Below are 121,964 nucleotides of genomic sequence, written 5' to 3' on the forward strand. Positions count from 1 at the left end.
GTGGTGGTGGTGGTGGTGGTGGTGGTGGGGTGAAGGAAAAAATTATAATAAAAAATAGTGGAAATGTCAAGTTTTATACATCTTTTAATGCCTGAATTGAGACAGCAGGCGTTTTTCTTCATTGTAAAACCAAGCGGTGTGTGATACAGTCTGATGTGCTTCGTTTAAATATGGACACAGCGGAGTGTGCGTGAGCTCCTCTGTGGCGACGCGTAGAAATACACCAAGAGCTGGAATAATAAGATAAATACTAACGGCCCACGCTGCAGGTGTTTGTCTTTCATAACGTGAACGTACGTGACGAGCATCCTTTACGAAGCTCCGGTCACGCTGGCGTTAAAAGAAGCTTTTAACGGGATCCAGTTCAAGTGTGAGAATTTTATTTTTATTTTTTTTTATTTTTAAGGCGCTGAAATGCTCTGATCTCAGACTGCTGTTGTGTTTTAATCAGATTAGCCCGTAAGCGCTGGGCAGAGAGATAAACACACACACACACACACACACACACACACACACACACACACACACACACACACAACTGGGGGTTGCTGTGTATTGATGGATGTGGCAGATAAACTGGCCATTAATCTCATTCGTACAGTCTTCTATTAGCAGAGCCCCAGAGGGGCGGCTGACGAAGGTGATCTGAATGTGTGTGTGTGTGTGTGTGTGTGTGTGTGTGTGTAGTGTGTGTGTAGTGTGTGTGTGTAGTGTGTGTGTGTGTGTGTGCGCATGTTCTCGAGTCTTAACTACCGTCGTTGTTAAAGCTGCGTGAGACAGTTTTATAGACCCTTCGAGCACTAAATCAGCAGAGGTTGTTGTCGTGGATACCGTCCTTTCATGGAAGGGGGACGGGAGGGGGGACGGGACGGGGGGACGGGACGGGTCGTCTGTTCTGGTCCAGTAACGAGGTCCGTGTCTGATACGATGGACAAGGCGTCGTTTTTGATCGATCACACGCTTTTTAACACCGTTTGAGTTCAAGCAGCTCGTGTAACACGCAGAGTTTGAAACCTTCAGATATTTTTTTAATTTGTTCACAAACAAAATAATTTGTCCAAGTACTGCTCAAACTGCTGACAGCTGGTCCCCGCCATCCTAAAAGCTGTAAATTCCTGATAGTTTGAACGCCTCTTTACAGCGCATTTCACATTACAGACGAGGTTGAGGTTGACGCTGCTTGTTGTTGTTTTACAGATTTACTGCTTCGCTGCAGTCCTGCGTCCTCACCGCCGACAGCAGAAAGCACCAACGTGCCGACTCGAGACTTTTAGAAGGCCGACACCGCCCTCTGCTGGACACACTTCACGGTTGCGCGCCGGTTTAAAAACTCCTGTTGTTTTTCCCCAATCGCACGCTTGTGGACGAAAACGTGTCTTGAGTGCTTCGAGTAGAGAAGGACACCGAATGGCTCCAAGCGAGTCCAATTAATAAAGCGTAAATATCGATATATCAACGGGTTTTTTTTTTGAACACGCACGCCTCACAGGAGTGTAACACTCGAGGTCACCGCTTCCATACTTGTAAATAAATGGTTTCAGAAAATCTGGAGGGAAATCGGGAAGAGTCTTACCGGAGTTAGCCAGCTTCTTGTTGGAGAGCAGAGCGTCCGGGTGAGGCAGGCTGTAAATGGTGACCACGCCGTTGGAGGTGGCCACGGCTAGAAGACCCAGTCTGGGCAGGAAGGGAGCCTTTTGGGGGGGGGGGGGTCATCCAAAATGTTGGAGTTTCAAAATCAGGTACCGGCAGCAAAAAGGCAAAAACACACTTCATAATAGTCTTTATAAAATAAAAAATTAAATTAAATAAAAAGGCTCACCTTTCTGACGCAGTTGGGAAGCTCCCAGCCTCCCGCGGGACACCACTTCAGATGCCAGATGAAGCCGTGGTCCTGGGCCAAACCGTAGGCCAGAGCCGGCTGGGAGTCCGGTCTGAGGGAAAAAAAATGAACATAGAAGTACTCGTGGGTAGAAGAAAAATACTCGTTCAATCCAAGTTCAAGTCTGTCAAGTCAAATTATTTACGACTGATCTGCTAAAAACAAAACAAACAAAAAAAAAAACCATGAGTTCTGGGAAGTTAGCGAGTGTTTCTGACTTTTTTATTTTTATTTTTATTTTATACTCTGTAAAAATAATACCTGGTACGATACGTACCTGCTGTTGTACTCCAGTTTGCCGACGTCCCACAGCTGAACGAGTCCGGGCCCGGCGCAGGTCCGGTTGGCGTAGTGCTCCTCGTCCATCGCTCGGTGGCCGGCCAGGGCGACGTACTGAGTGGCGGGAGCTCCGTCGGGCGTCGGGCACCACTCCAGGGACCAGACCGGCCCGCCGGCGTACAGCAGCATGTCCCAGCGCTCCGGGTGAGCCGGCACCCGCCTCGAACCTGACCGGACGGGGGAAAAAAACATAGAATTAGCGACTTTAATTCTTCTTTTTTTTTTTTTTTTACTGGAAACCAACAAAAAAAAACAATCATCAGGATTGACGCAGAACAGCAGACTGAATATGAAAGTGAACGTAGCTTCCGAAGTGTCTTTAAGCTGCAATACCACCGAGTGCCACTAGGAGAGGTTAGCTCGTCCAAATATCGGTCTCTTCCGGCTGCCAAACCCACTCGTAAACCAGCGAGATGTCGTAAACTGATATCTGAACTGGAGGCTTCTGATGGAAAGACAAAATATTGTCTCTTCTTGTCTGGAAGTGACTCCGGAAAGTTTCTCATCAAGCGGCTCCGAAAGGTTTCTTTTGTTTCTCTCTTATTTGCAAGCGACTCCTGGAAAGTTCCTTTTTGTTTTACTTTCCGCATCTAATCGACGACTCCCCTGTGTCCTTATCTTGTGACCTGCAACCAACTCAGTATCACCATACGAAAGCAGATACAAAGTGAGTGGGGGTGAGTGTCAACTGTTTGTCACACTGTATAAAAGCTGCCGTACGGAGGAGATCTGGGAGCAATGCTGGACATCCTTCTTTGAGTGTCCATGTATTTGCTCCTTCTTGCAAGAATAAATGTCCGATATGTTTGATTTTGAACCTCTTGAGCAATTTTTCTCAGCTTCATAACGACCGTTCAAAATAAAACCAAAAAAACAACGGGTGACGTGACCGCTGGTAAAAAAAACAACAAAAAAAAGTAAAAAAAACAAAACAAAGGAGTCAAACGAGTGACAAAAAAGTGTTCTGACATTATTTTTTTTGTTTTACTTGACGTTTCCAAATGAGACACGGCAGTAATCAAACGATGAATTAACACCCGGATTAACGCGCTTCTCTATGAAAGTCATAAAAGATACTGAATGTTGAACCGTGTGTATATTTGGACGTTTTTCGGCGTCACCTGCTGAGTGTTTGCAGCGGCGTCGCCTCCTTCTTCAGACCGTCTCTGGACACTTTGAAAGCCGGCGACCGGAGCTCCTGAGGGAGGTACTTCTCCACGTCGCTGAAAAACACAGAAATCACACACAAATATAATTTCTTTTTTTTTTTTTAATAATGGACTTTAACACGAAGGCCACATCCCAACACTAAATAACTACGTGCTTCTTGAGATCTTTTTCTGTGCTTAGATGTTTTTTTGAGGGTTAAAACTATATGAACTAAATCAGTAATTAAGCACAGTGTTTCAAAAATAAAAACATCAAGTGTTAAACTTTAGTGAGTTAATCCGGTTTGAAACTGGATTTAATTAAAGGGATTAAAAGAAAGTACCTTTGTGGCACCGGGTCCCAGTCGCTGGTGGAGGGAACCCACTCCGGGAACACCCAGCTGCTGTGGTGCTCCTCCCGGCTGAGAAAACACACACACACACACACACACACACACACACACACACACACACACACACACACACACACACACACACACACACACAGTTCAAAATAACCAGCAGTTAACTGACCGAGTTCTTGTTTGTCAGTGTTTTTTTTTTTTTACTGCTGTTTTGCACCTCTGTGCGTTTATAACTATTGTTTTTATTTTATTTTTGTATGTATTTGGTCAGAACAAAAAGGAGACATAATTTCAAACAGATTTCTGTCTGGTAGTTTTGGAAAATCTCAACGTGTCAGGTGTCATAGAAGCGCCGTGACAAAAACAACACAATGTTGAACCTTTTTTTCCCTTTTAAAAACAAACCAGAAGTCTGAGTTGTTTTATTTTAAGTTTAATCTCTGAAAAACAAAAACAACAACAACAACCTTGGAGCAGAGCGGTGGGCGGAGCTAACTTACAATTTCTTGGTCACCTCGGCGGCGTCCCAGACGGGTCTCATGACGGAGAGGCCGAGTCCGTTGAGCGGTCGGCCGTACGAGCCCGTCTGCGGGTGGAAAAGACGACACGGATGAGGTTATTTATCTTCAATTTTTTGGGGTCTAATTCATGAGGATTCCTGACGTTTAGATAACGTAGGATCTCAGTTTTGACGCTTCGTACTCATAGAGATCTCTTTCGAATCGCTCCTCTGGCGGAGACGGTTTACTGGAGTCTCCGTGACACAACACTTATGGAGACGAGTTACTAATGAGACGAGTTGCCAAATTTAAAAAAAAACCCACAAGATTCAAAAATTCGGCCAAATTTACTGCCACGACACCATGTGTGTGTTTTTGTTTTTGTTTACCCGCGTACATAGCGAGACAGCAGCGAAGACAAACACCTCCCCTCACCTGGTACGGTGTCTACGTGATGTAACTAGAGCCCACAACGGGTTTCTGCTACGATATGTACATAAACATACACCGAGGTATATTTTTTTTTAGCCTGAAAACCACACGAGACTCAAAAATAAGCGTCGGCTCTATTATTATTATTATTATTTTTACTTTGATAAAAGCTCAAATAATAATGACTCTAAAGTTTTGAAAAGTTTTGAAACGCCCACAAACTGGCCGGCACGGATAACAAACGAGAGGAAAAATTAAAATAAAAATTAAAAAACCGACATACGTTGTTTCTGCTGCCGTGAAAAATCGGCGGACTTCTTCCGCACGTTCCCGGGTCGGAGTCCAGGTCGGATTCCACGCCTTCCTCACCGTCGTCCAGCTCCTCCTCGATCTCCTCTTCTTCGCCGTCCGGCACGAAGTCTTCGTCCTCGGCGGCGTCGCTGTCGCGTCGCTTCCTCTTCTGACCTTTACGCACTGCGGGAACATGAAGAGGAACTGAGGCCGTCTGGTTTGGACCAGGAAGTCCCTAAAACGAGTAACGTTGCAAACGTAATACATTTCAAATTGGGGAAAAACATTTTTTATGATTGTTTTGCGATCAAACATTTTTGATTTTGTGGTGGATTTTTCTTCAAATTCGCGATGTAAGTTGTTTGGGTTTTAAGTGAGGTTTTTTTTTTTTTTTTGCGTAAAATTGCGCGAATTAGAAAAAGAACAAAAAATGTGATTTTTAAAATTTTTTATTTTAAGCACCGGCCGATAAAGGAATAAATATGTAATCACTTCCTAATAATAATCATGCTGCACGTCACAGACGTGTTTGAGTTCTAAACTATTTTTTTTAAAGTTACCAAAAACAATTATCCTAAAAGTTTTACAGAACAGACATTCTGCGACTACTATGAAATACGACTACATCAGCCCTTCAAAATAAGAGCTTTAGATGCCGTTTAATTTGTTTTAATTTAACATACGACCGTATGCACAAAAACAAAGTGACGTCTCTGACTGCTTGACGTGTGTATACATTTTCGGTAGCATGCAGTGATACGTAATCACTTCCATTGATATGAAGTATTTCGTGACAAAGTTTTATTGTGAAGGCCACGTTTTCCGCGATCGCGAGATGACGATTTCCCGGAGGAGCCGATTACGCGAGGAGACGAGGTGGTCCGATGTCGTGCTCGGCTGTGATTGGCTGTGATCGGGTGCATCGAGAGGATAAGAGGGATTTTACGTACCTTTGTTTCCTTTGGGAGCTTTCTGTTCGTATCCGGCATCTTCGCCCGACTGGGATCCGGGTTCGTCACCGGGATGAGCGAGCGCCTCTTTGGCCAAATTTTGGAGGTACTTCAAGGCCCTGGGAGAATTGGTTCACGTTAAATAGATGCGTGAAGCTGCCGTCCGTTCGTCTCGTACGTCTACATCACAAACTACCGGTAGCCCGCGAACCCGTTTCTGGCGACACCGATGGAGGTTTGAACAAGTTTGAAGGTTTAAGCTCCGCCCACAGTGCGACACGCAGAGATCAGAGGACAGAAACACAGCGACGGAGACTCTCCCACTGACATGGAAACAAAACGGCTGCTCAGAAATTAGGTAAATAACAGAAATACAACATTTTTTTTTTTTAGCTGGACTGCAACAGCAGGAGGCGGAGCTATAAAGAGCGTCTGTCGCCGAGTGAGCGAGAGATCGAATGTTGTCCAGTTCCGCCGCGGCTTTTCAAAATAAAAGCCGTCCGGTTTCACACGGGGTCTTGTGAGTTACTGGATTTTATGAATTAAATCTTATATAAGAACAATTTATTTGACAAGCTTGTGTAATAAACTGAAAACATAAAGAAATGCATATAAAAAATGTTTTAAGCTGTTGTGATACAAAATGTGTTAATAAGGGTTAATAAGTGTTAATAAGGGTTAATAAGTGTTAATAAGTGTTAATATGTGTTAATAAGTGTTAATAAGTGTTAATATGTGTTAATAAGGGTTAATAAGTGTTAATATGTGTTAATAAGTGTTAATAAGCATGTCTGACAAGGAACTTTTTTTTTCTTTCAGTATCTATGATGTAACTTACGCCTTGGCGGCCCCTCTCCGCCGGCGGCCCCCTGGTTCGGGCTCCTCCTCGGGTTCAGCCGGAGGTTTGACCGGTTCCGGTTCCGGCACCGGCTGCTTCTTGACGTTCTTTCTCTTCGGCTTTGGAGTCCCATTTTCCTGCTTCGCGGCCTCTCCGGCTGCGAGGTCTTCACCGACAGCGGGAGTCTTTTTAGCGGGAGTTTTTTTTGCTGGTGTTTTTTTTGCTGGAGTTTTTTTTGCTGGAGTTTTTTTTGCTGGTGTTTTTTTAGCGGGTGTTTTTTTAGCGGGAGTCTTTTTAGCGGGAGTCTTTTTAGCGGGAGTCTTTTTCGCCGGTGTTTTCTTGGCACTCGTCGGTTTATTCGCCGTCTCCTCCGCGGTTTGTTCGACAGACTCCGCGGGTGCTTCGTCTTCGGCTCGTCGCTTCGCGGCTTTGGGTCTTCCTCTCTTTTCCGGAGTCTTCAGAGAAGCGGCCTCTTTTCCTTCCGGGCTCTTTCTCGGCCTTTTCTGTTGGAAAGTTTGTACGATAATCGTGTCCTCGGTTTCGTAATCTAAATATTTGGTATTTTTCCTTCGCTGTCGTCCTTTTGAGCTGGGTGTTAAATCCAAACTTTGCTCCGACGGCTTGTCTTGCCCTGGAAATGAAAGAAAACGAGCACAAATTAGAATGAATAATTATGACAGTACCGCAGACACGATGTTCGGAGTGTGCACAACAAAAGTATAGTCAAGTATACAAAATGTAATGAATGAGATTGCCTGTCGATATTCATTTCAAAGGAATCGATAGATGTTTAGGGCTGATCCAGTTATGTTGACCGACCTTGTCTGGAGTCAATGGGATCCATAGGAGACTGGGTTTCTGGTGCTGTGGGCGCCTTGGTCGATGCTTCCTCGTGTGGAGCGACTTCCTTCTCTTGAAAAAAAGAAAATAGAAAAAAAAAGATGACAAAGAAATTTTAACAAAAAAGAAAACTAAAGTATTTTATCGCTCACCACAATAATTGTAAAACTTTTTTTTTTTTTTTTAAATGCAGTACCAAGAACCGCCGTAAGATGGCTCACTACAGTAACTGCACAGTAATGGTCCTATTTCATCATAATACTTCGGTTTCTTCCTGCTTGAGCTCGGAGTAAGTCAGCTGCTATCCCATAATAGTGACAGAAAATAACAGCAAAAACAGGTATATTCCCCCGAATAGCTCGGCTGAGTAGTTTAAATAATCACTGCGGAAAAGCGGAGTACACGGACCGGCACCGCGTCGATACCCCACCGAGTCCGAGTTTAACGAGCCGAACCCCGTTCAATGATGTCACCGTTTTAAGCCGTTTTCTCTACCGGCGAGCGCACACGTGCAATACGGGCACAAAAACTCGGTATCCTTAATATGTTAAAGTCGCTCGTGAATTCGGCACGCAATTCAAACGCAAAACATACGAAGCACCGAGTTATTTAAGTAAATAAACTTGTGTAAATCGTTCCCCCTCCTCCCCCCCTCCACCACCTCCAGCTAGTCGTCTTTTAGCCACGTTATTCCGCTAACACTCAATGCTAACGCTAACGAGCTAAAGTGGAAGTGGAATGAAAAGAAATGCACCCTTAAAAAAAAATAAAAATAAATAAAACTCGTGACCGACTACGAGCACCGTTAAAAGCTCACCCTGCCCGCCGCCGCGGTTTCCTTCCTCGGTGGCGAAGGCTGAAAGACCGCGTTACCGGACGCGGGGAGAGCTCCGGATTCTGGCCGCTCCGCGGTTCGAGTCCCAAACTCCGCTGCCGGTGAAGGACGCCGGGGAAGATCACGGGAGCCGCGGCGACGCACCGGGAACTCGGATCCGGACGTTTTTCTTTCACGGGTGACGAAGTGCAAACATCTCCGCGTCGTTTTCCACCGGTTTCGGGTTGCTGAGACAACACAGTCCGCTTACATCAGATCAGACCGCCATGTTACTGTACGAGCGTGGTGGGCCGCACCGCCCCCTATCAGCCCAGAGGGGAACTACACCAACGACAAGCAAGACCCAGACCTCGGCTGGATATAAGAGCATTTGACCTGGTTTTACTTCTTGGTATTTCTTTTTGAAGTGGATTATTACATTTTTAATCGAATTTGATTTATTTTATTCATATTGTAATTTATTTTATGTATTTAATTTAACTATCTATTTATACATCTTACCTGGTTTTACTTCTTGGTACATCTTTTTTAGTAGATTATATTTTTAATATGATTTTATTCATTTTATTGACATGGTCATTTATCTTAATATTTTATTAAATTTTTAGGTGAATTTTATTGATTTTTTTTGGACTATTTATTAATGCATTTTAGTGGGTTTTATTAAGTGTTATATGTCATTTGCATAAAAAATTTTTTTATACAAATAAAGTCTGATGGATTGATTAAAGCAGTGAAACGTCACTTTAAAACATATTTTTGTTCAGTCTTACATTGAATATTAAAAACCTGCTGTACCTGGTGGGGGGAGGATGTTCTGCAGGTGGAACCACTGTGAGAATTGTTTGAGGGGGAACGATGAAGTCCAGGACTGAGGCACCGGGTTTGACATGGACCACTTGCTGCTGCGCTACAAAATACAAAACATTATCCAGATAGAGACTTCAATTAGGGAACATTAATATCACTGAGAGACAAAAAAAAAAAAACCAAAATAATCATGAATTAAACCTTTAATTATCTGCTGTTATAACACGAGCAGCACATAACCTCTAAAAAAACAACAACCAGGTAGTAACATGTTCAATATACAGAGTTTTAATGCCGTGTTGGTTGAGACAGGAACTACTTTCACTTTAATAGAAATTATGTCTCGCAAAAATAAAAATAAAAAAGCGAAGAGCTTTCTTTGTGTTTATAAATGATACAAACTGACCAAACCTTTAATTCTAATCTGGTCTGAATGATGTTATATTTGTTTTCTGTACGGACGATGGAGGTCACACAAGACGTTATTTTCACTTTTCATTAAATCTCTATTACTGCACTTTTAATAACACTACGTCAGCATTATGGTATGTAGCCCGACCACAGGATAAAAAAAAAAAAAAAAACCTTCGAAAAAAAACCCGCTTCGCCTTTCGGAGGTTTTAAACGATCAAAACTAAACATCCAGGACTTGGAAACAAAATAAAACAAATTCTCTCGCTGCTCCTCTCTGCAGTCAAAACTTTGACTTCCTGTCCTGTTGGTCGTCTTTGATGAAACTCAAGTTACATAATGCAACGGTTTTCTTCAGTTACCTGCAGTGGTTAAAAAAAAAGGAAAAAAAAGAAGCTGCTTCTGTTAGCATCACAGCAGCAGTTTGACCACATCTGGAGCGCCAGCAGTGAAAGTACAAGAGTTAACTGTTCATTATTTTACCCAGAAATCAATGCGTTTTTAGCGCCCTCCGTTTAACACGCTCAATAAAACGCAGTGATTCTCCTGGAGTGAAAAAGCAAACAACTTTTGTGTTGGTGTTCAGATGCCTTAACTTTGAAAATCCTTTAAGTCCCGCCCCCTTACTTTGAAAATCCTTTAAGTCCCGCCCCCTTACTCTACATAGCCGTGATGGGGACAGTTTAGAGTGCAACATCCTGGTTGTAGCGCACTGCGATGTTTCTGCACTCAACAGTGTGAACGGAACTTATGCACTCAAAATATTGACATTTATGACAGAAGTATTACATTCTTAAAATAATAATAATATTTTTTGAAATACTTCCATGTGCTAAAAAGTTTTCTGTTCTGTTCCGATGGAGGCCAATGAAGAGTGAAGCAATTTTTTTTTTTTTTTTCAATTTTTTTTTTCACATATTCACTGATTAAAGGGTAATAAATCTTGTTAAAATATTTCAATAATCTGGTTTAACAGAAGTGCACGAGAGACGGGAAACAAATAACTGAATACATTCAAAATAGCAAAAAAGTTGTAAAAAAAAAAAAAAGAAAATATACAAAATGACTGACAAAGACCAGATCTCACTGTAGTAGATACAAAAATGCAGAGTACATAAACATCAGGCTACATGCGGTCAGTTAAATGTGCTGAAGAAGGAAAAAAGACGATAAAAAACAACCGTCCTCCACGTTAAACGCTTGTTAGCTTCCCGTCATCTGCGAACCGTCACCCCAGTGGGAGGTGAAATATGACCTGGAAGCCACCTCACTTATCTGGTAAATATTATAATGCGTTCTTGCACGTGTATATTTTTTTGGGATCATATTCAGTTTTAGCATTTTGGCCATCGTCATCTTGTTTTTTATTTTCTTCAACCAGAAGTGACCATATTTGGACGAGTTGGGGGAGGAGCCAGCGGTGGATCCGACTCGATCTGATTGGGGAACCCAAGGAGGCTAAACTCCGGCCACTTTGAAGAGACTACAAGATTAAATGTCTCAAAACTGATCGTAAAGACGACTCCAGGGGTAAATTTGAAACTTTTTTTTTTTTTTTTTTTTACTGTTTTGTTGTTTCCGTTTCTTTGGAAATGATCAAAAACTCTTTAAACTCACAACTTCACACGTTGCATCTCGCACAATGCAACACACAAATGAAACAACACGTTTTTACATTCTGTTAATTATTTCTGTAATAACAGCTGGAGACGCTCTGCAGAGAAGTACGGTGGAGGACGGAGATAAACTGAGCAAGACTTAATCTTTCCCCCCTTTTATTTTGAAAATCCAGTATTAGCGAACGTGTGTGTCACTTGGATTTGCTTCATTATTGTCCGTCTGTTATATTTGCCTGTATGATCTTTTTGAAAGACCCGAAAAGATCCTCTCGCGTCAACGCGGGTCGCCGGATGCCCGACACGGTTATAGAAGTAAATTCTGTGAAAATCTGAAAAGACAATATGGCACAGGAAGTGACGGACGAGGGGAAATCTGAGCCAACGAGGAGCCGGACTTGACCAGAAATTTCCACCGTCATTCAGCCAAGAAAAGGCCAGTCAGAAAGAGAAAGCGACGACGAGGAGTATGAAGGTATATAGATCATACTTATTATAAGAGGCACAAAATGACGTTGGGAAAGACGCGACTGGGACGGGTAAAACAAAACAAAACAAAAAAATACTCTAATGTGGCCTCCTCCCTTTTTCCCTTTTAAGGTAAACACGGACGAAGACTTTATCAAACCCTTTTTTTATGTTTTTTTAAAAGAATAAGACATTTAAAAGTAGGTGGAAACAATCTGTTACGGACAAACGCACGAAAAAACGGTTTGACTACACTTCTCGCGGGAAAGGGGAGGGGGGGAGGTAGAGGGGAGGGGGGGTCTATACGACGACTTCAAGACGGAGAAACAGCCTCTAAAGCAGAAACTGAACGAAGTCTCGTCTCCACGGTGACAACGCGAGGTCCTCTCCACGGTAGCTAGAAGTTTGTTTTTTTCAAAGCATTTAGAAGTTTCTGGCGTCGTCACAATTCATCCAATTTTTTACCTCCATTAAAAGGTGTAAATTATCCATCTTGTTTTCTTTGTTTTGTTTTTCAAGCGTTTCTCTGTCGCTTCCCCGCCTCGGCGTGGGGCTCCACCACGCCCGGCCGTTTCAGATTCCACTGGTCGGTCTGTTTCTGCTTCTCCTGCTGCTCCACCTCCGATTCGCTGGACGAGCTGCCGGTGTTACTGCTGCTGCTGCTGCTGCTGCTCCCGCCTCTTCCTCCTCCTCCTCCTCTTCCACCTCCTCCTCCTCCTCCTCCGCCGCCACCACCGCCGAACCCCTCCGCCTTCCCCCTCTCCCTCTTCTCCCTCCTTTTAACCTCCGCCATCCCGCCGCCGTCCTCCTCTTCCTCCTCCTCTTCGGGTTTGACGCCGACGCCGTCGCCGTCGTCGTCTTCGTCTTCGGCCATTTCCATGTCGATCGGCGCGTGCTCCGGTCCCGGCGCCGCCTCCCCGCGGTCCATGTCCACCCAGATCGGCCCCGCCGGAGGCTCCAGAGGGGTGTAGTGGAGCATCGGCGGCTGGAGCTGGGCGTCCGCCTGCGGGGGGAGGTTCTGCCGGTCGGGGTGGAGGAGCTGGGTCTGGTGCTGGAGGTGATGGAGAGGCTGCAGTGGGTGCTGGAGGGGCTGCAGCTGCAGCTGGAACTGCTGCTGATGGTGGTGGTGGTGGTGGTGGTGCTGATGCGGCAGGTGGTGGTGGTGGTGGTGGTGGTGGTGGTACGGATCAGCGACCTGCTTGTCCGCGCTTTGGACCAACTCCTTCGTCTGGTTTTTGAGGAACTTCTCGAACTTCTTGGAGGCCTTTTTATTCGTCACAAACCAGTCCTGTAGGAGGGAGGAGGAAAAACAAACAAACACAAACACAAAGTCATCTGCATTCGGTAACGCATCGAAGGAAGAGAGCGAAGCTGCAAGCTGAGACACTTTTTATTTTTTATTTTTTTTTACCTGCGAATGGACAGAGTTGATGTGATATTTCACTCCACTCTCGGAGTTGAACTCTTTGCTGCAGATGAGGCAGCGGTATTTTCCGGCTTCAAAGTCGCCCTGAAACGGCATCAAAGGATAAAAAAAAAAAATAAAAAAAAAGAGCCGAAGAATGATTATCTGATCATGAAATATACTGTACTTCAACAAGAACAAGTCAAAAATGTATATTTTCGCTCTGTAAAATGCTTGAGAGCTTTTAATTTGAAATTAGGGCCTTTAATTTGAAATTCAAGACAGGAAGTTGGGGCGATTAGCGCTTAATGGCTCACGTTTATGCACACAATATTATGTTGTAAAACATGGACCAAACTGAATAATATGAAAAAATTAAAAATCTAAAAATCGAATATGGTACTTTAATAATAATGTTTACGAAAATATGACTGTATTTTATGTTGAAATGCTGAAAATCACAGGAAATTGATTTGGAAAATTCACAATACATAATACTGACAGGAGAAATATAAGCAGCAAATCAGTGGAGTTTTTAAGATTTAAATACATTTCACTTTTTACTTTATTATGCCTTTATTATCTTTTAATCTGCTATTAATCCCTACAAGCATCATTTTTTGCACATTATATTGCCCAAATATTTTTACTTCTGAGACAAAGTAAAGAGGTGACGTACTCTTGTGCAAAGTCCCAGGTGAGCTTTCAGTCCCGACACGCTGGTGTAGGTGCAGGTGCAACCCTGAAGAAGGTACACATTGAATTATAAATCCTAACTGTAGAAGATATAATCAGGCTCAATGACTTAAAAATGAAATATAACTGAAAGGAAATGTTTCAGGGTTTATGAAGCAACCAAAGAAACAAGTTCAGAAATAGAGCAGCCAAATAAACGCTAAATGAGCAGTCACTATACCCACACGGGAGATAAATTCATTCGTACTTTTGATATCTGAAAACGTGTCGTTTTTCTAACCTGGTTGGGACACTGGACCTTCCTCTGCAGCTTCACCTCGTTCTTCCACTTCCTCAGCACCTCCTGGCTGAAGGCGGGCAGACCCGGTCGGGCGTATTTCAACTGGGAACGACAGCAAGACGAGAAGAGGAAGTCAGTCCAAGTCCGGACGACACGATGATAATATACCATCGTAAATCCTACAAATTTATACGCAAGATTTAAACCAAGTGAATCCGGTCTCGCCTTTTTGTCGTCCGGCACCAGGTCGGACTGGAACTTCCTCTTGGGCCAGTCTTTGGGCAGGTCGTTGTTGGCGATCTCGGCCAGGTGGAAGTTGGCCACCTGCGCCGAGGCCCGCTGCACCCTGCCGCTGGCGGTCCGCTCGGGGTTGGCCTCCCTCTGGGCCTTCAGCGCCTTGTCTTCCTCGGTCTTCTGGGGCATCTGGGAGACGGGATCAAGAGGAGACGTGATCGTCAAATCAAAATTTGAGATTTTTTTGGGGGGGAAATAATGGATGCCGAATCCGCCGGGGCTTCAGAGGAGAGGGACCACCCGGCTTGTTTGCCAGCGCTCAGTTAAAAATTCAGCATCCGTGACAGGGTACGGGGATGCATTGGTACACGTGGTATGTGTAGCTTTGGACTTCTGGGAAGGAACCATGAATGCTGATTGATATGTACAGGCTTTAGAGCACGGCTCCGTAGAAGAAGAAAAAAAACTGGAGCATGATGAAATGAAAAATACGACAAAAGGAGACCCCGAACTGTTGAGCAGCTGAAATCCTGTAACAGGCAAGAATGGGACCACATTTCACTTTCAAAACTCCACCAAACTGGTCTCCTTGGTTCCCAAACGTTTACAGAGTGTTGTAAAAACAAGAAGGGATGCAAAAACAGTGGTAAACATGTCCCAACTTTTTGGAGACGCGTTTGCTGCCATCAAATTCAACATAAGTATTTATTTAATCATAAAACAACAAAATTATTCAGTTTTAACATTTTACATGTTGGTCTATTTGCAATTAAATGTGGGTTTACTTGATTTGCAAATTCGCTGTATTCTGGTTTTATTTACATTTTATACATCGCGACAACTTTTTGGGGGGAAAAATGTGCAGATTTTCGTAAATAAATCGGACTAAAAACGACGAATTATTATAGAATCACTGGAGTTGGCGGCTTGGATAGGTCACATGACTCACGGGAGCGTGCTCCGACTTCAGGTGGTACTCCAGGCCAGCCTTGGACTTGTACGTTTTCCCACAGTGAGTGCAGTTGAGCAGCATCTTCTCCAGCTCGGACTCCTCCTTCCCGCACTTCTTCATGTGGTACACGTAGCCCATGATGCTGGTGAACGCAGCGTTACATCCCTGGAAAGAAAAATAAATTCCTTACGTCAGAGTTTTAATTTTTTTTTTTTTTACCAAATTTACTTTGTTGAAATTTTTTTATTTTGTCGTCTAACATCTTCAGGCATCGATGGCGGTTTACCTCCTGAGAGCATTTTAATTTTCCCAGCCTCTTCAGGATTTTGCGCAGTTTGTCTTTGATGGCGCGATCGTCCAGGTTCTTGGCGTCGTCAGCTGAGGGCTGTGACGAGGAGAAAAGATGCTACTGAGTGAAAGATATCAATAAATGACACATCAACAACACTAAATGTGCGCTTTACTTAATTTGGAAAATGACGTGTGGGGAAAGTAGTTTCACTGAAGAAAGATCATTAAAGATGTGAAATGAAACGGATGTAACTGATTTATGATTTGGTATTCTAGCGTTACCAGGTGGCTGTGGTCAGCCATGATGTGATACTTCATCCCCGTAGAGGACTTGAGCTGCTTCCCGCAGTGTTGACAGGTGAACGGTTGCTGCAAGACAACAAGATACAACACCGACATGTTTTACAGTGCAGATCAATTCTACGACGGCACGGCGACGCAATGAGTTTCGCGAAGCTTCCTCAGTTCCTCGGAGATTATTTTTCTAAACTCACCAGCCTGCAGTTCTCCATGTGCTTCTTCAGGCCCTCCACGGTCTTCCTGCTCACGCTTTTACACTTCGGACACGTGACTCGACCTTTGGCGACGATCTGGAGCTGCCAACGCTCCTCTTGACTTCCTGGTTCGACAAGCAGAAGCAGCAGTTTTATTTTTACACAGTGGAAAGATTCACCAAAAGGAGAAAACAGTACAGAAACATTTTGGAGTTATTAACCGTATATCTTCTGCACCGTCAGCTTTTTAATTCAATATTTTGGATCCCTAATTTGAAGTTGGATCGAGTGAAATCGAACTTTCTTTTATTAAAACAACAACAACAAACAAACAACAAAACAAATGTTATTTATTTCCGGGGAAAAAACAGTCAAGGTTCCCGCCGAATCGAAGCAACATTTCGAACTGACTTTTTTCTGTTTGTTAAATGTGTGGATTTTTTTTTCTTCTTTTTTTTTTTTAAGTATTAAAACTACAAGCTTTTGCTGCTCGTCTCACCTGGAGGGTAACTCGGAGGTTCCTTCTTGGTCGGGAGGATCGGAGGTTTCTGATCGTCACTCGGCTGAGCGGTCGACGCCTCGCCGACGCCGGCGGCGTCTGAACCTGAAGGAGTCACATCAAACGGCCGCATGTATAATTACACTGCGTGTATTATTTCATTGCTACTTATCTATCTATCCATCTGTCTTTTTAGTTCTTTTTTTTTGGATAAAAATCGCCACGGTAACGTCTCCATAAAAAAAGAGCTTTTCTAAAATCTGTTCAGATGAACGTCCGTTATGAAGGCTCGAGTTCGGATTTTGGCCGTTGCCATCTTTGCTAGTTCGGAGCAGGAAGTGACCATATTTGGACGAGCTGGGTCGGAGGAGCCAGCTGGTGGATCTGACTCAACCTGACTGGAAACTCGACGATACTACGCCCCCGCCCATCGATAGCTGTAACCTGACTGCACCACAGGCCTGTCAATCAAACAGACACGCCCCCAAAAACAGGTCTTTTTGAATCTTCTTTTCTAATGAATGAGGGATTATTTTCAGATGGACCTCCAGAAAACTAATAAGAAGGAGCGACTTTATCGAACAACACAGAGAAAGCACTCGTGGAAGCATTTTATTGACTTTGTATTTGATGAGAGAAGTTGAATGGGAGTCTATGGAGCCGGAGGCTTTTTGGAGCCGACCTCTAGTGGCACTCGGCGGTATTGCAGCTTAAAGGCACTTAAATAAAAATCGGCCACTTTTATATCCGGTCTATGCGCTCCGCACATTAAATATGGGACTGGACGGTAACTCACAGGAGTCTCTGCCCTCTGGTGGCTGTGGGAAGTCATTGACAGGAGGACTTCGCTCCATGTCCGCTCTCTGGACTTTCTTCAGGTTCAGTTCTTCAAAATGACACAAAATCAGTCTCAGAAACCAGAAAGACAAAAACATATCAAGCACAGACGTTAAGGACACGCGCGCAGTCGTTTTTCTCAAACATATACAAGTGTATTAGAAAGCATAAATGTAGGATTTCGTTTTTTAACTCGTAATGAACCCTGTGTGACGTGTGTGAATGTTCACCGGGTCTCCAGACGTTCCCTCGGTCCCTGCTCGTGTTGCTCCAGGTCTGGTCTTGTCCCCGCCCGGCGCCCCACCCCTGCTCCGGCCCCGAGGAGGCCCGATCCCTCCCCGGATCTCGGCCTCCGTTCCAGGCCTGGTCCTGGCCCCGGTCCCTGCCGGCCCCCCAGCCTTGCTCGGGGCCTCGCTCCCGGCCCGTCATCCAGGCCTGGTCCGGTCCGCCGTGAGCTCTGTCCCTGCCCGGTATCCAAGTCTGGTCTTGACCCGAGTGTCCCGCTCTCTCCCTGGTCCAGACCTGGTCCTGGGGTCGGTCTCTTGCTGGGGCCCAGGCGTCGGTGCCCCGGTCCCTGCTGGAGGTCCAGCTCTGGTCCTGAGGCTGGGACTGCTCCTGGCCGGCCTCCGGACCCGGAGGCCACGCGTCCTTCCCGACCAGTCTGGGAGGGAGCCTTGCAGTGGGCGGAGCCATGGACCCCGGGTCCGACCCATTGGCCAGGCTGCCTGATGACATCACTGAGCAGCTGGTGGTAGGGTAATCGACTGTTCCCATGGAAACACTCTGGAGGTCCTCATACCTGAGAGAAAGAAAATGAAAGGCGGCGTTTTAGGAGCTTATTTACACTTTTAACTTGAATTATTATTTAAAAGCTTTTTATATGCTTATTTAACAAATATAATAAAAAAATTGAATGAAAGTGACCTAATAAAAAAATAAACGGAGATGTTTGCAGCATGTTAAAAAGGGGCAACAACACACACCAGTACATTTCTTCTTCTTTAAATTGTTTTAGCAAATCCTGATGTATTATTATGAATTTGTTACGTGTTTGTTTTTGCAGCGATTTCAACATATAACGTCCAAGAAACACGAGATCGAAAAACTAAACTGAGAATCCGTCAGGCAGATGTATTCCGTCCAGAAAATGGACAGGCGGACGAGTCTCTTACCTTTTCCTACCGTAAGTTCGTTTCATCTTTACGGCGTCTTGAGCCGGAGTCTCGTCATTCTGAAACAGTTCAAGTACACAACTGTCAGATTTTGTTTTATTATTAGGACGTGGAAATGGACGAACCACACTCAGACACTTCGTACATGCACAACTTTTTTAGATGTAATAATTATAGCATATATATATATATATATACATATATATATATTCATTCTCACCTCCGGATAATCAGCTGCGTTCAATTCACAGACTCTTTCCGGCATTCGCTGAACAACTGTTGGAGAAATGGTTTTTCCAAATAAGTAAAAAAAAGAAGTGAAATTACACGGTTAAATGACGACCGTGTAATTTTTTTTTTTTTCCTTCTACCTGCGCAGGGAACTCCGCTTTTAGGCTGCGACTGGACCGGCTTCCTTTTTCTTGGCACGTATAAAGGTGACATATCCCCTCCGACGTGGTCCATAACCAGGAGCGTCGCTCACCCGGTACAAATCACTGTTAAAAAAACAACAACAACAAAAGGACACGGACAGTGGGGAAAAAAAAGTCATCGTTTATTCATGCCGAGTCCCATTTCCTTTTCTTTAATAAATCCACTTCCATATAATTCAATTATTTCCGCCGCTGTGTTTGTGACATTTTAAATGGTCTCAAAAAGCAAAAAAAAAAGAAGAATATTTTGTGTGCCGAGAGACAGAACATTTCTGTTTTTGTTGTACCTAAAAAAAGGTATTTCTTTGGAGTATTTATTAAACTTGTCATCACAGAGGAGGTCCACCGTAAATATAATAAATAAAATGTGTTATAGTCAGTCAATAACTTTAAGAAAAGCTATTTTTTAGCTTTTTCTAAGAAATCTCTGTATCTTATTGAAAAATCTTAATCTTATATTGAAATTTTAAATTTCTTATTTCTAATTGATTTGTCATGTGCTGGATTTGAATCTATATCCATTCTGACTTTAACATTTTAAACGGTAATATTACTGACAGTTGTCGTATTATCATAGTTATATACATATGTGCTGCATACATGCAGTTAAAGCTAATTTACGAACTTATGCTACCATGACTTTTTGTTTCATTAGCCAATAATACAGTGACATTTATTATAAAAATACATTTCCTCATTCTTAACAATAATATCACAGATGGATTATAAAGCTTCGTCAAATGTTCTATTTCGGCTTCCTTGCAGAACCATTTTGATTTGTTTTAATAAAAACAAACGGAGTCCCTGTAAAGCTGATTTGAATTATGATATAGCAGAAGAGCTTTATGCGAGATAATAATCATAAAATGGCAATTCAATTTAAAACTAAATGTCAAATTAAGTTTTATTCAGTTGAACAAACTGATTAGCGAACAAATATTGAACAATATGAACTTCATGTGTTCGGTTCTCGCTGTTTGGTTGGTTTGATGTGCGCTCATAATTTATTATAATTTAATTATTGCTTCATTTTTTCTTTTAAACAATAAAGCTCACATCTGTTTTCATCATAAACTGAAGCGATTACCTTAAACCATGTATGTAAAGAGGTTTTTAAAAGAACCACTAATTGCTTGAATCCGTGATCACCCGCCGTGTTTACAGTGTGTATTTCCATCATGCGTGACATTCGCACGCTGTTTGAATGTACACTAGTTTCACGGTTTAAACAGAGCGTTCAAATAACACGAGGAAACTGTTCAAATAAGACCGTTGTGTGCTGGGTTTTTTCTTCTCGGTCCAGTAAAACCTAAAAAAAAAAAAAAAACACACACACAAAAACAGCCATTCCTGGACTGAAAGCAGAAAAAGGACTTCCAGCTACCACCATCATTGTCTGTGTGGATAAGAAAAAAAAAAAAAATAACATTTGGTTCCTGACGACGACCGGCAGCCGAGAAAAAAAAAAAAAAAAAGCAGAGCCGGAGTAAAAGACAGAAAACAAACCGGGTTGTTTTGTTTTTTTTCTAAATATAAAACTGCCTTATTGTTTCTTAACGGAGGAAGAAATGCGAGAGCTCCTACCGTCCTACAGCAGCTCGCTCCCTCCGCAAGGACGGTGAGCCTCCATGTCTGCGAGCCCGGCCCTCCTCCTCCTCCTCCCCCTCCTCCTCCTCCTCCGTCCTCCTTTCCCCCCGCCCCCCCCACCACCACCACCACCACCGGCAGCGAAACCGCCAGGGAAAGCTGACATTCAGGAAGGCCCCCGCCCCCTCCCTCCACCCCGCCCTCCACCCCCGCCCCCGATTCCGGCGAGTCCCTACCGTCCTACAGCACGGGGGGGGGCACGACACGCTAAAGCGGCATCTAAATACGACTCGGTGCACACGTACGTACGGAGGCCGGCATAATTCAGCACACTGTGGCTCGCGTGTTCTTCAGGAACGCCCTCCTTTCTCGGGAGAGAACCAGCAGACCCGCATCTGCTGCTGCCTTCACGGCCCGCCGGAAATACCTATCCGTCTTTGGTTCCTGTTGGTCTGCGGTTGGTAAATTCACTGTATAAATTGAAAAGTATTAAAACTAATATTTACTCTTCTTTTCAGCTCTGGTTTTGCTGATAATATACTGTATATACTGTGCATTTTATATTTAATATTTTTTTACTGCTATTTTATTGCTTTTCTATTATTCTATTATTATCTTATTGCTTCTGTATGCTGCTGTAGTGAAAAAAAAAGTCCCCTCGGGGATTAATAAAGTAACTACTAACCTAACCTAACCTAACCTAACCTAATAAATGTCTGTGTACTGTTTGGTGCTGCGGATAGTGTGCAGACAACATCTTTTTTTTTTCTTTTTTTTGTAAACAGCAGCAATCCGATGTTGTAAAAGAGGAAACTTTAGATTAAACTGAGTATTAAATACCAGTGTTGTCTTTTGTTTTTGCACCGTTTTTTCTCTGCGGTAACAAAAGCGAAAGTGAAAATGTTTCACCAAGTGAGGGAGGAGCTGCTATTTCCTGTTCTGTCGTAAGACATTACAGCTCGATATCATACGTAAAACAATCGGCTGTGGAATCGCTGCCATGCATCGGGGTCCAGGTTACTCGCGTCTGAGGTATTTTGTTTTTGACGTGGTCTTCTGGGCCGGTAGAAGCGATCATACAGTCTGAAATGCACCTGCTTGTCCTGTTTAGCTTTATCTGATTTTGTTGAGACATGTTGACTCTTCTCTGTTTCCTTGTCCTTCCTCAGAGACATGTCCCCGGACGAGCCAGCCGGTGAGAAAAACTACTTTTCTGTTTTTATAAAAGGAATATCGAATGTTTAAATATTAAAGAGACGAAGCTCTCTTAGTAATTACAATCACTTAAAGCCTTTCCTCACCCGTTTTTGACTTGACGACTTGGTTGTGAAACAAAAAGTCGCTTACAGCGTTTTCATTATGTCAAAAAAAAAAAAAAAGATTCCCTTTTTTGATTCCCGGTACGAGCCGAGTTTTTCGGGCCACAGCGGGCAGCTGAATGGGGCAACAACAAACAACCACGGAGATTTAGCAGCACCGACAATTTGACCCGGTTTAATGTTGAGGTGAGGATTTAAAAAAACAAAACAACTACGAGGAGTAAGAGATCAGCACAACACACTCAGATTCACTTTCTGTCCTGACCGGGATTATCTCGACAGACGGGCGAGACACCTGAATTTGGTATTTGGTATAAAGGTGAAAAGCACTCCTGGTTAAGTGTTGGGCGACCACCCGTCACTAACCGACGCCGATTTTTCTTGTTTTGCCGTCAGCCGTCTTTAAAGATTTTAAAGACGCTGGAATGACGCAAAAATTCCAAACACGATGATTTTGAGTGACGCTGTGACTCAATCTTTCCCCTTTACTTTTTCAGAGTGGAGAAAGTTCTTTGTCGTCTTGTCAGGAAAAACGAACGGGGCCCACCTGTGGCTCGTGGAGAGGCTGAAACGCTTCGGCCACACCGAGGTGGACTCTCCTGAAAGCTGCGACTACGTCCTGGTTTTCTGTCCCGTCGCCTCACGAGTTGGAACGGACGTCGGCGGGGCCCTGGACAAGATTCCTTGTAAGAAAAAGGCCTTCGGTCAACGTTTGGCCAATTTAGCTCTGATCGGTTTACAAATCCCGACATAGACATAGTCATAGACTGCTTATAAAAGTGGACGTAGCTTCCGGGTCTGAAAAATTAGGCTGAAGTGCCTTAAGATGCAATACCACCGAGGGCCACTAGGGGATCGGCTCCCATGAGGTTCTGGCTCCATAGATTCTCATTCAACTTCTCTCATTAAATACAATATCAGTCCATTTTTTTTCCATGACTCGTTTTGGTGTCATTCAGTGAATCCCTCCTTCTTAGTAGTTTTCTGGAGGATTCATCTGAAAATAATCCGTCTTTAATTAGAAAATGGGCTTCAAAAAGACGTGTTTTTCGGGAGGGAGGGGGTGGCGTGTCTGTATGATTGACAGGCCTGTGGTGCAGTCAGGTTTCTGCCGAAAGTGGGCGGGGCATAATGTCCTCAGATTCCCACTGAGATCGAGTAAGATTCAACTCGTGGTCCTCTTCAGCTCGTCCAAAAATGGTCACTCCTAAATTTGATACAAACGCTGAATAACGTATGATAAACTGAATAACTTTATCGTGTTGTCTCTGTGCTTCCAGCTGGTAAACAAGCCGTTCTGGTGGTGATGCACTACACCTTCAACACTGAGTATGTTCTAGCTGACAGCCGCAGACAAGTGAATAACCCAGACGTCTGCCTCACTTTGGACTGCCTGTTTTTTGAAAACAAACTCCTCAAGTGTGACCGCAATGACACCATGTGGTCCATGTTGCAGATGTTTCTTGGACCTCCCATCTCCCGGGTAAAGAGTCCTTTACCGACTTTATATGCAATCATGTTGACCGATATTTTGGTATTATCATTACGGGATTGTCACTGTGGTCCACTTCACTTTACAAATTATGACTCGTCATCTTTGTTTCTTTCAGGATTCTATCTTGGCAAGGGTCAGCAACTGTAAGTATAATTGTTTCATGTTAGCTTTTGCAAAAATCAAGCGGCTTTTTTCCCCCCAAAGTTACGATCTTTTAGTGCAAAAAATTGGAAACACTACGTCCCGCCCACCGATAGCTGTAACCTGACTGCACCACAGGCCTGTCAATCAAACAGACACGCTCCCAAAAAACAGGTCTTTTTGAATCTTCTTTTCTAATGAATGAGGGATTATTTTCAGATGGACCTCCAGAAAACTAATAAGAAGGAGCGACTTTAGCTAACAACACTGAGATAACTGATGGACACATTTTATTCACTTGAGAGACTAGTTGAATGGGAGTCTATGGAGGCTTTTTGGAGCCGACCTCTAGTGGCACTCGGTGGTATTGCAGCTTAAGGCACTTGCATATCGGCCTCATTTTTCCAGACTCCGGAAGCTACGAACACTTTTATATCCAGTCTACGGTCTCAACACATTTGTTTCTCAGTTTAAATAATTGACTTTTGCTGCTTACGTTGCTTTCCACAGCTCACATCACAAAGCTGTATTTACCATGTCGCTGTATATGAATATAAAGATGTTCTAAAGATATTCTCGTATCGCTTTTGGCATTTTTTTTGGAGATGTAAACGATACCAGATGACTCACTGCTGTGTGTTTGTTTGTCTTTCATTTCAGGTTGTAGGAACAATCTGAGGTTTATTGTGAGTTTTACTATCGTGGTTTTTGGCTTAACGATGGTGGTACTCGTTTGGAAATTCCTGAAAAAATAACTGAATCACTAACACGCATGAAAAAAAAAAAATCTCTGACGCTACAAAGAAAACAGACTACAAATCACGCTTTGCGAAAGCTTAATGAATAACAGAAGGGGTTTATTATTGTGCCCTCCGTATTCAAGTTTCGAAGGTTAAAACGGGTGGTTTTTTTGGGGGGCTGAATTCCTGTGATCGTTGATATTATATCTGGAGTACAATAAAGGGGTGATTATTGTGGGTAATGTGGGCTTCATGCAAGGAGCTGAAAGTTAAATCGCAAACAAAAGGGTGTCGTCTTATTTTTTTCTCATCTTAAAACAAAGCAGACATACTTATATTTTCTGGGTTCCTAAAGAGATTTTGATTTAAGTTCAGCTGAAGGTAAAATTAGATTTTAGCAGTTCAGACGAGTGAATGTACTCAAAGGTAATAGAATATATACACGCTTTATATTTCAATAATTCAACAGTATATTTTATCCTGTACAGTCAAATTTCTGGAAGAAGGCGTCAGTATTTAGTGAAACCATTAACCCTGTCACTACCAATGGGTCTGTCAGTATTGTTTTAAGATAGACTTGAAAATGTCGAGTTGTTGAATGAGAAATTGAAGCTGTGGTTATCAGACAACTGAAGTAATTCTGCTTTTGTGAATGTTTAAACGTGCGTCTGGATTCGCAGATCAGTGTGTGATTCAATCTCACGAAGTTTTAAATAAAAACGAAACAGCTCCACCCAATTATTAAGCTTTTTATTGCTAAGATGACATTATTTGTAAAGAGTAAATCGCAAAAGCTATAAAATTGTGTCGCTTGATTGTAAATGTAATCTCTGATAAACCTAAATGTATTTTTTGTGATTGTAAAGTATCTTTTGAACCATGTCACCTGGTGATTTCACACTTCAAATAAATGGATTTGATTAAACTGATTGAAATGGTGGAGTTTTATTAAAAAAAAAAAAGAAAAAAGGAAGTAAATATCTAAAGAATAAAGCTTCAGTTTTGGCGCCACCTTGTGTTTGATAAGTTTTTTTGTTTTTTTTTTAAAGTTGGTCACATTTTTGATGATTCAGCACTGATAGGGACGAATGGAGTAAAAAAAAAAAAAAAAGAGCAAAAGAAAGAAGGAAAGATTCCTAAAGAAAATTTCTCCTTGAAATTCAGTTTTAGATTTGAACATTTGAGTCAGTTGAATTTTACTCCTCATCGGGATTCATGTTTGAACTCCTGGAAAAAGAGTTCAGGTTATTTTAACTCCTGGAAAAAGAGTTCCTTTCACTCTGCTAAAGAGTGCATTCGATGGTCTCGTATGTTCACTCGAATAGAGTCGAGTGTTGAGAGTTTAAAAAGACCGAAATTACCCAAAAACTCGGTTGACTGACACTTGGTCGATTATTTTGGTGTCCTCTCTCTCTCTCTCTCTCTCCACTTGATGACAACTCTGCACTGAAGCAGTGGAGGTCTCGGGGAAGGGGGATTAGTTGACGTGGGGGGAGGGGGAGGACGGGGGGGGGGGGGCGGTGGGGTCACGCCTCTGGCCTAAAAAGGCGAAGCAGAATAGCAGCAGCAGCAGCAGCGAGCCGCTCTAAGAATAACTCCCCGAGGCGCAACAAACATGGCGTGAATGTGCCGGCACCTAATTCAGATTCAGACTTTTGCACCGAGCAGATTTGAAACTAACAAAATAAACGGAAAGATTTTCTGAACGCTTCAGATAGCAATGGTAACTTCTTTTTGGGGGGGAGGGGGGGCGGGGTGGGGGTGGGGTGGGGGGGTCTTTTAAAGTGTGAACATCTCTTGCCCACCTCGCATGATCACGTGATTCTCAGCAGCGACGTCGGCCGGTGGGATAAAATTACCTCGAAGCTCCCGGGTCTCTCGTACCCTCCCTTCCCCGTCGTCCGTCCGTCCGTCAGTCGTCAGTCCTCCCCCCACCCCACCCCCACCCCCCCACGATCTAATTCTGTCGGAGCCAGTAGAGGTTGGGGGGGGGGGGGGGGCTCTATCACCAATCCCAGCCCCAAAGCCGGGCAAAAAAAAGGGCAAACACACACTGACCACCTCGACTCGGTCTCCCCGGGGCCTCATCCACCGGAGACAGAAGTCAGTCGGATCTCTCCGGAGCCACTTTTGCCAAATCTATTCGGGACCCCATCAGGACTTTCTGACTTCTGGAACAAATAGAAAAAGAAAAAAAGGGGGGGGGGAGGAGAAGAAAAAAAAAAATGCAGATTTACGTTGTGGGAAAGGAAGAAGAGGTGTAGAGTTACCGGTGGAGGCCGACGGGTTCGGGTTCTTTCCTCTCAGCAACCGGCTGCTCGGGTGACGCTTTTTTCCTTTTTTGGGGATTTTTTTTTGTTATTTTTGGAAATTGGAGTTAAACGCTGGGATTAAACCGTGCGGAGGAGTTTGAGAATTTACCACGAATGTTTGATTTCGCGGCCACATAAAACTGCACGCAAAAGGATTAATTTTGCCGGAACAGGAACTTACTGTGAAACTATGACCGAGGGGGTTGAAGGTAAAGTATCGTCGCAACTCAACACCGCGGCAAAACCAAGCTGCTTCTTGTTTTGTTGGTGTTTTGCTGTCTGCTGGGTTCACGATTGGAAGCACCTAAAAATATACCGCTATCACGTATCTGCTATTTGCAATGCAGCTTTAAGGCCCCGTGTGACACCTACAGAACCGTATAGGATCGGTCGGCATCAACGCTAAAGGAACCGCGTCAGCTGATGTCGTCGTGACGTCAGTTTCAAGTCCGCGAATAATGAAATAAAAACAACTGCAGATCTTGTCTACAGGTGTTTTTTTTTTTATGTATTCTGGCTGATCTGCACCGCATGGACTTGATTGACAGCTCCATGGGTCAACTTGCACCTTCATGCAGCGGTGAAGTGGGCGGGGCCGCCGGCTTTTCTCCGATTCTCCGTTCCAATTAGAGGTCTTTCCGTAAATAATATCTTTATTGTTGCGTAACAGCGAAAAATGTTCTCCTTGCGACGTGACAAAAACCTGCAGGTTCACATGATAACCGGCAGCTTTTGTTGTTTCTGGTCAATTTAGGTGTGGCAGTCAGTAAATACTACGATACCCATGAGCCCTTGGGGCATGGTGCGTTCAGTGAGCAACAGAAGAAATGGGAAACCTCCAACCTTCCACACATGTCGAGCAGGAAATGAGAGAAGTTGAATGGGAGTCTATGGAGCCAGAGGTTGTATTTGGAGCCGACCTCTAGTGGCACTCGGTGGTATTGCAGCTTAAGGCACTTCTGCAATTTTTCCAACCTGGAAGCTACGTCCACTTTTATAAACGGTCTACGCTCTTAATCTCATGATTACTTGTTAATTATCTTCTTAATACAAGAAAAACAAATGGGGTTAAAACTTACTTAAGCCAAAAGATATTTTTTTCTTCTTGGATGTCTTCCACCTCACACAATCATGAGGGCGGAGTCGCCTTGTTGGCATCCTGTTAAAGATCAAATTTTTCCTATTAATTAAAAATTAACTTGAAATTAAAATGCACTTAAAACATGTAAAAATGGATACCAATGAGGTAAGGAAGTTAACATCATAAAATTAGATGTTTAAAGGAAGACACCTGATGCAAGAGATATCTGAACAGGGAAGTGTTTTGGATGATGATCTTGTTGCTTAATTTTTCTCCGGAAATATAATATAAACACGTAGTTTCTTCTGTAGTTTTTTTTTTGGCAGCAATTGTCTTTAAGAGTTATTGTGGGAGTTATGAGACCTGGGTGAATAAAAGTCAAGTGATTATAGAAGTGTTTACAAAGCGTTTTCGAATGGAAATGAACCAGACTTGTGGAGGTCAACTGATGGCTGTGAGAGCAGAGAGAAGACTGAAGGACTGTAAAACGGGAAAAAAAAAAAGGGGACATTTTCCTCATCCCGATTATTAAATCTTAAACTTGTATAAATCTTCAGTCTGCAGTGTCAACACCAAACGTTACAGCAGACGCTCCACTCGTACGAGTTAGAGACGAGGAAACCAACCGTCCAGATCACGAAAAAGGTTCAAGCCCCGAGTGCTCATTAAAGGAAATGTTGTGACTTCACTTTCCCCATCGTATTCTGACCCAATAGGCGACCTGACCGGTCGTCATGGATACCCGGCGAGGAGCAACGGCAAGTGACGGGTTCAGCCATAAAAGGAGGAATCGTGTGCGGATGGACGATCGCTCCATTTAGAGTTGGGTTTAGGGAAGTGGTGGTCAACAGAGGTCTCCAAGTGGCGAGTGAGAGTTAATCATGCTTAAATTTCCAGTGATGATGTCCATGAAGGTCGTCCCCCCCCTCCCCCCTCTCCCTCCTCCCCCCTCCCAGATAATCTCGAGCGTCACCCTGACATCTGAATTGAAGGTTTTCCTCAGAAGAAGAGCTCACAGCGATGGAAACTAGACGCCATGAATATGTAGAGAAAAATGTCATGACAATTTAATTCAGATATGTTTTGGTTTACTCGGGTGTTTTTTTTTTTCTTGTTGGTCAAAGGGGTCAACAGGGAACACATGTTGTGCCAATGTTTTCGTGGTTTGCTGCTGTGCTTCAAAACACGACAAAACCAGGAAGATAAAAACAAATATGACCTGACAGAAGTACCAGATGAAGATATTATTACGGATATGTTTCACACTGAATGAATCAAAAGAAAAGCTGCAGTAAGACCTAAACATAAACTAATTATCAGCGGGAGTTTTTCCCACTGTTTGAAGGTTTTCTTCCTGTTTAAGGAGAGTTTTCACTTCCCTCTGTTGAAGATTTCTTCCTGTCAAAAGGGAGTTTTCCTTCCTATTGTCAGAGGCTTTCCTTCTTGTTAAAAAGGGTTTTTCCCTCCCTCACTGTTGGAGGGTTATTCCTGTTAAAAAGGGAGGTTTTTTTTCCCTCTCAGCTGTTGCTCATGTGGCAATTGTTGAATTGTTGGGTTCCCCTGTATAATGTTGTAAGGAGGTCAAACGTGGTCAAATAATAATGTGTTGTAATTTGCTTCCATATTAATAAAACTGAATTATACTGATCAGAACCAGCGACAGGTGACTTTGGAAAAACCTTATGACTTAAAACCGTTCCTTAAGTTGTGTTACGAAGTAAAATGATTTGGTGCTATGATGACGACAGAATGTACGGTTGTTTTAGTTTTGTTATAGGTCGGCTTCCTTTGTGTCTAACGTTTAGGAAACAAAAAAAATGTAAATGACGGTTTCTTTTAGTAATATTTGAAATCAATATGGCTACTCTTCTGTTAAATCTTGTCAGCCTGCTCGGCCCGGCCACAATATCTGCGCACGACACAATAACAAAATGAATCGATAAATTACTCGAACATTTATGTCGTAAAGACCGTGCTTTTCTTTGTGTTGTTTTCCCAAGACAGAAATGATTTTGCTTCTGCTTCAAGTTCAGCAGAGGAGCAACAGCTGCGCTTTGAGAAGGCTACTCGGGATGCGCTGGCATTTTTACACTGAATTTAATCACAGCGCCGTCGCAACCGGTCCCACTGGAAAAGGCCTCACGTGCAAGTCACTCGCATTTTGAACAGACCTGTTGGAATCACAGTAAAGAGGTTCGACGGAGGGAGGTGTGTGTGTGTGTGTGTGTGTGTGTGTGTGTGTGTGTGTGTGTGTGTGTGTGTGTGTTCAGACGAGTGCTGCTAAGCCGTCCGAGTCAGCAGTAACAGAGAAACCTGCAGAAGCTGCCGACAGCGAGCCGAAGAGAGCCGACAGGTGGTCGGAAGCTCTCCTGACAACACAGTCAGTGACGTCGACGGCTGAACCGTTTACACGAGGCAAAACAAAGACGTTACGTTGCGTCTTTACGGAAGCGGGTCAGAACAAAAATGACGCGCTGCTGTGTTTTACTGCATTGCGTGCGTTTCCGATTAAGAAAGCTTTAATAACAAGACCACGCAGGACTGAGGTCGGTGGGAAGCAAGCAAAAAATGGAAACGTATTTGTTTTGACCCTTCTGGCTATAAATGGTGCTGGACAAAGATTCAGGCAAGACGCGTTACCTTAAAAAGTTATGTCCCGTGCGGTGCCCTGACGCTGAAGTGCACGTCGTAGCTAAAAGGGGAAAAAAAACAAAAAACATACCAGACGTTGCAATGATTTGGCAAAGAAGCAGGTCTAAAAAGAAACAAACAAGGAGTCAAAGATACCAGAAAATACTCAACCGACGATATGTTGACGTCAGCATTTTTTTCTAAAGCATCTTTGCATACTAACAGATGAGTGACTTATTGAAATCACCCCCTTGAAGGGAATTTGATGCCCCAAAAATTGGATCCTTACAGAACGCTGGAGAGGAGCTGGTAAAAAAACATTTTATGAATGTGTTTTTTCTGATTGTTTGTGATCCCATCACAACAGGGAATACAACTTTTTTTTTTTTTTTTTACAGATTTGTGTCCTCAACTACACAAAAGCTTCGTTTCGATAGCGGAATCATTCAGGGAAACACAATTTGGAGCTATTTGCCAGCGTGGTTTAACTTGGTGGTTTTAGTTTATTGTGCTGTTGAATTTTGTTGCATTAGAGACACGTTTCTACTGTTTAGCCCGTCCTTGTTGATATAAATGTGGCTGACGAAATATTACGCCACGAAAGTTACCGTTAAAGTTGAATCAACCACTTTCTAAAACGAGACATTATAATCTTCCTGGAATCGTAGTATTTATTGAAGGGCCTTTTTTGTTTTTGACTGAAGTAGTTTTAGCTCTGTTTTTCTACCCATTGTTATCCATTACTGGGTTTAAAATGTAAAAAGAGATGTCCAGATTTGATCTGATCCTAGTTTGTCACATCTCGTCCCTCAGCGCGGTCATCGACCACCACCACCTTGGTCATCGACGGTAAAAGCGGAGACGCTGGGTCGCCGTCCGCTCGCTCGTCCAAGAAAACTTTTTCCGATGACCTCCACTCGACCTTCAGCTCCCCGCTGGCTTGGATCTTGGTTCTGGCTCTCATCATCACGTGGTCTTGTGTCTTCGTCATCATGTTCGATCTGATGGACTACAAGACCGTTTCAGGTAAAGTACTTTTAAAATTATTTTTTTTTACGAAGCCGTCAGCCGTCATTTCTATTGAGAATATTGAGGATTTCTTAGCAACTTTTGGGCAACTTTGGGGCAATAACGGCTCATTGGACTGATTCAAGCCTGATCTGGGAATTATTTTGAGTCCTGGGTGCCAAATGAGTATAATAGTTATAATATGTCAATTTATCAAAGTATTATGCTAAATTTTTCTCAATGCAGGCTGTCTTTTTTATTTTATTTTTTTTAAAGCTCTCCACTGCTTTTTGGTTAAGTCTTGTTTTTCTACATTTTCAAATTCTTATTTTGTTACATAAACTAAAATGTGTTAAATAAAATAAAGAGTTATGAGAAAAAAAAATCACTTTATGAGAAATGCATCATCACAAAGGTGGAAAACAGGGCTATACTTTTTGAGAGATGTATTTTTACCCTCCCACCCCCTCCATAAAAGTGCACATTGTTTGTTTTAATTATACTTTTTTTTTCTTTTAACCTCACAGTACTCCTTTCCACTATTTCCAGTTGTGTATGTAAATCCAGAATTTTGTTTCAGCTATTATTAATTATGACTAAAAGATAACCCTTTTTGAAATAGTTGAAGAATTTTTTTATCTAACAGAAACAGAAATTGATGACTGACAAAATGTTTCTGTAATCTAAAGCCATGTGTCGAAAATGATGACTTTGCAGGTGCTTCCAGTTACTTGTGCTAAGTGGCGCAACATCCATGTTAAAGACGGCCTCAAGATAAAAGTAAACATGTCTTCATCGCAGGCAGAAATCTCACGTTCACTTGCATAGAATTAGTTTGGGATAAAAAGGACTACATCTAGTCAAAATGTTAATGAAGCACTTGTGCAAACCAAAAATGAGTTTAGTACAATTTGCTTTGGATAAATGAGTTTGCTATTTGACCATGCAGATCAGCAATCTGACTTCATTACCCCCTGCAAACAGTTCATTACTGCTGCACTGAGACGGGGTTGGCTGAACAGATACTGTGGGCTGAAACGTTTCCTCTTCTTCCCTCTGTTTCCTTTTGAGTCTGTTTGTTTTATCACAGATGTTGGGATTTTTTTTTTCATCTTTCTTTCTCTTCATTTTACTGTCATATTATATTTTCATGTCTTTTTACAGCACATTGTGTTATAGATGATAGCAGACTCTCATGGTCTGGTGTAAAACCTACTAATTTGACTTCTTCGTTTGTAATCGTAACATCACTGAGTTGCAAGCATTGGTTCAATTCCTCCTCGTTATGTTAAAAAGCAATGCTTGAAAACTTATTTTTTTAAAATTAATTTCTGTTGTGTACGGCTCTACTCGATTTTCTAACCCCGTCATAAACATCTTACTTCATTACGCTTTCATTTGCTACAATCTCATATCATTCTCATCTTAAACTGATAGAAAACCACCCAAGAAACTGAAACGCCGCGCATTCAGCCCGGTATCACTGCAAAGCGTGAAATAAACACGCACGTCCACCACATCAAAAACGTGAGATAGCTACGCTTGGTGCTGTCAAGGCGTGAAAGTTACACGCATTACTGTAGGGAAAGAAAAATTAAACCTCCTGCCTGATTTACAGGAAAATTAAACTTTTTACAAATAAGCAAATGGGTGGGTTTAGTGATCTTGGTCACATGATTCCCGCATCACATGACAATTACGTAGTCGTAAATTTCACGCTTACAACGCGTGACTATTTCACATTTTTGCCGCGGTGGCTGGGCATGTCTATTTCACGCTTTTGCCTTGATAACGGGTTGCAACATTTCCACCTGAACAGCGATATCGCTAATTTCATATCTTCCATATGTTTACAGTTTCATCCTGAAACCGAGGACGAATCAATGTGTTCATTGATTTGAAAACAAACTTCTCTTCGGCTCATTCTGTCACAGTAATAATTAAAATACATGTCGCAGGTCTAAAACTCTCACCGTCATCATGCCGTGACAGCACAGAAATACCTCATTTTACACCTCCTTTCCTTTCCTTTCCTTTCCTTTCCTTTCCTTTCCTTTCCTTTCCTTTCCTTTCTACCACTGTGTTTCTCATCCAACCAGGTCGCCCACCTCCTGCCATCAGGAAGGTTTTAAAGGAATCAGGGCGTAGAGGCAAGGCACCTTATCTGCTACTAACCCCTCAGACCAGAAGCTTTTCCCTAAAGACGCTTATAAAAAACAAACTACTAATTACGTAACATTGACTGCTAATATCGGCCATCAATGTTGCAAAGTCCTGTGGAGCTGCTTTCTGTTTGGTACCATCGTCATGCTTGATATCGATACGATTAAAGGTGTTTGGATGTAGAGTCGTGTTATGAAGAGTAGATGTGTGTTATATTATGTTTACCTTCTTTTTTTTTTTCCTATTTATTGTCTGCATATTTCTGTGTCAAAAAAACGGGTTCAAATATTGCAAAAAACAAAACAACCAACAAGAGTATTTTTTGAATATTTGAACTTCAGATGAGCTTGATTTGATTCACGGCAAACGTCAGTGTTTTCAGATATTCGATCTACAAGCTGAGATGAATCGAGCTCTTCTGTCTCGGTACTTAAAATGCAGCTTGCTGTATTTGTTTTGCTGCATTTCTGCGCTTCTTATATTTCCCAAAGAATATTTTTGCTCGTATTTGGTGTGGATCTGGTTGCATTTCAGGATTTAAGCAAAACTCATTTGTGTGCAGGTAAAATTCAAAATTAATTTTATGTTTTCTGTCTTGCAAACAAGTGCACATTAAAGGACAGGTCGTCTCTTAGAAAGCTCCCTGCACCGTCTCTGATTGAATATTGGTTTTAATGTTAGCGTAACGTTAACATTTACGTATAAATTTTGAGATTCTATTTGAAAGCAAAAATCCGATTGAACTTTAAAAGGAAAAAATTTGATTAAACGCACAAATGATAACTTGATGAAAAAAAAGTAAAATCCTTTTTGCACAGCAATATGCTCTATTGAAGGCCATGTTTGGTGGTTAAACTGGAAGGTGGGTTACTCTTGGTCCTGTAATCAATACTTGAAATACAGATTTTGAGATGTAGTCCCATCCCAGTTTAACCCCTTGCTACAGAGTCCACGTTTTCTGACATTTCCTCGGTCGAGATGAATGAGAGCTTCGAGGAAATGTAAAAAGTACTGAAATTGGATTTGTTTGGCTGTGGTCAAGAAAAAACAAACAAAAACAAACAGGAAAACGACTTCGGTCACACTGACCAAAGAGAGACCGTAAACCACATGGTGTGTTTGTGCTCGCGCTCCGCCAGGAGGCCTCGCCAAGATCGGCGCCGACCCCATGAAGGCGGTGAACGATGCCGTGGAGGAATCGACGAACGTGATCGGTCTGATATTCAAATTCACTGCCAGTCTGATCGCTCCCGAGGAAGACGAAGGTACGCTCGGTCCGAGAACGCTGAGCATTTCGTAAAACTCGAAGCTCTTCGCTCACTTCTTCTGTCCTCTTCTCTAGGAAATCTATACGCAGTGAGGAAAAAAGGTTCGTACTCTCGACTTCCCGTTTCCGGCTGCAGAATGAGAAACGAAAAAAAAAAGCCTCGCCGTCTGCTTCGTGAACTTCTTGTTCACGCCGCGCTGCATTACGTGTGCTGTTTTTTTTTTTTTACGTTGTTTCTTTCTTTGTTTTTATACTGTATTTGAGAAGAAGTCATTTCGGCTGTCTGTGCATGAAAAATCTAAATTTACAGTGAACGGCACACGTACTGCAATTTCTTTTGAGATGACTTTATGAGGCCGAAGTCTGATAGTGAACATTAATCAGTAGTTAAAAATGCATAAGATGGATAATCAGTCCCTCCAGGAAATCCTGCGATCCCAATAATTAACGCAAAATTCGCAAACTCCGCAATATTTGCGGGAGCATTTGTCCGATTTTTATTCGCCTAAAAATCAAATATTTTTGATCGCAACAATCACAAAATCCTGGAGCGACTGGATAACGATGCCATTGTGATTTTTTTGTATTTTTAACCCTCGTGTTGTCCTCGGGTCAAAATGACCCGCGGCTGTGTTCAACCAAGTTCTATTTCATTTTCATATTTTTTGGGATCATTGGTGACGAGGAGGCTGTGAGGGTTTCTTTAAAGAATGATCACCAATGATCCCCCAAAAAAATATAAAAATATAGAAATAAAATAGAACTTGGTTGAACACAGCTGCGGGTCATTTTGACCCGAGGACAACAGGAGGGTTAAAATGGACTTTATTAGACTGAAATGAATCCAGGTGACAACATGTCAGTTGATAGACTTGATTATCGTGGTGGCAAATTCAAGCTGACTTCATCTATGAACCGTCTCAAAGAGTTACGATGGTTGGAAGAGCAGCAGGAGGAGGAGGAGGAGGAGGAAGTGGAGGTGAAGCGTAAGAAAGCCAAAGGTATTCGATTACTTCATTTCTGGGATTGGGAACATTAATCCAACAGATAACGACAGACTGACATCAGACTAACGGGAGGCAGTAAAACCGGTGTGGTATTTCTCATTATTATTATTAGCAGCAGGTTGTGTGTTGTTCAAACTAACTTCCTGTTCTAACCGCGGCCACCGAGCTTTTACACTTCTACTACAACGGTGTGTGAATGTGTGTGTGTCCAAATCGAAGCACGCTTCCTCCAGTTGAAACTCTATTTGTTGTTGTTGTTGTTGTTGTTGTTGTTATCTTGATCATTTGTTCGTCTTTCCATGCTCCAGGGGAATTTCTACCATCACGAAGTCAAGGTCGGTGCCTCTCGTTTACTTTCTTCTACCGGATAATTCTTTCTTATTTTATCTGTGATTATTGTTTATTATTTTTCATTATTATTTGTACTCCAGGACCTCAATGTGTTTTAATAAGAAATGTAGTCTCCATCAGTTATGTTCAGTCATTAACAGTAACCGTTCTGCTGTTTCAGTTTTGATTAAAGATTATTCCAAGAGAGAGGGCGGCCATGTTTTAATTTCAATTTCCTCTTTTAAAGAATAGAAATGCTGCAAAAATTAAATTAATTAATTAATTAATTAATTAATTAAAGCAAGCACGGTGTGTTTGTTGCAGTTATAGGGATGCAAGCAACGCTGAAAGCACCGGTGGCTGAAGTTGTGGAGGAGGAGGAGGAGGAGGAGGGAGAAGAGGGAGATGAAGTGGAGGCCGCTGAGGAGGAGAAGGAGGAAGAGGAGGAGGAGGAGGAGGAGGCGTACGCAGAAGAGGAAGAACAACCAGAGGAGGAGGAGGAAGAAGAGGAGTATGAGGAGGAGTACGCAGAGTATTATGACGAGGAAGAGTATGAGGAGGAGGAGGAAGAGTATGAGGAGGGAGAGGAGGAGGAGGAGGAAGAGGAGGAGGCAGTAGGAGTTGAGGAAGAGGGGGATGAAGAGGAGGAGGAAGAAGAAGAGGAGGAGGAGGCAGCAGGAGTTGAGGATGAAGAGGAGGAGGAGGAGGAAGAGGGAGTTGAAGCAGCTGCTGAGGCAACGCAAGACGAAGACGAGGAAGATGAGGAAGAAACAATATCAGCTGCACCAGATATTGATGATGATGATGATGACGAACTGAAGGAGGAGGCAGCAGAGGTAGAGGTGGACAAAGAAGATGATGACGATGATGAAGAGGAGGAGGAAGAGAAGGCAGATGCTCCTGATGAAGATGATGATGAAGAGCCTGCTGAGGAACCTGTGGCTGCTGATGCTGAGGATGAGGATGAGGATGATGAGGATGAAGAAGTTTCTCCTGAACCTATCTCCACCTCTGAGGATGAAGAGTCGGCCGTGTCTCCCGACTCTGAATCTGACGCGCCCGTCGCCCTCGACGACAGCGATGAAGACGGGCCTCTGCGTGATGAAGACCATGACAAAGATGAAGGCGACGAAGATGAAAGCAGTGACGATGCGTTCACTGACTCCTCGGATGTCGCAGAATCAGCACTTCTCTCCAGCGAGGAGGAGGAGGAGGACGACGACGATGAAGATGATGAAGATGACAGATTGGCTGAGGGTGTTGCGACATCGGACAGCGATGATGTCATGGCGGAAGACCTCGACGATGACTTGGATCTTGATCTTCCTCCTATCGCAGCTGCTATTGAGGATGAGGAAGATGATGATGATAAACCAGCAGAGGAGGAAGACCTTTCTCTTCTACCTGCTGTCGAAGACGACGAAGACCTGGAGGAAGAAATAAAAGCTGCCGAGGATGACGATGATGATGATGATGACGATCTGGACCAATCAGACGAGGCCATCTCTGTTGGGTCCTCTGAACACTTTGCGGACGATGAAGATGATGAGGAAGATGATGAGGACCAAGATCTTAAAGACGACGACTTTGACGGCGACCTTGACGAGGGCGTCCCCGTTGACCTCAAGGAAGCCGAGGACGAGGTACCCGATGATGTCATCGAAGATGACGATGACAAAGAGGAAGAGGACGACGTTCCTCCCTATGCGAGCACAGACAGCGGAGTCCTGGGCGATGAAGATGATGACGATGTTGCTCTGAAAATAGATGACGAGAACATCTTAAGCGATGACATCTCCTACGACACGACTGATGATGATGACGATGACGATGATGATGATGATGATGAAGATGTTGACACGAGCTCATTTGAGTTTGCCTTCGATGAGGAAGAGGAAAAAGAAACATTTGCCGACGCCGGTAAAGATGAAGATGAACTCAAGGACGAAGTCACATCGGAGTCCTTAGCGAGCGAGGAAGACGAGGATGAAGATGAGGAAGATGATGAGGATGAAGATGGTGACGACGCTGATGACATCTTGCTGGCAGGTACCGAAGCGGGGCATCTTTTTTTTTTTTTTTTTTTTTTCCCCATTTCATTTTCAAAGTCGAATCAAAGCAGCCGCAGAGAGGACCTCGATTCTGATTGGCCGGCAGGCGTCCGACCCAAAGATGATGTCATCAGTTGAGAGTGTCAATTTTAAATCAACTTCACATCAGCAAATAATGAGAATAAATGTGTGTCTGTGTTCGAAGCTCTCGCTGCAGAGGCGCTCGCTGTCCAGCGGGAGGCGACAAAGACCAAGGCAGACGACGACGAAGAGGAGGGAGACGAGCTCAGCTCAGAGGCCGGTGACGAAGAGGAGGCCGAGGAGGCAGAACAAACCGGTGGGTAAACGCACAGTCGTCGTTTCCACGCTGTTAAAACTGCCGAGTCATTCTTCAACGTGAGCCGAGTTACACACTTTTGTAGGTTTTTCTTTTGAGCTCAAATCAACACTGCGGATGAATTGTTATTGTTTTTATGACGAGTACAGAGACACCGATGATGTCATGACAGACTACGCTCCGATGTCAAAGCAGCTTAAGAGTGTTTACGAAAGCCAAACGATGTTTAATGAAGTCGCTAATGGGAATTAGCGCGTGATATTTCAGCCGTGGCACGGAGCTCAGTGAAGCTCACAGAGAACGAGCAGAACAAACCCGAAGGGAAGCCGGACGTAAACCAGAGTTTAAAAGGTCAAAGGTCAAAGGTCACCGTGACCTCACACCGATGCCCAGTGTAGCGAGAGCGATATCTTTGAGGGGAATTTTTGTTTTTTCTTCAAACGCGAAGTCAGACCGGAGGGATGAACGGTTTGGATTTTAGGGGGTCAAAGCGGCGCAGCTCGACGAGCTCCGTTGACCCGTCGCCGTCCGGACACCGAATCAAGACGGTTCGCCTCTTTCGCCTCCAGACGCCGTCCGGCCCGCCGACGCGGAGGACGACGACGACGACGACGACGACGGGGGAGGAGGAGGAGGAGGAGGCGGAGCGCGATCGGCCGAGCCTCGGCTCTCCGTGGACGAACCCGAAGACGAGCAAGAGGAGTTCGACGAAGAGGGGGACGACGGCGACGAGCGGAAGGCGACGGCGGACGTGATGAAACCTGTGGACGAGCCGGAGGAGGGAGCGCCGGCGACCGAACCCGCAGGTGCAGCGCCGGGACGACGGCATCGAACGCTCGCTGACGTGCTCATTGTTTTTGTAAGCGTCGCTTCAACGTTACGCTTTTTATGATTTCAGTGTGTCCCTGCATGCACTCGGCGAAGACCAAAGACGCCAAGCCCGCGGACGCTAAAGGTTTGTGCCCCGCTTGTAATGTCACGTAACGGACGTTATTGTTGCGTTTCTATTTTTTACTTTTAGGTTTACGACCAGCAACCGATGAGCGGTACGTATGTTCGGTGTACTGACGCGCGCGTGGAGCAGCGGTATCTAAGCAGCCCCTCGATACGTGCGTATTGACCATATTTGGACGAACCTGAGGCCACTACGCCCCGCCCACCTCCAACAGACACGCCCCCCTCCCACCCGACAAACATACCGCTTTTTTTAAGGCCTAAAATCCAAATTCACAACGGGATTGTTTTCAGATGGATCGCCGGAAAAACTCGTTTTTATTGACTTCGTATTTCATTAAGAGAGAAGTTGAATGGGAGTCTACGGAGCCGGAGGCTTTTTGTAGCCGACCTCTAGTGGCGCTCGGTGGTATTGCGGTTTAAGGCACATCGGCCTCATTTTTTTCAGACCCGGAAGTTACGTCCATTTTTCTATACAGACTACGATTGCATTTACCGGTGTCCAATCATATCGTATCCAGAGAGTTCGATTAAATTGCGTTTAAAACTCGCTGCTAAAGCTGGAATATAAACGTCAATATAATATAATAGATGAAGATTCGTATGTCGTGGAATTACGTCACCGCCACAAGTGTGTGTCGGAGTTTCAGCCTCCATTTTGTAGCTGCTGTACGTCTTTGATCTGACGTTTGTGTGTGGTTTTTTTTTAGTTGCTCCCAGGAGGGTGTCCGCTGTGAGACGGAAAAAAGGTAACGATTAAAAAAAAAATTTAAATAAATAAATTGGGATCCCCCATTAATGCCACCAGAAAGAACTCAGAATAAAAAAATATATTTCTTAGTTAAAGAAGTAGATGTGTTGGACTGAAGGCTGGATTGGGGGGGTGAATTTGTACGTATATAAGTAGTAGTAACTTTATTCACACGTTGTGATGCACGGCCAAGTCAATTTACTTTCATTTGTTTCGTATTCCTTTGTGTTCATTGTTACTATTTTCTATTCCAAGAGAGGGAACCTGTAAAAACAGACGACAAGTCCAAAAGGAAAGGTAACGTTGATTACCGTCTTCATATCACCTCCGTCTCGCAAACGATACGTGTTTCATGATCGTTTGTCTTCATTGTGACGTCATAAACAACAGCTAACGTTGATGCGTTTTTATTCAGCTCTTCCCAGAATTGCGATTCTGGAGCCGAAATTCCGGAAGATCAGGAGAATTCCCGCCACTCTCAGAGGTACCGAGATTTATTTCAGGCAGTTAACGGTCCTGAGTTTGAAAAAGTGTGTCGTGAGCGGTGCACCTTTTTCACAACTTCATCATGAATTTAAATTGATGGTATCTGTGTTTAAATTCCCCAAAAAAGCCAAGAGAGAGGAAAAGACCAAGATTAAAACAGGTAAGTCTGCCGCTAATAACTCGCCATTATTGCGTCATAATGGAAATTATAAATCTGCAGCTAGAGTCCGATTGTTTTTTCTTTATTTTACAGAGACCAAAAAACAAGAACAGGTCGTAGAATCTGAGCAAGAAGGTAGAAAAACCTTTAGAAACTTTGAAGCGCTTTTATAATCAAAGTTGATCAGAAAAAAACGTTAAAATACGCCGAATTTAGTTTGTACGCCAACATGCTTACACGAAACGTACGCAAATAAACACTAACGTTTTTTGGTTTCATTGCAGTTGGGCCCTGCAGACCGGCACCAGTCTACTGCCCGTCCCCACCTGGCTGGTACGGTGAGTAACAAAATATTCAGGGTTCCTACGGGTCAGGGAATTTCAGAGAATTTTAAAAACTCTTTTTCCAGACAGGGAATTTGCTCATTTTTTTAGGCCGAGTCATTGAATATCGGGGAATTTTGTTTGCATGTTTAAATTTTAGTTGCCATTTATCATTTCTTACTTTCCATGTAAGTAGTTATGAGGTTAGTTAGCCAGTTATTACCAGTGGGCATGTTTGGTAGTGTTAGTGGTCCAAGTTCTGAGCGATCATATTTTGGCGGGCGGTGGATCTGACTCGATCTGGTTGGGAAACCCGAGAATGCTACGTCCCGCCCACCGATAGCTGTAACCTGACTGCACCACAGGCCTGTCAATCAAACAGACACACACCCCCAAAAACACAGTTTTTTTAAGGGCTATTTTCTAATTAATGACGGGATTATTTTCAAACGGACCACTGGAAAACGAATAAGAAGGAGCGACTTTAGCTAACACCACCGAGATAACGAGAATTTGATGAGGCTCGTTGAATGGGAGTCTATGGAGCCTCTGGTGGCACTCGGTGGTATTGCAGCTGAAGGCACTTCCGCATCGACCTCGTTTTTCAGACCCTGAAGCTACGAACACTTTTATATACAGTCAAAGATTTCAAAATGTATTTCATTTCTTTCAACAACGGCACAAACAGAAGGGCATGTGGCAACTGAAATGTGTCTATTTTTTGTCCGGTCAGCACAAAGGCAGCATGTTTTTCTGTTCATTATATGTCATGAAATTTCAACCTTTTAAGTCAGCGAATAGTCAGGGAATTTGACATTTGACTTGGAGTTGGAACTGAAATACTCATTGTCTGCTTCAGATATGCTAATCTCTATTAAATGCCAATTTTATATCTTTCAGTTCATCACGTAGTCACGGACAATCCGTACCCTCCTCCCACCATGCCGGGTATTTACCCTGTTTTCTTATCAGCTATATGTTTTTCCAACAGTGCGATCAGACTTTATTTTTTCTTTTGCTGAAAGATTAAAAAAAACAACAACAAAAAAACCCCATGGCTTTCTTCTCCTCAGCTCCGTCTGCTCCCGTTCTGACCGCCCACCCCGTCCATCCCGGAGCGCCACCGCCGCAGCCTCTTTACCAACAACCTCCCCCCCTGCCGATGCAGCCGCTCTACGCGCACTATCAACCGTATCCGCCGCCGGTGCCGGCTCCTCCGGTGCAGCCGGAGGCCCCCGAACAAGAGGCTCCCGTTCAGCCCGAGGGCCCCACTCCAGCTGTTGAAGCTCAGCCAGCTGTTGAAGCTCAGCCAGCTGCAGCTCCAGTTCAGGGTGAGCGGTTCAAAACTTATCCGTGCCAAAAATCAATATTGAACTAAAACCAGATGAAAACTTTCTGAAGCCACAATACCGCGGTCTGTTTTTTATTTGGAATATTTTCATGTCAAATAACAGGATAAAGAATAAACTGTCAAAGAAATTACTTTTATGCACCTGAGAGATCAAAGTCACGTAAAAACACTTTGAATTTGACCAATTAACAAAAAAACTGTTGTTTTCTAAACAGCCTTTTGATGAAATTTCTCTCCGGTATACTAAACATTTGGATGAAATAAAAAACAAAAACAATAAATAAGTAAGTAAAGTAAGTAAGTAAATTAAAATTGTCATCTTGAAAATGTTCCTTTGAATTTTTTTTAAATTTTTTTTAGCGTCCTGAGCTGTGAGATATCTTTGGAAAGCTAATATTGTTTTGATTCCTTTAATATGAACCTTTTCAGCCTATAATCGCCACAGCAGGTTCAGTCAACAGTTTTTGTCAAACCACCACCGAACAAACAAACGATTACGGAAGCTAACTCACCAGTGAAGCCTCAAGAGTCCAGCCAGGATCCAGAAAAGTCCGACGACAGCAGTCTGGTTAAGTTAGAAAAAAAAGTTCGGGCAGAAATTTAAAAAATAAAACTTCTACTTTACTGTGTTGAGACTTCTGTAACTCAACGCTAGTATCGCTTACAGTCATTTTAACCTGAGGCTTGAACTACAAAGTGGTTCGAGAACAGCTTTTGTTTTACTTTGGTGATCCTTGATGAGGCGTTTTTCACGTTTTTTTACTAAAATGTTAATGGTTTAAAAATGATATTACCAACGTAATCCTGGGAAACTTTATGAAAATACATTTATTTAAGCGACTGAATATGACTAAATAATTAAGAGTGTAAATATTTACAAAGAATTAAATACTGCTCTGCAAGACAAATATTACAAAATATTTTGAACTCTTTGTCCTTTAAGAACCAGAGACCGTTGAGGAAGAAGTGAAGGCTGCCTCCAGCAAGAAAGGTACAAACCATTTAATAACTCATATGCATGATTTTTTTTCCTTCTCTTAATTAGAGCCATAAACAATAACCAATATCTTCTCTACCTTTAGCTGCAAAGAAGAAACCGAAGGCTGCTGAGTCAGAGAAAGGTACTGTATGCTTCTCCGGATCCACTAAACGCCTCATTTGCCAGCTAATTGTAATATTTCCCTTTTAACGACCAACAGCAGCAGCACATAACAGTGATGTACGACGACACAATGTGCTATATGAACGCATTCATTAAAGAAAATTAACTGTGAAAGGCCATTTTATTGCAATTATCCCTTCAGAGCCGGCGGCGGCCAAAGAGAAAACAAAGAAAGGTAATTCATATTTACAGTCAGTTCGTTTGGTGTTTTCACAACCGTACGCTTGAGCGTTGCTATGGCAATTTGAGCTTTCCTTTTATTGTGAAAGCACAGACAGATTCACACTCTTTAATATTAAAACAACATAATTCAACGCATTTCTTTGTTTGTATTGTAGAAGCTGCCGTTTCAAAAGACAAAACCAAAGCAGGCGCAGCAAAAAAAGGTGAACAGCCTCTTCTGCATTTTTATTCGCTGATGAATTTAAAACACATCTAAATGCATTCTGCTCTTATTGTGTTTGTTGCTTCAGAGCCGGCTGCAAAAAAAGAGAAAACCAAAACTCCAGCAGCGACCAAGAAAGGTAAAGAAAATGTACACGTTGAAAAAAAGACAAATAATGTTGAATAATGTTCAAATGGAACTCGTGAGTTCGTGGTTACAAACGCGAGGAGTCGTGGGCGTTCGGGTTTTGAAGTCGCGAAAACACCGTTGCTAGGCAACGGGAACGTGGACGTAGCCGCAGAGGCTAACAATTTAGCGAGCGTGCAGGAAATGGAAAAGGCACGGAGGAAAAACACGAGGCCGTTGGGAAGATGAACATGTTCCTCAGACGCAGGCTTTTATCTAAGTTACGAAGACAAACCCTACGTGACTAAAATTCAAATACATTAGCTCAACATCCAATCAAACACGAGCTCCCTCGACCTCTGACCTTTCTGTCAACGTCAGCCGACACGTCACAACTCGAAAAATCGAGGCTTCACGAAAATGTCGAGATCCGATGTCGTGAGCACCACAAGAGGGCGCCGTTCACGCGGACTCTTCTCGCGTACGCGGTGAACACGAGCGCATTTGAACGCAGCACAAGTTTGGTTGAACATTGCGTGCGAGTGGTTTCATTTTTGGTTGCCGTGTTTGTTTTGTGTAGAGCCGCCTGTAAAAGAGAAAAACAAAACGGCCGCAGCTCCCAAGAAAGGTACGGCATCGTTATCGTGGGCGTTCGAATTTGTAAACTCTACAAAAAAAAAAAATGAAATCCAATCAAACGACGCAGTCCTCTCTGGAGCGTGGGAGAAGCTAATCTTTCACGAAAGACAAACAAATCACTCAGGCCACTAATCACGGACTCTTTGCTCGTTGTGTCAGAGCCTGCAGCCGCACGACCGAAGAGGAAATCGGCCTCCGAGAAGACGGGTAGCAACACGCACGCCGACGCTCGCTCATTTGCATAAAGTCAATCACCCGTTGGTGTCAGTGACACGAGAGATGATTGGAAACTAATTGTGTTTTTTTGGATTCCTTTCAGAAGCGCCACCTGTCAGGAACAAAGTGAAGGCGAAGACGGGTAAAAAAAAAAAAACGCCGACCGTGCACGAGTTCGCTGAGAAATCAAATCTCGGGACTTGGTCGAAATCTTTCTCTTCATGCAGATTGCTCAACCAAAGTTGGATTAAAACGCCGGTTTAAGTCTTAATTTTTCCATTGGAACACATTCAGATCCGGGACCACGCGTGCAGCCGGTCAGACTGAGAACGAGGCTGGAAGATGCCAAGAGGGCAAACGCAACCTCTCCGGCCAGACAGCAGAAACCTGGACCAGGTCAGCTTCACGTTACTCTTTGCCGGACTCACATTAACCTGACATCTGCATTTAGAAACCCTGCAGCGCCTAACTTTTACATTTTATTTTCAGCCGAGACGAGATCAAAATTATCGGCGGAGAAGAAAAGTACGTTTATATTTTAATATTTGCACGTGTGCTCGAGCGTTTTGGTTTTGGATACTGGCGGTTTAAAGATACCGCACGAGAAACGAGTTTAATTCTGAGAATGAGGGTCAAATGGACATCAGTCAAAGAGAACGAGAAGGCACGGCGGTGGAGTTCTCAGAAAGACGCAAACGTCCATGTAAAACCCGCTTCGTCTCCACCGTCGTCGCCTCCAGAAGGAAATCGCACGTCTCGGGAAAGAGACGCGACTAAACGGGCCGTTTTACGCATATTTGGGGTTCTAAAATCAGCGACACGCCGGGCCGCGTTGGCGCCGAGAGGGGCGGATAATATCGCAAGAATATTTAATGTACGCGGAGTTATTTGGCAGGATGTAATAAAGGCTGTCTCGTCTCTTCACAGGCAAAACAGAGAAGGCCGGGAAGAAATCTGTCAAAGGTGTGGAGATATATATATATAAAAAAAAGAGTTAGAAAGTAATATGTGCTGTGAACATTTCACACTCATCAGCTCTTCTTCTCACGTTGACATTTTTTAGATAAAGAGAAAAAAACACCGCAAGCACGTAAGTATGAAAGTTAATATCCATCTGCCGGGATGATTTTTAACACCCGTTTAAAATCTAATGTGGACGGTTTTATTCATCCATCTTTTTTTTTAACATTTTTTTTTTTGATCTCACTCGGACTCAGTCAAGAGGTTTCATCGCTTCCGTTGACCGGTTGAGATTTCGGCGACGTTCAGACCGACAGCCCAAATAAGATTTTTTTTTTGGTCACATTCAAGGCGAAGCGGCAACCAGCAGTGACGTCGGCCGTCGGTTCGTGAACGGCCGTTACGGAGCCTCGAGTTCGGAGTTTGTCCGTCGCCGTCTTATTAGTTCGGATCGGTTTGGAGCAGGAAGTGACCATATTTGGACGAGCTGGGGGGCGGGGGGTGGGTGGGGGGGTTATTTATGATTATTTTCAGATGGACCTCCAAAAAACTAATAAGAAGGAGCGACTTTAGCTAACAAAACCAATTTTCTGAGACTAGTTGAATATGGGGGTCTATGGAGGCTTTTCGGCGCCAACCTCTAGTGGCACTCGGTGGTATTGCAGCTTAAATACGCATCGGCCTCAATTTTCAGAAGCTACGAACACTTTTATATACGTTCTGTGATCCAGATAAGATTTTTTTTTTTTTTACTATTTACTACTCGCCATTTGACTGAACTGATTAAACACGTTGAAGACTACGTAAATAAATTCGAAGGTGCTACTAACCGTTTGCATTTTCATGCTGTATCGCTTGTTGTTGATAGAGAACGGACCGACAGCGTCCCGTAATAAAGCCTGAGAGGTATTCAGTTAATTTTCCCACCGTTCCCCCCGCCGGGTCCATTCAATACGAAGAGACGCTCACTGTAATGACATCGTGAGTGATTTGACTTTAAAGCTGATCGGGACGAGATTAAGCTGCCTTGAATTTATTGAGGGGGGAGGGAGGGGGGGGGGAAGGAGGGGATTACAGCCTTTTCGGTGACACAACAATGATACTTAGCCGGATTGATTAAATCCATAAACCAAAACACATTAAATTAAAGGGTATAAGTGTTCTGTTCTTATTGAGTCACCCGGTGGGTTATCACCTCCCCCCCCCGCCACCCCCCATCACTCCGAGTGACTCCACACTTTCTTCATCTCCTGTTTCTGAGGTCCAAAAGTAAAGTTTAGAGGTTTCTTGCAGCGATTTAAAAAAATTTTTTTTTTTAAGTTGCTTAAAACATAAAAATGCAGAACAGGACAGCGTATTTAATGATGGGAGTTTTATTTCTCGAGACTTTACCAACCAGAATTTGTATGGTGTGTTTTAGTCATCGTAAAATTCCCAGTGAAGTCGACCACAGTTTTGTAGACAACGGTGAGAGAAATTGAACAGTTTCTAGAGAAACAGTTTAATGAAGGGCATTAAAACATTCCCTTTACAAGTCTGACAAATGTTGTTTGAATTCCTCTCACATTAATGAAAATATAAATCATTACAATATGTTCTTGTATTTTCTTACCAAAGAGGATAAAACGTCTGTTTTGACGTATTTAAAGCGGCAGTACGAGACTTTATAGATAGAAACGAACGCACTTCACGTTCAAACTTCCCTCAATCTCCAGACAAAACTTCTTCTGCAGCGTCATGCTAACCTGAATGACGGTAAATCTGGACTGCAGCTTTCTTTCAAATGTTAATCCAACCTGCCGAGTTCAAAGTTCGTCGCAGAGTTTATCAGGTTGATTAAAAAAAAAAAAAGAAGAGAATGTACAAAATTACTAATTAAAAAAACATTTCCTCATTTACGTATGAATTTGCATTCTATTTAACCAAAGTCACTTTTTCTTGCTAACTCAAATTAAAACTAAATCTACAAAGTTCATCAATCAACTAAATAAAGAAAGTATGACAAATCATTCAATTTTAAATGAATGCAGCACCGATTTGAACACTGCTGCTTCCTTGTCAATCTTCACTTGATGCTGGCAGCTCTTCCCACTCTGTGATTTCACTCCTCAGCTGTGCACCCACTTAGTGGCCCCACCGGAAACGGAGGCTGAAACCTTTTAGTTCCATAATGCTGACCCCCTTTTTCTTTTTTTTTTTGTTCCTGCTCGAGATGCATCTTGTGTTCAAGCCTTCAGTTTCAAATTCTTCTGTATTTGAGTTTTAACTCGACGGTTCAAATTCTGACAGTAAAACGAGTCATTTCGCAGGGCTTTTACTCATTTTCTTGATCTACAGTTTATCCACCATTTTTAGAGCCTCGAGGCTTCGGTGGAGCCTTCGGCGTAAAAGTTGCGTCGACAGCATTGTTGTAATTACACGAACTGGCAGATAGGGGGAGACAAAAGCTCCGCACCGCAGGTTTAAGAAAACGTTGTCCAATTTCTGTTGCACAATTCGCCAACTAATACGTTTTCTACGAGACGCACTTTAGTCTATAAAATAAATTTAGTGGCGTGCTATGAGCTGAAGAAAATGACAGTGATCATGTACATATGTGCTGTTCATCAGCTGTATTTAAACTCTCGGCTCCTTTACAACATTCATGTTCATTTACGTGCTTCTTAGTGGAAAATTGAAGTTTTTACCAAGTTTGCTATCATTGCGTAAAAATGACATTTGAATATAAGTTTTTTTTCCTAAATGTCAGGTGGAAAGTACAGAAGTCCAAAAAACATCTTGAATATCATGGTGATATTTGGTATTTTGCTTTCTGATAAAACAGACTTTGAATTTAGTCTTTAACGGGAGAATGAAACAGCAGAATAATAAATAATCACTGTGTTTGCTGAATGAAACCCACTCTGTCCTCTTCTTCCTCCTCACATGCATGTAGACACTCATCCTCTGTTTTCTTACTCTCCCACGTCTCAATTTGTATTTGGTTATTTTATTTTTTTTAAAGCAAAAGAGCCCCAGACTGAAGAAAACATCACAGAAAAGAAGAAATCAGGTAAGACATGCTGAAATTTAACATGCCATTCACATTTTATTGTCAGTGATGGATACATGAATTGACCAGAGGACTGCTACTCTTGTGTATTTTTTTTTTTTTTTTTAAACAATGTCATCATCGGTCATCGTCTTTGCTCTCTTCGCAGGCCAGAGATACTTCCAGTGCATCTACGTCCCGGGCAAAGGCGCCCAGTACCCTTTACGACCTTTCACCCCGGCCATGTCCCCCACCATGCTGTCCCCTGCCCTCCGGTCGATGTTGGAGCAGCAGAGAGCAGCCCGGTCGTCGGGGCAGTAGGACCCCGACACGCTGCGTCTCTGACGCCGCTGCATCTCCCAGACCAGCAGGGGGCGACGTCTGAATCTGTGGCAGATGTTTCAAATTCTAGAGGACGGCCACAGACAGACAGAGAAAAAACAAACTACTTTGTCTTTAATTTATTGATGTATTTATTAAGTGGTTGAGCTCCTCGGGGTCGCTGTTAATATTTCCCATTTTCCCCTCAGCTTACGCTTTTCTGTGGTTTTGTCTCCACTTCCTGTTGCTATCGTAGATTTAATTACGCTTATAATGTACATAATGCACTTTTTTTTTTTTTTTTTAATCTAGGATGGCATGAAGGGTCTCAACATTTTTTGCTTTCCTCTCCATGACACACTTTTTTTTTAAAAACTTTTAGTTTAAGGCAGGTGCCCTTATGATAACCAAAATGCTCAACAACAGACATTTTGTAAGTTTCAGGCATTTTTTTGAATTGGAAAAAAAAAACATGTTTATTCCAAAATGCCACAAAGAAAACACTTCTTCCAGATTATAATGTTATTAAATATCCGTTAAAATGGGCATCTAACCACATAAATAACTATTTTATTAATTGTTTTTTTGCTGCTCAGCTGCGTCTGCGATAGATTAGCATGCAAACGTTGGCCGCTGAAATCCCAGGAGCTCCCACGTTGATCCCAGCGGCATCCCTGTCACTGAACATCTGTCCTCCCTCGTCAACACGTCGGTGCGTTAGACGGCGCCATGGTCAACTTCTCACGTGTCATTTATGGTAAATTAAACGTACTTCTATTTTCAAAGTCTAAACAAAAAAAACGTGACGTTAAATTGAAATACTTACTACACTGTAAATGCAGTATATTATCTTAGATATTGATTGATCAGAAGTAACATTGTGTACCAATACATAGGGATAAAAAAAACAAAAACAGGTTTGTTTACGTCCAAAAGGCACTGAGAAGGCTCATAAAAAAACCTCTGAAAAGTAGAAATTAGAATAAAAGAGCAAGTTTTCACTGACGGATTTTTAAATCGGAGAAATTCAGTGTCAGCTTTGTCCTGTTTGCCTGAAATTCACATTTAAAAGAACCAGTTTATCTTTTGATGTTGCATCAATGTGGGAAATAACTTGATTTGAAAAATTCCTTAAAAGCCAAAGTTTATCTTTGTCTTAAAAACTAAGTTCAATCAAGTGTCATTTATTTACAGTCACATTACGTCCGTTTGTTTTGGACTCGTTCAGAGACAGGGAATCGGTGCAGGACAACTTTGATGTGGCCAACTCATGAGACGCTGTGATGTCCGCTGCAGTGAATGAATGTCCTTTGTGTGAAGCTTATTTTATCGAGCTCTTTTTTTCATTTACCTCAATCGTTCATAGCTAGCTCTGGTTTCGTACGTGAGCAACACAGCTGCCTCTTTTGGCGCTGAGAGGAAAAAAAAAAACTAAAACGGTTGCTGAGCGTTTACCAGCGAAAATGCTATCGTCGTCTTACTGAATGGAAACCCGATGTTAAAAAAAAAAAAAGAACCAAAAGGGGGTTTGAAGACCGCGTCGGCTTAATTCTGGGATACGACCCACACCGGCCCAGAGTCTGCTGCCGTCTTCGCCTTCGATCAACAGTTCATTCACTCTTAATAGTTCCTGATCTACTAGCTGATGTTTTTGCGTGCGTGTTTTTACGACCTATGTTAGCTTCGTCAGTTTTCACCTTCGAGCGCGACGCACTCGTACCGTCGCAGTTTTGACCTGCTAAGAACCTGTTAAACTGCCTTCTGGAACAGTTACTGACTGATGTTTGAGGTGCTAGTGAAGTGGGGCCAAACCGCCTTCGGGCCTGCGCTAACGAATCCTCGCCGTACCGCAGGTCTATCCACGACTGTTTCAGGATTACCCACAAAAAATCTTAACGTGTGTTCGGACAGGAAGGGAAGCAATTTTTTTTTTTTTTTTGAGGCAAATCTACTCTCGAGTTAAAAAAAAAAAAAATAAATAAAAAAATAAAAATCACTTTGGGCAGTGCAACCTAAAGGAAAGACGCATCTTCGGGTACTTGACTTCGCTCCAAGGAAAATAGCAACAGCTAAAACCTGTGGAGTTTGAGGCCACGAATTGCGCAACAAAGCGAAATTGCTTCCTATTTACCCCGAATGCCCCTTTTGAATCCACCGTGTGAATCCTGATTAGTCATGAAGTTTAATACACTGAACATGTGCAGGCTCCGATTTGTGAGTGTTGATCATGAAACGTGAGGCTGGTTGTAAACTCCGGGGTTTAGTTTGGCGGTTTTCTGAGGCGTAGCGCGATCTTTCGGCGGCCCTGCGGGGTTAAAGCGTGAACAGTCCTCATGTTTTGTTGCCAAAACGAGATCCGACAACCATTTTACGGAAGCTGCCATGCTGAGCGGAGGTTTTTGTCGGAGTGGCCTATAAAAAAACAAAAAAACCACACACACCTTAAAAACGTGCCGTTTACTTCAAGGTGTGAAAGATATATACATATATATTTTTTATGAATCATATTCCAGCGGGGAGATGCAGCAGAAGTCCGGTCGTGGTTCTGTTCTGTCCGCAGGCCTTGAATACAAAAGAAATGAACAGATAGCAACGACACCATAAATGCTGTTTTACTGCAACTATGATCTCACATGAAGAAAATCAAAACGATCTAGTCCCTCTGAAGTGTTTGATACGATTCATGTAAGCCCGGCGATGGAAAACGGACTTCAGCCTCGACTTCCGCATCATCCCTGATGACATGTTTTAATGTGTTTGGATGATAAAAGCAAGTGATCTCATGCACGCTGTTCTTTAAAAGCCACAGTGCGACATGTGCTTCCCGTACTCGTTATCACTGTGCTTCACACCGATGGCTCGCCGTCGTACTTTTTCTTTCATTCTTTGATTCTTCTTTGGTCAGTAGTTACCTGAAACCAGTCGCACGGAGACCGCGTCGTATTTATTCATCAGCATTATTATTGAGCAGAATAATTCTGTTCTGGGTTTCAAGGAGACGTTTTTTTTTCTAGACTTTATCCAGGATTTGAAGGCAGTTCATTCTCAAAAGAGAAAAAAAAAAAATCAATTCTCCGTCAATTCTCTTTGTTGTGAAACCTCTTCAAATTCCTTTTTTTAAATTTACAGCATAAATTTCTTATTGCCGCCACAAGTTCACCTGCTTCCTTACTAACCACTCGACCAACCAAACTGCTGACCGGTGCAGGTTCCCTGCTGAGTTTTTTTGACCACCGGCGGCGCTGAAGAGATATTTACTCGTGTTCTTTCAGCATGTGCACAAAAATGTACAAGCGAGCCGTGAGCACGAGGTCAAGCTGAACAACAATGCAAAATGTAAAGCGGACGCAAGCGTGACGGGAATTTATTTTGCTTTAATTAAAAGTATTACACCTCAGTCTGCTCCCGCCCTTTGGCGCAAACCAAAGTCCAACCAGACGTGGCCAATAGTTCACTCTGCTATGATGTACAAATCCACAACTGCGACCGCTGCATATATCCGAATACGAGTCTGAAACTACGGTGTCAAAAAGTTATTGTGCCGAGCTGAAACTTCCCATCTCAGCTCTTGTTTGAGAATTTACACGTGTATCCCGGACGTTTTCTGGTACCCTTGAATTGTGATATTTCTAGAGTGGCTTGTGTTTTGTCGCTCTTTAACTTTACAGCCATCTGCTGGATCTTAAGACGTTTTTTTTCTATCTTGCAATGTCAGCTCTCGTAAATACCGGAGCGTGACAATAATTTGCTGGTTTTCTAACCCTCTAAGGAGAATCTAAATGTCAGATTTGGGTTGTTTGGTTCTGTATCCGAAGTTTCCTTTTTGCTGCACAAGCTGCAGTTTCACGGTTTAATGTGTACATAATTTGTAAAAGGGTTTTTGTGTTCACTTTGTATTTTCTGAGTTCGACTCACTCACCAGTTGCCGTAAATGAGTTATCCTGACGTTGTTTTAGCAATCAAACCTGCAGTAACGGTCTGAAAATGTTGAAAGCTTTAAAGTCAGCGGATGAAATGGTGGGTTTGTTTTAATTGCACCAACAAGATTGAATTCAATTAAAGTTGTTTTTGAAGAAATGTGCATCCACGACAAACACAGTTTGAGGGTTTTTTTGGTTCTTTTGGAAGGACCACTTTTTTTTTGCTAATGATTTCTTATGTTTTATGCATGATAAGGTCATTTGAACAAAGACAGCAACACATTTTTGGAATTGTAATGTTCACAGTTGTGTTTCAGTTGCACACAAACATGACTCTCACTCAGATGCTGTACAAAGACTGTAGATATTAGTTTGTTGTATTTGTTGCACTCTGGAAACTTCATTAGGACACAGAAAGATAAAATAAATAGATAAATCCATACACTGGTTTGCTCTGAAAAATGTAATTTACTTCATTTAGAGAGACTATTTTTGTGTTTTAGTTCATCAGACTGTAATGAGGGGAGTGATTTTGAATTTGAATGTTTCCTGAAGGGAGAGTCTACCTGTTGTGTGAATTGTAGAGCAGAGGTGTATAATGTAATCACACGGTTTGACTCGGCCTCGTTTCAGTAGCCAATTAAATATCATCAGTGATGTTTCAGGCTGCAAAAAATGCTCCAAAAATCGGAGAATGTCTGTTGTGTAATATGCAGAAAAATTCACCACAATGCAGTTTTTGTGCCACAAGTTCAATAAATATTTGCTGATATTTTTAGGGGCATTTTCGGTGTCTCTCTTTGAGGTATCTGCAACAATTCATATGGACGATAATTCTCCCGTCCTCTCTACTGCGTCTACTCGGGAGGAAATTGACTCACCTTTACTTGTATGTCTTTAGCACTCGTGGTTTCTTTACGTACCATGATCCCGTGGAACTGAAATGACAATAAAGAAAGCCCTTAGGTTTTAGCTTGTACATATTAGCAAAAGCAACAATAGCTCCAGCTACAATATTAACAAATAGAGTTAATATAACAGTAAGCATCAAAAATATGGCTCATACACGTGGCAAAACAATACTTGTGAGCAATGTCACTTACTAGCAAAAGCTCCTCCGTGGCGTCACACCAACAGATGGAGAGGGATTCATCGGAAAGGCCGAAGCCACGCGTGCTAGCATAAGTGCTGGTGGCAGCACGGCTGACCAGTGTGCTCCCAGAAGTCACGTGACTTGAGCTCCACCAATGAGGACAGAGGAGGAATCTTTCTCTTAAAGGGCCCTTCTTTTACGACACAAGTAAGTGTGCGAATGGAGGTACGCATTTTGAGCCCCAGCCTTATTTCTAGGAAACGCATCCTGATTATTGATTCCCTGCAGATCCAGTTAAAATTGCCACTTCTCAAACTCCAATGAAACGCTGCATTATTATTATTATCGAAGCAAAGTTGCGAGAAAAGACACAAAAACAAGTGAAATGTGACCAGTGAGAAAAAAAAATCTCTGCGTGTCCATATTTATTTTTAATTATTTTACATAATGCATTTCAGCAAATTGTCTTTGAGGACATTTATACATTTAACACCTGCTAACTGAACAGCTTTTTGCTCCTATAATATACTGGCTTTCCATAATAACTTCACAATTCAGTTGTAGTTTGGTCTCCCTACAGCTCCTACTGTAACTATACAATCAAAGAACAGTGATATGAAAATCAAATAAATAAACTCCAAGCTATGCATTCATTTTCAGTAAATTATCAACCATTAAAAAAAAAAATGTCATTCAGTGTCCAACGGCTTCAAAGCACAAATACTCAATGGTAAGAAAGGATACGTTAGATTTCTGATGGAAGAAGTGGCTTTGGCTGAGATAAATCAAACATTAGTCAAAGTCCGTGAAGAAATGAACTTTGCTGGTCCAAGTCATTACAACGTCTGCAGTGAGTTCAATTCCAAGATGAAGCCTTATTGTGAAAAATAGCGCCTAAAAACTGATCAATAACTCAGATAAAGATGATCGAGTCGTTTACCTTTTCCATGACAGACATTATTTGCAGAGATTTCTTTCTTTTTTTTTGTTTTTTTTGTTTATCTCTTGACTTTGGAACAAAACTCTTCATGTGAACATTAAACTGATCTGTACAGTGCAGTTTCCGACAGTTTTACATAGCTATTAACTACGAAAACAAAATTAGGTAAATTAGCGCAGATTAGGTTGCCTGTCGAACTCAGAGGCACAGAAAAGCAGTGGATATTTATTGTACATCATTTAGTGTCAAATATTTGAACCAGATAAAAGCAAAAATTAAAAAAAAATGCATGTGTCCCATTTCTACAATAAACATTAACGTCCTCTTTTCTACAATCTGGGTTATGAACTCCGTCCTCGGATAAATGTCGCTCCAAGTGTGGAAGCTTCCGTATTTTCATGGTCAAATATGTTGGTCACCACACGGGGAGCCATCATGGAGGTCCACTGCAGACTTCCCAAAGTGAAGTTTGAAAACATTTTTAGTCAAGAGTGTCGAATCATACAGTTTTAAAACAGCACGCAAATTGAAATTGTTGCATCTGTATCCGCCAGAAAAAAAGTTCTTGGAAAATTTGTGAAACAAAACTGTTCAATGGAAACAGACCGGTGAATTAATTCTATGCAAATGAAGTACCTGATTTATGTGTCATTGAAGTTTCCATGGAGGTTTTGTCCGTATATTCAGATTGCATGTTTGAAAATAAAAACTTGATTTGCATCACGTCTTTGTTTTATCTTCTTTTTTTCTTCTTGTTTAATGGTTTTCACATGTAATCCCATGATTTCACATGTAATCCCATGATTTCATGTAATCCCATGATTTCATGTAATCCCATGATTTCACATGTGATCCAATGATCTCACATGTAATCCAATGATCTCACATGCAATCCCATGATCTCACATGTAATCCCATGATTTCACATGTGATCCAATGATCTCACATGTGATCCCATGATCTCACATGTAATCCCATGATTTCACATGTGATCCAATGATCTCACATGCAATCCCATGATCTCACATGTAATCCCATGATTTCACATGTGATCCAATGATCTCACATGTAATCCCATGATCTCACATGTAATCCCATGATTTCACATGTGATCCAATGATCTCACATGTAATCCCATGATCTCACATGGGAATCTTACATGGCTTTCACACATTTCCTCATGAAAATGTTCCAAAACCGCGTTTCCCATGAGCAAGCACAGCATTTCACGTTTCACGTGTGCAAAAATCACGCGTATGTGGTCACGTGTGATTTTACACACGTGCATTTTCTTTGTTCGAGAATGGTAAAAAAAAAAAAAAAATAATCTATGCGTTTGCATTAAATTAAATGTTCAGCTGTGTAAATCAAATGTTGGCTCACTGCGTTGTGTTCAGATCTGTTGAGATCGCTGAGGACCTCCGTGACGGCTTCCTGGGCGTTTTTTTTTTTTAGTTTTTTCAACCCGAAAGACATCTGCACTGTCAGCGTCTGTTACGTATCCAGCAATACTTGGATGCAGGAATCAGTCGGAAAGACACAACAACAACACAGAAATAACATTCGAAATGCTGAAGTCCTTAAATAAAAACAGATCTCAATAGTCCTGTTTGCACTTCGTACGACAAAGAACAATCTGACACCCGTGTTAATAAACGAGGTGGACAGCGATCTTAATAAAATACTGACAAGAAAAGAAGAAAAAAAAAAAACGTACAAAAATTCTTGCATGTGTGGTAAAGCGCAACGCATCACCCGATAAAGTATATCTGTAATAGAAATAAAACTCTCGACCTGTTTTGTAACTGGTTAATTTCCTTTTTTTAAAAATACTTTTACAACAGAACGAAGCGACTTCTTACGCTTAAAAATAATCGGCGACACCTGCAGGACGCTCCGAGTGAGAGTCAGTTGAGCTAAATTCAAGCAGTATACAGATGTAAACTTTGCATCCTAACAACTGGAAGCATCTACAGTGGCTGTGTGTGTGAGTGTGTTTCTTCTTCTCGTGGATGTCTTACAGAATTAATCAACTGCTTTATAACGTGTGAAAAATATATGGAATACTGCGCGGAAAAAAAACAACCAAAAACACTACCGGAAGGTGTCTTCTGGTGTGACCTTTGACCCACAGTTTGTCACAGTCTCTCTGACGTGCACGTCACCGCCCCCCCCCTCCCCTCCACCCTCCACCTCCACCCTCCACCTCCACCGGCGTGCGACCGATTCATTAAAACCGATGCTCTCTCGGCGGAGTCGTAGAAAAGAGGCCGATAAACGGCAGAATTCGGTCATTTATTTGAATACGATTTGACAGAATAACCCGCAGCGCGTTTCTCACACCTGAAAGTCCGGACCGAGGTTCGTGTTTCCGTTAAACATTCGATCCGGTCAGTTTTGGTTTCGAGATGAATTTTTTTTTTTTTTTTGGCGGAAGCGCGACGGGACCTCGCGCGACCCCTCCGATTTAAATGTTGAAAAATAAATCGTAACTTTCGTTTCGTCATTTTACGTTAACGTTTGATTCCTTCGTCCAAATTACTGTCAAGATACTTCGTCTCGTCCCTCGATGCGCCACCGCGACGCCTTTCGGTTCTTTTTTTCTGTTTCCAGTGTTTAAAAGCCGGCTTCAACTTCCTGTAAAAAAAATCTGAAACATCCTCAAAGTGTTTTTTTTTTTTTTTCTTTCTACACCTGAACGGTTGTTCAGTTCGATCCGGGCCGAGAACGGAAGCACCTTTCAACACCAAACGGACAAATCGGACCAAACAAAGTCGGTGTGAAACGGCCTTTAATGGGTTTAGAGAACCAGATTAGGAACATTTGTCTTCTTTTTTTTTTCTTTTTTTTAAACTAGCATCTATTTCTGATGCCGACTTCGTATGTTTGTTAACGATAATTTTTCCATTTCAGAACAGTCGCGCTCGGACGGTTCATCCTCGTCACCGGGAAGAAAACCGATATCAGACAATTCGGAGAAACTCCAGATTAAATTCAGGGAGAATATCCTTAAAACTTTGTTTTAAATAACTTCTTTTTTTTTCTTTCTTTTCTCTTATAAACGATGACGCGGCTGTAAACGTCGTCTGGCGTCCGGCATGAAAGTCACGAGTTTGCTATTTTTGACCTCATTGCGAACACACGACAGGAATAATTGTCAAATGTAATTATTAAGAAAAGCAGACTGGATGATTTGAAATATTCATCTTCATATCCCCGTTGAGGAGGAAGCGTCGGGGGATCGGAGGACTCGTGGCTTCAAATCTAAAGTGATTTATAATCGATACGGATTCATTGTTTGTTAATTAACTGTGTGGAAGTGTTTGTTTGTTCTACGCGAACAAAATATGAAACATGCGACAACAAGTTGTCGAAATGATAAAAAAATGCATATGGCCTGCGTCTTATGCGATTAAAACTAAACATTAACGTTGCTTTTTGGATGATTACATTTCTCCACTGAAACAGACGAATAAAGTCTTCAACGCTTTGGAGTAACATTGCAAAAAAAAAAGATTCCAAATAGATCTTAAATGAGTTAAATTCACTGTTAAAAATCCTCTAAAACCTCCAGCAAAGTTGTATTTTTTTGTTTTTTTTGTTTTTGCAGATAATTTTTGTTCCAGTTGACGTGATTCACAAAACAACCATCATCATTTATATGTTGAAGATGTTTTAACTCCACATGCTTTTCACCAGTGAAAGCGTCCAGCCGGTCGGGTTCCTGCAGCGCTGCCTCTTCGAACTCTTTGAACTCTTTGAACTCTTCGAAGTCTTCGAACCTCTTCGGAACTCTTCGAACTCTTCAAACCTCTTCGAACTCTTCAAACCTCTTTGAACTCTTCGAACCTCTTCGAACTCTTCAAACCTCTTTGAACTCTTCGAACCTCTTTGAACTCTTCAAACCTCTTTGAACTCTTCGAACCTCTTTGAACTCTTCGGAACTCTTCGAACTCTTCGAACTCTTTGAACTCTTCGAACCTCTTTGAACTCTTCGAACTCTTCGAACCTCTTTGAACTCTTCGAACTCTTTGAACCTCTTTGAACTCTTCGGAACTCTTCGAACTCTTCGAACTCTTTGAACTCTTCGAACTCTTCGGAACTCTTCGAACCTCTTTGAACTCTTTGAACTCTTTGAACTCTTCGAACCTCTTTGAACTCTTTGAACTCTTCGAACCTCTTCGAACTCTTCGAACCTCTTCAAACCTCCATTTCGGGCGGACGACGCGTCCGGAATTGTGCGGCTCGCCGGGATGATGCCGGTGTAATTTTCCATCACTTTCATCCCCCATTAGCTTTTTGCCACGGTGGCGAGCGTCCGGAGGTCGCCGGGCCACACCGAGCCCAACGAATCTCTTCGGAAGAAAGAACGAGAGCTGCCTTCGACGAATGGAGTCAAAGTAACGTGCTCTGTGGGGTTTTCTTTCCTCCTAAAAATGACTTTTAATGCTGCAATCATCAGCGTTTCACCCTCACGTGAGGAGATGATGGCGTTCGACGTCTTTATCGCGGAAGTCCGGATTGAACTTTATTTACTCAAAGAGCGGTTTTTTTTTTTGCTTGAGTAAATAAAGAAAACAAAACAAAACAAAAAAAAGGAGGTTTTCGAAGATTTGGATTTTCGTGGGAACTTTTGCGAAACGTATTTCCTGAGCTGTGATTGTCCAGTTAAAGCCCGTCGGGTCTGCGGTGCCCACCGGACTGAAGGAAGAGAAATACGTACGTCTTTTTTTTTTGGTGGTTTAACTTGGTGACAAACTGCGACGGATCCGTGAAGGTTAGCACGGATGCCGCAAGTTGTAAAGACTCCAGAAAGATTTGTATTTGAAGGGGAAACTGTTGTACGTTCAAATCTGAGCTCAGCGATGTATTATCGAAGTGTTTGTTGGCGTTTGACGACCGATCGGCTCGACGGCATTTTATTCTTATGAAAAAAGAAATTCATGTATTCATGTTTTTTTTTTTTTTATAATTGTTGATCGTACACGTCGTGCAAAAGGCCAAGTTCTTGTACGATAAATATGGAACACTTGAATTATTCCCGATTACGTACAAAGTCAATGCAAAGTTTCGAACTCTCGCCGGGCCGCGTACAAAGGACGCAAATTTGTTGAAAAGAGTTGAAAATATGCAATTTTTAAAGTAAATTTTTGAGTAAATTCTGAACGCAACGTAAGACATACGCACAAAACGCCACGTGTTGTTGTTGTTGTTGTGGTAATGTGACGACGCAGGTGGGAAAAGATCATGTGACAAAATACGAAGGGATGATTGGAGGGAACCGACGCGGGACTTTCACCTGGGAGAGCGATATTTTAGTCCGGGATGAAACGCCAGTCAACGCGGATTTCTTTTAAGTAATCCAAAAATGCGACCTTTTTGCGCCCGTCTCCGACCGAACGGCGATCATGTGACCCTCCAACTGCGATCTTTTTCCTTAACCACGACCACGTCGCTTTTGGGGCATTAACACCTTTTGCCTTCGCGTACAAGACGGCGCGAGTGGCTTTCGATAAAAATGTCTGCGTTTGACGGCCTGGAAACATTACGTGGAGGAGAAGAAGCAACACGGAGGTTTAAACCGGAGAAGTTCTGCAGGTTGTTTTTTTTCTGGTTGTTATCTGCCTCTATCTCTGTAACCACGACTACAACTTCAGTTGAACCGGACAGCGCTGAGCCGAGGGGGGCGGCGGCGGCGGCGGGGGGAGGAGGGGGAGTCGAACTCGACTCTGCGCCTCGCAGCGCCCCTAAGTGGGGTTGACATGTCGTGTACGCTGGTGTGATAGTTTAACATTCCAGCTGTCTGCTCTGGTTGCGGCCGGCCACCTCACGCTTTTCCTGCCCGCCGGCCTCTCCGCGATCCGCTCGGCTGTCTGCTTGCCAGCCTTCGACCCCCACCGCCCCCCCCCCCTCCTATTTATGGGAAGTCAGCATAAAGTCAAAAAATCAAAATCAAAAGCATCGTTTTAAATATATGTACACTGCAGCAGCAGCCTGTCAAACTGCTGAATTTAAATTGAAATCTGACGATAGTAAAATACGGTACTTTAAATATGGATAATCTGAAATAAAAATGTGAACGGAACTTTTAAGTCTTTCGACACATCTGTACAGAAAAATAATAGTTGCAGAAACAGTTCAAGACCGTGCTTTGAGCACATTTACTGCCGGCCTGGACCTGGCGTGAAATAGTTTATAACTGCGCGTCATTGATGGCTAAATATATTTAAATGATTGCCGTTAACCGAAGAGCTGATTTTGAAATGTCTGCAGGCGTGGTGCGTTCAGGTGCTGTCGCGAAGCTCTGACGTTTTTAAAGGGGCCTTGTGGAGTTTTATTGTCAAAAAAATAAATTAAAAAAATCTTACAATGTTTTGAACACTTCAAATTTGTGTCCGTATTTCCTGCCAGACATTTTTCTTCTTCTTCTTCTTCTTCTTCTTCTTCTTCTTCTTCTTCTTCTTCTTCGTTGCTCCATGTAGCTACATCACTGCTCGTCTTTGCGCTCCACGTTCGCGAACTTCAATCGGCGGAGTCGTGCCGAACTAACGGGCAGGAATGTGAACCGCAAAACGTGCACGGTTTGCGTCGTAAACGCGGAACCGCTGTCGTCATGGCAACAGTAAACTCAGGTAAAAAAAAAGAAAACAACTCTTTAGTGCCTCTAGTGGTCGTAAACTCCACAGGGTGCCTTTAAGAGTCGGCTGCTGAGATTTCGTATGCGCTCAAAAGACGAAGGAAATTGTTAACCCGTTGACGGATTGGCAGTACTGAAGTCATTTTCTTATCACACGATGGTACGCGGACGCTTAAATACGTCTCATTCAAATCTGCAAATAATTAGCTGAGAGTAGGACGCGATAGGACGTCCAAGAGGAAGCTCGCAAGTTTCAAACTGCAAATACTGAATTTTCAGCTGCATTTAAAAAAAAAATTTGCATAAATTAGTGTAACGAAAATAAAACTGCAGCCTCAAACGAGGAAAACATGAATTCTATCTTAGGGTGTGTAGCGGAAAATAACCAGCCAATAACAGTGCATTAATGTACAAGTGATTTTCTAGTAAACATGCAAATCATACCGGAATAAGTCCTTTAAAACCTCATAATACGCTTCATGAAATGAAAGATTTGCCGTGGTGATGTTTCGACTTTTAAGAAGATTATTATTGCCCAAAATACAAAACAAATGTGTCACAAAAGTCAGGGGAGAGGATGATAAACTTGCCCTTTCTCTGCTTTTTTTTCTGCTTTTTTTTTATAAAATTACATCGTCTGGCTGACCACTCGATTCGGAAAATATATCTTTTGGTCGTCTTCCGCCAGACGAACGCACAACAGCGCCAGTTGTTCAAAAAAGAGCCTGCGGCTTTTGTATTCGTCCTAATGGCGGACCAAAGTACTGTACTCTGCAACATATGGGTCAGAAAGGGAGAGAGAAGTGGCCGAAAGGGGAAAAAGCAGATGATTCATAGAGCCGGCTCGTACCGTAAAGGGGGGTTTGCTTTTTCCAAGAGATAACTGGAGGGAGACCGAAAAGTTCAGACTTTGATTTCACAGGAAAGACGCCCCCAAAAAACCCAAAAGAAACCAGTAAACTCCCAGTAAACTCCCAGTAAACTCCCAGTTGCCTGTTTGGGTCCAGGAGGGTTGAACGAGCTCATTATCTGCTGTCTCTCAACCACATCCCCAAAATTACTGTACAAAAAAACTCCCAAACCTGCAGCTCGGGAGTTGTGAGCCCAAGCCCTCTCTTCGAAAGATTTCCAGTTTTTCACACCCCTCGTCATCTATATGCTAAACAGCTGTAGGGGGAAACACTGTTTTCACACACACACACACACACACACATATATATATATATATATATATATATACATATATATACATACACATATATATGTACATATACGTATATGTACACATACATATATATACATGGCACCTTCAACATTTTTGTTGTTGTCTTTCTTGCTCGTGATCCGTCCCTCAATCACCGGATTGTTTAAAGACGTTAATTTACAGTTTCCGGAATTGGCACTTGACAAATAACTAAATAAATAAATATCTAGAACACCTTCGGGTAGCTCTTAGGACGCCCCCCCCCCCCCCTCTTCGGTCTAAAAGGAAAACGTCCTCTCCCCCCTCCCCCTCTTCGGTCTCGGGGCGTCTGCTTTTTCCTTTGAGTTTCGAGAGAAATCCAACAGCGGCGCGTTTTTCCCGGAAGGACGGCGTGTTTTTTTTAGTGTTTTGTTTTCCAGGTGTTGCTTCCAGCGTGTGCGCAGGTAAAGTCAAAGTGTGTTTTGCGGCGTGGAGATACCGGGTTGTTGTTGTTGTTGTTTTTTAGTCCAGCGAGAGCAGCGGCTGCATGTTGTCCTCCTCGCTCTTGACTTTGTCCGGTCGCTTCAGGACTCCCGGTTCCACCACCGACTGAGACCTGGAAGAGGCACAAAAAAAACGCAAGCTCGGCGTCAGCGTCTTCGAGGAAAGGCCTTTTTTTTTTTTTTTTTTTCCCCAACCGGTTCTGTAACGGGCTGCCGGAGCGATTCGCCGTCGTTAAAGTCGTCCCAGAAGCAGGTCATTTTGTTAATTATTTACATTTCATATTTATTGCTTTTACTGAAACATGCTGTACTTCAATGAGAATTTTGTTTTTATACTTCATTAAAAAAACAAAATAGAAAACCTGGCAGGAATGAGCCTCCATTCATTCAATGGAAAACTGCGTTGATGCTCGCAGGTTTTAACTGATCTTGTTTTTAAGATCACACAAAACTACTTTTTTTTTTAATCATTGTCATGAAATGCAAAAACGTTTTACTTAACTCACCGTGTATTTTAAAATGTCCATAAATCAATCAGCTCCGTCTTTAATCTGTCAGTATTTTTGCTCTATTTTATAATCTCAGACTTATTTTACTTTTGAACCTTTTTTACTTTTTCACCTCTTTCTATCGTTCTGCTTCTTTTTTTTTTCCCCCAGTTGGACCAACGAGGATCGCACACGGGTCATTACTTGCTGTTGTTTTCTGCAAAATGAAGAAACGATTGAAGTGTTTGATAAATCAGTTCACGAGAAGAACACGGTGGGATTCAATTTACACGTCAGCTCCGTTACCGTCGAGCCTGTTTACCGTAATTATGCAAAGTTTTCACAGCTTGACGCTCTGTTGAATGCCCATTAGGACGTTTAAATAAGGGGGATTACTGCGAGTGTTTTGATCCGTGCGGCCAACTGGAACCTCATTTTTCACATTTCTATCTATAGACGCTGCGATTGGCTTGCAAAATAAAATCTAGATTCACCAGAACGTTTGTGATTTAAAATCTCTGCTCAGCTGTGAATATTTTGGTCGGATGAGTTGTAAAAAAAACAAAAAAACAACACCTTTCCTAAAGAAAGCTATCAGAGATCGACAATTATTTTTTTTTTTTTTATAAAGCTTCAAAAACAGAACGAACAGCGAAGGAAACAGCGGCGGAGGCGGTAACGAGCGACGGGCTGACCTCTTCATGGTTTTCGGGGACAGGTTCTTCTCCAGGTCTCTCTCCAGGTCTTGTACCGACAGGGTGTAGGACTCCGGACAGTAGTCGGTCTCCTCGTCGTAGGCGTGGTCCAGCAGCGCCCGAGCCCACGTGCCCATGTCGTACGGCGGCATCATCCCGCCGAGCTCCGACGGCAGGATCTCCGGGTGGATGAGCTGGTGGAGGCTGTTCAGGTTGTTACCGTGCATGAAGATCTGCGGGTGGAAAACGATACGTAGAGTGAGGCAGATTTTATACGCGTACATTTTTGTCCAACTGTTTCAGTTGCAAACATGAATAATGAAGATAATACGGCCCGCCGATGAAAGCTCTTATTTGCAGTGTTGAATTGAACGAGCTGGATGTTGCTGGCGGCATTCACGGAAAAATCCCAAGTACAACAACGTTAGCGACGTTTTTGTTTTTTTCCCAGCAGCCACCAGTCAGACAGAGCGGGTGGGCGGAGCTAAGGCGACGGGCTCGTTTTTCCGAATGCCAACCGAGCGGCAACCGACAGGCGCCTCGAGTTCGGGCGTCTCGGGCGTCGTCCTTCTCGCTATGTCAAATATTCTGCGTACACGTGAAGCGCAAATACTTTGTCCGATAAAGTTCGGTTGGCCTCCACGAATATTCACGGCACGGAGATCTTTCCTTCCTCGTTTTGTGACGAGCCACAAATCTCTGGGCTTACCCTCTTCCTGGTCTTGTCTTTGAGGAAGGGTCGAATGACGGTGTAGAGAGCGTGGATGTACCAGGGCTGGTTCACGAAGTGGATCCCTCCAAATCTGGCGGGAAAACTGTCCTGATGGAAACAGAAACCAAACAAAACACATGAACATGGGGTGCAAGATTTCTTTTATCTTTTATTTTTTAATTTGTGAAGGTGAACGGTACATTTATATCGGTGGTTGTTTGCTTCATGGTGATCGCAACTGCAGGTTGTATTTTACGTTAGGAATTAAAAACCAGAGTATCGTCAGCATAGCATGTAAAACCAACTTTAAAAATGCTGCCTAAATAAAGCCTGGACAAAACGGCTAAATGGAGGACTGAACTGGACATGGTCAGTCTTGAAGGATTTCACACATCAGCAGAGGAATTTCAAAATAAAAGCTCACAGTATAACTCTATATAATTCATGAATATAACAAAATTACTGATGCCAGTACTAAGTTGTTTCTTATTGTTTATACTACAAATAATGTTCTTGCCATTTTTACTATTTTGACTTTATGTACCTCTAAAATTATGTTCTTCTCTTTTAATGTGAATGATTTCCTTTTGAAACCAAATTCTGGGACAGAATATCAGACAAAAGGAAGGTATCAAGTGTAAACCAACTGATAAATATTTGTTATGAGACATTTCAGACTTTATATGTCTGGCAGAAAGATGGAGTTTAACAGTTTAAAATACTTTTTTTTAACGCTGTTTTGCCTGATTTTTTTAACATGAAAAACATACGGTGACTAAAAGAAAACATCCAAACCACTGCATAATACAATACGATGTATTTAACAGACCACAGGAGACATTGCAAAAGGTAGCTCAAGGTTGTAAATACCAGCTGTAAATTCATTATTTATTAATAACCGAAAATGCCTTCGAGAAGTGGAACTAATAAAAAATAAATCGGTGATAAATAAAGTCTGTGTTTTCTCAGAAATAACAGAGTCTCGGCCAAAAGGATTTTTTTTTTTTTTTTTTTTTAATCTCAGCAGCCTGTTAGTTCCAGCAAATGAAAAATTACCTCTGTTAGTTTTCCTGTCCCTTTTCATTAGATTAGTTTTGTAAATAGGCTCTAATCTCATAGTCAATAGGAAATGGTCGGGTCTATTTTGGAGTCACCGAGGCACAACGCCGGAGGGAAATGAGCCCTTGTTCATACAGGTTAGCTTGTGGACTCTGAGCCCGACACAGAGTTTCCTAGAACGCTGGACACAATTATTATAATTACACTCCGCTGCGTATGAGTCATAATTTGGCCGTGGTCCGGCAGTATGGTGAGATTATATTCTGACATAACAGAGCTGTCTGATGAAAATGGCCCGGGGTAGACTTTTTCATCAAAAAAAAAAATAGTTTGGCAGCATGTGTGGAGAGACAGCGACGGTCTCTGAGGTCAGTCCAGGTTCGTAAATCAGGATTTGGCCGATACCGATCACCAAAGCCGCCGCCAGTGTTTTTTTTGCGCCGATGAGTGTTCAAAGCTCGGGCCCGGAGCAAGATACGGCATCCGGACATCATTTACATAAACATCGGTGTGTTAATTCAGCTTCCCAATTCATTTTGGTGATCCTCTGACCTTTCGGCCAGCACGACAATCGGACCAAAATCGACCTCTGACCAGCTGTACGTGACGAGGTTTGGTGTAATGTGATGGCCGTGTTAAATATTCGTTGTTGGCAAAAAGGAAATCCCCCCCTGGATCTTTCTACAGCGCCACAATCGGGCTGAAATATCCACACATACATAAGAAAAAAAAATGACATTGTCCACACAAGATTGTTGCTCCATAACTAATTTTTTTTAAACATTTAGATTAAAAAAAAAAAAATAATAAAAAAAATAATAATAATCCTTGCTATTGTTATTTTGACTAAATTTCATTAAGAGATACAATCCAATGTATTTGTTTCAGACTTTGGGAAACTTCTTCCGCTAGTTTAATCAAAATCACCAAATTTTAAAAGTGAAAACCAACTTTTACTTGTATTTTAGGTCCAACATTATGGAGACTTTTAGTAAACAATAGAAGAAAAAAAATAAAAAAGGAAATTGTTCAATCGATTGTTTCAGAAACAAATTGAAATTTAAAAAAAAACAAATCAAATTTTCCCTCATTTGATTTCAACCTCATCTTCTCTAAAGGTTCTGGACCGCGCTGATGGGTGTCGGGTCCCCCGATCCGTCCTCTGCTGCTACAATCAGCCCGCATATAGATGATATCTTATTGATTGTTTTTTTTTCCACATTTGTGTCCCAAAAAAACCCCAAATCATTATGTTATAGAAAGCAGCTAATTTAGAAAGATTTACATTTTCTGTCTCTTCACACCGGGATTGAAATTGAAACTGCGCATGAACACACGGGATCTTGTTGTGGCAGGGCCTTCGAAGATGTCAGTACTCGTAATACCCCTCTCCCCCCCCTCCCAAAAAGAAACCCAACTGTATTTTGGTCAAGCGGGTGATCCGACAGCCATCGGATCCCTCCGGGTTGCTCTGACTCTGAACCTTTGGCCTGCCCGGTGCTCTGACAGACATTTCCACTTTGATGAAGGGACCTGCTGCATTATACATGAAACACTGAAAATGGAATCTGAGTTGTGAGGCCTCTGATGCACCGGGGGGACCAGATGAGGAGGAGGAAGACGAGGAGGAAGAGGAGGAGGAAGAGGAGGAGGAGGAGAAACAGGATCTAAAGGATTGATATGCGTTTCGCCCAAGTGATGTCCGAAGTAGAAGAAAACCGAGCGTGAGGAGTTCAAACGCAGGTGAAGGACGCCGTGGTGAGAATAATAGAAGGTAAAGGAGATCCAAGAGGGAACGGAAGATGTAAGAGGAGCTGGGAAAGTATAAAAGGCTCCTACTTTTACATTATTTTTCTTTGTTCTATTTTCATTTCATATATATATATATATATATATATATGTCCCTCTCAAATATATATATTCAAGCAAGCTGTATATAAAGTCGATTCTGTATGAGGGCGGATGGAAAAGAGACTGCTCCTGTTGCGCGTGAACAGTGCGCAGCATCGTGACGCGCACGGAGAACCTTCGTGAGTACGTTTTCCAAGTTTTGACTTTCAAGACGATAAAAAGCGTGATGATTTCTCGCCGAGAGAGTCGGTGGCGCTAAAGCTCCGCCCACAAAAAGGAAGACGAATTTGTGTTATTAAACAAATCATACATTTTCAGAATTTGCGTTATTAAACTGTAATTAGACTTGTACTATTATAATGGCGTAAAATAGACAGAAAAATACAATTAAACAATTAAAGTCTGGTCTTTTTTTTTTTTTTATAAACTACAGATGAAAAAGGTTTTCCCTGATTCACACGAAGAAAGATAATCAACACTTTTAATAGATGCACCATATTTTCCCCCTCCAGCAAAGAGTAACTCGAAAGGCTTAAATCTTTGTGCAGTAAACACGGAAAACAAACAGTATTTTCTCATTAATATTTTCAGTGTTAGTCTTTAGTTGAGATGCTGAAGCTTATTTTTACATCCTCTTCCAATCAACTGAGCGGACAAATCTCCCTGCAGGACAGTAAAACGATGTCTACTGTATCACGATATGCAGATTATGACTTGTCTTTCCTGGAAAAACTGTAAAGCCTGCTTATGTCCCCCCCCTTTTTTTTTTTTTTTAAATAATGTTTTGGGAAATAAACCAAAACCTTTTGCCAGAAAGAAGGAAATCAATTACATGCAGTGTTTCATGTAAAAAACTGAAAGAAATGAACATTTAAAAACATAGAAAAAGAGATAAAATGCTAAGTTAAACACAAAAAGAGTTCAAATAGTCAAAATAGGAAACCAGAGAGAAAACGAACCAAACAGAAAACCCTTTTTAGTTTATCAGACGGTGTTTTTAATGCTTGTTTTTTTTCTTCCAGTTTTAACTAATAAAACAGCTCAAAATATTTGACACACTCAAACTGTCGATTTCCAGAAAGCAGCCGGTCAGAAACCGCTGCGGCATCGTTTTGGATGTTTGGGCTGCGAGGAGGCGGATCTCGATCGGAAACAAATGTGGGGATGTATTTTTGGCTTCGCGCTCCAGGTCACCGCCGGGCGTTGTTCAGTCACGGCGAAAAGGTCGAAGAGAATTGACGGTGACAGAAGGTGGAGACGTGTCCGTTTTTTTTTAGGAAAACAATCAGATTGATGAACGAGCTACATTTCGATGTTTGCTTCATCTTTCTCTTCCTTCTCCTCTGAGGCTTCACCGAGGACGGTAAACACATTAGAAATGATTTTCTGTTTTCAAAGATGGATTCGCTGGGAAAAAAAAACAACAAAAAAAACCAGCACCCACCTCCTGCTTTGTGACTTTCAGCCGATTTCCCTGTAAATCTCACCTCAGGCCACAACCCGCAGAAGACGACGCAGAAGCTGCCAATCTCGTTGGTGATGGTCTTTTTGTCTTCTACGGTGATTATAGTAATGACTCGCAATTAATTGTCTCGTTTTTTTTTGTGTGTTTTTTTTACTCTGAAAGGGAATACCCCTGGAATTTTGTCTTGATATTTACATTTATTTCACTGAGTGTGAGCAAATTGGTAAAAACGGTTTGTTACAGATGGTTTGTTTTACAGATGGTTTGTTTTACAGATGGTTTGTTTTACAGATGGTTTGTTTTACAGATGCTGCATTCAGGCGGCAGACGAGAGCGTTCAGCTTTAATCGGTTACGCGTTCGTTGCAACAAATGTTGCGTTCGAATGCGGTCGTATTTACTACGCGCACGAGAAGAGTCCGTGCGAACGGCGCCCTCTTGTGGTATTCACGACGTCGGGACTTACATTTTCCGCGAGCCTCGAGTTCACGAGCTGTTTGCTGATGTTTACAGAAAAAGGTCAAAGGTCGTGGGAGTTCATTTTTCGTTTGGGTGTTGAGCTAATATGTTGTAATTTTAGCCACGTGGCGTTTGTCTTCATAACTTCGATAACAGCCTACGTTGATCTTGAAATGTTGATCTTCCCAACGGCCTCATCTCAAGGCTTCGGGAATTCTTTTTAGCTGCGACTTCTTGAACACCACAAGAGGGCGCCGTACCTACGGACTCTTCTCGATGTACGCGGTAAATACGGCCGCATTTGAATGCAGCAAAATTCTGCTGACGTGAATGAAAAACCACGTGCAATTTCTCGTGAGCAAAAAAACTCATGCGATGACATTTCAAGTCGGGACCGAAGGAACACGAAACTCGTACAGATAGAACACGTGTTCACATGTACGATACGTGTGAACACACGTATGATAACATGGAAAAAAATAGGCGGATATGTTTTTTTTTACATGGGCTTCTCACATCACACCATGAAAAGGTTCCAAAAATCACATTTCCAATGTGCAAAACTAAAAATCTTCACGTGTGTGAGTTTTTGAACGTGTGAGAAATTCACATTTTCTTTTCTTGTCAGCAGCAACATCTGGTAACACGTATTTTCTCTCTTTTCCAAACATTGTAATTCGGTGTGTGTTTGACTTCATTTTCTCTCGCAGCAAAAAAAAAAAAGCAAAAAAAAAAGCAATCTGTTACCTGCAGCTCAAAGCCGGCAACGTTTCCAGAGAAACACTTCAGAGATCTGCAGGACGACTGAAAGGATTTCTGCCTGTAAACTAAAGGTATTGTGTAACTGTCAGGTCGGGTGAATATTTAACGTCTGGAAGTGACGTAGCCCTCAGAAACGTTCAGGTGTGACGAGCGGCAGGTACGCTTTGACTTTACATACGAGGTCGTCTCGGGACAGCTTTCTGATTTCCCCACCTTCAATCTAAAAGCATCGCCTGCTTCCTTTTTTTTTACCCGTCGGATATAAACAGTCGAAGAGTAAATTGCTTTGAACGCAGTCGTGCTAAAAAGTCGGCGTTGATACGGGCCTCCGTCGTCGTAAAGCTCCATTATTGTTGGAGGACCGCTGAGAGCTCGGCAGTTCGGCTCTGATTGGATATAATTACGTTTGGATTGGGTCCCAGCAGGTTGGCAACTCCAACGTACCAAAACTGAATACAGACTTGATTGCGAAAGTCTCGCCGGGGTTACGAGCGGCAATCCGGCTCGTACTCCCACAGATACAGAGCCTTGGTTTTTATTTTTGTACGAAGCCCGTAAGCGACGTATGTTTCCGTTCGAGTGACGGAAAATGCCAAGCGGCGACAGGAGGAAGCGTTTCTGCTGCTTTTGCAGAGCCACAAAGGCCCAGGATGGATTTAGCACTCATGAGGTTTTTTTTTTTTTTTTTGGTGTTTTGACTGTGCTGGTTTTGGTTCACGCCTTCTGCCCGGCAACAAGCAGCTGGAAATAAAAATGTGACTTTTGCACCGCTGGATGTGCGAACAAGGAAGCGGTTGGTTAGCTGACGAGTTCACCACATCGACCCGAAACGAGACGACGTCGTCTGTCGGTGTTGCGTTTCACAGCTCGTTTCCGCTGCTAACGTAAAAAAAAACTGTTAGCGCAGATTTAATCATAGAAGTAAGGAAATTTGTAAGAGAATATATATAACACACATATATATATATATATATATGTTTTTTAAAAAAAAAAAATTTTAAAAGAAGAACGAGCTTGGGAGGAGCAAGATGTGAATCTGACTTGATCTCCGTGGAAACCGAGCCCCGCCCACCTAAAGCGGAAACCTGACTACACCACAGGCCTGTCAATCAAACAGACCGTGTCAACCTAACGTACTGTTTTTTTAGGCCTAATATTTATTTAATGAAGGATTATTTTCAAAAGGACCGCCAGAATACTAATAAGAAGAAGTGACTTTAGCTAACAACACCAAAATGATAATACTTCATGGAACAAGTTGAACGGGAGTCTGTGGAAGCGAGAGCCTTTTTTGGAGCCAACCCTTAGACGTATTTGTTATTCCCTGAATAATGGCACCATTTGGGATTCTACAAGTTTTAAGTCCTGGTGTCTGAATCGACCATAAAAATCCCGTATCGATCGGGCGCCACAAACCAGAAACATAAAGTGAATCTGGCAAAAGACTGGAGCTCAGATCTCAGTCACAGCAGCTCGTTAGAAGGACGCGAGTCAGCATCTGATGCCAAAAAGAACAGCAGTAAAATAAACAGCGCTGATTTACAGGCATTAAACCTGACGCCCCAAACAGCCATTGTACTGATTCACGTAACCGGATAAAACCAATTAGGCCGTAAACATATCGATTAAACACTGAAAATCCATCTCGGGTAAAAAACAAAAAACAAAACTGCAACAGCAGAACAGAATATGAAAAAGCAGAAGAACCAAAAACGTCCAACACAACAACACGAGGAAATGGAGACGGATCGAGGCTGCAAAACGTGTATTTTCTGGACGAACTGTAACATCAGGTCGTACAGAGAACCTGCGAGTCCAGGGCTGCTCATTTATTATTTAGTTGATCAAATAGGAGCTGTGACAGCAGCGCGAGACAGGATGGAGCCAGAAGACGGGAACCAGATCTACATCAAGCCTGGAGTTCGTTTTTTTAATTTTTAATTTTTTATCGCCCACGCAGACAGAAACGTATAACTGTCCGACTAAGATGGTGAAATCTGTGTATTTGACTGCTTCATTGGTGACGGCGATACGTGAGGTAATACTACTCAAAAATTTCACATTTCAGCTCCCAATACTCACTCTGATGGTCAAATCAACACATATACTGCACATACTGTAGATGAAACTTAATTAAAATAATCTTTTTATTCTTTCATGTTCAATTGAGGCGAATTGGATTCAAATTTTTGTTTTTTTGCAAATCTAAAATTCTGAAAAACTGCCTGAATCTGCTTTTTGGCCAATTTTGGTTAACTTAATGGTAAAATATTGGACTCCCAGAAGCATTAGGGTCCAATTGTGTTTTTTTTTTTTTTTTGCTCTTCTTTTGGTCTCCACCAATTTCTAACAAGTCTGAAAGTCAGGTGCAGCAGGAAAGAACAGATTAAACCAGTTTTAAAAATCACTTTGTAATGTTAAAATTTTAATGCTCACCTTTATGCCTAAATACAACCTGAGATCCTCTGGGAGATCGTTCCCGGCTGCTGTTCTTACTAACTTTAAAATGAAAGGTTTCATTTTACTTAGGACACTTTTCTGTTCGGGTCGCTCAGTTGTCGGAAAAAAAAAACCTACTGGAGGAGTTCAGGGAAGCAAATATCTTGTTTTAAGTGACTTCAAAACTCACTATTTTATTGTTTGTCTTATTGTCTTTTGTTGTGTTTCATTATTATATTTTATTAACTGTTGCTCATGTTTGTTGAAATGTTTTTAAATCACTCTGTAACCCTTTTAGTAGTATTGATGTTATTAACTGTTGCATACAGGCTTGTAAAATTCAGCAGAAATGCTGTAGGCTTAAAGAAGCTGCTGCAGATGATAAAAAAAACAACAAACAAAAAAACATTATGATATTCAATGAAACATTGTGAGTTTCAAAAAGCTAAAAGCAAACAAAAGAACATAGTCAGCCTTTCATTTCATTTTTGAAAGTGCCTTTTACGGAGCATTGTTTCGCCGCGTGACTGATTGTTGCACAAAAGACTTAAAAAAGAAAAAGAAAAACTGAAGTCTTTGAGGATAAAAAACAAAAACGAAGATGCTGGAGTCGATCGGCTGACGCTAAAAACCCCTGACGTGTGTCGTCCACCGCTCTCCGCCGCCGCGATCAGTCTTTCTACAACACATCAGGTTGATGAGCTTCCTCTCCATCCCGCTCTGCTTCTGTCACTTCCCATCCGCACGAGCGACGAGTAAACGTGTCCTCCGGTACAAAGGAGCGGGGAAAAGGGAGTTTCTGGGAAAGAAAAGGGCGACATCCATTCGAGTGCTGTTTTCTTTCTTGGTGTTTTTAAAGTGTAGCCCGGAGAGATGACATTGTGTAGCTGCTGGCCTCTCACTTTACAAAAGCCTCTTCTTTTCCTTTTTTTTTTTTTTTTTTGAACGGGAGAAACGTCCGAGTGGACTTTTAGAGGGGGAGTAAATCGAGTGTGAATCTTCCCGTGCCTAAAAAAATTGCCGTCTTTTTCGAATCCCATCTGTGGGTTACCAGCTAGCTCTGATAAAATAATCCGTTTAAACGCCACTTCTCCAAAGGACAAACGCAGCAGAACTTGCCTGAGCCTCGGACTGCATTTCACACTCGTATTTTCTCTGAAGCCTTTCAGCCGATCTGTTTTCTCAACAGTCCTCTTCTCCGGCTGTTGCTGCACATCCAGTAAATACGTTTTCATAGCCGGCTCGAACCCTTTTAGCCAATCACACCTGTTCGCTGCTTTCTGTAGTGATGCTCAAATCATTTGCACCATTTATTATTTAAGTTTGACTTTTTAAAATTCTACTATCTCCCAAAATGTATTAGAAATTCTATTTTTGGCAAGGCAACAAGTATGAATATATAAAAAACGAGATAAATAATCATAAAAACACAGGCAGGATAATTATACAGTATAACTGTATTTTATTAATTCTATTTTGCTGGTTAACTAATTTCCTGTGAAACTCAGTCTGACTTCTGAGGTCTAAACTACAAAGGTGCACACGTACAGTAAAAGTAGAAGGTCTGAAATTCACTGGCAGGAATCGGGAGGATGAAAACATAATAAAATACGATTTCTTTGATCCTTTTAAAGTCTGAACTGGTTCCCATTCAGAACACATTCTGGATTCACGACCACAATTAATTCCCTCATATTTTCTGAGATGTGTTTGTATCACAGCCTTCACGTTTTCTCATAAAACATCACAAAAGAGAACATTTGAGCACGCGTGATGAGATTTATGGCAAACTATCCAGCAGTAGTTAAAAAGCAGTGAAAAATGATCAGTTTGACGTTGACATTGGCTTCATCTTTTTTTCTTTTGGGCTGCAGAGGAGCAACGAGCACCAAAGGTTTCATTCAACGCCTTCCTCGGTGTGAACGCTCCGTGATCGACAATCCAATTGTTTTGCGCTTAATTACAGCTAATCAAATCAGAGCACAAAGAGCAGATTATATTAAAAAAGAGTGTTAGCAGCACATAGGCATCATTTGTTCCAAAATATTAAGTTATATAAGCGCATTAAAAACAGGTAATTAAGATGCGATGTTGTGGGTAACTGGAATTCTCTTCCTGTTTAAGTAAGCGGGTTTGACATTTGTAAAGAGAACGTAAAACACTTGAAATAATTTTTTTTTTTATCTCAGGTATTAAAACTGCAGTTTCCTTCCTGGCAGAAATTCACACGGCGAGAGAAGGTCACACCAATTAAACCGCAGCCTCTGCAGGATATTAAAACGCTGCCAGCTCCACTCAGCAGCGCCGAGACGGAACGGAAGGAGAGAAATGAAGTTTTACCCCAAAAACTGAGGGAACACAGATGTAAATACGGTATGTTTTTCATTCGGCTTTCTGTGGAGTGGTTTTCTGCTGCCTGATCAGGCACAACCCGGTATCGCGGCGAAACGTGAAATAGACACGCCGGTCCACTCCAGCCAAAACGTGACATAGCCACGCTTTGCCGCTGTCTAGGCGCCAAAGTTACACGTTTTCACTGCAGTGGATGAAAATGAAACGTACTGCGTGCTTTGAGCCGTGTGATTTAAAGGAAAGTTCCACTTTTAACAAAAAAAGAACCCAAACGCGTACTGTGTATGAAATAAGCAAATTGTTCAGTGTTAGGAAAAAGAACATGGTTGAGGTTTGGAAACACACAAAAAAAAAAAAAAAAAAGGAGAAAGTTGTCATCTCCTGGATTCGTGGCGTGCGTGTAACTTCCACGCCCCGGACAGAGCGTAGCTATCTCACGTTTTGCTGGAGTGGACAGGCGTGTCTATTTCACGCTTTTGCCGTGACACTGGGTTTGGATCGGGTCGTGGTGGGGAACACGACGGTTCAAACGTCTCGAGTGAGTCAACGTATGTTTAGCGGTAATCAAGGAGGCTGAAATTGCTATTAGAAAAAAAAAATTCTGTGTATCGACTCCATTGATTTTTCAAGGCAAGTCTACGGCACTGTGAAATATTTGTGCGGCTACCAGCAGCTCTAAATTGAACACATTTGTTTACTGCGTACAAAACCAGAAATCTAAAAACAACAACAACTTCTGTCCTCGGACGGGCGCCCTGTCAGACTTCTGAAGCTCGTCGAACTATTCCTTTAACTCGGTCGACGTTAATGCTTAAAAGGGATCGATATTTATTGGTATGAGAGATTTTGCAGACAGAAGTAAAAAATAAATAAATAAATAAATAAAAAAAGATCTTGAAGTGTACGAACAAAGGAGCAGTGCTGCTGCTGCTGCTGCTGTTGTTGATTTTGATTTTGTTGTCTGGCTGCACACTCAAATGTGATCTGGAATATTGGCAGAGAAATTCCGCTATTGGCAGCTTCTCTTCGAATGAACTTCAAACGCTCCCATCAGTGAGCTGCTTTTTTTATTTTATTGAAGTGACGGGAGCGCTCGGTCGGAGAGCCGCCGTCGTCTTCCATCTGCAGTTAAGAGATAACGGGCGGCGACGGCAGTTCGAATCAAAACGGCAACTGTTCGCGAAGACAAAACCTGCTCAACAGCTTCTTTGTTCTCCACAAAAAAAACAAAAGGCTCAATTTTCCTGTTTACAGACAGAAGCGACAGATTATTGACATTCAGAAGTATGTTTCAGGAGCGTTTCTGACGTTATCTGCTGGTTAACTGTCCATCAAGCGTACGCTTACAAACAAAAAACTGAATCTGAATCAATGTTTCAGGAAAAAAAAAAAAAAAAAAAAAAGCTAAATTACAGGATGCTTGGAAACCTTTTATCATTTAATATACGTGATGATGATGATGATGATGATGATGAAAAAAAGGAGGAGGGTTATAATTCAGCAGAGGGAAATCTATCTTCAGAAAGCCTTTCTTTTATTCCTGAAGTGATATTTAACTGCGAAGAATAAACAACAAACGGTTTCTTCTCCCCTCCGAGCTGAGAAGCAGTCGGTCAATATTCATCTCCACCATCTTTCCTCAGGAGTCCCGGTTATTCTGGAGGGGTGTGTGTTACATAACCAATGCTAATGCAGAGTGAATCCACAGAGGGTTGGGCTAACTGGAACTGGACTCTACTGTATATGTTAATGTGGTCTAAATATCTGCAGGATGTCCGGGCGCTGGAAAGGGGACAAATGTACGCCTGCCGAGAGGCGTATAAATAATAAATGAGCGAATAAATGTATTTAGAAGTGGTCACTGTTTTACATTTTGCCCAAAGAAAATCTCAGCATGGACGAACCCATATATAAATAACGTCAACAATAACAACAATGAACTCATTTTGCAACATTGACAGCACCATAATGATTTGTGGAAAACATTTGTTGACTGTATTTTTTTATGAGATGTGGATGGTTTATGAATGGGAGTCTATGGAGGCTGTTTTTTGTTCTTTTTTGGAGCCAGCACCTAGTGGCCCTCGGTGGTATTGCACTCCGAGACACTTCCGCAGCCTGTGGTCAAAAGATTTCATTTAAAACCAAAAATACTAGTCTTGTGGTGGATTCCATGAAAACCAGAAGCAGCAACACAAACACCCACAAGATTCAGATAAAATGTAGAAAAAAAAAAAAGATTAAATGTAAAGGAACTATTTCTTTTCTATTTCTGTATTTATTTTCTGCAACAGTGTGTGTGTGTGTGTGTGTGTGTGTGTGTGTGTGTGTATCTGTTTTTAGTAAAGTCTGCAACATTACACAATATTAAACACGTTTACATGACGCAAGGTTGCATTTAACGGTGTTTTGTGGCAAAACTCGCTGACAAAACAAACCAGCCGCACGACGAGTGTCCTCTTGGAAAAAAAAAAAAGACGGAGAAGTGCATTGCTGTCTCTCGGCGCACACACGCACACACACACACACACACACACACACACACACACACACACGCACACACACACACACACACACACACACACACACACACACACACACACACACAAACACTCAGACGCACAACAAAAGGGAGCCCATCTGGAGGAGAGGGCAGAGCAGATAGCTCTGGCAGTCCGACGTGTTGCCGTGGCAACGCAGCAGCGAGGGTGGGATGTGGCGGTAGGGAGGGAGCCGTGGAGGGGCGGAGGAAGAAAGAAGGAGGAGGAGGAGGAGGAGGAGGAGGAAGGGGGTTAAGATGAAGACACGGCGTAGCATGCAACTGGATGAAGAAGAAGAAGATGATGATGATGATGCTTCTTTAGGGAGAAAAGTAAAACAGCAAGAAGAGACATTTTTAAAGACATTTTAGACGACACCTATAACAAATGGTTTGGGTTTGATTATGTTTTCTATTAAAAAGTGATCGCTGGTAATCAGTCAGCGCTGACTGTGTGTGATTATTGAGTTTATTTTTAAAATGAATGGATAATTAACGTGAGTGAGGTTTGAATGCTTCGACTGCTGTCACATCACAGAAACTGCCAACGATTGTGTCGGCCGAACAATGATGGAGAGGCTGAACCGAGAGAGAGGGGACAATGATGAAGAGGGGGGATGATGATGATGATGTTACAGAGAGAAAAGGGTGGGGGGGGCAAACAAAAGTAAGAAAAAAAGAGAAAAAAAAAAGGGGTGGGGAGGCCGGAGGGAGAGGAGGAGGGAGAAAACACAGAGGAAGACGAGTTTCCAGGTCTGAAAAATGAGGCCGATGCAGAAGTGTCTTAAACTGCAATACCAGCGAGTGCCACTAGAGGTCGGCTCCAAAAAGCCTCCGGCTCCATAGACTCCCATTCAACTTCTCTCATCAAATCCAAAGTGAATAAAATGTGTCCATCAGTTATCTCGGTGTTGTTAGCTAAAGTCACTCCTTCTTATTAGTTTTCTGGAGGTCCATCTGAAAATAATCCCTCATTCATTAGAAAAGAAGATTCAAAAAGACCTGTTTGATTGACAGGCCTGTGGTGCAGTCAGCTTGCAGCTATCGGTGGGCGGGACGTAGTATCGTCATGGTTTCCAATCAGATCGGTCAGATCCGCCGCTCGCTCTGAACTGGAGGCTTCATAAGGACCGACGGGCGACGTCACTGCCGGTTTGCCGCTTGTCTTTGAACTCATGTTACTTCCTGATTATTAATTAGGGTGGTACTTAGTTTGGCTATAATTGTTCGATTGGGGTTGATTATCTTTTCTGATAAAAGAAAAAAAGAAAAGGAAGCCGACTGTTGGATTTCCGCATTTGAATGCAACTTTAAGAGGTTTGAACGTGACAAAAAAAAGTCTGATGGATGAAATCCAGGATCCAGATCGCCAGCAGAGTCCCAACAGCTGATCCCCGATGGGTCCAGGTTGATCTGTCGGGAAGTTAAGAGCCAAATCCTGCCGACAGACGGACGGATGCAAGAACGCCATCTCCAGTTCAAATCATGAATACGTTTTTGTTGTCGTTATTTGCTTCCATTTGTTTTATGTAGCAACATTATTTCCGTATGTAGAATTATCGTTTTTTCTAACCTTCTGAACTTTTAACTTTGTTATGTTTGTACATTTTGTGTTTTCCAATTTGTGCCAAATAAAAAATGAAAGGAAAACAATTTCACATGAAAATAGGTTTTCTGCATTTAAAGGTTACAAAATGTTTTCAGTTCTTTTAATGGGATTCTTAATATTCCACTTTTTCTTTTTTTTTTTTTATGATGTTTTATTATGTAAAGCACTTTGTTTTTATGCACATTTCATACACAGAAGACCTTCAAACTTTCCTTTGGCTTCCACAAACAAAAATATTCCTCCTTTTATTTTGGTAAAAGTTGAATTATTGTTATATATTTCTTTTTTGTGAGGCTGTTTTATTTTTAACGAACTCTTGAACTGTTGACACTTTGAAGATAATTTTTTTTTTTTTTTATCTCCACCACATCTCAAGTATTTTTTAAAATTATTTCAACTTCAATTCAAAAAAACATATTTCTGAAATTTGTTGTGAGGAGGAACTCCAAAGAAGGTTCTGTGTAGTTGAATCTTTAATCCGTCTGTAATGTTGTAATCCTGCAGGATCACGACTCGATGGGTTTGAATCCCTCATCTTGCACACCGTCTCATCTCCCGTGTTTCCCTGGACTCCTCCGTATAATCTCTTTGATGAGAGCATAAAGAAATGAAAAGTGTGTTGTTGTTTTTTTGTTTTGTTGTTTTTTTACACAACTGGGGGGAAAAAAATCGAGCTGAAACCCGAGAGGAACAAGAAGAACAGAAATCTCCAAACTGAACGGCGTAGACAGCGAGGCAGCACATTTAAAGCCGGTCGATGGAGAAGTTCAACTTCAGGACACGAAGCTCTGCTGAGTCGTTTAAATTCATCCGTCATTCAGACGTAAACCAGCGAGCAGCTTCAAGAAGGGATTTTCTTTCAAAGCACACGATGCATCTGTATCTGGACAGAAAGTATGTAAAACATAGATAGTGACATTCCCCAAAGGATGTTTCACGTCCTGAACTTACATCAGGTAGAACTGTGAAGTCAAAACTGGAGTGTAGATTATTAGAAGTAATTCTAAACTTTTCGTGAAAGCTCAGGAAACGGCGAACGAGTCCGACCTCAAAATCCCGCCCCGCTCAAAACTCTCTCGTTCTTGTTTTGGTTCCTATGTTTGAATTATCGAGCTTGAGTCTCTCTTGATTTTATTTTGGCGGAGACACGAACCCAACTTTGTCCCTTCGTGTGTGATTTCCAAACTCCGCCTGGATTGTTTCAACCGGTGTTCAAATGGAACCCGCGAGCTAACGCGTGGTTACAACATGGGAAGTCGCGCGCACCGTATGCTTGGCGCTCAAGTGGTTAAGTCCTAAAAAAAAACACCGTTGCTAGGCAACGGCAACGTGGATGCCGTGTAGAAGCCACAGAGGCAAAACAATCTAGCGAGCTAACGTAACGCTGGAGATACAAAAACACGAGGGAAAAGATGAGGCCGTTGGGAAGACACAATCTTTCCTCAGACGTTCGGCTATTATCCGAGTTATGAAGACAAACTCTCACGTGACAAAAATTACAACACGTTGATGTTGCCCAGCAACGTTTTTTTTTTTTTTTTGCCAAGCATACGGTGAAAACGACTTCCCGCATCGTAACCACGAGATCACGAGTTCCATCTGAAGTTCTATTCGAGTTCATGTGCGGCTCGAAATGGATTTAAAGAGTCAAATAAAAAAAAATGAACATACCTACCAAAACTCTGCCTGCTGGGTGGAAGCCTGTAAGCTATTAGACTCAAAGTTATCCACACTGAACGGACACTAAACGGGGCGTTAAATTTAACGGATCGCATTCGTGTTATCGGACCGATAAAACCTCATCAGCTGGCGTGGTGACCCGTCAGAGCAACGATCTGAGCACCGTCTCGTTTATATCTCTTTATCGGTCGGTACATAAAAGCGCCGTTGGTGTGAGAAGCTTCACTGACCTCGTCTTCCACTTCATCCCTCCCTCCCCACATTCTCCGTCTGCCTCTTGACTTTGTATTGAAAAAGGCAGAAATGCCCCCAAAAATAATCATGAAAAAAAAAATGAAATAATAATAATCATTAAAGAAAAACCAGTTGCCTATTTGTGGATGTAGAAAACAGCGAACCCTCGAGGGACCGCCGGCAGCGAACCGCGCTCGCTTCTGCTGTGATGTGTACATCACACTGTGCTACAAATTTGGATCCCGAGGCATGCGGCCTACATGCTATTTGTATTTGCTCAAAATTAACATTGTCAGGGTTGGAAGTTTGTTTTGAGGGTAGTATCTTGTTTTTATGACGTTTAAGACGGATTTGACGTTTTGGAGGATAAATAATGTCGTCGCGCACAATTTGAGTCGGATTATTAAACTGATGTAAAAAGTCAACTCACTCGTCTTGACGTGTTGATGATGATATGAAACAAATGTTTACCGACTTTTGTTTCTAGAGATCGATATTAGTTCGTTTGCTGTTTGTTATTTGCAGTTCGTACCGACGGCAGATAATCCTGCAAGAAAGAGCCGCAAAATCTTTGGAAAAAGAAAAGTGAAACGCGGACAGCGGCGGCAGATACGAAGTTAATGGAGCGACGCGTTCGCTGTGAATCAGCCGTAATGCGAAGAAAAAAAAGAAAAAAAACTCAACTGCAACGCGACCGCTTTTAAACACTTCTTAGCACTTCAAGCAGACCTGCTCAGACTGGAGTGACTCACTGAGGCTGTTTGACAGTATCCACATGTGTGTGTGTGTGTGTGTGTGTGTGTGTGCGTGTGTGTGTGTGTGTGTGTGTGTGTGGGAATGACTCACGCTCAACTCTGCTTTTCAAACACAAATCCCGAGTGCATTCGCAATTTATTTATTTGTGAATTTTTATTCGGCTCGGACGATACGGGGAAGAAAATAAAAAATAAAAAAATAGGTACCTATGTCACAAATGGAGTTCATAAACTCAATTTGCAGTTACATCTCTGGTTTAGGCTCGAACTTCAAACGAATGGCTCTCAACCCGAAGACGTAAACAAGTAAAAACGCGAAGCTCAAACTTTCAAGGACGGCGCGAAATCATTTCCTCAAACAGCTGGAAGGCGTTGGCTCAACTCGTATTGGCGTTTCTATACAGCCGCTCTGAAGGGCGGACCAATCAGAGACCGGCGTGGGGGTGGTTCACCACGTTTGCCCCGCCCCCCTGCTTCACTGCGATTGGACGGCTGCGCAGCGTTTGATATTTCTCAACTCTTGCTGAAAATTGCCAAACATTCAGCGCAGAATGAATGTTTAGCGTCTGCTAACTTTCCTTAAAACACATTAAAAAAAAAAAAAAAACACCGGTGGACACGGTAGGTCGCAGAGCGTCAGCCGGTTTCCGGCGCGAGCTGATTGGTTGAAATGGAGGGCGACCAGACCTAAACATTCACGCAGTGAAATAGTTCGCACCAAGCAAGGGAAGTGTAGTTTTTAAATCAAACTTTTTTTCAGCAGAGTCTCGATGCACATTTGAGGCTCCAAGTGAATATTCACATTATCACGACCACAGCGTACGGAAAATATGTCGGACATGGGAATTTACTAACAACAAGGAAAAATCACCTTTAAATGAGTTTTTTTTTTCTCATCTTCACACCCCGAGAAAAAAAAAAAGTCTCTTTTGCCACATCGCTGATGATTTTAGTATCGTGCGTTTTTCCGCATTTTATTTCCAATCCAATCAAACGACGCCATCACGGTTTTACTCGCCCTCTGCTTCCTGCAGCGAACGGCGAGCGTCCGCCCGGTCGGACGGGAATGACTCGGGGCTCGAGCTAATAGCTCCCATCAATAATTCAGGCTCTAATCTGTGTCTGGAGAGCCGTCAGAAATGTGTTATATGTGGACTCGTCACAGCGACGCGCTGCCTCCGGTCCACAGTTATTCCTTCAGTCTGAAAGAAAACAAAACAAAAAAAAGGAGAAAGATCGCCCCCCAAATGTTGAGATATGATATGTATTTAAGGAGATTGACTGCAGAAAGTTGATTGTTTACATGGATTTAAAGCTGAAAATGTTGATGATGCAGCAGAGTACTTTGAACACATTAAAAAAAAAACCTAAAACAATATTTTGTTATAAAGTTGTTTGTCAATCATAATATTTTTTGGTGTACGTGTATAAGTAAGTGTCAATGGAAGAGGTTTGGTACCAAAAAAAAAGATTGTTTATATTATTGCAAACATGTTGGTCTATAAACCCCGCCCTCATTTTTTCTTAAATTTAAAACCAAAATTCTCAAATGTAAAATGACGAAATAAAAGCGCTTAAATGAGACAATTTAAAAAACGGCAACTAGAGTTGTCAGAGACGGCTGTTTGTTTTCGTGCATACGGTATGTGTTGAATTAACGTGAATTAAACAGAACCTAAAGCTCTTATTTTGACAGCTGATGTAGCCGTTATTTTTCTATATTACGGCCACAAACTGTCTGTTGCGTAAAGCACTTTTATGAGGTTGTTTTTTTTTTGTGTGACCTTTAGCCCCACGGTTATCGAAGCTCAAAAAATAGATTTAAAAAAAAGATTAAAAAAAAAGAAAAAAAAAGCTAAGATAGTTTAAAAAAAAAATTCTTCAGTTTTCGCAATTTTTCTTGCAATTTTTAAGAAAATTCACCTCAATTGTTTTTACATTTTTTTTACATTTTTGTACACAACAATCCCCCAAAAGAAACCCAGCCAAACTGCCGGAGGGACTGTTCAACGACGGTTCGGTGTCCATCCCAGACACATCAGCGGATCCTCTCAGGCCACGCCGAGTCTTACTCAACACCTCCCTCTGGAAGCTCGCCCCCCCCCCCCCCCTTCCTCCCCCCCCCCCCCCTCTTTAGACATCACTTTGACTAATGGAGCCCAACACAAATTGGCAGATGATTCACAGGGATGTTGAGAAAGCAATAACAACCCTCCACCCCCTCCCCCCCTCCCCACCAACCCACCCCTAACCCCCTCCCCATCCATCCGCCACACGCACTCGGCAACAAGCTTGACGTTTCCTCTTTCGGGTTTGGCTTTCAACCAGAGGACATCTGTACACTCCTGCCTGCGAGCTTTCTCCCTCCACTCAACTCGTTTCAATAATGACGTTAAAGGTGTCCTCCTGATGACTAATGTGTTTTCATCAGCATCAAAAAATCCTAAATGCGGCAGCGCAAACCCACCGAGCGCCGTCACATCTCTCTCTTCATTTCTCAGGTTGACGTGGAGCAAAAAATAACAACAACAACAACAACAAAATCAGCTTCGAATCTCCCAACTAAAAGGAAAACCAAAATGACAAGCAGTCAAATCAAGTTTTTTTTTGTTTTTCATTTACCAGACAAACAAGCCTCGAAAAAAAAAGAAAAGAAAAAAGAAAAAGCACCCAGCGGTGTGTAATCAAAATGGAAATGTCATTATTCCCTTCTATTGCTCTTTAAACAGGCGCACAGCTTAAACACGGCGCTCGACTTGTTCTTGAGTGGAACATTTTGGATGATGGAAAAGGGAGTTCGACTTAAAATGTTGCTTTTCCTTCGAGTCTGACTGGAAATGTTAAAATCGCTTCGCTAAAGGGACGAGAGTGCACATTTCTAAACACTAAAATAAGGCTGAGAACATGTGCGACAGAATAATAATTACTATGTTATACTCATAAACTTGTTATTATTTTTAAATCAATCCAGTTCATTTTATTGTCTGACAAATAAGACAAACACATTTGAAATGAAATAAAATGCAGAGAAGTAGCAAAATCGCATTTTTTTTTTACATTTGTTCAAGATTTAAATTTGATCGTCAACTGTGTTTTAGTGTATTTACAAGTTTATTTCTTAAATAAATGTAATTTAAAGGAGAAGAAAAAAAACACTTTTTACCTATTTTATAATTTTTTCAACCTGGTGTTACACAAACACGTGTAAGGCACCAACCAGTCCACTAGAGGGCAGCGTGTCAGTGTCACGGTTTTACCTTTAAAAAAACCCCGACGTGGTCAGAAAGAGGTTTCTTCACATGACCTGTTTCATGTGACTTTTCACGCCGAAGTTGAGGCCCGTCACAGACTGGCTGTCCTCTAGTGGACATGTGGGTGTATTACACGCTTTGACGTGATACTGGGTGGTATTTTTAACACATGCGGTATGATTGTATTGTGTAAAATGTATGTTAATTTGTCCATAGTTGGTAAAGCACTTAAACCTAAATTATACCAAACTTTTTTTTTCTTTTTTTTTTTTGCACGTTTGCAGGTTCGTTAAAGTTTCAGCTAGCTTCAACTATTTCAGGAACAATCCTGGTTATTGATTTGAAAATAAAAAGGAAAAAAAAAAAAAAAGCTAATATCTTGTTATGAAAACCTGCCGGTCAAAGTCAGCCGAGACACGTAAAACCCCCGAACCGACCAGCTGATCGTAAACAAAGCGGGGGCTCCTTACCTGCAGCCCCTCGATGGCCAGCCGCAGCATGCTGGGGGTCAGTTTGGACGCCTGCTTGAAGGTGAAGTTACTCCAGTCGATGATGAGGATGAAGCCGTTCACCTGCAGCTCGGGGTCTTCTATCATCGACTCCAACGAGAGCAGGATCGCCCTCAGTATGTCCACAAACGTGTACCTGAAGAGAACGTAACAGGGTTTTTTTGTTTTGTTTAATATTTAAACAGCAAAGTCGACGTGATGGAAATCTATCTGACAGTTTTTTTTAGATATTTCAGTTTGGACCACAGACTGTAAATAAAAAGTGTTCGTAGCTTCCGAAGTGCAGAAGTTGTCTCAAGCTGCAATACCACCGAGTGCCACTAGAGGGTCGGCTCCAAAAAGCCTCCATAGACTCCCATTCAAGTAGTCTCAGAAAATTTGAGGTCACTAAAATTTCTCGACGAGTTATCTCAGTGTTGTTAGCTAAAGTCACTCCGAAAATAATCCGTCATTAATTAGAAAATAAGATTCCAAAAGATGTGTTTTAGGGGGCGTGTCTGTTTGATTGACAGGTCGGCAGTGCAGTCAGGTTACAGCTGTCGGTGGGCGGGACGTAGTATCGTCGGGGTTTCCAATCAGATCGAGTCAGATCCACCGCTCGCTCCCTCCTCCCCCAGCACGTCCAAATATGGTCACTTCCTGCTCCGAACCAGCAAAGATGTCGCCGGCCAAAATTCAAACTCGAGGCTTCGTAACGGCGGTTAACAAAACCAACGGGGTGACGTCACTGCTGGTCTGCAGCACGGCCGAAGAAAGTTCAGAAAAAGTGGTCGAACGACTGAAAAAAAACGCATGAATTCGTCCAATCTAAGAACATCTTGCCGCTAATTTGTTTTACTCACTGAATTAAAATGCTCAACGCGGGACGTTCCCCTTTGAACGAAGTGCACCATGTGACCAAAAGTATGCGGACGCGCTGTCACGTGGTGCGCGGTATAACGCTTCGTGACTACGTCACGTCGGAGCAACAGTTTGAGGAAGTCTCTCTCCTGTCAAATCGAAGTTGTTTTTTCCCAGTTTGAGGAGGAAAACTTGTCGGAAAGTTGACTAGGAGCCAATCGGAGGTCCTCCGGAGGCCGATGGGAATCAAATCCCAGCAGCCAGGAGTCAAACTGGTGTCCACATACCTTTAATTTAATTCTTTTCATGTAGAAATTGCTGTATTTTTTTCTATATCGTGTTGAAGATCGGTGCCTAGCGGCTGTGTGGTGCTGAATGGACAGCTCCATAAACCAGAGTCCATTTAAAATGTTGCTGGTTTTTTTATTCTTCTTTTTTTTTTAAACCCTGACCTCTTTTCTCCACGTTTCTATTTTTGGTTTTGTTACGACCTGATAAAGATAACCAACACAAAGCACTTCACTCACCTGCTCTGGTCCCAGTTGGCCGCGAACAGCACCAGTATTTTCCTGCCGTATCGGTCCAGGTTGGAGAGCACGCCGGGGAAGCCGTCCTTCAGCGCCTGCTTGATGCCCGGGTCGGTGGCCTTCAAGTTCTTGAACATGTCCAGGTTCTGCTGCCGGTACTCGAAGTACTGCGCCAGCAGCCGGAACGCCTCGAAGTGGTTGAACTTCCTCGCCCGGAGGAAGCGGAGGATGAACGGGTCGTCCGTCCGGAGGAAGCCGATGTCCGGCCGCGTGATGATCATGTCGCGCACCTCCTGGATGTCCTGGTGCAACGTGTCGGGGTTCTCCTTCAGCTCCACCTTGGCCTTCTCCAGGGTCTCCGGAGAGAGGCCAGCCTGTAAGTGAGTCATCTCTCGCAACAAGCTGTCCCCTCCGCAGAGGGGGAGCTTCCGATGAAACAAAACAACAAAAAAAAACAAGAATAAATTGGATACTTCCGGCAGCAACAGGGTGAAGTGAACCGCTGAGGTCTTTCCCCCCCCCCCTCTCTGTGATCAGTAGCTGACTTCAGACGGAGGCCTGCTGCTCTGTAATCCACCCTGAACTGGCACAGACTGCTGCCGCTGCCGTGATGCTCCTGTGATGCATCATCAACACATGGGCCCGATGACTTTTCTTTTTTTACGCACGGAAAACATCTCAACCCGAGAATTCAACTTTTATCACAATTGTTGTTGGTTTTTTTTCTCCCCCCTCCAGCGTGTATATATCACGAATTTTTGCGGGAGGAGGAGGAGGGGGTGGGGGGGTGGGGGGTGTCCTTCCGGGCTTCACGCGGCGCTCCGTCCAACCTGCTGCTGATCCGCGCGGCCTGAGCTCGGAGCCGACAGACCGCCGCCGCCGCTGATGCTGCTGCTGCTGCTGCTTCCCTCCATGTCAGAGCCTCTCCCTCGCTTTCTCTCTTCGCTTTCCGTGGGCACACAATGACGATGACAGCATCACCGTCTCTCCCCCCTCCCCCTCCCCCCACCCACCCCCACCCCCGGCGGTCCCCTTTAGCGGCGTCGGCGGCGGCGGCCAAGGCAATGCGGCAACGACCCTGCAGCACCTGCTATATCATCATCATCATCATCTTCTTCTTCTTCATCATCATCATCATCATCATGGCAATCCGTCCGCCGTCACAACGCGTCTCCATCCGTCCGCTGTTGCTGCTGGTGGTGGTGGTGGTGGGGGTGGTGGTGGTGGTGGTAGTGGGGGGTGGTGGTGCCGACGGCTCCGTCACCGTCAGTGGAGGCAGATTGCGCCGCTCGTTTTCCGCGTCTACATCACAGTCATCACCATCATCATCATCATCATCCTCATCAATTTAGGTGTGAATTTCAGATCTTTGATTTCACTCCTAAAAGGAGAATATATATCCACAGCAGCACAGGTGTCCGCGAGGTTGTTTTTTTGTTTGTTTGTTTGTTTGTCCCCCCCCCCCCTCCTGCGCTCTCAGGTTTCTGGGTTTTTTGGAGAGGGGTGGGGTGGATATGGATGGAGGGAGGGCGGTGGTGGTGGTGGTGGGGGGGGGGGGGGATTACCGTCTCCTCTCCTCCCGCTGCTGTTGCTGTTTTCTGCTGCTGCCGTCTGTTCGCTGAGGAAAAAGAAAAAACAGAAAGTGAGTGACAAACAAGAGAGTCTGTTTGACAGCGTGTGGTGTTTTCGGACAAGCACCGGTTGAAGGGGGAGGGGGGGGGTTGAAAAGGCAACAGATATTTGAAAAAAAGAAAAGAAAAGAAAAGAAAAGAAAAGAAAAGAAAAGAAAAGAAAAGAAAAGAAGAAAGGAAGGACGAAGGAGGAAGAGGACAAGGTGGCAAAAAGATGGACAATTGAGATGCAAGAGTGGATAGAGGGATGTGGGGGGGGGGGGGGGGTGAAGGTGAAACCCTAAAGATGGAGGGGGGGGGGGATTTGGGGGTTTTGACAGCCCCCCCCCCACCCAGGCAAATATTAGGGGCCCACGTCACCCCTTTTTCCTTTCCACATTTCCCCCTTAAAAAGCCGCATGTCTGCAGGTTTTTTAGCCTCCTAAGTCGTTCGTACTTTCATTTTTTTATCAACGTTATCGTCGGGCCACTTTTGGATTTCGTTCCAACTAAGATGCAAGAAAATCAGCTGCAGTTTATTTTTTTTTAAATAAATCTGGACTGAGCGTCGTGAACGAAGCCCTTTCACTCCACACGCTTAACACAACAAAACAAAAAAAAGCTTAAAAAGTTTATGATCCGCCCTCAAAAGAGAAAGGAAAGAGCGGGGGAGGAGAAGGGGGGAGGGGGTGGGGGGGAGGTGACACCTGCTCAGTGGTGCTCAGACAGCTGCACTTTTAACAGGCTGAATTATTTTCTATTGTACGCGTCTACTTATGTCTCGTCTGGTTTCTGGTGTCCCGAGAGCGCTCGGCTCCGTCGGCTTTAAAGAATGCAAAGCGAGAGTGGACACAAAGAAAAACATATCCTGCCGAGACCGAAACCGACGGCCGTCAAAGTCAGCGGAGTTCGGAAATATCGTGGCGATATTTTATACATTTTCAAAATGAGGCTGACAGAACAAGAAGTCGTCTTTTTTTGTTTTTGTATTTGATTAAACTGTCTGCTCTTTAAATTCTCTCTCTTGCGTACGTTTGTTTATTTGTTTGTTTTTAAAAAAACAAACAGCTGCGAAAGCACGCAGAATCATTAAATCAATATGATATGGAGAAAAGAGCCACTTCCTGTCGCTGTCTACAACCTCTTGACTGGATATAAAAGTGTTCGTAGCGCCCGGGTCAGAAGTGTCTTAAGCTGCAATACCACCGAGTGCCGCTAGAGGGCGGATCCAAAAAGCCTTTCGAAACGTGTAACTTTCACGCCTGGAGAGCCCAAAGCGTGGCTATTTCACGTTTTGCTGGAACAGAATTTTCTTTCAGGGATGCGAATGTTTTGAAGCTTTTAATAATAAGGAATTCATTTTTGTTTTCCTGCTGAATTAGACACAAATAAAAAGACCTTCCAGCTCAAACCTGAGCTGAGCCGAGCGTGTTTACGAAGCTCCGGCACAGCAGCAGAGTTTTGAACGACTATTTTATCTCATAAACTATAAAATACCAGCTGAGGTTTTTCTTTATTTCGTTGCTGCAGTATCGTACCTTCTGTCCAAAGCGTGCATTGGGCAGCAAAGATTAGAAACCACTCAGTGGGGGTGGGTAAAGGGTGACATCCTAAAAGGACGGGGGGACGGAGGGGACGGTAAGGAGGGAAAGTAAGAGGCTCCTGGGGGAGGCGGGGGGGACGCATTAATTTGCCCCGAGGTCTGATGGGTCGCTGTAGAAGCGAATTGAGTGGATCGTGGACGTGCATTAGAAATTACCTCCGTGTTTTTTCCAAAGGCACAGCTGTCATTTTCTTGAAGTGCCCACTTGGTTTTCGCTGTTTATTCTCTGAAGGCTGCAGGACGTCCAGTTGATTCACCGTTTTTATTCCCTCAAATGTATCACAAAGCTGTTTGTTCAGATATCAGATAATGCAACTGTTAAAAAAAGAAAAAAAAAAAGAAAGACTCATCATATCATGTTTAGTCTGTAATGTTGATAAGTGACACTGAGAATACGACTGATTGTTATTAATCCACAGGTTTTGGATGCATGTTATTATTGGAGCAGGAAATGACCATATTTGGACGAGCTGGGAGGGGGGGGAGGATCTGACTGATCTGATTGGAAACCAAAGATACCACCAATAGCTGTAACCTGACTGCACCAAAGGCCTGTCAATCAAACAGACACGCCCCTAAAAACAGGTCTTTTTATAGCTTATTTTCAAAATAATGAGGGATTATTTTCAGATGGACCTCCAGAAAACTAATAAGAAGGAGTGACTTCAGCTCACAACACCGAGATAACTGACGGACACATTTTATTGACTTGGGAATTTTATGAGACTAGTTGAATGGGAGTCTATGGAGGCTTTTTTGGACCGACCTCTAGTGGCACTCGGTGGTATTGCAGCTTTAGCCTAATTTTTCAGAAACGTAACGTCTACTCTTATATACAGTCTACGGATATACCAGAGGACTATGAGCAATGATTTGTACAAAAGGGAAAGTACAAAAAGTCATTATGTGACATTTGAAAGCTGAGATTAAAATTTTGGGAAAAAAAACAACAATAGCACTCATCATAAAAACAACAAAAACATAAAAACAGATTATCTTCTTGCACAAAGTTTAGGGGCCAATACCAGAAGATGTTGGATGACGTAATCTCATGTCTCAGAGAAAAAGACTTTAGATTCAAGACAAACAGTGAATATGAAGTAGACATCTGTACATACACAAAATATAGAGACAAAAAAATGAACTGTCCTTGGAACCTTTGCTTGGCAGGAAGGTACCGTGACGCCCTCTGCTGGTCATTTTAGCAGAACTCCAATATGCTTCACCTTTTTTATTTACACTGTAAAATAAACACATAAACACAAATTCCCCCAATAGGAGGACGTTTTTCTTATTTTCAAAAACGACTTCCTGTTCAACGACAGTACTTAATTTGTATATGTATGTAAATAACTCATTTGAAACGCCTACTAAACTAAGGCTCAGGTCTCAGAAGGCAAGAGAACTTGCGCTACAAAGAAAATGTGATTTTTGTAATTTTATTGTCATGAAATAATGAGTCTTTTTTGCGTGACTAATCTACTGAGCTACTTATGATCCATTTTTAATGACTGACTAAATACTGAAATAATGTGTGTGTAGTTTAAACACATTTTTTGCAAGAACAAGTGAAAAAAATTAATGCAGGAATAATTTATTTTATAGGCTTCTGTTCTGAAGTTAAAACTATATTTAAATTGTTTATGACTGTAAAGAGAAGACAAACGAGATTTTAAGCTCTCAAATTTCCAGATTATCAACACTTAGGACAGAAAGCCTCCTCTGCTCCAAAACCAAAAATACTACTAGATCAACAGCAGAGGGCGCCATCGATGCATTTAATAACTCTGCTTGTAACCAATATGGAACGAGCTCGAAGGCAGTCGATTAATACAACTGTTGATGTCATTACAATACTTCACTGGATTCATCGAACTTGCCATCATTTATTTTTATTCCACTAAAGCTTTCTTTTTCATCACGATTTTCAAGCGTATAAATTAGTGTTGAAATATTTAGATGCAAAGACAAAAGACACTTCAGAATGTTCGATGCACTTGACAAAATTTCGAAATATATAAAGAGACCAGACAAATGTAAAGTGTCATCAAGAAATAAAAAGGTTAGCTATTAATGATACTTTAATCTTAATTTTTCAAGTTAAATATTTTCTCTTTTGCATTTTCTTTTCCTAAAAGGTTTTCTAAAGGCTTATGGAAAGTTTCATGTCATTCATCAAAACTTCTGATGATATACTGGGTTAAAACTGTGGTACTTGATACAAAAATAAAAGTAAAAAAAAAACCCGACATTTTTAACATTGAATCCCGACTGGAATAAAGATTGGAAAAGTGTAGAATTTGTGGTTTCCCCTCGGTCCTTCCCCCTGAGCCCCAGATGCAGTGGTTTCTCCACTGGGGGTCGGGACCACAAGGTCATTACAGTGCTGATCAGGTGGAATAAAATGGATTGTGACCCCTTATGGCGATCAAAGACACTGGTCGACATGCCACACCCCTCCGCTCCTGTACAAACCTCTCCGAGGGCAAACCCACTGACCCTGCAAACAGAGCAGACTGGGACGGAGGAGAGGTGGAGGGGAGGGGGGGGGAGTAGAGAGGGGGAGGAGGGGGAGGGAGGGAGGGAGGGCTGGAGGATCCTGGGTGAGTCTTCGAAGGATGGATGGTTGGGATGGATCGGGGAAGGAACAGAGAAGATTAGGCATTAACAGCCAGCTTAGCCTCTTACCTTCGTTACCTACCTGCCTGTTGAATGTCTTCGCAACATGGTCGGGCCTTTGAAAGAAGAGAGGGAGTTCACGGCAATTTGTTGTCGTTGAAAAGATGCTTTTCTTTGACAACTGTTTTGAGCGGTTTACGTTCGACGCGCTGGAGCTAAATTAAAGCAAATCAAACTAGAAACAAAGCAGCAGTTTTACTGCCTGTTTAGATCACGAGTCTCCAAACCCTTTTTTTTTTTTTACTGTAAAATCTACTTTGATAAAAATGAGAGAGAGCTGTTCATGTTTAGGAACATCTATTCACGTAGCTGAGCTCCACCCCAAACCGTCTGAATTCGTTTCTTTTATGTGAGCGATAACAAATTGATCCTGCGTAAATTCAACTTCAGTCGCGCTGGTTAAAGCCCTCTGATCTCTGTGCGTCCGACCCGGTATCACGGTAAAGCGTGAAATAGACACGCCTGTCAACTACGGCGAAACGTGAGATAGCTACGCTCGCCTATGTCGAGGCGTGACAGTTACACGTTTTGCTGCATGGACGAGCGTGTCTATTACACGCTTTAGCCGATAGCGATTTTTGGGAAAATGAAACCTTCTGCATAGTTTCAACCATGTGACTTACAGGAAAACTAAATCATTAGCAAAAACACGTGGTTACGGTTAGAAAAAACAACAACATATGGTTGGGTTAGAAAAAAATAAACAACTAAAAAACAACTTCGTCACGTCCTGTATTCAAACTTCATCATCCCACATGGCAATCGTGTTTACAGCGGCGTTCTTTCAGACATTTAAATAAATAAATAAATAGGTTGGAAACCGCTGGTTTACAAGGAAATGTACTTTTTGCTTCCTTTACTAAACCAGATACAAGTTTGAGATTAAAATCATGTCAATAAATACTATACAGGCAGCAAAAAACAAACTCCACATGAGAGCGCAGAGATTATCCAGTTAAGAAGAAATCTCAAATGACAACTGCAGGATCTGCGCCAACAGTTTAGTCAAAGAGGAGGAAACGAGCCAAGTTGTTTGTTTGGGTTTTAATAGTTTCACGTGGGCTTATTTCCAGCTGGAAAAATGAAACATTGAAATGGTTTCTAATCCATTTTTACACATTCCTGTTAGAGTGTTGGATCACCAACTGGATGCTTTACTAGTAAGCGGGACTCTTTGGTTTTTTCCAAGAAGACAGCACAAAGACTGGAAACAAGCCTCGACTGTTTCTTGGTAACTGAACCTCCCTGGCTGAAGTTTCATCTTCAAAAAAAACAAAACGATCTAAGTGAAAAAACTTTTAAAAGGATGATTTTCGTTCTAAGAAGTCCCCAAAACCTCACAGAAAATAAAATTTACTTTTGGCTTTGAAGCCAGAAAATGCCTCCGGAATTAGCAGAGCTTTACCGTTTTACTACTTCCCAGGAAAATATGACATTTTCACACTCAAAAGAAGTTTCATGTTCTCATGGACACGCCATCAAATTGATAAACTTCGGTTATCGCCCAAGATCACCATTAAATGCCCCTTTTTATTCAAAATATTTTAGGGAGTAAAAACAAAAGTCTTTTTTTTCCCTCCACAGCTTCATTTTTGACCCACTTTTCTTAATTCCCTTCAGCCCTTCACACACATACAGTGACAAATTCCATAACACTGTACAATAATGAGACTTTTTTTTGTTTTTTCCACAATAGCCGCCATCTTTTGTGACCATTCATAAATTCATCACCACCACAATAATCGGACCTTTGTGTCCGTATACAATAGCTTTACTCCAGTGGGAAATGTACAACTCACGGGACCAGGGGGAAAATTTAATTGGAGGAGGAGACTCAACCGTGTAGTCGGGATGTCAATAGCTGGCTTCCTTCCAACTCCTTCAAACTGAAAGTGTGCGCACACGCACACACACACACACACACACACACACACACACAGAAACTAAGCCAATTTTAATTTCCAAGACAGCAGCTCTGTCGCTCCAGAAAGGCTGTTTCTGGGTGTTGAGATCTTTATTGTAACCTTTTTCTTTCCGAGTCTGTAAACGTCTAAATTTGCAGATTCTTTTTTTAATCCTGGATCAAACCACCTGCTCGTCACATATTGAGCTACCTGGCCTCGAACGGAGGCTCTCGTTTGTGTCGTACCAGCAAATATAAGTAGTTAATGGTCAACGCATAGACAAATCTTTTCACCTGAATACTGGTCGAGTGCAAACTTTGGCTCAACAGCAGCACAAGAAGAAAGGGCCTGGAATCCACCAAAATAAGGAGGGATCATCCTCAGGGGACCATGAATACCAGTACTAAATGTCTCCTTATGAATTTATTCTGTTTGGTCGTACTTTTTCTATTCTGTCATGTCATGTCGGCTACGACAGCCACTTGGTTTGTGCCGTTATCGAATTGTCCAAAATGGAAATAGTTTATCCTCCGGGGAACACGAATATCTGCACGCAAATTTGATCGACATAGATCTACATGGTCATAAACAGGATTTCAAAAGCGGAGGGGGGGGGGGGGGTCTAGTCACAGGATTACAGACGGCGTGGTTCTGTTTGCTTCATTGGACTGAGGCGAGCGCGAGGCAACACCTCCGAGGAGCTGAATCCTACAAATGTTTGACATTTTTATTTCATAAAACGACTGAAAAATTGATAATAAAATTAGTTCGCTGTCCATTAAATAATCAAAGAAAGTATTTATTTACAGAACAGGCCCCTTTTTTTTTTTCTTTCTTCTTTCTTGTCCCTCTACTCGTCCTGCTTCCCTGCTCTCTTGAAATTAGCATTTTATTTGGGTGGACGCTGGTCCAACTTGGCCCGGCCGCCATCGGAGTGAAGTCATGGGTTCTGTGGAGTCTGATTGGCTGCTGGGGAACTGCCTATGGTGGGCCCATACAAAGGAGAGGTCTGGGCTACAAGAGGCTTAGAGCAAACTCCAATCTGAGACCGACCCCCACTAGTGCGCCCGCACACACACACACACACACACACACACACACACACACACACACACACACACACACACACACACACACACACACACACAACCCTTCAGATTGCTTGTTGCCGTCTCCATCACTGATGAAGGAGCCCATTCATGCCCGCTGACAAATTACTAGTGAAGCATGAGACTAAAGGGACCCCCCATCCCTCCGTCTCTGTCTCCCTCTCGCTCTCCATTATAGACTGTGTGAGACTTGGGTGTGAGAGAATGTCACACGGGAGACCAGAACCATGAAAGGAAGCTTTATGTTTGCACTGATACGAAAAACAGCAGCAAAACTACCAGCTCAGGCTTTTTTTTTTTTTACATAGAAAATGTTTGTGTAAATGTAGCAATCAAGCTGACAAGTTTAAAAAATAAAAAAAATAATAATAACGATCTGTTTACCGTGAAGTGCGTGAAAAGAATTCGCTGTAAAAACATTAATTACGTAGACTAGAGTGAGAAACAAAATACGATAAAATACTGCTGTGTGTGAAAAAAGTTGCAACCCAGTCACCCAACTTTGAAAAACATTGGCCTACTTTTCAATACTTCTCCAGCTACCTTTACAATATACAAAGAGGGCAGATTAAGGCTCTTTTCTTTTTTTTTTTCTTCCTGTCTTTCCAAGATCTTTTAATCAGATCAGCTGATTAGGAAGTTATACTAACACATGACGCAGGGTGGCGAGGGCAGTGTTGGTTTTAAACGCCAGAATGCAACAGTTAAAAGTAATAATAAGTATTGAAAATTGTCCCAATAACTTCTCGCGCACTCGAGGAAAACCTGATATTTGCGAGCGGGTCGTGTTGCGTAACACCTGTAGGCGAGGAGGCCTGAGCGGGATGCCGACTCAGCAAACAAACGGCACTAATCACTTTTAGTCCAGACGTGAACTGTTTTACAGAAAAGGATTAGTCGGGGTCCAGAAGGAGGAGGTAACCCGCTGTCATAAGGCCAATGTTGACCTGTGGGGTTAAAAGGATGCTTTAAAAAAAAAAAAAAAAACTTGTCGGCGTTAATGCAACAAAACCTCCAGGCCAGGTGGCTAAAACAGTCAAGCCGTTTTTTGGGAGGCTGGTGGCCAAATGTTTGGGATAAACACTAGAATATCGCTTAAATTGTGACGGCAAGAGCTGAAAACGCCAAAAGCCTTTCCGTCTTCAGCCGAACGTTGAAATTGACGTCATCTCCGTTTCATTTCGCAGTCGAGCAGATACAAACTACTGGATGAAATCGGAGCCCTTCAGGCTTCGTTCTAGTCCTTTCGCGTTTGCGTCGTTCGCACAAAAGATCCATCAACACGATCGATGCAAAATATCGAGCGATTCATCGGCGCAGATTCAACAGATACACGAAAACCAAATGACGTTTCTTTCTGTGCTTCTGTGATTTGAAGTCCACTGCGAAGGCACAAAGAGAATTGAATCGGTGCGCACGGCCGGCAGACAGAAAAGTTGGGTTTTCAGAGGCCCTATTTTGGCGAACCTTCTGTGTGAATACGAAAACTGTAGAAAGACCGAGGTGAGCGTGTCTATTAAGGATTTACCCGAACAGCCCTGTTTTGACTGGTTCTCTAACGTTACTAGACGAGGTAGCAGAGGTTCACGAGAGGTCTCAATTAGCTAACGGGAAAAAGCCACTTAGATCTCTTGTACGCTAAAGAGGCTTTCAAGAGAATCAACGTTACTTACACGGGATCAAGACATTTGGGCAACCTTCTTTAAAGTGGCTCATTTCGATGTCACCAACCGAAGCACGAACTCTTAAAACTGCTGGAGTGGGGGGGGTGGGGGGGTGGAGGGTACAGCTGACTTTCGAAACTCAAGAGATCGACAGTATTTCAAAAACCCCGAAGGATGTGAAAAGGGATTAGGTGAGTTGGGAACATCAAGGGTAATGGTGATCTGAACCATACACGCAGATTCCAGCTCCCCAGGAGAGGGCTGTACTGTCCTGACAGTAATCCTCAGACGGTGGGCCTCCACCAGCCGGCCCGGCCCAGACAGCCAGCCGACTGGAACGAAAGCAGAAATGTATGCAAACCTGGACATGTGGGTCAGTCAGCCAAACGGAGAGCCGGCCAGTCAGACAGTCATTGAAGAAGACAGACCGTCTACCGACCGTCTAGCTCCGCGCCGAAAGGTTTCCAGCTATTGGACCACCTCTCTTTCACCCTGCCGCAACTGTCTCCTTAGTTTTGTCACCAATTTATTTTAATTTGTTTTTATTTAAAGCAATTTTTTTTGGGGTGGTAATTATTATCGATTGCTGCTACTACTTTTCTACTTTCCGTCACCTTTTAAAAGAACATTTTTATATTCCTGCTCCGGCATCACGTTCACTGATCAGCTTCAGCGACGATAAATATGAAATGTCGCTGCGTTCAAATGCGGTCGTATTGACCGCGGACGTGAGAAGAGTTCGTATGAACGGCGCCCTCTTGTGGTGTTCACCGCGTCGGGACTCGGGAAATTTTCTAAAAGCCTCGAGTTCACCGAGTTGTGACGATGTTTGCTGACGTTTACAGAAATGTCAGAGGTCGTGGAATTCATTTTTCGTTGGATGTCGAGCTGCTATAGTCGTTTTAGTCACGTCGAGTTCGTCTTCGTAACTTAGGAAACAGCCGAACGTCTGAGGAAAATGTTCATCTTCCCAACGGCTTCATCTTTTCCCTCTGTGACTTTGCACTTTCTGCATTACGTTATCTCCCCGTTAGCTCGCCAAATCGTTAACCTCGGCGGCTTCTAGACGCCCGTCCACGTTGCCGTTGCCTAGCAACGGTGTGTTTTTACGACTTAACCAAGTACCCGGGGGACACGACCTCCCGTGTTGTCACCGGGGAAGCTCACGAGTTCCAGTCTGGTAAACAGTGGTCACTGGTTGGGAAACTAATGAAAAGCACACAAGATCACAGGTGCAGCAAAAGACTCCCGACGAGCCTGAAATCGAGATCTTCATCATAAAAATCATAAAATCATTGATCATGAAAAAACTAAACTATAAAAACCGGTTGCTTCATGAAGTCTTAGAAACTTTGACCTGGTAATGGCACAAGATGAAAAGCTAAAAGATGAAGTTACAAAAAGCACGATAAAGCACGACGAAAAGATGAATAAATACATTTTATGACAAGCCATTTAATTGCTGTTTAACTAAAATAAAAATAAAGTGCCGATTGATCCAGTAGATGCCGAGGTGACGTTATGGATTGTAATTTGGTCGTTATAATGCAAAAAGAAAGTGTTTAAAAACTTGAATAACTTGAATTAATGATGACCTCGCACCGGTTGAAAAGGAGTGAAGAGGTTCAACGTCGCGAACGTCGCCCACCTTCGTCGGCTTCGTCCGACCGGCAGCTCGGCAGTTAAGAACAAAAACAGTCGACCCGAGAGACGGATTCAGAGAACTGGGAGCTTTTTCTGCCGTTACCGTGGCGATGCAGTCCTCTCCATCGCCACGCTCGCCACCGACTCCGTCTCCACGGTTACGTTCTTGTCTGGCGCTGAGTGGAGGGAGGCCCGGGAGGGGGGGGGGAAGGAGGGTAATAACGTTGAAAAGGGGGCACATGAGGGGAAGTTTTCACAAACACACAAAGTCCAGATTCACTCTTCAAAACAAAATAAATCATCTTTCCACTTTTGGGAATCTGGATAGTTATGAGGAGTTTAAAAACTCTGGTTTCACCTTTTAAGACTTGAAACCTCTTTAAAAAAAAGAAGAAAAAAAAGGGGGATGTTTTTTGGGGGGGTTATTGGTCTTTGGGTTGTTCCAACTTTAACTAAAAAGTCTAAGTTCGGTTCATTTGACATTCACATCATATATATAGATTAACATCTCGGGAATCTTCAGAGTGTAAACGAGCAGCGATTCAAGTTCCTGTATTGAAGCACAAACAGCCGGTTTACAGAAGGAACACTTCTCCGCTGTGTTGATGCATAATTACAACTTTTACAAAAAAGCTTTAGGAGAGGTGCGACCAACATTTTGGGGAAGGGAGGCGAATGGGACAAAAGAGGAGGGAGGAGGAGGATGAAGAGGAGGAGGAGGAGGGTGAATGCTTGAGACGGTGGCTGAGAAACGAGAGGAGTTTTCTGGCAAGTTTGAACAGGAGAAGAATAAGACCGGGGGAGGGGGGAGGGGCTGAAATTGAAGCGAGAGGGTCGCTTAAGGTTAGCCGCTGTTTTCTGTCTTTGCCTCCCCCCCCGCAGAGAAAAAACTAAACCCGCACGAAGTTTTAGTGCTTCGTTCAAGTTAGCAACTCTTAAATCTTCAACACACGATGTGGTTTCAACTTTTAATTAAGAACTTTAATGGAAAAAATAAGCAGCAAAACTGACACCAATACTCTCCGTGACATGGAAGATGATCCAAGCTACGGTTTTATATTCCATTTTTTGTGAAGCAGCAATTTTTTTCTTTAGGATTCATTGCTGATTTACGTTAATATCACAGAACGTACGCAAAACACCACAAAATCAAAAGAAAAAAAATGTTTTTTTTTAAACGGTCCCCGTGTTAATGGTCCAGTCATCTCGTGTCAATGACATAACTTCTGATTATTAACGTGTCAAAATGCCTCTTTTTTTTTTTCCCTGAAAAACGTAAGAATAAACTCGCCCGATGGACGGAGGAGCTTCAAGTCATTTGAGAGCAGATTTGAACTCAAAAAAATAAACCTTCAACTTTTTTTTTTCCCACGAAGTATATCCTGCTAAAAGTTAGCACGCCTCAAAAGTCTTCGCTGCTCTCTCAAAACCAAGATGGCGTTTTTTTTATTTTCTTGCATTTTTTTCTTCCGTTTTTGAGATCAAATATTTGCAAGAATCTGAAATATTGTGTGGCATTTCCCTTTTTTACTGACTTCAATCCTTCAGTTAATAAAGTGTAACATTTAAAAAAAGAAAAACCTCTAATATCAAACATTTCCCGGCGGATTCCTTCATTTTAAATTATTTTCACCAAAATCTAAACTGAGAAACAGAATAATTTGGAGAAAAGGACTTCATCAGTATCATATTGAATATTCTTAAATAACATCACATTTTACATTCAACAGCTAATTTACTTCAGTCATCCGGACTGCCTCTGAATCACTTTGCTGTATTTATTTATTTTTTATTTTATTTTATATAAATATAAAACTAAATATTATAAATTATAAAATATAATTTTATTTTATTTATTTTTGTATAAATATGAATTTATACAAAATGTATATATGTTTTTATATAAATATACATTTTATTTTATTTATATCGTTATTTGTTTTTGTGTATGTTGTCTTAGTGTGTGTGTTTATGCATTGCTCTTATTTCTTTCTAAAATAATATTTTTTTTATCTATCTTATTTCTTATACGTATTTATGAATGTTTTCATATTGTGTCCAACTTTTTGTTGTTTTTTTCTACGCTGCTGTGACGACTAAATTTCACCACTGTGGGATTAATAAAATATAATCTACTCGAATAAATTAAAATCGAAGATGAAGAAAAAAAATATGATATTTGGGAGCAGCGGAAGTAGTTTTCCCTTTTTTGGTGATTTCAGCAAGAGATAAAAAAAAATTAAAAAAATGAATCTCCCTCGACGCTCCTTCGTTCACGCCAGCCTTTTCCCCTCCGCGACACATCTGGAGTAGGACGGTCCGTCCAGGTGGAGCACGGCGCACACCTGGCTCACCTTACAGTCGCCTTCGCAGGCGATGCTGCTGTCGTAGCCGACCATGTAGTGATGGAAGTAGCTTTGGAAGGTTTTGGAGCGCGGCGGCCCGAAGCTCCGGCCCAGCTGCAGCAGGCTGTCCGGCCGCAGGTCAGCCAGTCCAAAGGCCTCCGTCATGATGTATTCAAGCCTCCAGTCAGATCTTTGTTTCTCGTTGGCTTCCGTCAGATTTAAATAGTACTGCCAGATATCCTTCAGAGAGAAACAGAAAGGCGCCGACGGAGGAGGAGGGGAGAGAGAGAGAAAAGAGTCTTTTTTTTTTTTTGAACGCCAGAAAGCGGTTTTTTTTGTGTGTGTGTGTGTGTGTGTGTGCTGATTGACACCGCGATTAATCACGGAGAAGATAAAAGTTGGAGTCGCAGGACGCTTTTAGTTTGACCTGAATTTGCCAACATGCGCGACAGCTTGAACGCTTCTCGTCTCTCTTAAGTGTCTTTAAAAGACTTTGTCTTGTTTGTTGTATTCTGTGAAATAAAGATCACAGAAAGCTGCTCGGATCTCACGGGTCCTTTTTGGGTTTTTTTACCCAACGTGGCAGCTTCATATTGAGCGGCAACCGGCAGCGACATCGTCGCCCGTTGGTTTGCTGAACGGCCGTCACGAACCCTCGAGTTCGGAATTTGACCGCCGCCCATCTTTGCGAGTTCGGAGCAGGAAGTGACCATATTTGGACGCGCTGGAGGGGAGGAGCCAGCGGTGAATCTGACCGATCTGATTGGAAACCATGACGATACTACGTTCCGCCCACCGACAGCTGTAACCTGACTGCACCACAGGCCTGTCAATCAAACAGACATGTCCCCCAAAACAGGTCTTCTTGAATCTTCTTTTCTAATGAATGAGGGATTATTTTCAGATGGACCTCCAGAAAACTAATAAGAAGGAGTGACTTTAGCTAACAACACCGAGATAACTGATGGACACATTTTATTCACTTTGGATTTGATGAGAGAAGTTGAATGGGAGTCTATGGAGCCGGAGGCTTTTTGGAGCCGACCTCTAGTGGCACTCGGTGGTATTGCAGCTTGAGGCACTTCTGCATCGGAACCATTTTTCAGACCCGGAAGCTACAAACTCTTTTATATCCAGACAATGATCACCGCTCATTGAAAACTAAATGTTTGTATTTCTACAATACAAATGTGACTAAATTTGACATTTGAGACAATCGCATGCTTCCACCTTTTGTTGCAGCCGTTTCAGGAAGGAACTTTCCCTTTTGCAGTAATTTATCTGAATTAAATCCCATAAACTGGAACGTCGCCCGAGTCACACTTTATTGTCCAACATCTCAAACCTGATTAAACCTCTCGAGGGTAACAAATCCCTGAAGCCAGGTTCAACACGTGGTCCAAAAAAAAAAAAAAAAAAACAACAACTGAGGCTGCCGTAGCAACGGATTGACGACGGTGATTTTAGATTAATCGAGTAGAATTTGCAAAATGTTCACATACTTTTTTTTTTTTTTCGTTCTTGCCATTTGGTTAAAAGCCAAACTATTGTGACTCAGTTTCAAAACGGGCGATATGAAATTAAAACGTGAGCCGACGGAGCTTCTTACCAACAGACTGTAGTCCTCGGAGTTGTACAAGTACATACGGAAAGCCGGGTTGTTGGAGTACGGCTCCAGAACGTGTTTGATCGGCGTGACGGCCGGCGACACGAAAAGAGAATTGACGGGTTTACCTTAAAAAATAAATAAATAAATAACCCAGACAGAAGTAAATTAGCGAATGAGCTGCGAGGGACGTTTGAACACGTTATCTTTCGTTCTACCTTGTTGGTCGAGCAGCACCATGACGCTGTCTCGGTGGGTGTGGCCGTAGAAATGTCCCGCTACCACGTCGCTGTGGCGCCTGAAGATGGCGACCAGCCTCTCGTTGTGCGTCTCTCTGATGGCGGTGGTGTTTCTGGCGAAGGGCAGGTAGCCCACCGGCACGTGGGCTATGACCAGCACCTGGAGACGCCATTTTAAATCCAGACAGAAGGGAAGGCAATGTATTAAAAAGAGTTGAGCCTATAAATATCTATATAAACATCAATAAGACGTTGCACTGTTGTTTAGTTTAGTTCAATTCAATATTATTCTATTTTTATTTGTATACAAGTTGTATATAATGTGCATTTCCCCAAAAATATTTTAAGATTTTATATCTTAAATTGCTTTGCCCTGTACATGATGCTGTAACAACAACATGTCCCCTGACGGGATTAATAAAGTATCTATATAAAAAAAACAACAACAACAACAGGATTTCAGACCTTCTCCCGGCTCCGAGCAGATTTCTCCAGAGTGGCCTCGAGCCACTCGTACTGGCCCGCGGGATCCGTCACGTTACTCGTGACTTTATCGGGACCGTAGTAAAGGATGGTGTTGAGACTGACCAGCCGCAAACCGGGCTTCACCAGCTGGGAGTAGAAACCGCCTGCGGGGACAGAACCGCCGAGCGTTGGAATATTACGCCAACGTAACGACAAACGCTGAAACGTCGCTCAGCGTCAGCGCGCACGCATCGGACAATATCGAAACACGTCAGTGGCTAATTTGCCCGTGTGGTCGTAGTCAGTTCACGAATTAGTCAACTGACAGAAATGTAATGTAATTTTTTTTTTTTTAAAACACCCCCCCAAAAAAAAAACTTTCTAAAAAATGTTTACAGTAAAGCTCCACAAATGTGAGAATTTGCTTTTCCTTATTATAAAACAACAACAACAACAACAACGGACAGGCCAGTTGGGTTTCTGCTAGAAGTGGGCGGGGCTTATGGTCCTCTAGATTTCCCAATTTGATCGAGTCACATCCGGAGTTCGTCCAAATCATTTTTTTAATAGCATATCGCCGCTTAGTCAAAACACGTCAAACTGTCTGTGGTTTTCTCTCTTCCTCATTTCTTCAAACGGGAACTTCCAGAAACGATTATTTATGGTGATATACATCCTCTCTGTCACCGTTTTTTAAAAAAAAAACGAATTCCATTTGTCCCCAAAAAAAGTGAAGTTTAAATGCAGAAGTTTCCAAAAGTAAGCGCAAAGTTTTCTTTATCGTGAAACAGTCATTGTTGTGATTATAACTGAGCGACATGAAACATTCTCTGTAGACGAGTTGTCTTTGAACCTTGCGAGAGCGTGAGCAGAGCGTCGGCCTGCAGCCACGGTTCCCACAGTTGGGCAGCAGCTTTGTAGATGGCGTTCGTGGAAGTCGGCATCTGGTCCTAAAAAAAACAGAGCGTGAAACATTTAAAATAATAAACTGTTATCCAGCAGCATGTTGCATTTGGTTTTTGAGGCTGTATCATTCATCAGCGCGTTCTGTTTCATATAATCAGATAAAAAAAATAACAAAAAAACATTTCCTTTTATAACAGTAACATTTGAATATTTGAATTAATACGGGCTCAAAATTGCTTCACACTGCTATTTCAGCTATTTCAGCTCGCATCGGGATGCATCACTTGTTTCTTTTCCTCCCGCGGCCCGATGTTCACCTGTGGCCAGTAGTCATGGTTACCGAGAGCCGGATAGACGGTCAGGTTGGGGAAGTGCTGTCTGATGGTCCGGGTCATGTTGCCGATCACCTGGATCACGGTTTCCGTGGAGAGCTCGTCGACGGGGACGTGAGGCGGACTGTCACTGTGGGAATATCATCCAGAGTTATTAAACCCCTCCCTCCCCCGGTCACATGACATACATTAAGATATATTATCATTATAACGCGTCTTGTTTAGTTTGATGCTCGTAGATCGCTTCACACAAAAGGCAGCGACTGGATGCAAGCGCTTGTCAGTCAACGGCGACTGTTAATTTGATTTAATTTGCAACAAAAATAAAGAAAAAGACGAGAAAATAAGAATTCAAGCCGACTTGCATCTCATTTTCGTCATGACATCTCTTTTGTTTTGCTTTTTGCCTGATTAGTAAATAATACTACTGATAGAAAATGACAAGCAAAATTATAACACACAAAGTTGTGCTGTATGCAGTCCTGCACGTGGTATTTAATATCTAATCAAATATTTAATGGTATTTAACAGCTGCACTACCTGCATACATCTGGGTTCGGGAAAACACGTCTTTTTACCTTTTATATTGTATTTTTGATGTTTCATTTATACGTGTTGCACCAACTTGGTCTGTTTTTGCTCAGTTTTCGTTGTACAATGAAACTAAAGACTTCCAGTTAGGAGCGTTAAATATAAGGCATATTTCAATGTGTTTAAATGCGAGTCACTCGTCTGCCGGTAGAAAACACACCATCATTTCCCAACACGGAGCTTTTTCAAACCCGTTTTAGTTTTTTTTTCCCCTCGGTTTGCACAATACTGCAGAAATAGTGTGAAGTTCCCCTTTAAAGTGAAACTCAAGCTCAAATAACAAAAGAATATAGTACCAAAAAAAAAGAAAAAAACAGTGCTTGCACAGTAACTTAATCCTCCACCCGGGGAGTCTTTCTCGAGTCCTTCGGCATGTTTTAATAAACCGACGAATTCCTGGCTTCGCCGATTAAGCTGCAGATTAACAGAGAGCTTTAAGGACGAGGCCGATGCTAGCGCACACTCGCTTATTCTCTGTTGTTATCGCAGCACATGTTCAACGTTAAGTTTCCACCTCTCACGGAGGACACGAAGCTCTCTTTAAGCTACTCGAGTGGACGACTCGGACATTAAAAAAAAAAAAAACATTGTTCGAGTACTAAAACGTGAACTTAACAAAAAGAAGACGATGAATATTAGTCGGATTAAAACTGCGCTAAATTCTTAAATTGGGCCTTTTTGTTGAAGTTGATATTATATTCTGTTAATACGAACATTTGATGACTCTGGCCTGTTTGATCGTTCATCCACAAAACCACAAGGGAAGATTATTAAAAACAATTGAAACTGTGTTTTTTTCTTATGTTCAGTATGAAACAGGAAGTGACACTGATGACCACGAAAGCACTGCATCTCTAACAGGAAACCACATGACACACACACAAAAAAAACCCAGTTAAAGCACTTAAAACACACCCGGTCCAGATGATGAAGTCCTGCGGCTGCGTGAGCGGCGCCATGTGGGCGAAGGCCGACTGGATGAGGCGGTACGGAGAGTCGCACAGGAAGTCGCCGAAGAGGCCGGCGTGGGAGGCGGGAGCGCCCTTGGAGGAGAAACACACCTTGGTGGGGTCCGGGGCCAGGTGGTAGGACGGGTCCAGGTGGAGGTCGGTGATGTGCCAGAACCTGCCTGGACAGACGGTGAATAATGATAAAGAATTAAAGGAGGAAAAACAAACAAAAAAACACTGTATAATAGTTTTTAGAAGTGGAATAAAAATACACCCGTGCACCCAAACATTTCCTTTTTTTGTCTTTGCTGATCTTTAATCATCTCACAACACATCATGTTATTATTTTCTGCTAATAAAACAACTCTACACCTGTTTTGCAACTCAAATAACACATTTATAAAAAAAAAACCCGTAAACTCCCATTTGCACCATTAAATACCAGATGCAGGACGAAGGTTATCCGAGGAGACGTTCCTGGCCAGACTCCGTTTAAAAAGACGTCAATTTCTACGGTTTTTATCATCTGCGAACAAAATGCAACATTCACAGCAGGTTTTTACCACTGAATATAAATCCATAGCGTCTTGGTGTGAATTCGGCGAGCATGACATCAGCCGTGCGACACTAAATTTAAGACAATACCCACTTCTATTTTATTTTTTTTTGCATTGCTGAAACGCAAAACTCTCAGCCATAAAAGAAAGACACAAGTTCCTTTCCCGCTGCACGTTCAGCCTGCGCAGCTCTTTTGGATATTTACTCAAAGGGCAGAAATCAGGTCGAAAAACGGAGCTGTCGTTAAGTGCCGGGGCTTCCACTCACCTGTGCCCGCCAGGTAGCTGCTTCCGGTCGGTGCCGCCGCCAGCGGAGCCGCGCCGAGCGACAGCAGCAGCAGCGCAAAACACGAAAGTCCTACCATGTTAAAACACGAAACGACAACACAGACGCATCACGTAGCCTTCATGTGAAGTCTTCATAAACTTAAGTAAGCGTCCACAGAAAAGTTCACTCTCCCTCAGACGTAAACAGGAAGTAGAGCGACTTGTCTGGTCACGTGACTTCAGTCTTTTTGGCGCCCAGGGGGAGGAGCTTGTGAAAATGAAAACTTTAGTTTAAAGTGAATTTTTATTTTTATTTATTTTATTTTTTTTAATAATAAACATTTACTCAAGTATAACAGTGCGGTACTTGAATATTTTCCTTTTCCTGTCACTTTTGTACTCCCAAATAAAATTCAGCCTTAAAATATAGCGTTTTATTTGACATCTGCAGTTTGCTAACGAACAACGCCAAACAAAATGGACATCCATTTAACGACCCAACAAACTACTACCAGCAAGAATTTTCTTAAGCTCAATAGAATTAAATTTAAACAATTATCTTTGATTGTTAGTTTCTTTTGTCAAATGTTTTCTCCAAACGTTTTTTTCTCGGTACATTTGTTTATAACAGCTGTGCATGACTTGTTATTTTTTTTAATTATTTTAAAGTGTGTTATTGCAACTTCTACTTCAGTAAAAGATTTGAATGCTACCAAATTAAAAATTGATTTCATCATGACATAACCAGTGTTTTCATTGGCCAATCAGCGCTCTAAATTTACATCCTGTAATCCAGCCATCTTGGCTACTAGTTCGTATTCCTCTCGTCTGACTTTGCTCGCTTCCTGATTATTATTTTTTTTCCTGCTCACCTGTATTATTCGCCACGCTGACATCATGTGCAGGACTTTTGGCTTTTCAGTAACGACTCTGGTTTGCTGTGTGGTTCAACTTCCTGGTTTGAGATTGTTATATAATATCGTAATAAATGTATTGATTAATCTCCTTTCAGAATCGGCGCACTTTACTCCAGATAATCCACAGGCGTTGCTGTGACCGGATTTAATGGAGATTTCTTTGGGTTTTAAAGCTGTTCAAGTGAACATTGTGGCTTATTATGCAGAGTAAAAAAAGTTAAAAAAAATAAAATAAAAACTGTTCCCGGAAACGCCGACTGCTGCTGAATATCTCAAATCCTCCTTCCAGGAGAGGCAAGCGATGAAATGCTCGGTTCAACTGACCCTTTAAAGAGCAGTACTCGAATAAATGTCCCGTCAAAGCGAGAACCAGAGTCATCTGAGGGCTTAAAAGGAGATTAAATAAAAAGGGAGCAGTTAGAGGCCAGCTGCCGACTCAAAAGGGAATCGTTTGGCATATCGGTGGAGTCGCTTTGTCCCAGAAAATAGTCTCATTATTTAGCCGGTTTTGAAGCTCGCTGGTGGGAAATTAATATCGGATTTATCTACTTTTTTTGGTAAACGGACTCCCCTGGTTCTCAGAAATGCTCTCAAACCCGTACAAGCCTTTATCGTAAACGTAGAATTTTATTTTTTTTTCCCTGCAGAAAGGTCAGAGGTCAAAGTTGAGGGAATTGAACACATCAGGGAGGACACAAACTTCATTCTCTGTGTTTTTTTTAAAATTGTATTTATTTATTTATTTCATGTCTCACAGGTTTGCAAAGACGAGCCATCCATCGTGACAGGAATGTATTCATATAAAAAAAAAAAAAAAAAAAAAAAAAAAAAAAAAAAATTACAAAACACGTGCAGTAACGATGTGGACGAAGGATGAAGTGCAAAGAGAAGCAGACAGTCCAACAATAATTATAAAATCAGAACTCCCTGGTCGGGTTTTCTCGGGACGCCGTCGGTCGGAGCACTCATGCCTTCTCGTAGGTACGCACGGCGTGGATGTCTTCAAAGGTCAAATTCTGCAGGGAGGGGGAGAGGTGGGGGGAAGAGACAGTTACCACGGCTACCAAATCGCGGCCCTTTTTTTCAACAGCGACAGCGTCTCCCGTCAGCTGACACAAGCGAGCTAATTTTACTGAAAAAGGCATTAAAAAAAAAAAAAAGACACATTTATCCCAACAAAAATAGATCATCAGCTGCAGTCGGAGCTTCAGGCTTGAGGGAACTACTCAAAACCTGCGCTGGGACTTTTTATTACTTTTTTTTTGCTCCATTTGTGGTTTTAAGGTCGTTTATTTATCGCAAGTAGTCCTACAAAAAAATAAATAGATAAATAAATATATATATATATATGACCTGCACCTTTTTCTGGACGCAAAAAACCCCCGTTGAGTTAAAATGTTCCTAACAAGCTGTGCGTTGACCTCCCAACATGAGGAAAGCAAAGTTTACTGCCCACTAATGTTGACGTTTTCTTTATGCACCGTGAGTTTTGATGCATTTGTGATTCAGTCAGTGACTCCAGTGGTCGTAAAACGGGCTTAAAAATGATCGTCTGGGCTCCTGAAACTGCCTTTTTCTTGGTGATATATTCAAATAAATCCACTCCATGATGACTCCCCCCCCCTCCCCCACTCCTCTGATTTCTTCATCACGGCCCCCTCCTGGCTGCACTAAAACCTAAATCCCTGCTGTGTTGGTGAATTTCCTCCATCAACAGTCAAACGGGATGGAGATAAGAAGCGATGCGGGTCGAGCCGTCTCACCATGACCATCTTGCCGTCCTTCACTTCCCTGACGAACTTGGTCTCCTTGCCGTCCCACTTCTGGACGTGGACCAACTTGTCTCCATCCATGGTCACTGTGGACTGAAAAAAAAAAAAGGGATGAAAAGAGGGAAGAAGGTCAAACAAGGGGGAGGTAAAAGAAAAACAAAACAAATGTCGGTGGATTTCGGGGGTTTCTCGGGATGCAAAATCTTGTTATTGACCCACAAATACACCCGAAAAAAAACACGACTGACCACGGTTTTAGAGAAAAAATACTTTAAGATGCATTATGACTTCACACATGAATGAAATCTTGTAAAAAAACATGATTTTGTGCAATTTATAGTGACGTTTTTTTCAGTTTAAAGCGCAGTTAAATTATTTAAACTCACCTTGAAAAATGCCTGACTTTGCCTCAAACTGCTCGTATCCACATAAAAAGTTTATTGTTTTGTGTTTTTCTTCATTTTTAACAACCAAATTTGAAACAGATATTTTGTTTCTGTCGACTTACTTTGCAGGTCCTGTCGTCGGCGGTGGTTTCGTCGAACTCCTCTCCCAGCTTGAAGGAGATCTCTGTGTTTTTGAAGGTGCTCTGGGTGCGGACCACCACCTTGTCGCCCTCCTGGCTGATGATCACAGTCGGCTTGGTCACGTTGCCGACCTGCCTGGTGGCGAAGCCCACGCCTGGGTGGTGGACAGAGGGGGCGGGAAGGGGGGAGAAAACAAAATAATAAAAAGCTCTTTTACAACAATCTCAGATAAAAAAAAATAAAAAAATAAATAAGAAAGAAAAAAAGATCTGATATGATGCCTTTGTAGAAAAAAACAACAACAAAAGGCTGTTTACTCACCGAGCGATTTCATGTACTCGTCGAAGTTGTCGCTGTCGACGAGTTTCCAGGTGGCACAGAAGGCGTCGACCATGGTGACGGTTTGCAGAGAGACAAAGTTTAACCTCCAGAGCACACTGAGCGAGCTGCAGCTTCTGCAACTTTACCACCCTGGTGGGATTTTTATTATTATGCACACAGGGGGGGAGGGAGGGGGGCGGCAACGGGCGTCCCATTGGCTCAGGAGATTTTTTTTCACTGAGTCCTGATTGGCTATTTGATTTAGGTCATGTTCTCAGAAGAAGAAATGTGGGCGGAGAGGGAGGAAAAAAAAAAAAAGCTTAATTAGCCCATTTGTATGCTTTAATGATGTAATTACTCTCATTCATGGATGCTAGCCAGGTATAGTGAGGCGATTGCTCGCTGAAATAACAGACCAAAAAAAAAAATCCCACACTTTTGACTAGATTTGTTTTTTAATCTAAATTTTTTTTTTAAGTTTACTGCAAAAACATGCAACACCAAAGTTGTATTTGTGACCTGTGTGTGAAAACAGAGCCGGAAAGAGGATTCAAATGGGTTTTTTTTGGGGGGGGGGGGGGGGGGGGGCTTTAGAAGTCTCCACATTGCTCTTTTCTCCGGCCTTGTGAGTCGATCATCCATTTTTACGTTTGAAATCGTTGAATCTTTCCCGTCCGTCCGGCGGTGGAGACGGACCTTCGTGTGTCTGGAATGTGTCCCGTCGGGGAGCGTCGGTGAAGCAGAATCAGTGTGTTTGACAGCCCTTTGTCCTGAACTGCATTAACACCCCACCCACCCCACCCCCCCTGCTGCAATTTCTTCATGCTCAACACACACAGTAATTACTGCCAGTAAATGTCTATATGTGTGTGTGTGTGTGTGTGTGTGTGTGAGCAAAGTTTTACAATTAATGGAGGCAAACTTTGACTTTTATTTTGAACTATTTTCTCATTTAATGTTGATTCATTGAAACACATTTTATTCCTTTTCTACCTTCAACTTAAACATTTGCTGCCCAAAGTGTTTGATTGTGAATATTTATGTTTTATAATTTACGTCAGGTATCTTTTAATAAGGGTGGTAATTGTTGGTAGACGTGGAAGAAGTTTTCTCAAGTACTTAATTTGTCACAAATTTCAGATTAAACTTTACTTCTCCGGTAGTTTCAGTTTAAATGCACCGGTTAAAATATCACTAATGTCACCTTTTTCTGTTTTTCCAGAATCAGAATCAGAATCAGCTTTATTTACTTGAAGGGATTTGAGTCCGGTTGTAACTTGCTCTCTCAAAGTACAAAAACAAAAACATACGTATAAAACATGTATACTGTACATGCAAAAAAAAATGGTGCAAATGTTGACGATGCAATTCCCAACTTCCTTCCTTCTCCACTTTTTTCTTTTCCCCGTACGGCGCTAAAACGACCTTCAGCCATCTTTCCTTGGTCATCTGAATCGTAAAGATGAAAATGTAGTTACTCTTTACAATAAATACTTCTACTCTGGCTGCCTTTGTACTTTTTTATTGTTGGGGTATTTTTTTTCTTTCCACTGCGTCTGAAACTTCCAGAACAATCAACTGATCTGCTGCGAACACAAAAGCTGACACCGCTCAGTAAATCTTGAAAACACTCTTGTGTGAAGGCTGTTTTTTCAGCACTATATACAGTACAACAACAATGGTTTTGGGAGGAGGAGGGTCGACAAACAACTGTGAATATTGGCTGCACATGCTGAAGGAGCTCTGGCGCCACCCTCTGGTAAGAAATAGAATAATAGAGCGCCTCAACCAGTCAAAACTGTGATTTCCATCTGAAATGACCACCAATCTTCTGAAAATATTAAACAGAAACCACTTTTAAAAACATTACATTATTCAGTCCAGCATAAAATCAGTGATGTTGTGATGATGAGATGCTTGTAAATCAGTTTTTATTCTTTCTGTATACTTTTTGAACTGGTGCTGTGATGTTGAAATGTGCTTCTAATGTCCCCCTGGGACATATTGACATAAAAATACAGGCTAACAAAGACTGCTGTCCGAAATAATCCCCATATCTAAATATTATCATAATCATGACTCAACATAACAACTTGCTATATCATAATAACCGGTTCTGGTATTACCAGGGGTCTCTAGCACAAAATTCTGGGTCCATTTTGTTCTCAATCCATGAAGCCCATCGCAAAAAACGATCTCAATAAACAGAAACTAAACAAAGGAAATACATTTTGAATGTTGAAGGAATGTTTTTTTCAACAATAAAGCACAGAAAACAGAAGATGTGAGTAATAATATTAAATAAACAGAGAGCAACATTTAAATATATTTAAAATTATAAGCACATTTAAAACAATAAAGCATAAAAAACAAGAAAATATATTTACAAAACAATAATGTTGTCCCGGTGAGTAAACAGTAGAAAGAGTGTGTTTGCCCTGTTTATTCACACTCTTGGCCTCTAGAGGGAGTCTCAACTCTCCTGATGGCTGCATGTCCAATCTTCAGTTTCCAATAATCAGTGACAGACAAAGAATGAGACACTTTTTTTAAAGGGCTAAACACCTTCATACCTTGTGTCCTCTATGACAGACATCACTTTCCAATCAATTGTTTCACATTAAAAATCTAAATCTATAATCCAAACGATCACGTAACGTTGATAAAAACAACATATTAACGTGTTACATCTTATTTGTTGGGTTTGTTGACAGAAGCGTAAAGGTTGCCGGGATCAGATGAAACTCCAGCCGAGGAGGCTTTCACGGTGCTGTAGGTCACAGAGTCGCCTTCGTCTTCTTCTTTTTGGTCGTCACGGACCTAGAAGGAAACATTGCAGCGTTTCGTACACGTAAACATAACCTGACGGGAGTTTTGAAAGTCATTATTTCAACACAGTCTCTCCCACGGATGACTCACCCGGGCTTTGCGGTCGTCCTTCCTGGAGTAGCTGATGGAGGCGTAGGAAACACCTTCCTCAGCATCCACCTGCACATTTAAAGACAACCAAATGATTCTGAAAACACTTCAGCACAGCGGAAACTCATCATCATTTTGATAAGTCATCCTTCCTCTTCTCTCTGGTGGGAGGAAGTTAAACGTAACACTCACAGACAAAGATCAGAAAACAAATGCCGCTTTCAATCTGGGTCGTATTTTCCACGGACGCGTATGAACGGCGCCCTCTTGTGGTATTCATGACGACGGAACTCTAAATTTTCCGTAAGCGTCGAGTTCACGAGTTGTGACGTGTTTGCTGACGTTTACAGAAAAGTCAGACGCCATAGAAGTTCATTTTTCATATGATTTTAAGCTAATATATTGTAATTTTAGTCACGTAGAGTTTGTCTTCGTAACTTAGGAAATAGCCTACGTCTGAGGAAAATGCTGATCTTCCCAACGGCTTCATCTTTTCCTTTTTGACTTTACATTTTCTGTTAGCTTCAGTTGTTAGCTTGATAAATTGTTAGCCTCCATGGCTTCCAGACGCCATTTGAGTTGTCGTTGCCTAGCAACAATATTTTTACGACTTAAACAGTACAACGCCAAGCATACGGTGCACACGACTTCCCAGGTTGTAACCAAAAACTCGTGTTCCGTTTGTACGAATCACGACATAGCGTGAAATCGTTACGCCGGTCCACTAAAAACGTGAGATAGTCACGCTTTGCGCCGTCTACGTCTGAAAGTTACACGTTTTCCTGTTGTGGACGAAAATGAAACTTATTTCATGCGTGATTTACAGGAACAATTTACTTTTAGCTAAAACATCTGATTGAGGTTTGGGAAAAATAAAAACTTTGTATGGGTTACCAAAAAGAACAGCCCAAAAGCGTGTCTATTTCACGCTTTGCCGTGATACCAGGTAGCGATATAACAGGGAGTATAACGGTTGTTTTTCTCGGTGGATGTGGGATCTCACCGTGACCTGATGTTCTTCCGGACCAGACGACGTCTCCACAGGGTTTAAACTCAGCACCTGAGAAAGAAAAGGCGAGTTACATCCAGAAAGCATCTTACAGTAAACGCAACATAAGCTACGTCTGCGTTCTCAGTAAAGGTAAATCGCTGAATACAAAATACTGCGTACAAGAAATCGTTGATGACACGGCTATAATTAGCACACTGTTGTTCATGTTGTTTTTCTTGTTTGTATTCTCTACGGATCTTTTGACCGTGTTTGTTGACACCACTTTCAGGTTTCAAGTTGATCGCGAGTAAGAAACGCCACAATTATCCAAACCGTTATTCTAAAATTACCATATAATATAAGTATTTGAATTATTCAGTGTTTAAACTCACCGTCTTTTCTTCCTTTTGTGTTTTATTTCCTGAAAAACACAAACGAAGAGTTGAGTTCAGCTTCCGCTTTGTTAAGTCTCCTTCATGACAACTTTTTAAGGATAAAAATTGAATCAGTGAATGTTCTCACTTTTATTTTTCTTCCATATGACGACCGCCACCAGAATTATTAAGAGAGCAGCTAAAGCTACAGGAACAGCGATGTACCACCACGACAAACCTGAAGAGAGACAGTTTCAAAATGTTAAACGCAGCTAGCGGCACTGAGTTGATAAATGTTTGAAGTCGCTCAAACTTTAGACGTCAAAGTATGAAAAACGTATTCAGTTAATACCGTTGGGCTTGTTTCTGTTTTTGGTTTAATTTAATTACAAAATTCCATCTGGGATTTCCTGAAATATTACATTTGTATTGTTTCTACCTGATGACGTGTTTATTTCTTTTTTTGAATCTTCATCTGATAAGTTACAACAACAACAGAACAAAATAACTGTACATTGAAAACGTACTTCATGTTACCTTGACAACAACAGAGGACACAAACTGCTGATATTTAAACTTCAACAAGTGTTTTGTGTAATTAAACATCAGTCAGATGATTTTAAACAGTTTTCTCACCTGACGTCTGATGACTGAAGGAAAACAGCTTCTCTTCTTCAGTGTCAACATGTCTCACTTTACACTTCAATAACTTATAAAACTCTGACTTCTGATCAACATGAGATGTTGTAAATGTTACTCTGGTAAAACACTGATATGATGATGTCATCATGTCCGGGGAGGTGTTCACCCACTCTACTGTATATCTGCATTGTCCATATGTCAACACAGAGCAGTCCAAGGTGACTGTCTCGTCCACTTCATAGTGAATTACTGTTGAAGATGTGTTGAGAAAGACAACAAAGGTTAAATGAACTTGATCAATAAAGTCAGAATTATTGTCATTTTTTCTGTATTTTCTTCCGACAGTTTGATCTGAAAACACAATGATGTAATAAATACTCACTCTTAACAACAGACAGTTTAATATTAAAGTCTGTATGTCTTTGTCCTGGTTTGAACTGTCTGCAGGTGTAATCACCAACATCTTCATCTGTGACGTTCTTTATAACCAGAGAACAGTTCGATGTAACACTCAGTCTGTCTGATTTAGATCCAACATTTAGTCCAATCTGACCGAGTTTAATCAGCTCTACCGCTGATCTGCTATTTGAATTAGCGAACAGCCAGTTAGTGATGTCACAGTTATGTTGACCAGGTATCACATTTTCACAAGGCAAAGTGACATCATGTCCAAGTCTGACAGTAACATACAGACGTTGTCCAGCTGTTGCTGTCGAGGAGAAGAGAGAGAAATGTGACAAACTGTAACATGAAGATGGCTGTAAAAACAAGAATCAATTAAACTCATCAAGTTACAAACAAATCGTATCTGTCTCAGTTGAAGGAAGAATATTTGTATTTGAAGGTTTCTGATATGAATTCTTACCTGTAAACTGAAGCATCAGCACCAGAAATAAAGACATTTGACTCCATTTGAACGCAGCCATCCTGCTTCTGTCTCTCTTGTTCTCAACTTCACAAATGACACAATCACTGTTGTAACTTCTTCTTTAAGATGAATATAGTTTCTCCTTCCTGTGAAGACTGAACTGTCACTTCCTCATAGTGACTTTAGCAACGTTTTCTCTCTTCTGCCACTCCTTGAAATCTTTTTAGATATTTATGTTAAATTTCTCAAAATTCACGTGTTGAGATCAAAAGAATAAAAACTTTTTAACATTTTAACTTTCATGCATTTAGCTGACTGTATTTTCTCCCGTGTTTGTTTGTGTGGGCTGCAGTGGAAAATTGATCAACCACAGAAAAAGAGGAAGTTGAATGAGGGAATCGTTCTTTCAGATAAATGTTCCCGTCGACGCAGCTCGTCTTTTTCAGAGTTTATTATAAGAAAACTCCGTTTTCATGGTGAAGTTTGACGGCAAACATAAACCAGCAAACCACTGAAGTCTGTGATGAAACACGGTGAAGCTGCAGCAGCTGAATAACAACAGAGATGAGATCATTTAGTGTTGGTTCATATTTATATCTGTCAAGTAATTTTCTCTGAAAACTAAAGAGGAAGTGTTTGTGGTGAGAATGTGGGTTGAACAGCAGAAGAGATCTGCAGGTTGATTTTACTAACGAGGACCAGATAAACATCAGAAACACAAATGCTTCTCACATTAATGAGCGTCTGACTGAACCGTCTTTAAGCGTCCCACCATCCAACTTGTGAAAACGTGTCGTAGCAGTTCAACATGTTTCATCAGAGTCTGTTTGACTCGCTGCAGACATGAACCTTCGGTCCAGTAATGCTATCTGAGGATTTAGGAGTCGTTGACTCTCCAATCAGATGAGATCCACCGGAGGTCCTGAGACTCTGAGGACCTCTGGTGGCCGGAGGGAGTAACACAAGGAACAAAACCATGACAGACTTGTACTGTGGTCTGGAGGTGTCTGAGACAGAACTACAAAACACACTGTGAAAGAGGAAATGAGGAATTTGTATAATTAGGAATTTTACTTCATCAGCCGTAGAAAAGACATTTTTTTTACAGATAACATGAAGACATGAAGCTCATTAAAGTCAAATATTTTACATTAAATTCAGTTAAAATCTTTGCACTGAAAACACTTTAAAAAGAAACAGTGAATCTTAATCTCAGAGCTACATGTTGCAACAGGAAGCCAAAAAAATACAATACAATAACAATAACAATAAAATAGTTGTTATAAGCTATATTTCTTGTTAGATAAATGTCAAATCCAGCTGTTGTGTTCTGATTTAGATGCAGACTTAAAACATTTTGCTCCTTAATATGAGAGAAAATCCAGACTTGAACTTCTTTCTCAAAATTTCAGCTTGAAATAGAAACAACTTGTCGTAAAAAACACTTCGTCATGTTGGTAAGAAAACACAAAGACATAAAAAGTAGTACAAATATTTGCTGATTCTGTTTCCTACTCGTGTAAAACGTGATGAGATGATGTTTAACAGAGGTGGAGTCATTTCTGTTGATGATCAGCGGAGTTGGAAGGAAACAGAAGGTTCTCCGATGTTTTCATAGTTCACTGTACCGACGTCTTCATCGTTACGCACCTGTGGAAAACAACACAACACTGTTTACACTGAGTTTAAACTGAGGCCATAGTTTGTGGTATTGTTGAGATGAACTGTCTCATGTTGTCACGTTTATCTCTTATTTTCATCTTCTCATGTGCAGCTTTCAGTTTTTTTGCTATAAATGTTCAGTTTAGATTTCCTAAAGATTCCTTCGCTGAGATAAACACTTCATTTCAAAACAACACAGTTGTGCAATTTTAGCTCAATTTTCTTTTTTCTCATGTTTATTCAAAGTTATAGAAACAAATATCACAAACACTTGTTTTTTTCTGGAAAGTTATAACTGAATATTCAGTGTTTAAACTCACAGTGTTTTCTTCCTTCTGGTTTTGGTTTCCTGAAAAGACAAAAAGACAAAATAAAGAGTCGACTTTTGCTTCCACAGAAAAACTAACTTCAGGTTTATTAGAAGTTTTTGTGTAGAAAAGTTTCCTCTGTGAACGTTCTCACCTTTAATTCTTGTCCAAATGTTGACTGTAACAACAGATATCACGAGTGCTGCAAAACCCAAAGACACGACGATGCACCTCAACAAATATGGAAAACCTGAAATCAATAAAGAAACATTTGGGCTTCAGGTTTATTTTTTTCTGTTCAGAAAATGAAATGTTTTCAAAGGTGATAAATACAGTCGGTGCTACATGTTGTTGTGAATAATAGACAGAACAAAATAATAGTCATATTATCCTGTAGTCATATTATTCTTGTTAGAAACGTGTGTGAAATATTGTGTTAATTAATGTATGAATTCAGGAGTTATGGCCATAATTGGGTTTTGTGAGGTCAGTTACCTTTTACCACCAAAGTTAATGTTGGTCCCAAATTTGAAAAAATATTCTCTCAGGGCGTTTATGAGATATCTCGTTCACAAAAATGTAATGAGTGGAAAAGATGGACGAGAGGTCACAGTGACTTTGACCTTTGACCTTTGATCACCAAAATCTATTCAGTTCATCTGACTTTAAGTGAACATTTGTGCCTAATGTGAAGAATCAATACATCCTGAAGACCAAGTGAACATTTGTACCAAATCTAAAAAAATTCCATCTGGGATTTCCTGAAATATTACGTTTGTATTGTTTCTACCTGGTGACGTGTTTATTTCCTTTGTTGCAGTTGGTTGAATTGTTGGTCTGATTGTTGTCTTTGTTGAATCTTCATCTGAAAAAATGTAAACAACAATAGAACAAAATAACTGTACAGTGAGAACGTACTTCATGTTACCTTGACAACAACAGAGGACACAAACTGCTGATATTTAAACTTCAACAAGTGTTTTGTGTAATTAAACATCAGTGAGATGATTTTAAACAGTTTTCTCACCTGACGTCTGATGACTGAAGGAAAACAGCTTCTCTTCTTTAGTGTCAACATGTCTCACTTTACACTTCAATAACTTATAAAACTCTGACTTCTGATCAACATGAGATGTTGTAAATGTCACGTTGGTAGAACACTGATATGATGATGTCTTCATGTCCGGGGAGGTGTTCACCCACTCTACTGTATATCTGCATTGTCCATATGTCAACACAGAGCAGTCCAAGGTGACTGTCTCGTCCACTTCATAGTCAATCACTGTTGAAGATGTGTTGAGAAAGACAACAAAGGTTAAATGAACTTGATCAATAAAGTCAGAATTATTGTCATTTTTTCTGTATTTTGTTCTGACAGTTTGATCTGAAAACACAATGATGTAATAAATACTCACTCTTAACAACAGACAGATTAATATTAAAGTCTGTTTCTCTTTGTCCTGGTTTGAACTGTCTGCAGGTGTAAACACCAACATCTTCATCTGTGACGTTCTTTATAACCAGAGAACAGTTCGATGTAACACTCAGTCTGTCTGATTTAGATCCAACATCTGGTCTAATCTGCCCGCGATTAATCAGCTCTACCACTGGTCTGTTATTTGAAACAGCGAACAGCCAGTTAGTGATGTCACAGTTATGTTGACCAGGTATCACATTTTCACAAGGCAAAGTGACATCATGTCCTTTCATAGTGAAGAGAGACAGATCTTGTCCAGCTGTTGCTGTCGAGGAGAAGAGAGAGAAATGTGACAAACTGTAAGATGAAAAACGCACAAGTATCTATCTCATCTTTGTTTTCCAAATGTCTAAAAACTTACAAACAAAAAAACCCTAACCAAGTAAGAATAATACATAATGATAACATTAATGAACTTTTGTCATCTATTTGTTATTCAAGGTTTCTGATATGAATTCTTACCTGTAAACTGAAGCATCAGCACCAGAAATAAAGACATTTTAATCCATTTCAACGCAGCCATCCTTCCTTTGTCGTCTTCTCTTCTTCTCGTTTACAAAAATGACCAAAAAACCCTCTAAAGCTTCTACTTAACACATCTGCCTCCCTTAAGTAGTGAGCCGTCACTTCCTCATATTGACTGGAGCCTTCCCACCTGTGTCGCTTGTATTTGTTGTCATTTATTCAGGATTTTACATTCAAATCTGTCTGGATTTTGTGAATTCATTAAAAACAGTGAAAATACTTGTTATTTTTATTTATTTTATTTTTAAATATTTTGAACTTTTATGTCCGATGTCCTCATCAAGTCTGTGGAGTCATTCTACCTTGGAAGTGAAGGGGGAAGTTCTGTTGGTAAAGATG

General features: G+C 42.0%; 8 protein-coding genes and 1 long non-coding RNA gene across 23 annotated transcripts in view; 2 read left to right on the forward strand and 7 right to left on the reverse strand.

Moving 5' to 3' along the window:
- Positions 1 to 8,677, reverse strand: part of gtf3c2 (general transcription factor IIIC, polypeptide 2, beta) — a 19,848-nt gene extending 11,171 nt beyond the window's left edge. Inside the window, exons 1-11 of the mRNA XM_069172367.1 lie at positions 8,400 to 8,677; positions 7,562 to 7,654; positions 6,743 to 7,373; positions 5,905 to 6,023; positions 4,947 to 5,137; positions 4,232 to 4,317; positions 3,711 to 3,788; positions 3,340 to 3,441; positions 2,157 to 2,378; positions 1,820 to 1,931; positions 1,574 to 1,691 (exon numbers count right to left, since the gene is read on the reverse strand). Coding sequence (XP_069028468.1) covers positions 1,574 to 1,691; positions 1,820 to 1,931; positions 2,157 to 2,378; positions 3,340 to 3,441; positions 3,711 to 3,788; positions 4,232 to 4,317; positions 4,947 to 5,137; positions 5,905 to 6,023; positions 6,743 to 7,373; positions 7,562 to 7,586 — 1,684 coding nt within the window. The 5' untranslated portion in view covers positions 7,587 to 7,654; positions 8,400 to 8,677. The remainder of the gene's footprint in view (positions 1 to 1,573; positions 1,692 to 1,819; positions 1,932 to 2,156; positions 2,379 to 3,339; positions 3,442 to 3,710; positions 3,789 to 4,231; positions 4,318 to 4,946; positions 5,138 to 5,904; positions 6,024 to 6,742; positions 7,374 to 7,561; positions 7,655 to 8,399) is intronic.
- Positions 8,678 to 12,236: 3,559 nt separating this feature from the next.
- Positions 12,237 to 26,178, reverse strand: znf512 (zinc finger protein 512). Its single transcript, XM_069172314.1, has 16 exons — positions 26,158 to 26,178; positions 18,954 to 19,079; positions 18,803 to 18,858; positions 18,583 to 18,641; positions 17,641 to 18,209; positions 17,370 to 17,459; positions 16,574 to 16,678; positions 16,075 to 16,199; positions 15,863 to 15,949; positions 15,576 to 15,674; positions 15,287 to 15,454; positions 14,329 to 14,526; positions 14,104 to 14,205; positions 13,807 to 13,869; positions 13,134 to 13,232; positions 12,237 to 13,010 (listed from the first exon to the last, which is right to left on the reverse strand). Exons 2-16 carry the CDS (start codon positions 19,045 to 19,047, stop codon positions 12,237 to 12,239), a joined length of 2,688 nt encoding a protein of 895 aa, XP_069028415.1. The 5' UTR covers positions 19,048 to 19,079; positions 26,158 to 26,178.
- Positions 20,741 to 25,227, forward strand: LOC138212131 (uncharacterized). 4 transcript variants are annotated; one of them, XM_069172399.1, is made up of 6 exons: positions 20,741 to 21,089; positions 21,773 to 21,798; positions 22,420 to 22,608; positions 23,203 to 23,405; positions 23,533 to 23,560; positions 24,219 to 25,227. In XM_069172399.1, exons 2-6 carry the CDS (start codon positions 21,777 to 21,779, stop codon positions 24,311 to 24,313), a joined length of 537 nt encoding a protein of 178 aa, XP_069028500.1. In that variant the 5' UTR covers positions 20,741 to 21,089; positions 21,773 to 21,776; the 3' UTR covers positions 24,314 to 25,227. The 4 variants fall into 4 exon arrangements, with proteins under 4 accessions (XP_069028500.1, XP_069028499.1, XP_069028498.1 ...); XM_069172398.1 differs by having other exon boundaries at positions 20,741 to 21,064; XM_069172397.1 differs by having other exon boundaries at positions 20,742 to 21,060.
- Positions 26,179 to 26,300: 122 nt separating the features above from the next.
- On the forward strand, positions 26,301 to 55,591 carry LOC138212129 (serine-aspartate repeat-containing protein I-like). Of its 12 annotated transcripts, XM_069172383.1 has the most exons (32): positions 26,301 to 26,819; positions 31,136 to 31,348; positions 33,430 to 33,480; positions 34,633 to 34,758; positions 34,836 to 34,862; positions 36,076 to 36,102; positions 36,422 to 38,146; positions 38,354 to 38,485; positions 39,055 to 39,291; positions 39,384 to 39,440; positions 40,150 to 40,188; positions 40,446 to 40,487; positions 40,606 to 40,674; positions 40,804 to 40,836; positions 40,930 to 40,971; positions 41,121 to 41,174; positions 42,060 to 42,107; positions 42,233 to 42,490; positions 43,454 to 43,501; positions 43,593 to 43,631; positions 43,815 to 43,847; positions 44,011 to 44,058; positions 44,146 to 44,196; positions 44,764 to 44,811; positions 44,982 to 45,029; positions 45,142 to 45,180; positions 45,333 to 45,434; positions 45,528 to 45,563; positions 45,966 to 46,001; positions 46,102 to 46,128; positions 49,003 to 49,050; positions 49,199 to 55,591. In XM_069172383.1, exons 1-32 carry the CDS (start codon positions 26,801 to 26,803, stop codon positions 49,348 to 49,350), a joined length of 3,954 nt encoding a protein of 1,317 aa, XP_069028484.1. In that variant the 5' UTR covers positions 26,301 to 26,800; the 3' UTR covers positions 49,351 to 55,591. The 12 variants fall into 12 exon arrangements, with proteins under 12 accessions (XP_069028484.1, XP_069028485.1, XP_069028486.1 ...); XM_069172384.1 differs by lacking the exon at positions 46,102 to 46,128; XM_069172385.1 differs by lacking the exon at positions 45,528 to 45,563.
- A 3,155-nt stretch (positions 55,592 to 58,746) lies between these two features.
- On the reverse strand, positions 58,747 to 89,294 carry clvs2 (clavesin 2). The gene is made up of 5 exons (XM_069172401.1): positions 87,852 to 89,294; positions 86,446 to 86,620; positions 65,519 to 65,629; positions 64,810 to 65,042; positions 58,747 to 63,739 (listed from the first exon to the last, which is right to left on the reverse strand). The coding sequence occupies exons 1-5, from the start codon at positions 88,238 to 88,240 to the stop codon at positions 63,646 to 63,648; spliced, it is 1,002 nt and encodes a 333-aa protein (XP_069028502.1). The 5' UTR covers positions 88,241 to 89,294; the 3' UTR covers positions 58,747 to 63,645.
- A 10,572-nt stretch (positions 89,295 to 99,866) lies between these two features.
- Positions 99,867 to 108,509, reverse strand: smpdl3a (sphingomyelin phosphodiesterase acid like 3A). Its single transcript, XM_069172356.1, has 8 exons — positions 108,324 to 108,509; positions 107,464 to 107,677; positions 105,943 to 106,087; positions 105,573 to 105,669; positions 104,720 to 104,883; positions 104,234 to 104,414; positions 104,019 to 104,143; positions 99,867 to 102,649 (listed from the first exon to the last, which is right to left on the reverse strand). Exons 1-8 carry the CDS (start codon positions 108,418 to 108,420, stop codon positions 102,338 to 102,340), a joined length of 1,335 nt encoding a protein of 444 aa, XP_069028457.1. The 5' UTR covers positions 108,421 to 108,509; the 3' UTR covers positions 99,867 to 102,337.
- A 1,434-nt stretch (positions 108,510 to 109,943) lies between these two features.
- Positions 109,944 to 112,004, reverse strand: LOC138212105 (fatty acid-binding protein, brain). The gene is made up of 4 exons (XM_069172354.1): positions 111,860 to 112,004; positions 111,520 to 111,692; positions 111,003 to 111,104; positions 109,944 to 110,255 (listed from the first exon to the last, which is right to left on the reverse strand). Exons 1-4 carry the CDS (start codon positions 111,930 to 111,932, stop codon positions 110,205 to 110,207), a joined length of 399 nt encoding a protein of 132 aa, XP_069028455.1. The 5' UTR covers positions 111,933 to 112,004; the 3' UTR covers positions 109,944 to 110,204.
- Positions 112,005 to 114,124: 2,120 nt separating this feature from the next.
- LOC138212072 (uncharacterized) lies at positions 114,125 to 121,623 on the reverse strand. Its single transcript, XM_069172315.1, has 8 exons — positions 121,563 to 121,623; positions 120,651 to 120,905; positions 120,414 to 120,488; positions 116,292 to 116,381; positions 116,162 to 116,190; positions 115,782 to 115,838; positions 114,779 to 114,847; positions 114,125 to 114,679 (listed from the first exon to the last, which is right to left on the reverse strand). Exons 1-8 carry the CDS (start codon positions 121,621 to 121,623, stop codon positions 114,551 to 114,553), a joined length of 765 nt encoding a protein of 254 aa, XP_069028416.1. The 3' UTR covers positions 114,125 to 114,550.
- On the reverse strand, positions 119,212 to 119,852 carry LOC138212086 (uncharacterized). Its single transcript, XR_011179397.1, has 3 exons — positions 119,778 to 119,852; positions 119,636 to 119,664; positions 119,212 to 119,303 (listed from the first exon to the last, which is right to left on the reverse strand). It is a non-coding gene; the product is annotated as an uncharacterized lncRNA (long non-coding RNA).
- Positions 121,624 to 121,964: the final 341 nt, after the last annotated feature.

The sequence above is a fragment of the Embiotoca jacksoni genome, unplaced genomic scaffold (assembly GCF_022577435.1).
Source record: "Embiotoca jacksoni isolate LCO1_2020_lvr unplaced genomic scaffold, fEmbJac1.0.p SCAF_52, whole genome shotgun sequence".
NCBI classification, from domain to species: Eukaryota; Metazoa; Chordata; class Actinopteri; family Embiotocidae; genus Embiotoca; species Embiotoca jacksoni.

What these genes read in the sequence shown, in the direction of transcription:
- clvs2 (XM_069172401.1), bottom strand. Translation starts at nt 88,240, where the DNA reads ATGACTCACTTACAGGCTGGCCTCTCTCCGGAGACCCTGGAGAAGGCC. An exon ending in GCCAACTGGGACCAGAGCAG is followed by an intron (nt 86,621 to 87,851) that starts GTGAGTGAAGTG and finishes CGTTCTCTTCAG; the next exon opens with GTACACGTTTGTGGACATAC. An exon ending in TGGCCATCGAGGGGCTGCAG is followed by an intron (nt 65,630 to 86,445) that starts GTAAGGAGCCCC and finishes TGTTTCCATCAG; the next exon opens with GACAGTTTTCCCGCCAGATT.
- LOC138212129 (XM_069172383.1), top strand. An exon ending in GGCTGCTGAGTCAGAGAAAG is followed by an intron (nt 43,632 to 43,814) that starts GTACTGTATGCT and finishes TTATCCCTTCAG; the next exon opens with AGCCGGCGGCGGCCAAAGAG. An exon ending in ACAGCAGAAACCTGGACCAG is followed by an intron (nt 45,435 to 45,527) that starts GTCAGCTTCACG and finishes TTTTATTTTCAG; the next exon opens with CCGAGACGAGATCAAAATTA.
- smpdl3a (XM_069172356.1), bottom strand. Translation starts at nt 108,420, where the DNA reads ATGGTAGGACTTTCGTGTTTTGCGCTGCTGCTGCTGTCGCTCGGCGCG. An exon ending in TCTGCTCACGCTCTCGCAAG is followed by an intron (nt 104,884 to 105,572) that starts GTTCAAAGACAA and finishes CTGTCCCCGCAG; the next exon opens with GCGGTTTCTACTCCCAGCTG. An exon ending in GGTGCTGCTCGACCAACAAG is followed by an intron (nt 104,144 to 104,233) that starts GTAGAACGAAAG and finishes TTATTTTTTAAG; the next exon opens with GTAAACCCGTCAATTCTCTT.
- znf512 (XM_069172314.1), bottom strand. Translation starts at nt 19,047, where the DNA reads ATGGACCACGTCGGAGGGGATATGTCACCTTTATACGTGCCAAGAAAA. An exon ending in AGGGAACGTCTGGAGACCCG is followed by an intron (nt 17,460 to 17,640) that starts GTGAACATTCAC and finishes GTCATTTTGAAG; the next exon opens with AACTGAACCTGAAGAAAGTC. An exon ending in TGGCTGACCACAGCCACCTG is followed by an intron (nt 15,675 to 15,862) that starts GTAACGCTAGAA and finishes TCCTCGTCACAG; the next exon opens with CCCTCAGCTGACGACGCCAA.
- LOC138212072 (XM_069172315.1), bottom strand. Translation starts at nt 121,623, where the DNA reads ATGGCTGCGTTGAAATGGATTAAAATGTCTTTATTTCTGGTGCTGATG. An exon ending in GGAAATAAACACGTCACCAG is followed by an intron (nt 116,382 to 120,413) that starts GTAGAAACAATA and finishes GTCTCTCTTCAG; the next exon opens with GTTTGTCGTGGTGGTACATC. An exon ending in CACAAAAGGAAGAAAAGACG is followed by an intron (nt 115,839 to 116,161) that starts GTGAGTTTAAAC and finishes TTTCTTTCTCAG; the next exon opens with GTGCTGAGTTTAAACCCTGT.
- LOC138212131 (XM_069172396.1), top strand. Translation starts at nt 21,604, where the DNA reads ATGCATCGGGGTCCAGGTTACTCGCGTCTGAG. An exon ending in TTGGACCTCCCATCTCCCGG is followed by an intron (nt 23,406 to 23,532) that starts GTAAAGAGTCCT and finishes TGTTTCTTTCAG; the next exon opens with GATTCTATCTTGGCAAGGGT. An exon ending in CTTGGCAAGGGTCAGCAACT is followed by an intron (nt 23,561 to 24,218) that starts GTAAGTATAATT and finishes CTTTCATTTCAG; the next exon opens with GTTGTAGGAACAATCTGAGG.
- LOC138212105 (XM_069172354.1), bottom strand. Translation starts at nt 111,932, where the DNA reads ATGGTCGACGCCTTCTGTGCCACCTGGAAACTCGTCGACAGCGACAAC. An exon ending in CCGACGACAGGACCTGCAAA is followed by an intron (nt 111,105 to 111,519) that starts GTAAGTCGACAG and finishes TTTTTTTTTCAG; the next exon opens with TCCACAGTGACCATGGATGG. An exon ending in AGGACGGCAAGATGGTCATG is followed by an intron (nt 110,256 to 111,002) that starts GTGAGACGGCTC and finishes CCCTCCCTGCAG; the next exon opens with AATTTGACCTTTGAAGACAT.